General features: G+C 44.9%; 2 protein-coding genes across 2 annotated transcripts; one reads left to right on the forward strand and one right to left on the reverse strand.

The window, feature by feature from the left end:
• Window positions 1-2,120: 2,120 nt before the first annotated feature.
• Window positions 2,121-38,344, reverse strand: MRPL10 (mitochondrial ribosomal protein L10). Its single transcript, XM_069237508.1, has 5 exons — window positions 38,241-38,344; window positions 25,175-25,350; window positions 20,883-21,047; window positions 13,173-13,317; window positions 2,121-3,787 (listed from the first exon to the last, which is right to left on the reverse strand). The coding sequence occupies exons 1-5, from the start codon at window positions 38,284-38,286 to the stop codon at window positions 3,549-3,551; spliced, it is 771 nt and encodes a 256-aa protein (XP_069093609.1). The 5' UTR covers window positions 38,287-38,344; the 3' UTR covers window positions 2,121-3,548.
• A 355-nt stretch (window positions 38,345-38,699) lies between these two features.
• Window positions 38,700-96,304, forward strand: LRRC46 (leucine rich repeat containing 46). Its single transcript, XM_069237509.1, has 8 exons — window positions 38,700-38,968; window positions 78,361-78,463; window positions 79,039-79,147; window positions 79,617-79,663; window positions 91,674-91,783; window positions 93,982-94,051; window positions 94,389-94,552; window positions 95,254-96,304. The coding sequence occupies exons 1-8, from the start codon at window positions 38,959-38,961 to the stop codon at window positions 95,973-95,975; spliced, it is 1,335 nt and encodes a 444-aa protein (XP_069093610.1). The 5' UTR covers window positions 38,700-38,958; the 3' UTR covers window positions 95,976-96,304.
• Window positions 96,305-144,179: the final 47,875 nt, after the last annotated feature.

Here is a 144,179-nt window from a genome sequence, read left to right on the forward strand (position 1 = left end):
ATCAATGTTTTTAGATGTTACTGACGGCACACAAGAGCAAGGATTCCTTACTTTTTAAAGTACTTTTTCAAGCAACTTGTTTAAAGGAATTTGTATTTTTTAGCTTCAAGGAATATAGCTGGACAGTTGGAGAGGCATTTAATGCTATGTCCCCTGAAATGCTAATGCCATCCACGCTTGTTACGCCTGGCACAGATGTAAAAGGATTCCTTAATTCAAGGTGTACATTTGGAACAATGTAAAACAAAGGTGAGTAAACTTTTGTTTACTCTAAAATGATGATCAGACTACTAAGAATTAATAGGTGTTAAGTGGTTAGATATAATGGGAATTGCAGTCATTTAGTGACAGTAGCCAGATTTGATGTGCTTTTAAAGTCACCTCTTAACAGTAACCAGAGTGCCGTGCTTGTAAACCTACCTGCTTAACAGTCACTCATTGGATATGAAGGTTAGGGTAATTAAAAATCTAGTTGCTTGAGAACTGGTGTCACATTCCTTCACAGCATGTGGTTTTAGTTTTAAATTTAGGCACAGTTAAACCATGACTATTGACTTGCTTAACACAAAGGCTAAAAGCTACCAAAATAGCCAACACGTTGGGTAGGATTTGCACAGCACTGGAATCTAAAATAGGTTCATCTTACAACATTCTGGGCCAGATGTGCAACGCTATTTTGCAGTCGCAAAGTGCAAAAATTGCATTTTGCGACCACCAAATGGCCTTTTAGGATGTACTAACCCTATTTTGTGAGTCGGTATCCAGTTACAGACTCGCAAAATAGGGACTGCAACTCGCAATTAGGAGGGGGATTTCCAAGGGCGTACCTTCGTAACTGTGAGTTGTAGACCCATGTATGATTGTTTTGTGATCATGAATGTGGCTGCAAAACAATCGCAGTTACCACCAATTTCAAATTGGTGGCAACCCATTCGCAAACAGACCCCTTCCCCTTTGTGAAAGGGGGCCCCAACATTTTTTCAGAGCAGGCAGTGGTCCCACAGACCACTGTCTACTCTGAAAACATGAAACTGAACAGTTTCATTTTTAACTTTGAAATGCATCCCGTTTTCCTTCAAGGAAAACGGGCTGCATTTAAAAAAAAATGCTTTATTCATAAAGCAGTCACAGACATGGTGGTCTGCTGACCCCAGCAGGCCACCATTCCTGTGAGTGTGGCCATTCTCAAATGGGTCACAAATTCAGACTAGCCTCATGAATATTAATAAGACACTGTCTCACACGGTTGTACATTTTGTTTTGCAACTCACAAAATAGGCGATTCGCAAAAAAATGGTATATTGCGAGTCGCAAAAAAAATGGTCGTACATCTGGCCCTCTGATTCTGTGAATCCGGATAGGGAATTTAGAACAGATAGTTTTTGCTCAGTTTAGTTGTGAACCATTCCAATATGCTTGTCTCCTTTCAAATGCTTCCTCTCTGCCCTGAGAACTTCTTTGCTGTCCAATGGTCAATAGTATAACACCCGCTTCTAGGCCTCTTTCCTACTCTGTGTACCAGACAGTCAGTCGAACTGAAAGCTATGAAAGTGCAAAAAAACAATTACATTTTATTTTCATGGTTCTATGACGGGCATGACTGTGAACTTGAACCCAATCACTCTGTTCAGTCACTCCATGTTTTAGGAAAGCCAAAAAGAAGGGGGAGCAGTGTACACGGACAAAATAAAAAAGCTGCTTGAATTAAAAAAGCTGCAAAAAATGTCTGAAAAGCTAACCTTTCTTCTCTTACGATTTCAAATTTTACTAAATTGTTTAACTTTACCCTCTGTGGCGCCCGTACAAGAGTTTTTCCAAATATTTTTGTGTGAGGCTGCAGATTTAAAATTTTGACTTGAGATTATGAATTCTCCAACCAATATTTGATTTTCTTTGTATGTCACAATTCCTTTAAAAATGATTTTTACAGAACGGAAAAAAGGTATCACCTCAAGTAATTATTCACGGATCATCATTTTTATACATTCTTGCCAATAAGGCCTACTCAGATGATAGAAGAAATGTTTCTGTTTTAAGTTGCAATATTATGAAACTGGTTCCGGTCAGACCTGAAAAGGTACAACTTTGGCTGTATAAATAAGAAACTAATAAACGTGGAGTTTGAAGATGTATTGATTTGCAGTTTAATACTGTCAGCAAAGGCATAGTCTTTTAAGGAAGAAAACATCGAACCATCATATCCAACACTCTACAGGCACTGTAACAAAGTTCTCTTTGAAGCTTCAAGATACCTGGAAAGCTAAATATCTAGCAGGTTTCTTCTGAAGGGGTAATCGAATTTATTAACTAGTGATGCACGTGTCTATGGGAGTGGATGCCAACCTCCACTCTTCTTCTGCAAAGATTGTCACTAGTAAGATGCAGCACAAATCAGTAGTAATTTAAAACTTCTATACTGGACAGCTGATATTTTATGATAAGATTGTTGAGTGGAGTGCTGAACACTTCTGCAACCGAAAATCTGAATCCACTGTCCAGGCGCTAGTAAAGAACCAGCAGCCACTCTCCCTTCATGCAACAAAATTTCATATGAAAAATACATTTTTCAGTTCATGGAACATGACATTAGCTACACTGTAATAAAACATAAGGCTCCTAGCACACAGGGATTAAAGAAGCAATGAATTATATTGTGTGAAATGAAGTAATTTTCCGCATCAAATTTGTGACTTAATTCTTTAAAAAAATGTGTAATGTGCTTTGCGTTTTATCAGCTTTCGAGGTCCACCATACCATTTATTCATTCACTTAAATATACACGGTTCACTTATTCCACTGGTTACATTCGATATATGGTGTGATGCTTTGATATAGGTTGATACAGCATCAGTGATTTATGCAAAGTATTCAGTAGTGAGATTTATAAAGTATATTATATTTACACAACTGTGCAGAAGAAACTCCATGGGGTCTGTTTCTCTCTTAATAATTCTCAGAAGGTGTATATAGATCTGATACACAGGCGTTTCCATGGAGAGGATCTTCAGGCTTCTAAGGGAGCGTCAAAACTACAATAATTAATCCCCTCTTAGCTCCAGATAAAAGAAAAAAAAATGCTGACAAAGAAAATATCCATTCACGTTTAATGATTTAAGGAGAGGTCTTTACTTGAGTCAGAAATCCAGGGATGGCTGCATCACCACTGCAGGAGAGTGCTGTGAACAATGTATGGATTTCTGTAATAAATAATATGAACATAATCACATTTGTAGATTTCCTATTACAGGAGTCTGGGATGTAGATATGGTGGAACTATGACGTAATTACAGTGCTGACTGCAGGCCCAGACAACTCGGCTAACAACTGCTGATGTTGCACCATTCATCACATAAGAAGCTGAGGGCAGGGGATGCTGAGAATATGAAGTGCTTCTTTAAGCCTCTGCTCTGTATAAAACTGCCCACCTATCCAGCTTGGCTTCTGTTTGTACCAAACCAACATGAATGTTCAGCAGGCTAGGATGCCAGAAACACTCCAAAAGGTGTCACGGGGTCCGGGAGTGCAGAACTGCTCGTCCTGTGGCCGAGTCAAGAAGCCAAGGTCTGGCTCTGGTCTTCAGCCTGCACGGCTGGGTCACTCTGCTGCTTGACATACTGCTGTAGCAGGCACACCAGGTGCATAGGGGTGCGTTGAAGGAGCGCACAGGTCTGTGATGTCATCAGAGTGAGACTGCTGACCACCTCGCCTTGAAGGACTGTGGCGGACGGCAGTCTGGAGCAGTTGATCACCCCTTGTTTGCTGAGGAGAGTATTTTCAATACAGGCACCTAGAAAAACAATAAAAGACAATAAAATACTTATTACAGCCCAAGTGGGGGTGGGGGATTGTTAGAAAGCAACACAGAAAACTGATTTACCCTCATCACTGAAAGAATAACTAATAGAGCACAGTCCACTATTCCTTTAGAAGCTTTTCTGATTTCATGGAATTTCTAATGCTTCCTCTTGCATGGAGTAGTGCCTAACCAGCAGCTCTATCATTGAACAAAGTATGAGTAATCGACCCAAATGTGGTCGCTACAAGTTCACATTTGTATCAAATTCCAGTACTTACACCACCAACGTGCGAACACTCACTAGCACTTCATTAGTACAGTGTTCTTTCCCCCCAGACAGCACCACAACTGCATTTGTACTTGTAATCCTGGTTCTCCATCAGGGCTTTTTTCCTTAACTTTATGAACATCGACTATCTGCAACATTCTGCTACATGCTGCAAAGAGAAAAAATATTGCTAAAGCTCTTTTTTTAAATCATTGAATTAGAAACCAGGAGAAATTTGTTTAGCCCTTTGTAAAATGCAGTTCATTTTGACAGCTTTGTTAGAGAGTAAGTCTTGTAGTTAAGGTCCATGTTCACTTCACTAATAAAGGAGACAAGATGTTTATGATGTTGATAAGATACTCATCATGTAACCATAATGTTACAAGTGACAAACATTTTATTCACCACCATGAGATTTCGATCAATGATAACATATAGCGCACAGTAACTTTAATCCCAATACTTAGAGGTGGGAAAAGGGAAAGTGTGAAGAACCCTGTATTGTGGCCCACAGCTACAGCTACAGCCACATTCATACTGCAAGTCATCCAGGTAACTAAATTGGAACTCCCACAACTTTTAGAGATTCTACACTTTACATCATTACAGGTCTCTAAAGGAAAGAAACATGAGGCTAGACTTACACAAACCACTAAGGACATAACAAGCAAGTATAATGAAAAAAGTGTAAAAAAAACAAACAAAAAAACAAAGATGTTTTACCTCACAAGCTATCTACTCTGGAGACTTATTCCAGACTGCTTTGTATCACTGTCCTGGGAATGGAATTTAATTTTGGTACTCTAAAGATTACAGCTGGGATTTAGACTCTGAATACTGAGCATGGCTGTCCACTACCAAGTGTATGTATTCTTACTCCTAATATCACTGATTGGCATGTTTAACTATTGATTAATGTTTTATTTCCCTGGCAGGAAAAGCAACTGGAGTGCCACCTGAACTTAATTAACTTAAAAGAGGCCTAACTTGTAGCATGCAAATGTCAGGTGACACCCGGAAAAGCCTAGACTTTGTCCCCATAGTCAGGCTGCACTAAACCTAGTGGGAAGAAAGCAACCCCCAGAAGCAACCCCGAGAATACATTTTGAGTGACTACAGAAGAGGGGACTGCCCATTACCCTGGTCACAACTCTGAGTGGGCACACAGGCACTGCGCAAGTGGGGAATAAGGTACAGTGAAGCATTGTTTACAGTAGGGCTGACTAACTGCAGCAAAAGTGTGCCAGGCTGCCCATAGAAACTTTTGCCCCATTGGTTAGAGACAAGCCAGGAGTCATCATAACCCACTAGACTTTGCCAGTCATAGCACCAAAGCTGCCCAATCCTCAGAATTCTCCCTTGACCTCTGGAAGAACAGAAGAAGGACTGCACCTGCTGTTTGAGACCTGTGAGTTAACCTGAGGGGCTGGACCTGCTCTCACTTATTCACAGGACACAAATGTGGATTGCAAGGTTTAGTTAGTTGGCAGGCCTCCTGTGTAGCTACAGGTACACAACAAGTTGCTAGAGGTCTTTTTCTTGAAGCACCCAGCTTACCAGTACCAACTGGACCTGGAGCCAGACCTAGACTGTTGGCCTCTACCTGACATGCAGAGAGTCTCTAAGGGTCTCCTATGAGGTAATGGGTCCTTAGAGGAGTTTGAGCACCAGAAGAATGTTTGGAAACGTTTGAAAGCTTTTCCTCACATCCTCCAGAGAGAACTACTGGAAAATGTATCCGACCAACATTACCACACAGTATGATTGGATCTCAGTTTCGTCCTGCTCAAAGATCCATGCACCTCCAAAAAACACAACTAAATTCCAATCTGTGTTGGGACTTTCAGCGAGAAATCCCCAAAGCACTAACGGAACTAGCCTCTTTTAGGTACCCGGCCTTAGGTTTTACGACAGAAACAACTACGATTTCAACTGCAACCTGTTCTGGATGGATTTTTCTTCTAAAAAAGTGACAAAGTCCTATTCTACGTTGAGAGTTAAAAGAAATGTCAACAATGTTATTCTAGTAAGTGACACAATCCCTCTCTCAAGTGGGACTTAGAAATCTTTTGATTTTCAGACTTTCACTGGAACCAAACCACTTGGTGTATTTTAATTGGCCCTTTTCCACTTGAATCTTTAAAAATATCATACCTCTGGTTGGTGGCATTTTGCGTATTAAATGTTTCTCTTTTTATAAACTGGAGTTGGATTTTTATTGTGCAAGATCTTTGACTTTTTAACTGTTTTCCACATTTTCTGTAAGTTAAGCCTGTCTGCCCTGTGCCACAGCTACCCAGATTTGAGCTCAGGTTTACATTATTGAATCTTTTTGCTGGACCTAAGTGGTTAGTGACTTTATTACTTGTGGTGGAAGACCATTCACCCCAATGAATGAGTCACTTTCTTACAGAGACAACCCTAAAATAGGTTGTGGTTGTCCTTCATTTATTAGAAGAAGGACAACTGACAAACTCAACAGAAAAAATTGAAGTTCTTATCTTTGGGAACAACATCTCACCATGGACTTTCACATGGTGGCCCGCAGAGCTTGGCACACCCTCCGGCCCAACACACCACACCTGCAACCTTAGCATCATCCTGGATAGCAAGCTATCCACGAAGAAACAAGTAGACGCAGTCTCATCCACCTGCTTCCACACCCGTTGCATGCTCCACAAGATCTTCAGGTGGCTTCAAGCAAACACCAGAAAGACCGACATGCAGGCCCTCATCACCAGCAGACTGGACTACAGAAACATGCTTTATGTAGGAATCAGAGCACGCCTCCTGTATAGACTCCAAACAATACAGAACTCAGTGGTAAGAATCCTACTCGACCTCCCCAGAAGGACCCACATAACACCCTATCTCAAGAAACTACACTGGCTCCTGATTCAGAAGAGATGCCAGTTCAAGATGCTGACCCACGCCTGCAAGGCCCTGCACAACGAAGGACCAGCATACACCAACAAATGCCAGACCTTCCACCAACGGACCAGACACCTCCAATCAGCTTCCCTCTCCCTCACAGACACCCTAAGGATCCGTTCGAGCCAATAGCAGAAGATGCTCCTTCTTGTACCTTGCAGCCAAGGCTTGGACCAACCTCCTCCTGCACCTCAGGCCTGCACAGTCACTCCAGCGATTCAGAAGAAAACTAAAGACCTGGATGTTCGAACAGTCATGCCGCTACACAGCAGCATACAGCTCCAGAGCCTCAAGACTCTCAGGAGTGGTTTGCCGCTCTCTATAAATGTTTGATTGATTGACCGACCGAGCCTCAAGTGAAGGGGCCAATTGAAATTTCTGTACCATGTTGTTATACAACAACCATTTAGATGTTGCAAAGTGTATCTAGCAGAAAACTAACTATTGCTTAGACTTCCTCATGTCTTTAGTGACATCTAGATTGTAGCCACAAGCGCTTTTTTACATGCAGGGAAAGGACGCACTTTCCTATTGAGAAGAAGTAATTATAGACGACTGCATGAGAAATCTATTGATTTACACAGATGTGCCACATCACTTCTGGGCAAATGAGGAAGTGTGCTCAATACAATTTTGTTCCTAATAAATGCTTATGGATTTTACCAATTTAACAGACTAAAACAACAGCTAACAAGACAGCAACCTTCTTTACGAGGCGACAAAGTTGTAAGTTATTAATAGCAGTAAATGAAGACCCAATAGTTTAAGCAGGACAATTCAATGGGGTAGACAGTCTAGTGATCGGTGGCTTCCAAGAAAACCTTCATTGTGGCAATTTGGAAGTAAAATACTGAGAAAGGTATTTCCTAGAAGCTGTGATCACAGTTAAGGGAACTGTAAATGGAAAAATACAAGCCTATCATGAATAATGAAGATAGTGAAGTATTGTCTCTTCTTGAGGCTGAACAACTTCTCCAGATACTGATGCAGAAATCCTTTCTGGTTATAAATGTATGAGAATGTGGTAGATCGCCACACACTCTCTTCCAAGAGGTCCATACAGGAGCCAATCCAGTCTGCACTGTAAACACTGAGAGACTACCAAGTTTTAACTCTTTCAATGTACTCTTTTTCTTATTATCAATATGGTTTCCTCCTTGAGCAGTCCTTTAATGCTACCATTGTACTTCTGAATCTCTTACTCCTCCATCTACTCTTTTCTATCTCTTTTTTGCTGTCTTTGGGTTCTCTATAAGTAACTTCAATTTCCATTAGGGAGAGGCAAAAGGCATGCAGTGGTTCAAACACTCAGCTCATTCAGCATGGTACTGTTCCTCCAACTGATTACATCCTCTTCTTTAACATGAACACCCTGGTTGTTTTTGTCTTTACATCCCCATCTGGCATCACACCAGGTTAATTTTTTGAAGAAACTAATAGCAGTGTTCTATCAAGGGTCCATAAATCTCCGGTATAGGGTGCAGTGTAACTTGCTGCCCAGAATTATACTCTCTGAGCTCCCCCTAGAGATAACTCCTCCCATTTTTAAACTCTTAGCAGTCTTGTACATAGGACAGCCCTCGATATGATGCTGTTCTCTTAGGTCATGAGTCTCAAGTCCATCCCTTGGATGGTGGTCTACCCCTTGCACACAGGCTCTGCCAAGTCAGACTTCTCCCTCACAGACCATCATGATATGAGAGTCCAGATTCTGATGCTGCCATTTGTGTTCACACTGCCATGTCTAGCTCTTCACTCTCTATTGTCTCCTGATGGAATCACCGCAGCGGCAAGGTGGGAATAGCAGTGGATGCAGGTCCCAGTCCTTCTCACTGAGCTGACCATGCTCCTCAACCTCAACCTTACTTTCAGTAATGGTAGGCAGCAGGGTCAAATGCCATCTTTGTTTCCTCTCAATCGCTTTAAGTGTTATTTCTCAGCATATGCTCACCCCATGCTGCAACTCATGCAGGTCACAGTGCACAACAGCTTCTCACCTAGGAATCTGTCTTTCTTTTACTATCATGGTGGCCACAACACAGGATCCCTGCACCACAGTGGATAGAAGGAACGCCCATCTTGCTACCCACATGGCTATATCGTTTTTGCTGTTTTCAGATGCCAAACATGTCTGCACTCTTGTTTCTGAATATTTCTTCACACCAGGAAAAACTAGGATCAGAGTCATTGCCTTTGTATAATCTAGGTGCAGCCACAATTGTTTGCCAGTTCACCCACAAGGATCCGTGGAAGGACGTTAGGAGGTGGAGTTTTTAAACTCAATGTGCTGCTGTGTCTCACAAAATTAAAATATTTTTTACTTTTTGTTTTGTCACCCTTTTGGTTTGTGTGCACTGCAGCTATTACTGGCATGGGGAACAGTAACAAATCAAAAACTGAGTCATGCCTTGAGGACTGGCTGCTGGGACTGATGTACTGGAAGGGTGGTTGAATGTGCTGGTATTTTTTCTATAGTCTAACTGCCTTCAAAGTATCTGCTTTAATCCCGATCCACTACATGTTATCAGCATGCAGGCCAAACAACATAATTCCTAGGAAGGTAATTGTATAAAGCTGAGCCCTCATGAGAAAAAGCCATGAATAACTGTGCATAGAGATGCAACGGAAGTAACCAGAAGCGGACATTCAAAACATCTGCTGCTACCATTCTTACCTTACTTAGATGAAAACAACCAGCTCTTCATTTATTTTCTTGAAAATCCTACCTTACGTTCTGTAGGGAATCTTACATAAATCAAAGATTTGTCTTATCCTCTGACATGCTTGCACCATTCATGGCTAATGTGCTGCATATTTTGAAGCCTATTACATGACTTCTGCTTTCCCTGTCTAATTACCTAATTGACATTGGTGGGTACCTATTCCACACCATCTAGATTTTATGCACTTACCCACTTCAAGCAATGCCGGTCCTGCTCTGGAAGTATGTCCTATTTTAATAGGCGTGAAGTTGCTATGTTTCCTGTTAATGATTTCAAATAAGCCAAGAGAAACAAAAATCTAAGATGTTTTTAAGCAGACTAATTTAGAAGGGTTCTGAGGACTATCACCTTCTTCTATGCATGGAGGCAAGAGGGAGTCACCACACAGCCCTGGCATCAGCACCCATTTCACTGCTCCACAGGGGTGGCTTATCTTATAGCGAGTGTGGTTTCCTGTTGCTGCTGGTCTTCCTACCATTGATGTTGCAGTGGTGAGGCCAGAAGTGGGTCTGGAAGTGATACAGAGGGTTGTGTTGTGCTGGGGCCCAAATGAGGACAGTTATATGTGTTTTTCTTTTTGGCTTTTCAGTATTTAGCTGATTGTATTCACTGGATCCCTTCACCTTCTCACTCATCTCTGTAATTTGTCATCTCTATGAGATTTTATCAGGAGCTGTTCGAAAATGGTGGCAAATTATCATTCTGCTGATGGGTAATGCTGCTATTCTAACTGCTTGCAGAAATTAAAATCGTATTAGCCCAAAAGGCCCTGGAGGTTGACAGTGGCTGCCAATTCACTAGCATCTCTTTGTGGACTTTTGTGGATTACCTGTGCCAGCTTGCAACTGAGCCATAGCAACCTGTGGTCAACATTTTGAGTAAAGTAGTACTAATGACTACAGGCAATACATTAGAGGGCAAACCTGCTGTAGAAAATGGTATGTTTCCCATCCCATATGTACGAAGATGACATGGTGCTTCTGGGCATGGATATTCCATCTTCTGAGTGTAAGACCATGGGGTATACCCTCATGTGAAATGCCTATGAAGAGATGCACATTTCCTTGTGAAGTTGGTTTCTGTGCAGGCCATAATTAGAAAACAAATCTTTTCTTCTCAGAATAATTTGCACTGATCTCTTTTGGAAGTTTAAGGTCAGCACCAGTTGTGGCAGAGGAGCAGATCAAAGCTAAAGTTCTTGATAGCGTGGGGTTCGCCATTTAAGGCTTTGAAGCAATAAGCTGATGGCTTGTGCAAGAACCAGAAAAAGATAAAGAAACAAACTCTCCTATTATGAAAAAGGGCAGAGGTGAGTGTTTAGGAATACTGTTTGACAGAATGGAAAAATGAACTACATTTCAACGGTCCCATTATCCCAACATATTCAGCAGTTCATACTCCTCAAAATGACCGCAACATTTTTATTTCCTTGACACTCTGCTATGTGCCCAGTTTCTTCCATGTTGGATCTTAGATAACAATATTGAGAGGATTGTCAAAGATGCACATTTTCGAAAAATCCTCTTTATGTTTGGTCTACTCAACTTACTGTAGTGAATCCTACTTCGTTTTAATGGGATAACAGGAGTTAGCTTAGCCTTTGGCTTGCAGACTCGGGCCCCTCACCTAGTGACTTTTAACCTACTTAGCTTGCTCTGTCTTAGCACATTTAATTATTTATTTCTTCTAAGATGGCTGCCTTGTTTAGAGTTAGGCCACTTGTTATGGGTTACATTATCAGTGTCAACGCGCTAAGAACTAGCACCAAAGACAAACAAACAGTAGGCCTTCATACTTAGGGATTTTCCCTTTCTATACTTTCAAGGGATAATTGCTGTCCCAAGCATGTCTGTTATCTATTGTTTGGGAACACACCTATGTCAGGGGTCCTTGAAGATCTGTATAAATATATCGCACTTTAGCCAGATAATCAGAGGGATTCCGACCAGAGGGCATCGCCACCATCACTGATATTGTTGCTGCAAGTCGTCTTGACGCTGACCCAGTCTTCGTGTCCCTACGGAGTCTGAGATAGAGACCTCATTCCAAGGTAACAAGGGTTGGGGGCTCCTTTCATGGACAAACCCAGCTCTCCTTTAGGTAGGAGGTTAGGTCTTACGCACTAGGGCATTAGGGCATATTACATTCCGTATGTCTTCTTCATGCATTGCAAGATGGTTGGGGTCTTTGTAATAAGGACTCTTGTCTTCACAATTCTGTTGCTTGCATTATTCATTATCCTAATCATTGCAGCCCATGCAACTTATCGCAAATTGCAGTTATGTTGAATAAAAACGATTGAAACTTTACTGCATCTTTGTCATTGCCTGTGTTTGTATGAGACATGATACATCTGTGAGAAAGGGGTAATCTCTGTTTAACCACGACACTCCCTGAGATGTCTTACTTTCGAGTCCATGCTTAAAGGCTGCCACAAATCACCTTTTATTGGTGTGTTTCTGGTGAGGTGCTGCTAGTGAGCCGGTAAGGTTGGCACAACAGTTGCGACTTGTTGTAGGAGAGACATAGTCGCCTACAAACAAAAGAACTGTCATCCTTTAACCAGCAGTCTTGCCTAGAGCAAGAGTCCAAACTACGACATTACAATTTATAAAGCATAGTGAAATTATGGTTTTAGTAAGTCAGTCAAAAATATCAATTAAAAGTGATCTTCCTCTTTAAAACCTTTAAGATCCCACATATGGACATTCTCAGTGGTTGTGGAAATCAATGAAGAGCTCAAGCTGGAGAATTAGTTTTGTACAAAAAGCCAGGGCGTGCATAATGAGCCTCTTAGGATAAGGCCAGCAGCAAGTCCTTCAGTTGTTACATTTTGGTTATGACTCTGAACACTACTAAGAAGTGGGTGAATAGGAGCTACTGGCGCTCACTTATATGTCCAACACAAATTTAGTTGTCAAAAGAAATCCATAATGCGATGATGAAAGGGAAGGAGTCCACCCCATACCCTCAATACACCCTGACATATTATAATACAACAGCAAACAAACCTTAAGCATATGCAGTTCAGATAGAGTGCTTCCAACATTATTTCACAAAAATTCAGTGATGTCACAAGACCATTCTTTATTGTTCCACTGCCAACACGTGTTTCGTCAATCGGGCGTCTTGCCCTATGACTTCCTCAGGGTTTATACCTGTTACGTGTATCTCATAAAATAAGTTTGCTGTCACAAATCCTTTCCAAAACTATATCAACCAGCTAAGGTATAAAATATGCAATAGCAGTATATGCTGTTGTGAATCGCACTATATGTACACGAGTAACCGTGGTGAGTACACCACGCGGAATCTTTATACTTGATATGAATCTTTTTACTTTATATGAACTGTGTCTGCTTAAGGATTGTTTTCCATTAACTCTGAACATTACAGGATAACTATTGCTTCATTTGTAACTCAGAATATGTGCATCAGACACTGCTTTTCTTACCCAAAAGCTGAACTTGTGGTGTGTTCCGGACCATGTTCAACATTTCCTTTGCCTTTACTTCTTGGCTCACCATTAAAAAGGTGTGCCCAATGAAGAGTGGGAGGAGGTTCTTGTAGGGAGAATTCGCAAGGGTGAGCTTTATAATCTGGATAAACAAGAAACATCAAGGGGTGCAAAGGAAATACAGCATTAGAAGGAGATGGGACGATAGAATAGGGAAGAAGTAAGCCTCAGAATTCGTCATCAGCAGCGGAGACTATGAGAAGGCATTTGAGTTTGTGTGATATAGGGGAGTTACCATTAGCCTCTTCATCAGCCTAATTAAAGGTAGGATTCAAAAGAAGGAAAGGAACCTGGTATAAATAGGACATTCCAGCAAAACAATGCAGATGAGAGCCAGTGTAAACCATTAAGAATATTTTATAGAGCCCTTAAGAGGAGTGCACTTGGCCAACCGCATAAAAGAGTTAGTTAATCAATTGAGGGAATTAAGCTCTATAGATGTTAGTTTCCTCCGCTCCCTTTCTTGTTAGAGGATATGTCTTTCTGCAAAATTAAGGGATACTTTTTCAGGAATTAATCAGTCTGTGATTAAAGTTCCACTAGAAGAAGGGAGCCCAGACCAATAACATAAAATAAACTATTTTACAAACCTTCTCAACAATGTTTTCTTTAAAAATGTTACGTGGATTGTGTCAGAGAAAAACGTCCCTTTAAACAATGAAAAGAAGTGCTGCCCTCTTTAAAGCTTATTTGCTAATTTTTCTATGCGAGAGGGCAGCCTACAAGGAGGTATACACCACCTGCAACTAATTACTTCATACAATAGCCACACCAAGCTGTGTTTAATGTAGCACATCTTCAGGAATTTAGCATCACTTTGAATTGAAGAAATATACATGTCTACAGTTAAGACTTTGAAACCTTAACATTCTTTGATAGTAATATGACAATTCAAGAAGAGACAGAACCTAGACTGTAACTTTTGAATTTGCTGATGCACTCAGTACCATAACTGTATCAAGACACTTATAGAGCCTGCTGATAGGTAGTCACTGGTTGCAAAATAATCTGACATCTCCCAAACACAGTGGTATGACCGGGGACGGAGTGAATTTGCTGACATTTGCTAGTTGGGACAGGATCTCTGGGAGTGGTAAACATGACCTCAGACATGAAAGGACTGGCCTGCTTCTATGGGCTGTGGATGCCATGAAGTAGTACCGACTTGGTTAAACCCTGCATGCGAACATCTGCTGATAACCTCTTTTTTTGCCATATGACAGCCATCCTTATGGTCTGCACTACACCTATTCACATTTAGAAAAGGCTGGATAGTGTTAAAGTATTCCTACATTTTGGTGGTGTCTATCTTTTTCATACACTTTAACACATCAACAGATTGAACAAAAAGACATCTTCATCCCCTTATTCTACCTAAACTCAAATGTTGAGGATGGAGGATGCAAAGCTGTATGGTATTCTCTCACTTTGTTTAATAGGAAGAGTCACAAATGATGAGCCTCATTCGTCCCACAGAGAATCTGTCTGCAAGTACCCCACAATCTTTTCTTTCTCACCCACTAGAGCTCCATTACCTGTCTGGTCATCTTTATTCATTGGGCAATATTGTAGTGCTACTTCATGCTCCATTAACTTCAGTTTATTTTTTAAGGAGCTGTTTGGTTGTACGGGGTAGACGCACAAAGTATTTCAATTAAGAAATGTGTGTTTTTTGATTGATGATGAATTATTTTTTTTAAGAATCATCTTGGGCTCATCTCCAGTAAAATGCATATCATTTTCATCTGAAATTCTTTAAACAACAAAGCCTAGAATCATTTTGTTTACTTCGAGAGAAACAGCTGCCCCTAACGTGGAACCAGAAGGGTTTTCACCCACCTTATTTGAAATTTTGTTAGTCGGTCACCCACCTCTGTGAGATGTTGTAGGCTTTATTTGGGGGGGGGGGGGGGGGGGGGGGCACACTCAGTATCATTTTGGGAACGGACCTTGTGAACAACCTAGGGATCATAGTGCAGTTTATCACTCTCCACCATTGTTGGTCCTATGCTGATAGAGCATTTCATTTTCTAAAATGGAAGTTTCATGCAACGTGCAGAGACCAAAGGCTGTGATGCAGGATCTGAAAGCTGTGCCCCACGACGTCCCAGCCCCAGCTCCACCTCATAAAATCCATAACATTTTTAGTTTGAGATGTTTAAAGTTTTCCGTTGTAAAGCAATAGAAACAGGACACCAACTGTTGAGGTTGTCCAGAGGGGTCATCGACTCTATGCTAATCCCGGTTGCGTCTATGCTTCCAAACCTAAAAGCAGAAAATGCATTCTGAAGTTTGAATCTATTTTGTGCGGTAATGTGGTCTTCGGGTCTACGAGATAAGTCGGGCCCAAATAAGTTGGATAAAAATGAGATGCTCTTTCAAGCAAAAACTGAAAATGGTAGAATGATACTCACCATATGAATTTACTATATGTTCAAACTAAAAAAAAAAACTCAATTTTTGTCCTTCATATTGTCACAGATGAAGATCATCAGGCAGCACGGATACTTCTGGGCCTATTCGCAGCATACAATACATTAGAGCTTGGCAAACTACTAAAACTATTAGAATCGTGAGTGGTTAAAATCATAGACCGTCTCAACAGTGGCGTAGCATGGGGGGTGCAGGGGGGGCCGGCCGCACCGGGTGCAACATCTTGGAAGAGACTCGAGTGCTAAAATCCACGGGTTAGGGGGCGCAAATTACTTGCCTTGCCCCGGGTGCTGACAACCCACGCTACGCCACTGCGTCTCAAACTATATGTAACTTATCATATACAATTTGAGCAAACTAATAAAATCAGGGCCCACTTAGACAACCAGGAGGTACGTTTTTTACAATGTGTGTTCCAGAAGGGTTTGAAAAGTCTACTCATACGCTCACAAATGTGAGTTATTTAAAGGACATTTCAAGTATGCTCGCCCTGTTTGTCTAATGCAGTCCGACTCGAGTTTGGAATTTTACAGGAGCCCATTCAATCAGACTGCATTTGAATGTAGGTCCTGTTTGAAATTTACTTTTACCAACTCCACTAAATGCCTTTACTTATGATAACATACTTTATGGGAACAAAGGTTGCTTACGACTTGCTTCTCTGACCATGTGGTCTATATCATGATATGTCCCTGTGACCTGAAGTAGGTTGGCATTACTACTAGAAAAGTAAAGACGAGGAGGACCACATTTTAGACCAGCAATCTTGCTGGAGCCATAGTGGATAGAGAGATAATACAAGCAGTTCCAAAAAAGGGAAAATGGGTCAAGCCAATGAGCCCAGACCCATTGCCTGCAGGAAGGAGAAAGAGAATGCTTGAATGTTCAAACCTCGATGGGAATGGAAACAGAAGCCAATGAGACCAGATCCATTGCTTGGAGGCGAGAGAAAGAGAATGCTTGAATGTTCAAACATCGATGGGAATGGAAACGGAAGATACAGGAGCCCGTAGAACTGAGGGACAGCCAGGACAGAGCATACATTTACTGGTAATGTTGCAGAAAACCATCTCTACAGCTTCACGGCCCAGGCAATGTTGGTCTTTAGCATCTTTCCTGTTTCTCAGCCAGCAGGGCTCTCACAGATCGTTGCCAGTCTTGGTTCTTTGAGGCATCCTTCACCCACTTCTTGCGGTCAGCTGAGCTTTGAGAATTTCTTCCAATGGTGAAGCAGCTTTGTTTCTTACTCCTCTTTTAGCACGGATTACATCAGAAAGGGATTTTGTCTGGTCTGATGTACAAAGTCTCTTCCAGCTTGAGGGAGCAATATTTATGCTCCTTTGGTAACAATATTGTGAGGCCTGAATCAATCTAATGTATGTTTCATTCAAAGCCTTTTCCCAATCAGAGAGAAGTGCAACTTCCTTCTATGGCTCCAGTATTTGTGGACTGCAGGAAGCCCAATGTCAGATCACTTTGGACTTGTCACAGTGTTTTACTGATTTTCACTCAAAATAGAGAAACTTACACTGAACAAAGCTAGGCGTTTGACAACTTCCTGCAATCCAACAGCTATGAATTGTTTCGGGGAAGGGTTTCTGAGCACAGGAACACGCAGCCTGCCACCTTTACCATGGACAAAGAACAATGTGAAGGTAGGCCACCATGATTGTGAGCACCAGAATCCACCACTAGTTATGAAGGATTATTGGAGAGTTGCTATGAGTCTCACAATCTAACATACAAAGTGATGGACAAGTGTGAGTGGTGTTATTGTGCTGAGCCTCATAATCCAGTGTAAAGGCTGGGAGGAGGAGAGAATGGAGAAATCAGTCACTGTGACAACTGAGTTGCAGTAGAGGTTATGGCTCTAGAAGAGTTGCATTGAGCCTCAAAACCAAGCATTAGTGGAGCAGGACTATCAAAGTCAATGTGAACCTGGTAATTTGTTGTTAGCCACAAGTAGAGAATGGGAGTCACTCAGAGCTTTGCAACTCGAGATGAGAAACTATTTGTGAGTAAAGAGTGTAAGAAATGTTAGACCAGATTGTAGAGGAGTAGTATGAGGTTTCTGAGAAGGCACCCCTTCAGGATGTTATAAAGTTGTAAAAATGTGCTGAAAGGATATGGGCTATACTCAGCTTGCTGACTTTGACTACAAATGTAGCTAGTTTTCAGAGCAGGAAGAAGCTAAATATAAATTGTATGACTACTGAGGTACATGTCAAGGCTGCTCAGGATGGCTTAAATGGAAGTGAGACTATAGGGTAAATGGATGATATTGAGATCGGGTATCCTGACAGGTTCACACTGACGAGGGAAGCATTGGTTCCTTATTAGAATTACAACACAACTAATTCCCATCTTAAAAAAAGAGCTGCTCTGGAATTATCTAGCAAATCATAAAGGAAAAACTAAAGACCAAAAGAAGCTTGTCAACACAACCCAGAGTCAAAAATAGTAAAAAAATAAAATAAAAATAAAAAAGTACAGATTATAAAAACAGTCTTTATGTCAAGGGTTGGAGCTGCCCCTTCTGCACTTCCCATGGAGGCTTCCAAGGCCATGTTACGGTCTAAGAATTTAAGGATGGCTCAACCTCCAGGGTCACAGCACTAGTCATTAGTAAAAATGTTCAGCTCCTCAACCCGGGGAGTGTTCCATCCCTGTAGAAACAACAGACATAAATAGAACTGTTTGTGAAATGTAATGATGTAATCAGTCTCTGATCAGGGACAAGCTCCTGAGAGGTGCTTTATGTTTCCTTTTGAACATTGCTCCCCCCAACAAAGTGATACACTCTGCTAGAGAAGCAACACCAAGGTTCACCTAACCTGTATGAGAGGTAACTAATGGCTCCACAGACCAGGTTATGAGAAGGTCATCAGCAAGTGGTAGTGATTAAGAAGTGACTAACACTGCGATAGACTGACATAGTTTCCTTTGCATGACTGTGGTTGGATGTTTGCAAACTAGTGAGCCACAACATATCAGAGTTAATTCAGGACAAGGAAGGGCAAGGTAAGTGGCTGGACTTTCAAATGGTCTTTGTCTGTCAACTGGCCATGTGTAGAAACCTTTAAACGTGATTTACAAACACCATATGTTAAACACTCCTTTGATCACAATCACTTGCTATTGACTTTCTGATTTAGTGTTTGGACTGTGACTCACTTTAGTTTCAAAATGAGGAAAAGTTAGGATGTAAAGCAGTGGTCAGCATTTTAGTTTTATCTCTGGGTGTAGCGTTGTCTCACAGACTGCTAGGCACTCAGTATGTTGTTCTTTACATGCTTGATTTTACTGCTCTAAAAATCTTAATTTTTAATTAAGTCCTACTCTTTCCCTTAAGCACCAGAGCTATCTGGGCATTCAAATGTATTGTGCGTTATAGGATGGTGCCACACTGTATATAAGTTCCTACCGCTCAAGACTTCCTTAAATAAGCCTTGATATTTCTATTTAGATACGCCCTGAAAGTCAAGCCTTAAAACAGGTGCCCTAGTAGTTCTGTGTAGTGCCATCTAGTGAAACGGGGCTACTGGTAATACGGACACCCGCCGCTTCACGGCGGGTGGGAGATCTTTCTCCTTCCTGGCGGCCAAGACCTGGAACTCCCTCCCCACCAGCATCAGGACCACCCAGGACCACTCCGCTTTCCGGAGACTCCTAAAGACCTGGCTGTTCGAGCAGCGATAACCCGCCCTTTTCCCCTAGCGCCTTGAGACCCGCACGGGTGAGTAGCGCGCTTTATAAATGTTAATGATTTGATTTGATTTGATTGGCACTGCATAAAAACACAGACACGGAAAAAACCAAATGGCTACCTAAGGGGTCCAGAAGACTGTCCTATCCAGTAACTCATTTACAGCTCCTGTTTCTGCTAGCAGTCGAATTAAGGTCTTCACATGACTGCCTTGACCCATCTGAACAAACATTTTCATCACATCAGTCATAACCATTACTAAGAACCCACTCTCACATACAGAATACTGGTAACCCCACTTCATAGACACGCTATATTCCTAACATACAGAACCTTCGTAAATAAAACCCAAGTAAAGCTCACATCACTAAGAACCGAATGGGAAGGAGAGATGGATTTATTTGAGGACAGTGATTGGGCTGAGGCATGCGCACACTCACACAAAGTGGTAATAAGGCTGGGCTTCAGACTGCTCCAACTGAAGATGCTACACTGCACCTACTATACTAAGGTGCATGTAAACAATTGGGTTGATATGTGACAATAGATGCTTGATGTCTCCATAGTGCAATCAGGTGGAAACCCATATTATATTTTTTTAAGAATGTTGTCAAATACAGGCATTCTAAAACAAAACAATATTAAATGACAAACAATTAGCGTACTGGATGAACACTTCACCCATCAGCACACCTGGGAATCCTAGACATATAGGGAGGTGATGATGCCAAGATAACTGTACTGCAGTATGGCACTAATGGTTGCTGGAAGAGACGCTGTTAACCGCTGGGCAAAACGGATGGTATCAATAAACGGAACCTGGAGGTAAAATACCGACTGGTGCACGTCCCCGGGAATAGTGATATATGTGGTATGAAGATGTTCCAAATGTTCTTAAAAATACGGTGGCTGGAAAAAAATTGGGTGAAATGGACCTGGAAGGAATGATCGGGGGTCTAATGGAGTATAGACCGAGTAACTGTGGAGGAAATGTCTTCAGAACATGAATGGAAACCTAGAGAGGTTAAAAACTGGGTTGCAATTATTCATGTATATATACAGAGTAACACACTATAATGCAATCATATACCATAAATGTTATAAATGTACAAGTAATGTGATTAAAGTTAATACAAAATATTTTAATTAAAAAAAAAAACATGAGCACCCCTCTCTTTTTAATGTTTTGATACAACTTGGAATTAGCACAATGCTAGCTGTATTTAAACACACGTTTTACGGCAAAGGTCGTGGTTTTATGTAACACTGTGCTGCTAAGGCTATTTAGATGATGTGTACTAAAATGAAAAGCGTGAAACACTTGGCGGGGGCAGAGAGGACGACCGTAAGTGCCTACACAACAGGGCAAGACAGTAAGAACTTTGCAGCATGGACTTGACGGATGTTTGTGGATTAGTACATTAGTCACATTTCAAATCCAGCTCAACTGGTAAACTGTGAGTGTTGTGCTGCCTTTGTTACCCCAATCCCTTGCAGGCTGTACTTACCTGATTAGGGAAGGTCTTGATATGGATGTTGTGTTTCAGAAGCCTGTGCTTGAGTCTCAACATGTCCTCACCACCGATGGCGCAGTTCTGGAACACAGCAATCATCTTATTCTCCTGAAACACAGCTTCTAGCTGCCGACGGAGGATCTGTGCCAGAAGGCTATCCTGAGGGTGAAGCACACAACAGAGTGAGGAACACTGAATCCACAAGTTACGGACATCACAGAAACACTCCTGAGATACAGGCTTATTCCGAGTGTCCTCTCCCTCAGGGTGCAATTGTTTCCTGAATCATGCGGTCTATGCGCATGCGTGTCCAGTGTCTGCATTCTCTATTTGTTCCAAGTGCCCGACTGATGCTCCTCCATCTTGTCGGGGTTGCGCCTCTGTTTTTCACCTGCTTTATCTAGGATGTGCTCAGAGCCCACGTGTTACATGATGTATGAGGTCTGTGCTCTTAGGTGTTCGCTAACTCGATTCTCCGTGCGATCTGCACTCAGTCCAGCGTGTGTTCAGGGTTCAGTTAGTGTATTTTCAAAGCAGGCTGCGCCCAGGGTCAGACTGCTGCCTGCATAAACGGCCCAGGTTTGGGGTAAGACTGTTGCTTACCACATGCAGCATGTAGCAGGCTCTGATTGGTGGCTACAATACGAGGTTTGTGCTTAGAGCCCAATTATTGCCAGGTCTATGCAGTATGCACTTGACAGGTCTATGCAGTATGCACTTAAGATGCCAAATTCGAACTTGAACTCTGTATTTGTATTTCTAAATCACGGGACCAGTTCTGCAAGAAATGCTGTACATTGTACCAAGACAGTTCAATATTTTCCATCATTCGGTAGGGAAACTGCTAAAGAATGGAACAATACAGTGGCAGTACATTACTTATACTGCAGATTATATACAGCTTAGTGAGGTGTAATGCCAGCCACTGGGGGTGTAGGAGGGTGGGGTGAGTGGGAGCAATGGAGGAAGCAAAGGCCAGGAGACTGAACAGGAAGGCTTTGATGACAGAACTCAATTTGGGAATGGAGGACTTAGTTGGAAGAGAGCTGGATGGAGCACTGAGTAGAGTAGTGCAGGGACCCTGAACTAGGATGTGGTTTCATGGTGGCTTGGGTAAAGAAAGCAGTTAGGGATTCTGAGTATGAAACATAGCATGAGAGGTTATAGAAGAGAGAGAGAGGCCGAGATGCCACGTACTGCTTTAAGAATTGTTTAGATCAATGGTTCCCAACCTTTTGATTTCTGTGGCCCCCCACTTTAACATTAATGGAACCCAGGGACCCCCCACTAAATCATCATTGGAATCCGGGGACCCCCGTCTGAGTCATTACTGGAAGCTGGGGACCTAATTTGTCAATATTTGCTAATATTTTTCAATGTTCTGAGGTAGTGATACAAGGAAAGGGGCCATAACTGTGCAGACACCTATTCATAGGTGGACAACTATCTGCAGGGATGTGATTGAACAACACGAGTGCGTAGATAAAAGTGTGCTAACCAGAACAAGCTGCAGTATGTAGCAGTATCAGAGAAGGGATGATAATCAAAGTGGGTGGCTAGTCATAGGCAATCTTTTCTCAAAGTGCACCTGTTGACAAATATTTTATTGATTTTACAAAGTAGGACAGAGGTAGTGCTTTGAGTACAAGACAGCTATACAATAACACATTATAAGACAGTGACAAAGCATGGAAATCATCATATGACACAAATCACCAAAGTCACAAACAATATTGTAGCATAGCATAACCCATTTCTCATAGTGATACATTAAGAGTGCCCACACCTTGGAGTCCCTCACCCCCATTAGTAGCCCCAGGCCCACCGGCGCAAGGCTCTAGCTGCATCTCTCTATACTCTGTCCAGTCTTTCCAAATCTTAAAATGTTTCTGGGGCTAGCCCTGGGACAAGTATATCGGACATTCCATTCCAATGCAGTGATCCATGCCCTTGGCCCATGCCTCCACTGGGGGAGACTCGTCACCTTCCAAGCACTAGCAATGTCTCTTTTAGTGACCACTAGATCCAATCAAAAAAGCGACTTCTGATAGCGTGTTCCACCCAACTCATCTGTGTTATGAAGAGTGAGTTTTGTGTCTCTGGGAATGTCCCAACCCAGGACCCTCTTGAGTCGCCCCAGCACTCCACCTGAGAAGTGGGTTAGCACCGGGCAATGTCAAAACATGTGGGTTAAGTTCTCCCTGCAAATCATGTCACTGCAGGCAGTTCCCCATGGGGAACAGGCCCATGCAATGGAGCCTGGCTCTTTTGAAATATACTCAGTAAAGTACTTTCAGCTGTATTAACCGAAATTGGGAGGCTATAACTGCCTCTCTGGGACTTCTACTACCCCCTCCAGTCATTATCATCCAATGAACCCAACTCCCCCCTCCCAGGCCCTCCAACTCCCCACCATTGGGTCTGGTAAATTACGCAACAGCATTTTATATATTTGACAGTTTATGCTCCTTGAGGTTTGTGAGGAGGATTTTGGCCGCCATTGGGAAAAATTCAGGAATATCAGTCACTGATTGTATAAGTGGGAGAAGAGAGTGAAGGAGCTGCAAGTGCTAGAAAAACTGAGTGTGGTGCATGTTGTACTTCTTCTGTAGGTTCTGGAAAGATTTAAGCATCCCATTATGAACACATCCTCTATTCCCCCAAAGGTTGGAATGCCTATGACATCCCAGGCGGAAAAGCCCTGGAGTGCTGCCACCTGCAGAAGTCGGATGCCCCGCCACAATGGGGTCTCGAGCGTAAGACGGTCAGCCCATCCCATGTTCTTCAGGGCCGCATTCCATACACCAACCACTACCAGTGTGGTTGGTGGGAGCTCTGCAGAGACAATTCCTACCATGCAACAAATGTCGAAGGTCCTGCCTGCCCGCTTAGGCAGGATCCCGAAAGCCGCCGAACCACCATTCATTTACGATGAGCAAATGTGCAGCTCAGTAGTACACAGCATGTCAGGAGTAGCTATCCCTCCTTCAACAGCCGGTTTACAACATTTCCCCAGCGTAATGCAGGGCACTCCACTACCCCCAAAGCAATAGTCTGATTTGTGCGTTAACCTTACTGAAGAAAGTTTTACTGATGAGGAAGGGATAATTTTGTAATTGATAAAGTAGATGTTGCAGGGAGATAATTTAAAAAATTGCAGAGCGTCCCAACAAAAGCGCACCTGTTGATTGTTTTATGCCGTCTATGTTACAGGTCCAGTTGCAGTCTGTTCTATATAGTACAGTGATTCTCAACCTTTTGACTTCTGTGGACCCCCACTTTATCATTACTGGAACCCGGGGAGCCCCAATGAATCGTTACTGCAATCCCACCCCCCCCAGTGAATCATTACTGGAAGCCAGGGACCGCGTACTAAAAATTGTTGATGAAATGAACAGCAAAACAGTACACAAAGATTCAGGGACAATCATTCCATCAAACACATACACAAATGATAGCACACTATATTTAATTTGCAAACAAATATAAATAAAAAAAATTATTTTAATAGGCAGGCTAGAGCTTTTCTAAAATCAATTGAAGCCACATCGTTTATAATATATTTTGTTTGATGCACCTTCACTGCTCCCACAAATCAATCTGAAGATACTAAAGTAATTGTTAGCCTCCAACTTCTAATTCTTTGACATTTACAGTAAGGTTTAACATTTTCAATTTTACATTTATCCACTTTATGTATATAGGCTTTATTAATCTGTTAATATTATTTAATTTTCTACGGTGTCATGGACCCCTTGAGAAGGCTAGGAACGACATATATTACATAGTATGAATCCTGCTTTATAACGTCTGTGCTCATGGCGCAGGTCTTGACACCTCAACCTGCATGGTCCACTTCTTCTCCAGTATTATATCCAAACTACAGCTCCAGCTACTAGAATTAATTTTCAAGGTGGTGAGGGATTGAGGAAATCAGGATCACAATGAAATCTCTGAACATCATTCATGTGTAGATAAATCAAAGGCACTGATAAAGTCATGGAGCACAAGAAATTGCATTTTTGCCACAGATGAAAGCTTTCACCCAACATTCTTGTTTTCAACCAACACTCATTTTAGAGTCTCAAGTCTCTCGAGGTTGGTTTAAGAAATAAAGTATCCCATAATCAGGATAGATGTTCACGCAACCTATCTCTTCAAAGTTCACTGCAGGTGGCTAGTCAAAATGAACACTGGAATATTGGTACAAATGTTTTGTTAAAAGTGAGAACTGAGCAAGAACTAAATTGCCTCACCCACTATAAAACCTACTGTAAACACCATACCTTCTCCTCATCAAATGGCTTCCTCCTGGGCACAATGCATCTTTCTGGGACGGCAGGCTTTGGAGGGATATAACGAGTCAAAGCCATGAGCTTCTGCCGTTCGAAGTGCATGGCCTTGCGATGGCGAGTGACTGCCTTGGAGCCATGTCGTACACTCTGAACCGTGGGAAAACAGCCTGGAAAATTGAGACATAAGCATCAGTTCTGAAGACTCTGTAAAGGTCACGTTGAACACATGAATCTGTCCTTCGATTTAAAAAAATTGAGTGTGTTCTGCTGGAGTATACAGTTTATAAACATTTAGATCAGACTGATCATCGATGGTCTGACAGTATTGCCAATATTAGGTTGTGTGACAGATATGGTGGTGAGGGAGTGTGTACCAGAGATGTATAGGGTCCCGGTTGTGTAGCTAGTTAAGGTCTGAACGGGACAGGAAAAGACAGATGACTAGTACAGCGTGTGTATCTCTGGGCTGGAAAAATGTGTGTCTCCAGCCTGCATTGGGGCATATGTCTAAAGGTTGGATATTTTCTTGCAAGAAGAATCTGCTGTAGAAGAGAGTAGTTATTTATGTGTGCGACAGACAGGTCTGGTTGCAGTGCTTGAGTCTGCTAGTTACGTTAACTGAGTTTTATTAAAAGTTTAAATTCCCAGAAAGAGGAAGGATACCATCCTAGAGCAGATAACTTAGGGAACAGAAAGATCAAAAGAGCAATGGTTTCATAAATTACCACCATCCTGATGACCAGGTGTGGAACACCAACAATGATCCATACATTTCTAGAGTGCAGGGGCTAAACTAATAAAGCTATGCCTGCCACAGAATTGCTTACTCTGTCAGTCAGAAAAGACCAGAAAGTTTAGCGCCTGAAATCAACTTTTCAACAACTCACTCAATAGTGCTGGATTCAGTTAATGTTCACTGCTAACACTGTTCCTTGTGGAACTCACCTCTTAATCGTAGAACCTGGTGTGTGCTAATCTTGCATTCTTAAGAAAGAGAGTGAAATATTTCTTTCCATTTATGTAGCTTGTCTTCATTAGAACTCAATCTCATCTCTATTACAGTGATTCTCATTTGAGAGGCCATACAGTCTGCATCAGGGCCAGTTTTATCATAAAAAGAGTCCACCTTATTTCCAAGAGTGAGCTTGATCACCCTCATAAACCTCAGCAAAGTAGAGTATTCCGAACGCTGGGGTGCATCTAGGGGCTCTGTGAGCTAGGCTTCCTCTTCAGCCATGCTGTCTATACAGAGCTGGCCAGGGGCACCACCTTGAGTTGCCATAAACTCCACAATTTCCTTCTGTTACTTGTAAGACTTGCTCACATTCTAAGGAGAAACACTTCCTCTTTGTCACACTGTTACATTACTCCAGATAACAAGTACTTGCAAAGCCATCAGGTCTGGTGCTGAATACCAGTCTCAAGGTTCTACCACTGCTTGTTTCATTTTGTCATAGGTTGTGTAAATCTTTATTGCTTGGGCGCCTACTAGGCGCAGACCGATGTAAAACAAGCATTTGCAATGCAATAAGTCTTGCATTTGTTTGATTTAGAACTATTGGCGTTGTAAATGTATAACTGGTCTTTTCCTGCCACATAATTCCAGTGGCCCTGCATATAGCTAAAGCACTTCCATTAACCTTCTTCCTCCATCTGCAGCCAAAATTGAAAATGTTGCCATTTAGCATCCCGGTTTAAATCTGCCATGCTAATTCCAATAGAATACCACTTTCACCAACCCACCATCAGAGTTGCTTGCTGGCTAACAAAATTCCCAAAACAAGACAGCCACGGAGGAGTAATAAGAGAAACAAACTAGAAGAGTCACCCAAACATATCAAGAGTGTTAAAACAGTCATAGTGTAATAAGGATGTTAAGCTGGCCTGAATCATGGTCATAATTGCAATAAGGAGATATTAATAAAACATATACAAATATCATACAGAACCCAATAAAAACCTTTATCAGAAATAAATGTTTGGCATTAGAATATTATGCTCAGAACAGATCCTAGAGGACACCACAAGGAAAACAACATTTGTAAAAAACCCTTTCACATTACCATATAGTTAGCCCCTAGAGAGCATAACCACATGAAAAGAAAGTGACAAAGTATTGCAGTGTAACCATATATTTAGCCCCTAAAGGGCATAGTACATTACACATTTTCAGGGCTAGCACGCCTACTGCAATGATATCACAAACAAGACCCTTAAAACACAAACTACTCTCAGCTATAAAACAAAAGTTACAGCCATGAGAGAGACTAAAAAGACACTGAATAGAGGGAGGAGTTATTATTTGTGGTCCCCACTAACCTAGTGTGGGATCCTAGTCATGACTTAAACATAAAGAGTTTGTCATGCTGAACATTTTGGTGATCATCCCATTGTCCTAGGACCACCACAGACTGAGTTATGGGCAAAAATGTTTTGAAAAAGAATGCTTGCAAAGCATTATGGGGAGACTTTATATATTTATACACATACACAAAGTTAGGAAAACTTATTTTCCCTATACAAACCAAGCTTAAACTACACAAACTTTAAAAATTCTAAAGTTATAGTTATAACTTTCATTTACAATTCATCCACCACCTTCAAATTATTATAAGTAGCAGACCTTGTTAGACACTTGTTTTAACTCATTGACTAGACAACAATAACTATAACTCACCACTCTACCATGCACTGTGTTTTCACACATAATGATACTCCATTGTACAACACTACACTGTACAAAATTCTCCACCATTCTACTGCACGACACTACCCTTGAGAACCGTGAACTATACAACACTCTAATTCACTGCACTCCACTGTGTCGAATTGAAAAGTGTTATATAGCGGAACAGAGTATAGTACATTGGAGTGTACTGGCATAGAGTGAAGTATAGAGTTGGACAGTGGCGTGTACAGGGACAGAGTGGAGTAAAATGTAGAGTGCAATGAAGTGCTGTAGGCTTTTATAGAGTGGAGGAGAGTGACATACAATGGTGCGGTGAACAGTGGAGTGGCGTACATAGTGGAGTAGATTACCATAAAGAGGAGAAGCATACAGTGGAGTATTGTACAGTGGAGTGTAGAAGAGTAGAGTGGCATCAGAGTGAACTAGCGTAGGGTTGGCGTACAGTGGTGTAGAGTGGATTACCATACAGACGAATAGCGTACAGTGGAGTGAAGAAAAGTGGAGTGGCATAGAATGGTCTAGCGTAGGGTGGAGTGGTGTATAGTGGAGTGGCTTAGAGTGGAGTAGGTTACAGTGGATTAGCATAGAGTAGGGTGCATACATTGAAGTTGTGTAGAGTTGAGGAAACTATTATAAATTAGAGTGGCACCTCATACAGTAGAGTGGAATGCAGTGCTGTACAGTGTTGGAAACTCTTTGTAGAGTGTTGTACCATAGAGTGTACGGGCATAGAGGGTGAGTGCAAATTTATAGAGTGGATTGTACGAGGACAGAGTGGACTACAGTCTAGTACAGTGGCATAGAGTGTAGTAGATTTTTGTACAGTGGAGTTATGTAGAGTGTAGGAGAGTACACTGGAGTGGTGTAGAGTAACTTACAATGAAGTGGCATCAAGTGGAACAGCATAGGTAGGAGTAGAGCAGGCTGGAATAGCAGACAGTGGAGTGGCTTAGAGTATAATAGTGTATAGTGTAGCAGCATATAGTAGAGTGACAAAGTGTAATTGCGTATAATGTAGTAGTATACAGTGGACTGGCATACAATGCAGTGGTTTAGACTGGAGTGGTGTATTGTGAGGTGGGGTAGACAGGGACGTGGAATTCCTATCACCCGACGCCCGGGACATATTGTTTGGGGTCAAGGTCAACAAGTTTTCAGGTTTATTTTGTCCTTGGGACAAGAAGGCCCAATCCCCTGCAGCACAAACTCTTTGGCTGCCAGTTTACAGAGAAGGGAGCAGTCTGCAGTCGAGGTAATATATGTGTCCATATGTTAATGCTGCTCAAACTTGTATTTATGGCTCATTAATGAAAAGTCTTCATTATTAGGGTGAGTGCTGTAAATAAATGTTTTTAGTTCACACTGCACTACTGACAGTGGTTCCAGATAAAAAAAAAAAAGTGTACACACGTTTGAAAAGTTTAACAATATGAGGCTAAGTGTAATGCTCCTAGAATGCTCTCTGATTAGATGCAAATGTTTACAGAAGCTTGTAAGCAAGAGTGATGATTATTTGCTTTCAAAATAAAATGTTCAGAAAAAATGCAAGTAAGGAAAAAAAAGTTTTGCTACTATGAAATTGTAGGTGCTATTTCTTTGAAGCGTCATTTAGTAAAATGTGTTGATGCATGCTAGTATTTTCCAAAAATATTCCTAATGGAAAATCAGTGTAACCATTTTCAGCAAGGTTATAGGAAGCATGAAAATAAACAAGCACTTGCAAAGCCAACCGATCTGACATTTTTTAAAGTCTTTTGGTTTCACCAACGTGTGTCTTGTTTTAAAAAAGGCTTTTGTAATACTTTATTGTTGTGGGACCGGTCAGGCCCTCACCATTGTAACAAACACTGGCAAAAAGAAAAAAGTTTTTGGTCTAAAAAAATCACTCACTGACACCAGGGGGCTGCCTAAGCACAGCACCTGCCCTGAGTGAATCTGGAGGGGCATGTCCTTTGAAGGGGCCCCCCTCCAGTTTCGTTACACCACTGATTGCCACAGTAGTTCCTGGCACTGAAGAAAACTACTTTGTGTGTCACTATGAGCAGAATGTGATCACTCACAGTAAAGCCAGCTGACAGATAGAGAGGAATAGAAGTTTAATAAAAAACAAAATGTCTTTGTTAACGCCAGACCTAATTAGGGACCCAATTCTTAAATAAAGTCACAAAAGTGCATACATGGTATATGTCTTTGAATTAGCGGCATTCATAAATTCAAAAGAACTTACAGAAGTAGACCAGGAAATCGTACTCTTAGAAAATATTTGTGAACTGTATTTTAGCACGAGCAAATATGCATGTGTAGATTTGCTCATGTGAATATCTATTGAGGGTTTACAAGTTCACTCTCCTTCCAACAACTTTTCCCCCCAACCTTGGATGAACTTCTACTTCTGCCATTGTCAAGAGTAAATTTACAACCTTTCTCATTATGGGAAAAGATTAGAGAAGAGCTGGTGAAAATCCTTAAAACATGCAAGTTTGCAGACTCAAAGGCATTCCAGTCCTGGAACTATTGCTTACTGCTTCTTCCAGCCTGAGTATGTACATCTGCGGAAAGGTGGCAAAATAAGGAAATTGCTATAGTAGGGATTGAAATTGCAAGTATTCAAGCCCTACTCTAATAGTAGCCCTGGCATGATCAGAGAGGCTATTATCAGAGCTCTTACATAATGAGATTGCTGCCATAATTTGTCATCGCAATACATGGTACAAAGGGCAAATAGATTTTTTAACAGGACAAGTAGATTTAAGAAGCAACCTGCGCCATGGACAAGCAGATATTTTATTAAATTTCACACCCCTGGATAGAGTGTAGTTGCGTACAGTGGAGTGAAGAAGAGTGGAATACCATTCAGTAGAGGGGAAAAGTCTGAAGTTGCATCCAGTGTAATAGCACAGAATGGAGGGGCGTACAGTGGAATATAGCAGAAGAGCGTAGAGTGGAATAGCTTAAAGTGGAATAGCGTAGAGTAGATTGGCGAGGAGTGGTGTAGACTGGAGTAATACACAGTGGAGTGGGGTAGAGTGAAATAGCATATTGTGGAGTGGCGTAGAGTTGAGTGACGTCCAAGGGACTAGCGCAGAATGGAGTGGCATAGAATAGAGTGGTTTACACTACAATGGCGTTAGGAGGAGAGGCGAATAGTGGAGTGGTATACAGTGGAATAGCGTAAAGTGGAATGGTGAACAGTAGAGTGGCATAGACTGGAATAGCATATAGTAGAGTAGCCTACAGTGCAGTGGAGAAGACTGGAGTGGCGTGCACAGGAATGGGGTAGAGCAATAGCATACAGTGGAAAAGCATAGAGTGGAGTGGCATACAGGTGAATGGGGTATAGTGGAATAGCATATAGTGGAGCAGCGTATAGCGGGCTGGCATACAGTGAAGTGGCATTCACCGAAAAGGCATAGAGTAAAGCTGCATACAGTCCAATAAAATTGAGTGGAGTGCCGTAGGGTGGAGTTGTGTACAGTGCAATAGTATAGAGTGGAGTGGAGTGTGTAATAGTGTATAGTGGAGTAGCATACAGTGGAGTTGTGTAGACTGGAGCGGCATACAGCTGCGTGGGGTAAAGTGTAGTAGCATACAGTGGAGTGACGTACACTGAAGTGGGTCCCAGTCGAACAGCGTTGAACGAAGTGGCGTAGAGTGGAGTGCCATACACTGCAGTGGTGTTGGGTGGAGTAGCGTAAAGTGGAGTGGCATACAGTGGAATAGCATAGGGTGGAGTGGTATACAGTGGAATGCTGTACAGTGGAATAATATATACTGGAGTAGCGTATAGCGGAGCGGCATACAGTGGAGTCCCGTTCACTGAAGAGACAGAGAGTGGAGTAGCATACAGCCTAATAGCGTTGAGTGAACTGGCGTAGGCTGTACTTGTGTACAGTGTAATAGTGCAAAGTGTTTTACAGTGGTGTGGCCTAGAGCATAATAATCTATAGTGGAGTAGCATACATGGCTTGGCGTATGGTGAAGTGGTGTAGACTGGAGCTGCGTACAGTGGCGGGCGGTACAGTGTAATAGCATATAGTGGAGTGGCGTACATTGGATTGGGTTCCCATCGAATAGCGTAGAATGAAGTGGAGTAGAGTGAAGTCCCAAGCAGTGGAGTGACATAGAGTTCAGTAGCGTACAGTGGAGTGGCATACAGTGGAGTGTTGTGGTGTGTGGCGTAAAGTGGAATGGTGTACAGTAGCGTGGCGTAGAGTAGAAAAGCTTACAGTGGAGTAGCATGCAGTCTAATGGCGTACAGAAGAGTGATGTATGGAGGAGCTGCATACAGTGTAGAGTGAAGTGGTGTGGAGTGGAGTCTCATACAGTGGACATGCATAGAGTGGCATGGCGTAGAGTGAATAGTGTATAGTGGAGTGGCTACAGTGGTGTGGCATACTAATGTATGTGCCATTTAGCAGCAATGTAGATTATGGTGTGCAGAGTAACGCAAAGCAACACTGCCTTGTGTTTCTCCAGAATTCCCAATCAATGGAGGGCCACATATGATGGGCTTGTGTTCCCTTGTAACTCTGACATAAGTACTGCATTCCCCATGCAACACCATGTGTGATGCAAAGGTACTGAAATCCAATAATACAGTTAGGCCTTAGTTATATTTTGGGCCATGGTATAGCGTAATAACTTTGCAGTATACCTGGTATATGGCCATGACATCTTGCCTGGCTTGTCATCGCCATGTACCAATTCAGTATATAATTGGGCAAGGGCTGATTTTAGAGAATGAAAAGGCAGCCATATGGTTCTTACTTCACTTCGGCACTGTTCAATGTTAGGGCCTAAGATATAGGTAAGTAGTAGGTCCCTACCTATAACCACTTTGTTAAAGTGGTAAGAGGGACGGAAATATATTCATTTTTTTAAATATATTTTTAATACGTTTACGGCCCTGAAATGCAGTCGCTTCACAAAATTTAGTGAAATTCCACGAAAGTATTGCAGTGACATATCACTAAGTTTAAATGCCTTATAACTTAAAAAATACTTACCCTACTTAACTGCAGAATGCAAAAAGCATCATCTCTGCACCGTAGTGTATAATCCTACCAAATTTCTTTTAAATCCATTCAGCCACTTTCGCTACGTCAAATGCAATATTCTATGAAAAACACATATTTGGACCCCTGCTTTTATCTTTTTACCCCTTAACGATTCACCACAAAAATGTACATCATAAGGCCAAAGTGAATGAAAGGCAATCATTGTTACTGTTACAAAAAGTTAGATTATTATTTTTTCTCTAGTGGACAAATATCATGTTCTCCAAATTATAGTTTGCGTGGCTCACTGCTAAGGCAATTTTTTATTTTGTTGCACAGAGGTGCATTAGAAAGATGTTTTTTTTGTTTGGCTTGTTGAGTCAGTTTTATTTTGTGAGCCAAAGAGCATGCAAAAGAAATTATGTAGATTAAGATGTATTTTATTTGTTAAGTATCTGTTGATAGGTTTCCTTTAGCATGTGACCATAAATGGGTCTTTCCGTTGTTCATGTGGTAAATCTGAGACTTTACACACTAGTTTATTTTTTTAGCTTCCTTGCTACTTTTAGTAGTATTGTTCTACAAGATATCACTAAGTTGTTGGCCTTTATAACTTCATAAAATCACTCGTAATAGCAAAAAGAATCTTCTACATCAGTGGTTCCCAACCTGTGGTCCGGGGACCCCTGGGGGTCTGCGAAGTCTCCTCAGGGGGTCCGTGACTGCTTAGAAAATGTAATAATTATGACAGATTGGGTCCCCAGCTTTCAGTAATGATTCAGTGGTGGGTCACCGGATTCCAATAATGATTTAGTGGGGGCCCCCGGGTTCCAGCATTGATAAAGTGGGGTTACACAGAAGTCAAAAGGTTGGAAACCACTGTTCTACATAGTCTAATGTATATTGCTGTGAAATTTCATTACAGTCCATTCAGACATTTTACTGCACTGTGGGGATGGGTAAAAAACTGCAACATTACATTGGTAGACACCCACTTCTATTCTATAGGGGATTTAAAACAGTCCACGTACACGATTACTCTATAGGTTAGACGCAGGTTATTTGTTCAATGTTGCATGCCCATCAAATATTTTGATTAATACACGGTTACATGTGGAGGAAAAGGATGATAACGTCTAGCTCTTTTATCCTTTGATCTTACAGACACTTATATGGAGTTAAGCAGCGTTAAGAGCCCGCTTGCTGGTGGAATTATATGGCAGGCACATGGGAGTGTTTATACAGTGCACAAGATTCAGATAGTGCGGTGGTTCCCAACCTGTGGTCCGCTGAGCCCCCGGGGTCAGTGACACATTCCCAGGGGGTCCGCAGGCCTGAGCTGGCAGGAAGATATTTCTCCAGTTGGGGCCTCTCAGAAACACGTGTTTTTCTATTCATGACTTTATTTATGCAGCAGTTTCAAAAGCACTGCAAATTCATCCACCAGCTTTCACGCAAAAAATAAAAGCGTCAAGATAAGTCATGTGATTAATGTTCCTGCAGGAGAGAGATGGGAGTTTTGACTAGTGGCAGTTTTGACTCATCTAAGGTAGTGCAGAGGGTTAACATGCCTGCTAAACATTTTTTGTGTGTGCATAGCACAGTGGGTTACTGCTTCTGTGACAGAGATTACTTTGTCGCTGTGCATTCCATAAATTACTATCATAATGTAGCACAGTGAGCTATGAGCTGCAGTCAAAGAGCTGCATGCAAACTGCATGGAAGAAATTAGAAAGTTATGTTTTTACCCAGCATTTCATTATCCTAATGCTCTAAAAATGTTTGCTTGCATAGACATACATTCTTATTATTAAGGTCAACGCTAACCACTGTGTTATGTTCTGAATCCAGAGTTTGCATGTCTCCAAACCAAGCACTCTTAGAAAATGCCTACAAGTATAGATGACATGTGAATCCTACACTTTGTAGTCCACTGTAAAGCGCTCCGACACTCTACACTGGTATGAGAGGTGCTATAAAACAAATGAATTACATGTGACAGAGAGGTTATGGAGAGAAGAGAGGCCCTTATGGTTTTACTTCCATTCCCCACCACATTTATATGTGAAGAAGCTTCTCAGATCTTATGTAACTAAAAATAGAAACAAACGGCTTGGGAAATGTAGAATCTGACCTGAGGATTCTGCTTCCCTAAATAAAACCAAGCATTGAAAGTTAGTCATCGAGATGCAGTGTCGACCTTCCCATTACAATTTTTTTGATTTTTTGCATATTTTCAAAATAAAATAATTATATCTTTAGTAATTTGAGTATTTGTTTGGTGTGTTCTCGTTTGTGTATTTTTTGTGAATTACAGTTTTAATTCTTGAAATTAAAATTGTAAAAATTGCTTGGGGGTCCCTGGCTTCCAACAGTGATTCAGTGGGGGTCCTGGGGAGTCAAAAGGTTAGGAACCACTGAGATAGTGCATTCTAGGCAGCATCTAGTGGTGCCCTCATATTCTGATGAGTCAAACCCACAATAGGTTAAGCCAGAAGACAGCTTCCACGTGCAAGACTGAAAATGTACTCTGTGAAAGAGTTTGCAACACACCTAATATTCCTTTATGAGATAGTGTATTTACATGTTTATTTCCCGAAATAATGTAGTTTTAATGTTTATAGAGCACAATGAAAATAGGCGCAAAGCAAGAAGAACTATGATGGGTAGCTGAATATCCAGGTTTTTTTCTCCCTAACTGAAAATGTACAATTGGGTTGCAGGAAGGAAGAACATGTTGCACTGTTTAAATAGTAATGTGGAGAAGAGGGCATCATATGTTGGAAGCTATAATTTTAGTTTCAGAATAAAATAGAAATCAAAATGCAATACTTCGAGTATGACGGATTACAGGGGGCGAATTAAGAGGACTGCAGGCATTTTTTGTGATTCCGGATTCAGTGTTGTAATGCTACAGCAGAATACTGAGTTTAGAAAGGAAACACCAGAATTAGCAGATTATGCCAGATCATCCAGTCATCAGTTAACTACTTGTGTTAGTCAGCAGAGATAAACAGTGACCTGTAGATCACGTGTGAATCCGTGCAAGCCAACTCAGGTTTTCATCCTCCAATGTCATTAAGCCCTGTCACAATAAATTAGGCAATACCACCTGGTACTTACAGCTCTTAAAAATTGAGTGTGGTATGCAATAGTAAGTAAATTGTTTCATTAACTGTTCCTAATCTTCCGCCTACACAGAAAGGAGCCACTGTGCAGGTGCCTTCTCTATTGCAGCACATGCTCTATCACTGCTTCCACAGTTTCTGCTGCATATGCAAATACATTTGCCGGGCGTGCAAGATCTCTGCCAGGGTTTCCACTGAATCTCCCTGCGTCCAGGGAGCAGGCACCAACTAAGAGCGAGAGTCAACAGACTGGCCAAGCCCAGGACCCCACGCCTACCTAAGGCACTTCCATCTGGTCCTTTTCCCATGAATGCACAAGTCTATCCTACTTCCAATCAAACACACTAGATCCCTACCCTCCCAGGCACTCTTACATAACACCGTTACCCTGCCCAACCTCAGGGTAACCAAGAAGCTCCCATCCATCCATGCTCTTCTCAGGAGCACTAAAAAGGAATAGCAACCTGAAGTAAGAAGTGTGAGGAAGACAACAGTTTGTCTGGAACACGAGCAGAGTCAAGATGGCAGGGAAAATAAATATGAAAATAAAGTCAATATGCTGTGTATGTCTGTGTGTGGCTGATATTATGTATGCGTGCACATCTTTGAGCGTGTATGAACATACATGAGACGTGTGTGTCATGGCCTCCCTGATAAAATGCTGACCCTGGCACTATGGTGATAATTCTTGGTAACCTGTATGCATCAATGAGATTATGGTCATTATCCATCTATGCTAGGTCTCGCATAACAGTGGTAATTCTCGGAAACTTGCAGACATCCATGGGATGGCTCCTTTGTCCACCAGCACTGACCTAAGCGTAAAGGTGGCGTTTCTTAGCACCTTGTGGGATTATGCTCATAGAACCCACATGGTAAAGTACTAGCCTTCAAAGAAGGGTGGTAATCCTTGGCAACTTGATGGCATCCATGGTATATGTCCACTGCCCATCTGAAGTCAAATGCTTCCCTTTGCATGTTAGTATTTCTTGGCAACTTGGAGGCATTCTTGGCATGTTGCCCTCCCTTGATAGTTTGCCAAGGCATACAAGTGGTAATTCCTAGCATAGACACAAACATACCATGGATGTTACTATTTCGGCATTTGGCTGGTCCTGGCATAACTTTCATCATTATAATCGCATTCTGAACATCCATGGTACAGTAGTACCCGGGTATGGCATAATGGGAGACCTGGAGGTATGGTAGACATTCTTGTCACATTGTGGGAATTATGTGTACCAGGGTGCCAATTATACTTCGTGCTGAAATATGTCATTAATCCTTTGCTATGTAGTAGACATCTATGTCTGCCGTGATACTGCTCCCTGCAGTTCGGGAGGTAATTTAGTAGATATTGTAGGCGTCCCTGGCACGATGGTGCCCATCTATCAAAATGCTGTTTCTGGTCGCAATTCCTTGTGCACCGCGGGAAGCCATTGCAGAATAGCAGGCAAGAAACAAACGTAAATAATTTTGAATCTAGTAAAGTGGGAGCAGGCCCAGTAGGGAAGTAGCAGTGCAAGTGAGTATATGGAAAGTATGCACTAATGCATAAGTATCTAGTCCTACATCCAAAGCGAGAGCTGATAAGACTTAGGCAGTCCCTGTGTTTTTCGTGACAGGGTTGGGCAAGGTAAAACCTACTGCATTTCCGAATGTTTGTTTTTTGGCGGATGAGTTAATATTAGGATGATATGATGCAGACCGTTACAGGTGATGGCCCGCCTTCTCTTTATGATGTTATAGCCACCTAACTTCCTCACGTCAAACTCTACGATGACCTCTTCCCACTCTCAAAGAGTCTCTACCCCCAGCTGCCACACTTGATCCTAAAGAGGTCTATTTAACGCTGGCCTTCGTCCGCTATTTCCACAGATCATCCCTGTTCAGGAGAATATGGCTGTTTATTCTCCCACTTAACACCGTATAACAACAACTTCTAAAGTCAGTCGCAGCTGAGCTAAGGTAGTTCCTTTTTAAAAGTTCCATATGGCCCTCTGGCATCAGAACGCTGTAAATGAGCACCAGATTACATTACATAGCGACAGTCTTTTAAGGCATGTCGGAGATTTTTTTTAAATGCCCAGAATCAAAGGATGTTAAGCTGACACTAGGACTGCAACCTGGTTCCCCAGTTACAATATCGGTACCTCAGACCATTAGCCCACAGCACCTCCCCTGTTTCTCGCCCCATCCGTCCCTGAGGGGACCTGAAGGTGTGCTGGCAGATGCATTCTTACCCGACCTCCAGATTATCCCTCTCTGCAGTCCCAAAAGTGCAGCCATAGTCGCAGGGGACCCAGAGAGTAAAGGTTTCCGCGAGGACAACCGGCAATGAGAAATGGTCAGTGAAAAAAGACTACCTTCTGAAACTGTCAGCCGTGTTTATGGCGGCCATGTTGGAATGGGTACGGTGTCTGTCTTTTGTTTAGCCACTAAACACTTATTTACCATCTAGGATTGAACATCATTCTTCATTTTTGAAGCTCCGAGACACTTTGATATATCTACTATTACTCAGACAATCCAACGCGAAAAAATACAGCGTTCACTTTCAGTATACGCCAAAGAAGGGCACTGTAGGCGTTACCAATGTTCGTCGAAGTTCGGGTGGAGCAGACCATTAAAAGCGTTGGGGTTGGTTTGTTATTCCGACCAATCAATGTTTTGCTTCGTTCGTTGTCATGCCCTTTTCACCCCCTTTTTTTAACAGTACTGTCCGAACGCACGTTGGAAAGAGATTGGCCTCCTAGCAACCGAGAAAGCTACGAAGATACAATGGCACTGCTTCGGAGAAGTGACAGAAGTTGATTTCAAAGCAACGTAAATAAACAACAATAGTAAGAAGCACTGTGGGCAGACAGTTCAGCACGTACAGAAGAAGTGGAACATATAACATACTCACAACACAGCACTTTCGGCTGATTAGCTTCTTTAAGGCCACCTCCGGCTGAGAACATGACAGGAGGTAAGTAACAAACGTCTCAAAAATATGTACAAACCCATGGCCTAATTGTTTAGTATTCCACCATCTGGCCATGGCAGGGAAGATACTTACAAAAGTCCTATCATAGTGTTACCACTTGCTTTTATACCATTGTTATCAGTGCTGGAAATTGAAAAACAAAATATTCCGGGAGCCCATCAATTGGCGGCTGGGGGCGTGAAGGAATGATAGCGAAAAGAGGATGGAGTCATGAAAACCAGAATCTGACTATCAAATAATGCATTATTTTTTTTTACAAAACTTTGTCGCTATGGAACTGACAGCTAGGACCAGTGGTGCTGGATCAGTTTTGAGGGCGTGGGTCCTGCCGTCCTGTTACATCACTGAGCTCATAGGAACTGTAAAAAACAAACAAACGTCACATAAGGAACAGGTGTAGCAGATGCCCTTTTAGCAAGAAAATGATAGGGGCATAGCTGGTGTAAATTTTGGAGCACACCGTCTCTAACATAATTCTAAACAAGCATTTGCAATGCAACGGGTCTCGCGTTTGCTCGTGTTAGAGCTGATAGCGTTGTAAACTCCTAACCCGACTTTTCACCTATCGGCAAAAGTGCATTTATATACGTAACCTGAAAAAGTGTAATTAACTGTGTAAAGCGCTCGACTTCTGCCAAGCAAGATCGCGCTGGGAAAATAGAGAAAAAGTAGTCCACGAGCAGGACAGAAAACAGCGAGCCTCATGTTGTAATGGTTTGTACATGCAAGCGCGCAAGCTCTGGAGAATAATTCTGCTTAAACAATGAAAGGAAGAAGATATGTTGTAATGGTTTGTACATGCAAGCGCGCGCGCTCTGGAGAAGCGCGAGCTCTTGACGAGTCCGTGGTGCAGTGGCAGTTACGGGGAGCCGGCAACAGGGAGGCGCTGATCCTTGTTACTGGAATAAATATTACAACTATTAACTACGGCTTGGTATTGCTTATACTACAACATTTTGGCGACGAGTTGCCGGTTCTGGAAGCCAGTGGCAGGGCATCAGCAGATGTGAACTATGCGTGTGGTAGCTCATTGACTTCGTTGCTCTCATTTTAAAGGTAACGGAGGCTGCGTTCCTTACCTGTGCTAGTTGATGAAGATATATCGACTGCCTCGATCTTTTCAGACAAGAACCAATTTTAGAGGAAAGTATCAAGTGAAGTACTTCTCTAGTGAAAGGATAAAGGGACTAAAAAAAAAAACCCCAGAGAGATATCAGAAGAAAGTACATAAGGAGGAAATTTGAATGCCTTGAACATTGGTGTTTCACCTATTTAATTATTTTAAGGCGATTAAAGGTACTAACTGTACAGTGAACTAAATTAATATGGATATGCCGACAATCACAGCACCACCTCCATTCTTGTCAATACCAGGGCAGCCAGCAATAGAATGGGAGGAATGGCTGGACATTTTTGATAATTATTTAGAAGCTTTGGATGGACAAAGATTCCGCCCTAGTAGGAAGAAAGCTATTTTATTAAATGCTTTAGGAAAAGAAGGTCAACACATTTATAAATACCTTCCAGACTTACAAGTGCAGGGTGACGAAGTAGATGTGGATGTATACGCAGATGCCAGGAAAAAATTAGATTTAAGATTTGCTAAGGCCCAAAATGTTGTGATGAGACAACACAAATTTTATACCCAACCTCAAAGAGATGGAGAATCTATAGATGATTTTATATCTAGGTTGAGAGAGTTAGCGGTCAAGTGTCAATTTGGTCAGATGGAAGATGAAATGATTCGTGATCAATTGATTGTTCAATGTAGAAGCAGGAAGATACAAGAGAGGTTATGGGCAGCAAGGAATCCCACTTTGAAGGATGCAGTTGATTTGGCCGAAGTCGTGGAAGAATCTGAATATTGTATGAGAGCAATGGAGAAACGGGGGACAAAGGATGAGGTAGCAGCTGTAAGCAAGCAACAGGACAGTTTTTCAAGCAAAGTCAGAATTGGCAACAGTAAACCTATAAGTGAAGCACAGAATAAAAGATGTAACAAATGTGGAAGTTTCAATCACACGTCGGAAGCGAAGTTTTGTTTTGCTATTGGGAAGGAGTGTAGGAAGTGTGGGCTCAGGGGTCACTTTGCAAGAATGTGTCAGGGTTTGAGGAGGAATAAGAATGTGGCAACACTCTTGGAAGAAGAGGTGGATGATAGCCTGTGTGAGACAAATATAAGTTCGGACAGAATATTGGCTGTTGGGGATGAAGGATGGAAAAAACAAAGACCCAAGGCACAATTTGTGATTCGAGGAAAACCAGTTGAATTGATGGTGGATTCAGGATCCTTATGTAGCATTATTCCAAGAAGTTTGTTTACTTCTGAATGGTCACAAGTAAGATTATTGCCTAGAGATATAAGTCCTGGGGGATATCAAGGCGAGAAGATAGATCTTATTGGTTATATGATGGCTGATATCAAATTTGGAGGAAGAAGCACTAAAGGGAAAGTGTATGTAGCCGAATCGGGTCCACCAATCCTGGGATGGATCCATCAATATGATCTTCATATCATCATCAATCCTCGAGCTAAAACACAAATATTAGTTGTAGAAGAAGTAACGTTACAAGATATTCTCAGAGAGGCGAAAGGTGTTTTTCGAGAGGAAATGGGGCAACTTAAAGGGTATTGTCACAAAATTAACCTCAAAGACGGTGCAATTCCTGTACGACATAGTCAGGAGAATACCAATATTAGCTAGAGGACAGGTCAAAGACTTGATAAGAGAAATGCTGTGTTGTGGAGTCATTGAGCCTGTCGAGGCATCAAATTGGGTATCTCCAGTTGTGATAACGAGGAAGTCTGATGGAAAACTTCGTTTTTGTGTTGATTTGAGAAGCTTGAATCAGAATGTGGTAATGGACAGTTTTCCTCTGCCTAACATCAATGAACATGTTTTGATGCTGAAAGGAGGAAAGTTTTTATCAAAACTGGACTTAAAGCATGCGTATCATCAAGTAAAGTTACATCCTGAGTCAAAAATCTTGACAACATTTATCACAATGGAGGGAACGTTTCAGTTTACCAGAATTCCTTTTGGTTAGTGTTCAGCCGCAAGTGTCTTTCAGAGAGTGATGAATGACTTACTCAAAGAAATTCCGAATGTCATATACTTTCAGGATGACATACTAATTTTTGGAGACACAGTGGAAAATCACAATTTGACTTTGAGGCTGGTTCTGGATAAAATTTTAAAATCAGGTTTAACACTGAGAAAAGAGAAGTGCATATTCCTAGCCAAGGAAGTGGAATATCCGGGTCACACATTGTCGCAAGATGGGGTGAAGCCAAAGAGAGATTTATTGAGAGCCATCAAATTGGCACCATGTCCTGTGAATAAAGACCAGTTGAAGTCGTTTTTGGGTTTAGTGGAGTATTACTCCAAGTTCGTGGAGAATTTTGCTTCGAAGACGGAGGAACTTAAAAAATTATTGAGAAAAGGTGTGGTTTTTGATTGGGGCGCAGCACAAGAACGGTGTTTTGAATCAATCAAGAAGGAAATTTGTGAAGTTGACATTCTAGTGCCTTTTGATGGGGAAAAGGAATCAATTGTTACAGTAGACCCTAGTGCCACAGGTATTGGTGCTATCTTATCACAAAAACATGGTTTAAAGGAAAGAACAATTGCGTTTGCATCACGTTCTTTGACACCGACAGAGCGCAACTACTCGGTAATAGAGAAGGAGGCATTAGCTGCGACATGGAGCATGGAACATTTCAGAATGTATATTTGGGGAAAACGATTCAAGTTGCGAACCGATCACAAACCTCTGGTGAAGGTGTTGACCCCAGGCGGAGCTGAAAAAGGTTCTTCTAGACTGATAAGACTTGCTGCGAGGTCTCAGGAGTACAACTATACTGTAGAGTATATACCAGGATGGAGAAATGTACAAGCTGACTGTCTTTCACGTCTATCACAAGAGTGGGAAATGTTGGATGAAGAGTATGGTAGTATTCAAGCGTGTGAGGATCTAGTTGCAAGTGTCGGAGATGTAGTGCAATGGTCTTCGGGAGCATTAAGTAAAGAGGAATGATGTCAGGCTATGGCATGTGATGAGGAGATGATTGAAGTGATCAAAATGATAGTGAGTGGTAGACGTAGAGAGAGTACACTGCCAAAAAACTTATGGACGTATGGTAAGATATTAGATGAACTCTCATGTGTGGGTGAATATATTGTTGTTCGTGGTGAAAAGTTTGTTCCTCCTGTAAGGGTGAGGAGGAAAATTTTTAATATTGCACATGAGGGTCATTTAGGGCAAACGTTGATGAAGAGGAGACTCAGAGAAAACCTCTGGTGGCCAAGGATGGATGACGACATTGTACACTGGGTGGAGAGATGTGATGTGTGTGTACGCAGTGAAAAGAGTCTGAAAGTGGGCAAACAATCCTTGATGGGTCACATTGAGGATCCTGGTCAAGCATGGCATACTGTATGTGGAGACTTCATTGGTCCTTTAGGTGGAGTTAAACACATGTCTAGGTTGGCATTTGTTTTGATGGATGTTCATTCGAAATGGATAATAGTGAAATTTATGTCAGAGATATCCACAGTGAGAGTTTTGTCTGAAATATTTAAGGAAGAAGGATGCCCGGTATGTTTGGTGACGGATAATGGTACACAACTCACCTCTCATGAAATGAGAGAGTTTTTATGTTTGATGGGTGTTAAACATTCAAGGACAGCACTGTATAATCCGCAAGGAAATGGAATGGTAGAAAAAGCCAACAGGATGGTTAAGGGGGCTATACAACAAGCTCTGGCTAGTGGCATGGATGTAGAAGGTATGGTTGCGGACGTTGTGTGGGCATATCGCACCACTGTTAATGGTGTTACTGGATATTCACCTTTTTTCATGATGCGGGGTAGAAGACCGAATTCTAAATTGACTCCGTTTTGGTTGAGAGAACTGGCTAGCAACAATATAGGAACATTTGAGAGTGAGAATAAATGTGGGGATCCTGCAGATGGTGGTAAAGATAAGAACAAAATTTGGCCGGGTGATTGGGTGAAAGTTAAGTCTGGGAGAATTGTTAGAGGGTTGAATAAATTCAAAGGGCCATTTCAAGTCAAGGAAGTTCATCCTTGGTATGTGATTTTGAGCAATGGTGAGAGATGGAATCTCAGGAGAGTGGCAAAGTGTAATTATACAAAAAATATGATTGCAGAAGATAAGATCAATGATGGATGCAGTGGATGTATGTTTGACGAACTGGTAATGAAACCTGTTGCACAACATTCTAGTTGTACAAGTGATATGCTGCCTGGTTGTATGGGAGATGGTGGGGTGAGACAACAAGAGTTTAGTGAATATAGGAATGAAGTTATGAGGGAGAGACCACATTGAGTTAAGAGAGCACCAGCGTATTTGGCTGATTATGTAAAGTAAAAATGTAATCTATTTTTTACTTTCAAGTATGGTTTGGGTAGTATCTGTGTTTCAGTGAGTTGCAGTTTATGTTGTTAATTCATAAGGTTTTAATATTTAATATTGTAATAATTCTGCTTAAACAATGAAAGGAAGAAGATATGTTGTAATGGTTTGTACATGCAAGCGCGCGAGCTCTTGACGCTTCCGATGCCGGGTTGCCACGGAGACGAGTCCGTGGTGCGGTGGCAGTTACGGGGAGCCGGCAAGAGGGAGGCGCTGATCCTTGTTACTGGAATAAATATTACAACTATTAACTACGGCTTGGTATTGCTTATACTACAACACCTCACATGATTTCTGTACTTGGTCGATGCGCTCGAGGAGGGCTATCCACCGGAAAAGGCATGGCATGTGCATGACTTCCACTAATGAAATCAAGCAGATTCTAACAGACAAGCCAGTGACAGACACTGACGTGACGTGGACAGGGCTCCAAGCCCTTTTTAATTACTAAAGCTTCTCGCTTAGCGAAACGCATGCGCAAGCGCATGCGACGCAGGCTCGACCCTAATCATGGTCTGGTAGCACTTTGTAATTTACAGAAAGCACATTTTCCATTGAAATGGCCTCTAACTTTGCACAGACATAGTTTTATTGGTATTTAGACATGGTTTTATCCATAATGTTATTTATAAGACTAAATGACGCATAAATGATAATGTGTGGAATTCGGGTTTCAGCAGATGTTTGTCATTTTCGTACCACCAGGTAAAGTGTCTTGATTTGTTTTGATCAAACTTCAGAGTTACAAAAAAGCGCTGGATTTGTAGTTTCCTAACTGCTCATATATATTTTGAACTACTTGTACAGTTCACTTATAGGTATTTAAATGTTGTTGCATGTTATTAAAAAGTGACATCCCACAGCCTTTCCTTTCACACCCATAAGATTGCTACATAGTTCACTTTACAAAGCCCGCTCACTTTGTAATCAGAGGAAAAAAAACACAAATTTCTGTGCTAAAAGAATAAGCAGTAATTAATCAGAAGACATAGCTTGATCTCTGACTTTCTTATGTACTATGCTGTACTTTTATTTACACACTTGTATGATTTATTGTATCTGTACAATGTGTGTGATGTACAATGCTCTGACACCCTACATTGGGTTAAGTAGAGCTATAAAAAAATACATTTGTAAACGCTACTTAAATCAATATTGGTATAATAGACAGATGCAGCTTACATTCTTACAGTGCTCACATATCTCTTATAAGAAGGGGTTGAACATAGTCAAAAACCAGCTTCAAAATCATAGTTTCCTTTTAGTACTTGTGAAGTGATAATAGGCAGTGTGGCTTTGTTTCCCTCCGTTGTATTAGCATCTGGGTCTTAAGTCCCAGACATCTCTTAGCCTTGATGGTACTCAATCAATAGGAGGCTTGATGGCCTTCTAATCAAGGTCATTGTTTTGGGCCCAGGTGAAAGAGAAAGATCTTCACCTCCTTATTGTTGCCAATCCGAATGGAAAACAGTCAACATGTGGGTGTTGGCAAATTACACTGGGCCAATTTTAGCATATTTCACTACAGCCAGTCTATTTCCTAGATCCACTTAATAAAAGCTGCTGGATCAGGGATCCTGTTGGATTTCCCTCATTTTCTGCACTAATTGATATACATTTTTTTATATAGAAAAGTGTCCTTATTTTTCCTAATAGCACAATAATCTACTAAAATGTTCATGTGTGAATGTTGAATACTGCCTGCAAAGTGCGTTAGTAGTTAAGAGGTGCTTGTCGTTAACTCAGAGATAGCAGATCAAACATGATATTAAGGGTACAGTCACATGTGCTCTCTAAATATTTAAGGATCAATTTGAAAAAAAAAATTGTACACTTACACACATGTAATCATTTTCTTGTTACCTTTTGATACCCAAAATTTGACGCAGTTACATTTCTCTTCACAACTTAGGAGAGAAATTACCTTAGATCGTTGTAGGAAGCAGTCAAAGAGGAGTTTCAGAATGCCTACAAATTCAGTTTGTGGGCGTTCACAAACTCTCAAGGCAAGCCATGCCTTTATCCCCACCCATTGGATGGGGTTTATGTTACGTTGATATAAAGCTCAAGAGCATTAATCTCGAAAGTTCTTTATTACAGCCCCCAGCCAGCGATGGCTCTATCAGCAAACAACTGATATTGAACCTTCACGATAAGTGGGAAACAGGAACAGGGGTCTGAGATAAAACAGGAAGTGGGGGGACCAGAACACAAGAGGTTGGGAGTATAAAGGCACAAGACAGCTCAGAAGGAGTAGAGAGAAATTAAAACATAGTAGATCAAATCGCAAAAATGTAGATCAAACATAGTCATTGACTTAGCTCGGTCTTTCTTATAGTCTTGTGCTATGCATGATATAGGAGGAATGTGCAAAATAACTTGTTTCAGTATTTCAGATATCAACAGTTTGAGAATAAGAAGTTCCATCTTCTTGGTTAATGATGTTGTCATACACAGCTTCCTGGAACCTAATCTTCTTGGTTAATTATGTTGTCATACAGAGCTTCCTGGAAACTAGCCACAGAACACACAGGCATTGTGGGTAATAAAGAATCAATAGTATAACCATGAAGACCATATTTTTGAGTCAATTCAGCTAAAAGTTGAGAACATTTTGACAACTCTACTTAAATGCCATCAGTTACCATCATCAAGTTTACCTGCAGGGCGTGTTTTGGCAGTTACTTTTCTGAGCCAAGACCATTTAGACAATCCCTTTAAAATTTAGATCCCAGTTTTTTAAATATGGGCCAAATCTCCAATACGTTCTCCACCCAATGACACACCAGTTTTTTGCTTGCACCACTCACACGTCATAGTTTGACTCTTAATGCACTTTTTACAAGTAGTTTCATGCATCGAATCCTGCACTTATCTCATCTTGATTTTAGCTAATGGAGAGGGTCTCCAGTCAGAAAAAGTTGTACGATTTCACAACAATTTGAAGTGCGGGAAGCCTGTAGTTTAATACGGTGTGCAATGATAAGACCACAGTTATCCTGTATAAACTTTTCCACATTTATTATGTTAGCAAATGCAAATTGGATACCTTCATTACTTAAGATCAAATTCAAATGTATTTCTGGTATGCATAGAATAGTTTATTAAAACTATTACATTTTCATACACTAAAACGATGAAAGATAGGCAGAAAAACTGCGATCAAAGAGACAAAGTGCTCCATCTTTTTGTAACTTTGTCTAAAAAGAAATCTTAAAATGCATGCTTTAAAAGATGCATGCACTTGTGAGTTGGTAAGGCCGTGACCGTGGCTTTCCTAAGTTAACTAAAGGGTCATTATTCATTCACGACGTCCTTTGCAGGCCATAGTGCCACCTTTGGCCTCCAGTTCTTGTTTGAAACGAGTATCGTGTGCAGCTGCAAATGTCAAGTGGGTCGGGCTATGTCCTTTCTGTGCAAGATTTGCTAAAGTAGCTATGCTTTTAGTAATGCCCAATGTCTGACTGTGGGTCAGTGGCGGCCTTCCTTTAGGGCGGAGGGGCCACCCCCTCCTACCTTTTGCCCCTCATGAAGAGTGTCTGTCAGGCTGAACAAAGGACAGCAAGGAGTGAGCCATGCACGATTTGTGCAGACTCCTGGCTGCCTGAGCTGAACTTTGCTGGGCTGAGGAGGTCACAGCTCCTATGGGCGTGACCTCCACGGCTCAGCAAAGCTGCCTAGAGGCCCTCCCCTGGGTGATGAGGAAAGCGTCACCCATTGACACTCGCCCTGGGCGGTTCAGGTTTAAGCCCTGAAGCGCCCACGGCAAGTGTCAATCAGTGACACTTCGTCACAGAGTGGGGTGGGGTCAGCAGTCTCACTGACCCCATCCCACTCTGTGACGAGGCTTGGACTGCTGCCTTCCCTCATGAGGGAAGGCAGCAGTCCCAACCCTCCTGGGACCTGGAGGCTGAAGGTAAGTGTGTGTGTGTGATGTTTTAAATTGAATGTTTGGTGCGTGCGTGCATGTTTGAGTGTTATGAGTGTTGTTTATGGATGTGTGGGCGTGCATGTGTGTGTGAAAGAATGGGTGTGTGTGATCTTTTAACATGAATATTTGGTGCATGCGTGCATGTTTGAATGTTATGAGTGTTAATGGATGTGCGTGCATGTGTGAAAGAATGAGTGTGTGTGATGTTTTAAAATGAATGTTCGGTGCGTGCGTGCAACTTTGAATGGTATGAGTGTTGTTAATGGATGTGCATGCATGTCTGTGTGTGAAAGAATGAGTGTGTGTGTGTGTGTGTGTGTGTGTGCGTGTGCTTCCCGCCTGCCCCCCTCCCTCCCTCCTAAAGTTGCCGGCCGCCACTGCTGTGGGCCAACACCTATTAATGCCATTGTGCTTGTCAGTTCCTCATTTGGCCTTTATTCTGGCTTAAAATATTTCTAGGAACTTTTCCGCCCATATATTTAGGTGTGCGTGTTCCACATTAAGTAAGGCAATGAGAGCTTGCCTGCATGTTCTAATGGCGGCTTTTCTACGTTCGGGTTATATTGCAGGACATATACAGAGAACGTGTGTTAAGTTCTTCTGTCCCACACTGCAGTCTCTGCATTCTGTAGTCTTGGTGGTTTTTAACCAGCCAGGTGGTTGGTCCAGAGTTGGTTGAATTCCCAAATGAAAGAGCATGATCTTGAGCTTAATGTGGAATAAGAACCCATAGTCGAAACAGGGCTGTGGTTTTAAGCACTAGTAGATTTTGCTCACTTGTAAAGCGTGGGTTGACTTCCCCAATGTTAATTTGTCTTCCTTCATGGAAAGTGATCTAGTAGCTCTATTAAGAATTCTGCACAGGTTGATGCCTGAGTAATCCACAGGTTATTGGCTTGTGACAATTACAGTGTATCTTCTGAAAAGCAGCTGAATGTTGATTTTGAGTTCTGCTTGTTATTTTCGTGCCAGACATATGCCGCTAACAAGTTTTCCTCAGCCAATTTAAATCTATGGCACATCTTTAAGAAAGAGCTTTTTGTGGGCAATGTCTGGTTTAAGCCCAACTCCAGGAGTTGTTTTGCCTGTGAAGTGTAATTGGAAGCTTGAAAAGGGACTTGTAGGCTTTTGTAGTTAGCAGATCTAATAGCCTTGCCTGCAGTCATTTTGCAGCCATATGTAATAGTCGGAGGCAATTTGACGCCATGGGCTTCTGTAGTGGCCCTAAGATGGGTCCCTGTAGTGATCTTAAAAGTATGCAGAACCCTGAAGTCAGGGTGGCAGCTTTAGATTTCATTGTGTCCATATGTAGTGCAAAGGTCCCTTTTGAGTCGAATACCATCCCTATGTATTTATATTTTATTAAATGGATAGCTGGATCCTAATGATATTCCATGATCTCTATATATTTATTTTCTTGCCAAATTTAACAGCTTTTGTTTTCTTGTGATTGATTTCAAGTTTGTGCCGTTTGTGAAACAAAGTAGGGCATCTAGGAGGCCTTGCAACACCACAGGAGAAGTGCTCATTATGAGCAGATCATCGGTGTATAAGATGTGGAATGGTCCCCTAGTTTTGAAGGATGAGCATTTATGTGTTCCAGTTCATTTAAGAGGCAGGAGATGTAGATGTGGAACACTAAGAGGTCGAGAACGCACCCTTGTTTCAGACTGACAGCAGTGTAGACTTTCTTAGAAAGCTTGGTGCTATGTCTAAGCTTAACACATAGCTGTGATTTGGTGTAGAGAAGTTGGATGGCTCTCATGATTTTTGGCAGGATCCCAATGCTGCTAAGTTTCTGCCAAAGTAGGTAATCAGTTGATAACTTGCTTGGTCTCCTCTGTCACCCCCTTTAATTCCTGGGTGGATTATTGATCCACGCCAGGAATTTGGGAATGCTTGTTGAAGGGTCACTGTACTTGAGGTTGACTTTTTTGCCCAGAACTCTGGGGAAGGTGTGAAGAGGGCTGCTGGTAAACCAATTATTCAGGGGCCCCACCTCTTCTACTCTTCTTTATGATGGTTTCTGTGGGGCATTATTTTCGAATTACTGGCCCTACCTGCCCGTTTGATGTCTTCATTGTTATCTTGGCTACGATGGTCTTATACTTGTGATTTTCACTCGTCTTCTTTGACTTCCATCCTTGTTTTACCCTTCACATCGGGTCGGTTTGATGAGAGCATCAGGTTATTTGGTCTACAGTCTCTTGTGTTAATCCTGACATGTGTAGTTTCACCTGGCCCTGCTGCCTTAAGTGGTGCTACTGTAGTTGGCTTCACACTGGGCAAGAGGTTTGTGGCTTTTCACTTCCTAGTTGCCGTTAGTTTCATTTACATAATAGAATATTGATTTGCCAAGTGATGTGCCTAGGACTCCTTGCTTATGTTTGCATTGTAAGCAGCCATTGGGTCCTTATTAACCTCACTGATTATTTCCCATGATGCTCCGGTATTTTTAGTCTTGCATGTTTGGAGCATTTTTGCTGAGAACTTGACGGCATGCTGTTTCTTGGCCATCCAAACTGCCCTCTTGTGCTTCCGGTGCGGTTTCCTCAATCCGAGGTGTTGCACTTTTTCGCGGTGGTTGCATTTTAGTTAGGAATACTCTCTGTTTAATGCCCTTCTTTGCTGCTATTTTGTCATCCACGGCAAGTTTTTAGGTCGAGTGTGCATCCGCTCTGACGTGTTGTAATCTATCTGTGGGCTTTTAACCATGCCCACCGCACCCCCATCACTATCACTCGTTCATGGGCTTGCCTTTCAAAAATCCTTTGTTATCATTGGTAAATGCTTTATGTTTGTCCCTCCATGGGGCGGTTTTGTTACCGCCTTGGCCAGCGACCCTGTTAAATGGATAATTGCACGTTTGCTGATACTTTGACTGCGAGTGAACTTATTTTTTCTTTTGTGTCTCTCCTTCACACTCACCCTCATGGCTGCAGTGGTGCTTTGAATTGGCTTGCCTATGTCAACTGTTTTTACTTTTCATTTTCAATTTATGTGGCAAGAAAAGTCCAGTTAGGAATTTACAACGCTAATAGATCCAACTCGAGCAAACGCGATACCCATTGCATTGCAATTGCTTGTTCCCTTTGTAGGTGCAAGGGGGCATTCCCTCCGCTGTACTCTTTTAGCAAAACCTTGCAGTACTGTTCCCAGTCAGTGATTGTGGTGGGCAGCACAAATTGATATTTGTTCAGTAGCTTCATGCAGTTTAATAAGACTTCTTGCTGCCGTGCTTTCCATCACAACCATTCCAGATTTTGTGTATTTGGGTCAGAAATTGGAATGTTAACTATAGCATGATGGTATAGCTTGGGGTTCATGGCTATCTTTTGCTGATTTGTGATCGCTCTCTTCGTGCATTTCGATTCTGAAATCCATAATATATTCAAAGAGAGCCAGCGAGGCGGCCATATAACCTATTTATGTTTTCATCATGCTCTTGTGGATTGAGTAGGTTTGAGTTAAAGTCCCCTGAGATTATGATAAATTTAGCAGCATGGGCTGATATCAGATTGTTGAGAGTTGTTTCTAGAGTCAATGTGGCTGCAGGTTTTGCCCTAAAAGCAGGGTTAAAATATACATTCAGTAGCAATAGTGGGTATTTTATCCCTTGAGCCCAATCCTCGATTTTAACTGCCTGAAGCCAGTTCTCAGAGCAGATTAACTGTTCGACCTTTATCTTGAGGTCAGTTAAGATGTATATTGCTAAGCCCTCTTTCAGACGCCCTTTGGCGCTTGATCTCCGTGCAATCTTAGTGAGTTACATGTATCCCATCAGGGGCACTGAATACTCAGGCACGTCTCTTTTCACAGTATGAGTTGGAACTTTGGTAGGGAATTGACCACTTCTGGGTTGGTGACCTTGTTATGGATTCCTAAGATGTTCTATGAACAGATGTGAATTGGAGTTGCAGTCGATCCCTTTCTATCAATTGCCTGCTTACTAGAATCAGCTGATTGCAGTTCGTTCCCCATTTATGCTTCCCTTTTATTGACCTGGGTTGAAGGGAGCCATGACAGTAAAGTTTGGCAAGGCCATTACTGTGTAGACAACCTTCCAGGAAAGAATTTGCCATCTTAAAGACTGTCCTTATTTGGTCATGTGGACTGAGGATTACAGTGCCAATAGTGTTTGTGAGAATAGAAAAGGGTATATGTCGATTTGTTTCTTTTACATTTGCTGATCTCGAGTGACGTAATTATGGGCAACCAAAGGTGTAATTTATGCAGTTGGTGAGGGCAGCTGTGATGTTCTCTGTGGGTGGGTTGGCTCAGATTTCCTCAGGGTCAGGGTAGTGGCCACGGTTTTCATGATAGGACATGATTTTAATACCCCATTTACAAAATTATTTTCTTTTTTGCCTAGCACCTTTAAGTCTAGTTCTGGGGATGCAAGGTTTGTAAGGGTGGGGTCTGTCACTGATGTATTGAGGTTTTCTAGAGTCTTGTTGTCCTTAAAGAGTTTAATCAGACTGCCACGGTTTAGTATGTCGTGTGACCCTAAAGAAGAGCATTGAGAAAATCTCAGGACTTTGTCGGTTATTGAGTTAATCAATGCCCTATCGAGTCCATTTTGATGTATGCTTGCCTGAAATCAGTTTGAATCGCTTTAGTTTCGATTGGATTATGCACCTTTAGGGGTTTTATCCCCCATTGCCGATGATGGCGGCTGTGCGGGTACTGATAGTGTACTTGCCCTGGGTGGGTGGAGTTGGTTGGTGCTGAGACTTATTGAGTCATGATCAGTCCCCGCAGTGATTGTTTCTGACTGGTTCATCAGATGAGTGTTTTCAACCGTGACTATTCCTCCAGACCAAGCCTGTTTTTTTGGGGGGAGGAAATAATTTCCTGAATTATTTCCGATTTTTGGAAATAATTTCCTCTCAGTCTCCTTCGACACTAAAGCGAGTAGTTTGGAGTCACGTTTCCGTCGTTAGCAGAGCCTTTTACATTCTTGCTTGGACATTGATCCAGGAAGGCTCCTGACCTTATCTTCTCTGCTGGGCAACTCTTTTCCTGGCGTTGCAGCCCCCAGAGTTTGATGCGCCTGCACCTCCTTGTCAGCTGTTGATAGTGCAGCTTGCACTTTATGCACTGACACCTCTTGGTGGTATTTTGGGTGGCAGTCATCAAATAAGTCCACTTGTCGAAAGATAACTGGGGGAGACAGATAAACTTTTGGTTTCAGGGTGGCCGTCTGTGCATCAAGAGGGTTAGCGGTGAAAAGCTTGTGCTGTAGATCAGGGAATTCGCAGAGCGTAGGAGAGGTTGTCGACTGCGTTGCTTTGAAGGGAAATTGTGTAGTGCGTTACTTCAGCGTAAGTTAATACTTTTGTGGCTGGATGTCGCAATCAGAGGCATCATGACCCTGCACCACCTGGCATTGGGATTGGGTTTTGTTAGAGTTCTTTCTTTGTCACTGTGCACCAGGCTTGTGGTTTTCTTTAATTATACTACTAGGCTATTTAGAAACGGTGGCAATGTGCTCGGCTTTCCCAGTATGGTTGAGCAGTAGCCTGTGGTGAATGTGGTTTCCGGGTCTGTCTGAACTCTGGAGATTAGTTTATTGAAAGCATCCAGATTGGTGTTTATTTATTAAATAAATACCTCCATGGTATTTATCCGGTCAACCTGTAGTTCTAGCTTTGTCGAGTCGAGGTTCTTAGCTTCCACCGTTTCCTGTAATGTGTCCAGGAGGATGGCCCAGCACTCTGAGTTGTTACTCAACCCTTTCACTGGGTTTACCAAGTGTTTGTGGGCAGTTACTGCTTGCTTTTCTGAGGGGTTAACAATGGCCTAAATTGATCGGGGATAGGTGGCTACTGTGTGGCTCCAAATATTGTGCTTTTAGGTTTCTCAGTTGCTTGCCTGGTAAATGTGAACCAGCTGTCCAAGATGGTCTGCCGATTTGTGGAAATGAGGTGTAGGTGATGTGGTTTAAATAATTACTTCCTTTGCCTAACGAAGTTTCACCGTGTCTGGCCGATTTGTGCTGTTGATGGACCCCCTGGGATGTCCTGGTTGGTTCTTACAGAGTCACAGTAAGGATCAGAGGGGATGAAAGGGTTTCCAATGTCTGTTCTTTATCTTGGGGATCGGGAAAACTAAATTGAATACAGTCTGTACTGAGATCGATTGTGTGGTCTAAGAATTGATGGATCATCATCACTGCACTGTGCGTTGCGGTTGCTGTTTCAGTGTTGTTTTTGCTAAATGTATGTACAAATCATTGACCCCTTTCCCCATCGGGACCTTCGTTGACACTGATGGGGTTAGAGGCCTCCTTACTTATCATGGGGAATAGGGTCAAGACTGATTTGCATATGGCTGGGTCCAAACTGGAATGGCATGGCAAGCAAGAAAACTGATGGATTAAACCCAGATATGTGACTGGGGGTGAATGCTTGATTTGCTCTGCATTCCGTCCATCATCTGTTGTTTTTGCATCCTTAATTATCATGGCCTAACACATCGGGGTCCCCATACCTAATGCGGCAGCTCTGCACTTTTGGATTTTTTTGAATAAGTCAAACACTGTAGGGCAGTGGTCTCCAAACTTTTTAATGCTGCGCCCCCTCAGTTGGAAAATAAAAATCCTTGGGCCCCCCTCAGAATTTTTCACAATTATTTTATAAAGATGGCAATGTTTAAATATGTCTAGCCCTATTTAAACATTGCTGCTAAGTACTGTTACCTTTTTTAAAATGGAATAACATGATTCTGCTTAAAACAAAGGCCTGTGATCTGTATAATGCTTCTTTTGGCCAGAGTCTGGCGGCCCCCCTAGGATCACTTGGGGCCCTCCTAGGGGGGCCCGCCCCCCAGTTTGAAGACCTCTGCTGTAGGGGAAGAGGAGGTGTTCGCTTTTGTGACTTTTTGGATGTAACTGGCTCTGGCGTGGCCCTGAGCAGGTTTTCTTAGTCTGCTTGTTGTGGCCAGCGGCGGACTTTAACCTTCCTGACCTCAAGAAAATGCCTTTTATGCTTACACTTGTACTTGTAGTCGGTCCTTGTCAAGTTTTATTTGTAATTGAGTGGTTATGCTACGTAGTGATATGAATTAATTGGCTCCATGTTGCAGGTGCTATTTCAGCTGGTTGGACGCAGTGGTTTAAACGGTTGAACAATTGGAACAGTCAAGGCAGGCAGCAGTGGCCTTTTTTTAAATTTATTTTTTATTTATTTTTTAATGAACTACATGACTGAGTGACAGGTAGGCTAGCAGGCTGTCGGGGCTGTTGAGGCCTGGTGTCTGGAAAGAAACTGACAAGTGCCCTTGATACCAGTGGAAGGTGAAAGAAGGCACAGAAATCCAGTGATGAGGAGGAGGGCCAGGGAGGGGGCTCCGGGTGCACAAGATGCATCAGTACTTGGACCGGCCACCTCTGGGGCCACTATTCCCTACCTGAGTGCCCTAATGGCACTCAGGTACCTTCAGCAAGAATTCTACTACTCCTTTCTGCTAAACCATTGCTTAGTGGTGAATATAAAGGAGTGTGCTTATGAGTAATGCCATAAGACCACAGGAAATTCTTAATTTTATACAAAGTAAATTGCACTCCATTGTTAGTAGTGATGGGAACCAGAAAATCTTCTTTGTAAAAATAAATCTAAGATATCATCCATCTCTGCTTTACTCCTAATTTTTCAGTTCAAGCCATTGGAATAATAGTGAACAGGTGTGATGACAAATATTTTGCCACCACCAAAAACTTGAAACAGGCCTAGGAAATCCATAGCTAGGTGGTGCCATGGAGTTTCTGGAAACAGAGTGGGAAAAATCCATGTCTTATCACGTACCAAATGTATATCGTAAATGGAACATTTTTTACTGTTCCTCACAAAACAGGAAATCATGTTGTTCATATAAGGTCACCAATAAGAAGTTTTTTCCATTTCTTATTAGAACTTTCACAAAGGGCATGGTCTATGATTCTCTTGCCTACACTTACGGGTGGAACAAACTTACCTCCCCTTAAAACAATACCACTTTCAGAGTTAAAATAATCTTTCACTTGTCAGCAAATTTGCAAATCTGTTTCTGAAGAACCATCTCTGGGCTATTTACTCGCCATGTATCCCCACACTTGCTTTAAGTCATTGTCTTCATCCATTCCTGTCCCCCAAATATCCTCACTCAATAATTCCCTGTATGTTCAAGGCCATCACAAATCACAGCTATAACCCACTCATCCAGAAAAGTTTAATTTACTCCAAAATCAGCCAGCAATCTAGACAAGCAGTAAGCTCTGAGTTACTTTTCCTGGAAATAAATTCTACATCAAAATTGAATTTGAATAATTTGGACAGAATTCAAAGAAGCCTAGAAAAGCATTAAAAGTGCCAACTTTGGAGAAAAGGAAAACCAAAGGTTTGTGATCTTTTCTCAAAAGAAAACATCTTCCTCAAAGGAAAGTCTTGAAGGGATTAACAGCCCGTATACACCCAAGAGCCACACATTCTGGTGGAATGTCTTTCCTCTGCACCCAAAAGTGCTCCTGAGGCACAAGCAACGTATTGATATGTCTCCAAAGCAGTTTGCTTGTGCGGTGGGTTAAGGTGGCACCTAAACCCAGCCCACTGGCATTGATAGTAACAGTACTTTGCATACTCCCATCAAAAGGTGTTGGTGTAGGGGCATCAATAGTTTTACTCTTAATTCTACAAACTCTGATGTCATTTAATGTGACCATAAGAATTTAACATTGTTTTCATCAGAACACTCATGGAAGATGTGAGAGAAAATCAACATACCTAGTCTAATGTGAACACATTGCAGGAAATGAACAGTTGATAGTTTTTTGTTGATAAATTTTAAAAGAGATTCTTTGGGTTTAATATCATCATGTGGCGTATTGTGACCCAGGTACTCAAATTCTTTGCACAAAAACATACATTTATCGAATTATAGTCATGCCGTTCCTCTGTAAAACCTGAAGATCTTTATCAAGAATGACAATATGCTCATTCAGAGACTTTGCAATAAATGTCATGCTGGAATGTGTAGATTCTGATCATGTCCCTAAAAGCATGTTTGTAAGTCTCTGGAATGAGGACGATGCCAAACCGAATGGCATCTGGCAATAAGGAAATGCCTCCTCCCCCCCACCCCAGGAGTGATAAAAGTAATTGAATGTGTGCAGTTGTTTATCAAATAGTTCTGATGGTATGGCGCCTGTAATTCCAAAGTGAAAAAGAACTTGGCATTACTGAACTTGACAAAAAGTTCTTGAATTTTAGGGAAGGGATGGCAATCCACCAGAATCTTCTTGTTCAGACAGCACAAGTCTGCACTTAGTCTCAAATCACTAAGATCCATAAGTACTAACACATTTTCCCATAGACACAGAATGATTAAACCCTTTTGGTACATCAGGCCCTAGATTTATAAATACCAAAATAATGGGCACCACCCACTCTGATTATTCTACTTGTTCAATAATCTGTTGTGTACACAAATCTTTCAGCAGATTAGGTAATTCCTTTCTAATACTAATTGGAACATTGCAGATTTTATGTTTGACAATAATTTAATTTAATTGTAGGCTGAACTCCCTTCACATTTCCTAAGGTTTTTGCTGAACATATCCTTGTACTTATGAAGAATATTTTCATCAGCAATCGGTTTGTTCCCAAAATGAATCAGGAGAATCAGTTCTCAGGTGTAATGTCATTCCTCGTTACCTTGATGACACCAGCCTAACTAATGCTGACCTTTTTTTGCAGCATACACCCTTCTAAAATGCAGTTATTTTAAAACTGTAATGAAGAAACCATAAAGCCAGACATATCAATTGAGTTCCCACAATACAAAAAAGCTTTTACATAGGAAACAAAAACAGTTCTTCCTTTCCAGTTTTCTTTCCGGAATGCTGTTTCAATAACTGTGTGTAGGGAACCAGAGTCTGCTAAAACCTCTGATGTAACTACATACACAGAAATATAGCACAGAGGTAGAATATAAGATCCACCATCAATACTTTGAACATGAGAACGAGCAATAGAAATATTGTCTTTGCTTTTATTGTCCTCAAAAGGAGAAGCAGAAATACCCAGAATGACAGTGATTTTGTTAATCACAATTACATCCTTGTTTTCTTGAATAGTGTTGATGCCCTTGGTAAAAGCACTAAAACATTTGCAAAATTACCTTATTTGTGACGTCTAAAGAATTCTTTACACAACGCAGGTAGGCGAGTGGGATTCTTCTGTAGAATGTTGTAAATTGAAGAACAAATATTGTTAGTCAAATATTTTGATATGTTATTATGTTACTATGTTAAATTTGTGTGTGCCACCAAAATGACTATTTTGGAATAAGAATCTACAATATATGTATGCCTTCCCAATTTGGATGCTTTCAGATAATCTTTTAGTAGTGTGCTACAGTGTCATCAAAATAGGATAGCAGAATGAGTGATACTCTGATTCTGATCATAGAGATACAGAACAGTTTCCATATAGCGGCAGCCATATTGGTCTGCCAGTATAAATAATATGGTCATTTTGCGAGCAAATTTGAGGGGTCGCAAAATCATGGTTTTACACTTTGCCCTGCTTACTTTAAGGTATGGAGACCTAATAAGTGGGAAACATGTGGGAATCTCCCTATCTGTACAACCGAAGTAATATATATATTTTTTTATAAAGAACTTTATTGTTTTTTTGCGAAAACAGGAAAATACATGGTAAAAAAGAGGTAATCTCCCACTCCCCCAAGCAAGCTACTATGCAGTGTTGATCAATAAAATAGACAACACAAACACGTTCTGAATGGTAAATGGGACCTGTCTCAGCAGGATGCCCCTCGGCTTGACACCTACTGTTCATTTTCGGACCGGGCACCCCAGGTGGCCACCCACTTACCCCACACTCTCCGGAACCTGTTCGTGTGTCCTCTCGCTTCATAAACAAGTTTCTCCTGCTGAGCACACCAGTCTACCCCACGGCGCCACTTGGCCAAAGTCGGTGCCACCTCCGCTTTCCACTCTGCCACAATGTCTCTTTTGGCCACCAAACATGCCACGCCCAGGAAGGTTCGATCGGCTCTATTAGACCCTACTCCATCCATGACCCCCAATAAAAGCGGCCACCTGCACCTGCATAACCTCAGGGATCTCAGCCACCACGGCCCTCCAATAGGAAGCAATAATCGGCAGGTCCACACCATATGATAGAAGTCAGCATCAGGGCTAGAACACCGGGGACAGTCGGCGTGGGATCTGAGACCTGCCTTATATAACCGAATGGGTGTGAGGTATGCCGTGTGTAGGTTATATGTCTGCAGTACGCGGAATCGGGTGGCCATGGTCAGGGCCCTAGGGGCCATCAGCGCATCCCTCCAGTCCTCCTTTTCCATGGTGCCCAGCCACACCTCCCACCTCCGACGGAGCTTATCCAATGACGGAGCGGTATTGATGACTAGAGAGCGGTAGATCCACGAAATCCCACCCAGACCCCCCATCTACACCTTCACCTCCATGGGACTGAACTCTGGGAGGACCTCGCCCGTCCGGACATATACATGTAATGCGTGCCGGAGTTGGAGGTATTTGTGAAACTGGGTCTTATTAATTGAAAAGTGTCTTTGAAGCTCTTCAAAGGACCGCATGTGCGACCCCTCCCAGACATCACCAAGCAGTGAGATTCCAATGAGGTCCCATCTCTGAAACCCCTCCAAGGCCGAGACCTCCGCCAACCATCTCCCGTGCCACAACGGTGTCTGCTGGGTGAGACGGGCCCACCATCCTGACACCTTCTGGGCCTCACGCCAGCCTGTCAATACCACCCTTGTCATGTCCGGGGTTGCCCGGGGGAGGGGGCAGCCGCACAGCGCGCCAAGCACCTTGGGGAAACCCATCATCTGAAGTTCCAATTGGTACGCCGGATCTGACCAAACCCCCCCCCCCCCCATCCAGTCGTTTATCACCAACTGGTGCATCGCTAGATAGTAATAATAGATGTTAGACATCCCCAGTCCGCCCTCATAAACATCCCTCTGGCAAATGCCAAGGGCAAGCCTGGACCTGGCACCGCACCACAAAAACTGTCTCGCCACAGCCTCCATTTCTCTAAACTATTTCCGTGGCACTGGATGAGGGACATTTTGTAACAGGTAAAGGAACCGGGGGAGGCTCATCATTTTTTAGAGTGCTATTCTGCCCAGTAGGTTAAGGGGCAGGGTCTGCCAGCGCTGAAGATCCTCCTTGACCCTCCGGGTGAGCGGGGAAATGTAGAGCGGCCAGGCCAGCTCTGGCAGCAAGGCCATCTGCACACCCAGGTATTTTAAGCTGTTACGCCTAATAGGGATGTCCTGCTGCCAGTCCACACAGTCTCTGGAGGGGTGCAGCGGCACCAACAGGGACTTACCAGGGTTTAGGGTCAGACCGGAGGCCTCCGAGAACAGGTCCAGGATCTGCAGTGCCCGAGGGCCGCTGCGGGTGGTATTGGCCAGAAAAAGAAGCACATCATCTGCATAAAGTGCCACTGTGTCTTCCCGCCCGGAGGGCCAAGACCATCCGTCCATCGGGGGTCCTCCCTCAGTAATTTCGCCAATGGCTCTATCACCAGCACGAAAAGAAGCAGGGATAGGGGACACCCCTAGCGGGTGCCTCGGCGAATAAAGAACGGATCCGAGATCACCCCATTTACCTGCACTCGCGCAGTCGGATTGGAGAGGAGGAGTTTCACTAGACCGCGAAACCTGGGGCCGAGCCCATTACACCATAACACCTGGTCCAGGTAAGTCCAGTCCACGTTGTCGAAAGCCTTTTCAACATCTAGTAGGAGGAGCGCCAATGGAGGGGTCAAGACGCCTCGGTGCGCCAAAGCTACATGCAGGCGCCTAATACAGTGCATAGTGCCATGCGTGGGCATGAAGCCACATTGATCTGGGTGAATCAGCGAGGGCAACACCCCTTTCAGTCTAGTTGCGAGGATCGTGGACAACACCTTAATCTCGGTGTTGAGAAGGGAGATGGGGCGATAAGCAGAGCAATGCCGTGATGGGGGAACTAGTCTTGGGAATCACCACTATGGTGACCTGATCAAGGCCCGGGGGGAAGCCGCCTGTCCTCTTGGTCTCTTCGTACATAGCGAGCAAGTGGGGGGGTTAGGATTTCACTACACTTATGATAAAGTTCCACCGGGAAGCCATCCGGGCCCGGTGTCTTGCCAGCTGCTAGCTTCGCAAATGCCTCCCCACCTCCTCGAGGCTGACTGCCTCATCCAAGCTACATCTTTCCGCCGGTGAAAGCCTAGGGAGGACAACATCTCCCAGCAGGGGCGCCTCTCTTTCCAACTGCGGCCGGTGCCGCTCTTCATAAAGTCGCGCATTATAGGTGGCGGAGCTCTGTGCAATTTCGCTAGGTGTTGTGGAAAGCGCCCCTGAGTCGTCAACTATCTCGGGGATGACTCTATCTGCTAGCGGCCGGGTCGCCAACCAATGTACCAGTTTACCATTTTTGTGCCCCCAACCATACACACGGGCTGCTGAGGCTCGCCAGATATATTTAGCTGTTTCAAGAACCGAGTGCCTGATCTCCTCTCTATCCAGGGTAAGTTGCCTCGTAACCGAGGCTTGAGTAGAGACAGCGAGTTGGCGTTCGAGTCGTAATGCCTTGGCCTCAAAGACAGACACCTTGAGGTTACGTGCACGCTCCCGCACACGCAGGAAATGTTTGGCTTGCCCCCGGAGGGTGGCCTTGCAAGCCGCCCAAACCGTACCAGGTGATTCCACCGACCCTAAATTGTGATCAAAGTATTGAGTGAGGTGGTCTTTCACTGCCTGGGTATACTCCCTATCTTGGAGGTACCAGGCATTCAGACGCCACGTCGGGCGCCGGGCGGGGTCTGTGTCCCCCAGATGGATTTGTACCGTGTAGACGGGTGCCGTCCCCCTCGTCTACAGATACTTGCGAGTGGCGCCGACCGACCGCCTGGTCCGATTCCGTTCCGCGTCTCCAGGGAGACGCGTGGAGGCGGGACGCTATTTCGGCCCCGGATTTCCGGGTCGCCGAGAGAGAAGAGAAAAAGAAGACGGACTACCCGAGAGAAGTGGAGGAAGCCGGAAGAGAAACGGACGACGAGGAGACGCGCCGGGAGGAGAACGCCGACCAAAGGAACAACGAGGAAGAGGAATCCACCCGAGCAACGGAGCCGGGAAAGACCATAAGGACGGCAGCAAACCCCGCCACAACCCAGGAGGGTCGTGGCTCTTCAAGGTACGGTCCCTGTTAAAGGGACATCGGGAAAAGGGAAATAGAGGACGCGAGGGCACAGAGGGAGGGGAGAGAGAGAAAAGGAACACCGGGCAGGGATTAGGGGAAGAGGGCAGATTGGGTTAAGCGCTGGGAGCCTGGGCAAGACACTGGCCGTACAACCTCCCTTCCACCAACTTTACCTAAATAGTACTGCACCCACCCCTATGCCTGCACTAACCTAACACCCCAAACCTAGTGTTTCCCTCCTTCACCCTCCCGCTCGTATACTAACTAAAGGGGACAACCCCATACCCTACCACTTACCTGGTCTTGTCTTCTTGTTTTCCGAGACCCCGCTGGAAGGAGCCGAGAAGACGTAGTCCGAAGACCATCACCACCTAGGAAAGACAGAACATTAAGGATTCATAAAAACAGCAAGACCTTTACAGAAGGACCTCCCATAAACAAAGGACACGGGCAGACGAAAACCGTATTACCACCCTAGTTATCATCTTCCCACAAATAAATAATTAAAATCAATTTTTCCCTTTTGGGACTTACTTAAAGTACGGGTCAGAGTCCTCTGTACCGCCGAGCTTTCCACATACCGGTGCATGGTCTGAGACCTCGTGCAGCAGTATCTCCGCCCCAGTGACCCTGGAAACATCCAGTGCTGGCATGAAGATGAGATCGATTCTGGCACATGTGTGGTGCGCTGCCGACGTGTGAGTGTACTGCCTTTTTCTAGGATGCCATATTTGCCATACCTCGCATATGCCAAGGCTCTCGGCCCAACTCCTCAATCCCGATGCTCGATGGGAGCGACTCAAGGACACGGGACCAGAGCTGTCCAACGTTGGGTTTCAGATCGGAGTTGAAATCCCCACCCAAGAGGGTCAGCCCTGGCGGGAGCCCCGACAGCACATCTTGGAGAGCAAGCAAAAAGCGAACAAACGCTCCCGGTGGGGCATAGGCGCTCAGGATATTAATTGGTTGCCCCTGGAGCGTACCGGACACCGCACCATAGCGCCCTTGTGAGTCGGACTGAACAGTAGTTTTCACCATGGGGAGGTAACAGTGTAGCAAGACCGCCACCCCTCTGGATCCCCTGGAAAACCCCGCATGGTAGACTCTGTCGGATCCCCCCGTGTGAGCATGGGGCATTTAGGGCCAAGCAGATGAGTCTCCTGGAGCAGAACCACGGAGGGGGCATACCTGCGAAGTGTATTAAAGACCGCTGACTGCTTGATTTTGTCCAGGAGCCCGTTCACGTTCCATGAAAGAGCCTGCATCACGGGGGTGCGCATGGGGTGCAATCATTAAACTGTGTGTCGCATGCCCGCTAGTGGGCTCAGGAGTGACCGGTCAAGAAAGTAGAAGAAAGGGAAAGTGTGACAACAGCTTAAAAATAGTGAAACATCACAACTTAACGACTTAAGTAACTCCCCCCATCTGCCCCCCTGCTCATACTTCTACCCCTTAAGCATCTGTCGCCGGAAGACTCAACCAGAACCAGATGACCAAATGGCCTGACATCAGTGCAGAATGGTGTAGTGGACCCCTCCATTCAGCCGGATCGTCTGCAATCGAGCCCCCACCCGTCCTCCTCAACCATAGCCAAGATGGATGCACCCTACACGGGTTCGCCAGTCCGTAGGTCACACTGCTGCTCATCATCACGAGATTGCCGGAGTCTGACTGAGACGATCCTCCTCCTCCACTCGTGCATGACCCCTGACCCCGGGGGCGTCCAGTGGATCCTCTCCAGCCGGGCGACCAGAATCCTGTTGCAAGTCCACGTCGGCCGGGCTGCCCAGACCGCTCCTCCTCCTGCGGCAGGACCTGGTGCGTCTGCGTCTCCCCTGCATGGCCCAAGAGCCAGGGTGCGCCTCCCCCAGTCCGATGGGGGCCCTTCCGAGCCAAGCGGCCCTCCTCAGTCAGCCAGTCCCATGCTGCCTCAGGTGACTCGAAGAAGAAAGACCTCCCATCCAGGAGGACCTTCAGTCGGGCGGGGAAGAGGAGCATATATGTGAGCGGCATCGACCTGAGTTTTTGTTTAACATTTTCATATGAGCGGCGCCGGGCCTGGACCTCCCGGGTATAGTCTGGTAAGACAAGGATCCTGTGGTTTTCCCATTGGAGGTCTGGGCATAGCCTGGCCTCTCTAAGGATGGTGTCCCGGTCTTTAAAGTTCAGGAATCGGGCGATCATTGGTCTCCTAGACTCGCCAGGCGGGGGCCTGGATGCGAGCACCCTGTGCGCACGTTCGATTGCAAACCAGGGGGAGAGGTGCTGCTCCGGCATCCAGGATCGAATCCAGCTCTCCAAGAACTCAAGCGCCTGGTACGCCTCCGCCCCCTCGGGGAAGCCAACGAAGCGCAGTTTATTGCGTCTGGAGCGGTTCTCTGCATCTTCAGCCCGGCGGTGCAGATCGCCCAATGCGAATCAGCAACTGAGCCACTTTAGTCTTAAGATCTGCAAGTTCATCCTCTGCTTGGGAAACTCGGCCTTCCACCTCTGTGATCCGACCCACAGCAGTCCGGAGGTCTTGTCGTAACAACCCCACATCCTTGCGTACTTCACCAATCTTAGTTTTCACTACAAGTTGCGAGGACTGGATAGCTTGGAGTATTGCGCTCACACCATCAGGTGTAGACCCTCCAGATGCCAGGTCTCCCACACTCTGGGGGGGCGTTTGCGTGGTGTACTGATCAATCTATTGCTGGGACGCCAGAGGCGTCTGCTAGCTCTGTCCTTCCCCATAGTGCCTCACCGGGCCGAGCGTCCCAAAGCTGCGCCCTATGCTGTGTGCCCCCCTCTCGGGGCTGCCGCCGTTGACATCACACGGCACCGCACCGCAGTGGAAATGAGTCTGGGAGGGGGGGATCCCCCTTTGCTTCAGGCACTCCCAACCATGCCCGCGCACCTTGTTCTCCGCCCAGGGGTGCCTCCGGCGGCCCCCAGCAGCTCCTCCGGTCTGGAGGCACAGCCCGACAGGCCGCCACTCTTCAGCGCACGTGCCTCCGCTCGCCACACCCTCCGGGGCAGGCCCAGGACCAGCAGTCGCCTTGGCCCGATCCTCCACTGCGCGCGTCCGTCCCCAGTTGGTGCTCTTCTGAGTGCCCCTGGCTCTGGCCCCCGCACCGGGGGTCCGTCACCTCACCGCCCCCCCGCGGGTAGGCCAAACAGCCACTGCCACGCCATCTCTGTCAAGGCCGCAGACCTTGCTTCCACTGCCTCGCCTTCCTGCAGCATGGGTCTCCCTCCTCTGGCAATTCTTAGCCCTGGGCTCCTCATCCGGAGGCCGCCACTGTGCCACCTTACTCCGTAGGCAAGGCGGCCCGTTCGCCACTACCGCACCGCCGCCTACCGGGCCGTGGCCCCACTCACCGCCCAGCACGCCTCTGACTTCAGCCCCAGGGGCTGTATCCGCGTCGCCTCCCCGCTCTCTGCTCTCTGGGTGCGTCCACACCGCCGAGGGCCGGCCCCCGCCCGACCACAGCACAGTGCCCGGATGGCGGCCCCTTCCTCCAGGCGCAGCTCTTCTACCGCTCTGTGGCGGCACTCAGAGGGCTTGCGCCACACCCCCAGACTCACCCCTCATACAGGGAATGCCAGGGGTAAATTGGAATGTGGGGTGGCGGAGGCTTCCACAGGCGTATGATGGAGGGGTCCGGAGCACTATCAGAGTGCGACCACCATCTTGACGCCCGAAGCCACGCCCCACAAGGTGCCACCAAAATGATTATTTTGGAATAAGAATCTACAATATATGTATGCCTTCCCAATTTGGATGCTTTCAGATAATCTTTTAGTAGTGTGCTACACTGTCATCAAAATAGGATAGAAGAATGAGTGACACTCTGATTCTGATCATAGAGATACAGAACAGTTTCCATATAGCGGCAGCCATATTGGGCTGCCAGTATAAATAATAATGCCAGTTTGCGAGCAAATTTGAGGGGTCACAAAACCATGGTTTTACACTTTGCCCTGCTTACTTTAAGGTATGGAGACCTATTAAGTGGGAGACATGTGGGAATCTCCCTATCTATACAACCGAAGTAATTCCTATGAAAACCTGTTGGTTAGCATAACTTGGTCGTAAAATGTAACTATGCTCAAGTAGCTTGCTCAATATGAAATAGCTCTATTTTCAAAACAAAATAGTGGACCTAACGCAACAATAGAGAAATATGTATGCTTTCCACATGTGATTGAAGCTGAAAGGGTAATTACCAACATTGTTTATTTGATATGTATTACCAAAAAAATAAGAATATACACATTATCAGTAAAATGATAAGTGATTGGGATGTGTTAGGTAAGCTGTTGAATCATAAATAGTTGAAGCATCTATGGAGAGCAATACATAGTAGGATGAAATGGGTAACAGTTTAAATTACTTGCAATCCAGTGAAGGAAATCTTGTAAGAAGAAATGGAGGCTTAGAGATTTTGCCAAATATGGCAACAGTGATGTACTGGAAGAGCATACAAGTCGATTAAATGAGGTATATATAATATTTTTAAGGAGTTTATGTATGAAGTATGATTATTATTTTATATTATATTTTATATTTATGTATTCAAGGGGGATAGATAGACTATGGCCCTCATTCTGACCTTGCTACCCTTATCAGCGTTGTAATGCCAACAACAAGCTGCTCCTATTAGAATACTACTCCTTGAATTTCTTCTTAAGTGTCCGAAATACACAGTCTGATACTCGTTTCCTGTGAGAATACAGTTCTTTGCTGACTTTGAGCCTAATTTACAATTTGACGTACAGGGTACTACGTCACAAACATGATGGCTACCCCGTCCACCATATTACGAATTCCATAGGATATTATGGAATGACCCTGACTCTCAGGGAGGTTTTTACTGTGCCTTAGGACCATTTATAATTTTCCCTGTGTGTGGTTGCCATGCTGTGCATGGTGGTGTTTGATGGGGAAGTCCAGTGACAGTCACTCGTTCCTAAATAGGAAGGTACTAACACCACTGCTCTGTTAGTTCGGTGGAAGACGAACTGCCAGGTAAAGGGTTCCACCAGCATTGTTGGCTTAAGCTCCACCGGTGGAGACAACGCATTTCCCCAGAACTATTTTTCCCCAGAAGTTTGTAATTGCCTGTAAAAGACTGTACATTAACTTCATACATCTGATGGAGACTTCTAGCTGCAGATTCCCTACCTTTGAATTTCCCAGGCGTCAGACTGGATCTGGAAACTTTTGCTTCATCAGTACCCCTGCACTTAGCACCAAGTGGCTTCATTCGGTTATGCGTGGTGTCGTCTGTGTCGTTGCCGCCTGATATGACGTCGCTGACGTGGAGAGAGCTACCCTGCTGTGGTTGTTTTCACAGGCTTTTTTCTGCATTCTTGTCAAATATTTTTCAAAGTGTGTCGAAGGTATGTCACCCGGAAAGGTAGGATTCAAATCTTGTTTAGAAAGTTGGCTCTGTATATACTATTTCAAAGTAAGAAAAAGTGTGCACAGAGTCCAAGGGTTCCCCTTAGAGGTAAGATACTGGCAAAAGTAGATAATTTTAATGCTCTATTTTGTGGTAGTGTGGTCGAGCAGTAGGCTTATCAGAGGGTAGTGTTAAGCATTTGTTGTACACAAACAGGCAATAAATGAGGAACACACACTCAGACTTACTCCAGGCCAATAGGTTTTTATATTGAAAAATATATTTTTTTAGTTTATTTTAAGAACCACAGGTTCAAGATTTACAGTAAACACTTTAAATGTAATGTACATCACTTAGATACTTTAGGAACTTTGAATAAAAACAATATCATGTACAGTCTTTGTAAAAATGGCAATAAGCTATTTTCAAAGTAGACACAGTGCAAACATCAATAGTTCCTGGGGGAGGTAAGTAAAGGTTAGATTAGGAGGTAAGTAACACACTTACAAGTCTTAGTTCTGGGGCATAGGCAGCCCACCGTTGGGGGTTCAAGGCAACCCCAAAGTTACCACACCAGCAGCTCGGGGCCGGTCAGGTGCAGAGGTCAAAGAGGTGCCCAAAACACATAGGCGCCTATGGAGAACAGGGGTGCTCCGGTTCCAGTCTCCCAGCAGGTAAGTACCTGCGTCCTCAGGGGGCAGACCAGGGGGGTTTTGTAGAGCACTGGGGGGGACACAAGTAGGCACATAAAACACACCCTCAGCGGCACAGGGGTGGCCGGGTGCAGTGTGCAAAGCAGGCGTCTGGTTTCGGATAGGAAACAATGGAGGGACCCGGGGGTCACTCTAGCAGTGCAGGCAGGCAGGCACGGGGGGGCTTCTCAGGACAGCCACTGGCTGGGCTAGCTAGAGGGTGGCCTTGGGATTACTCCTGCGTCGAAGTTCGGTTCCTTCAGGTCCTGGGGGCTGCGGGTGCAGTGTTGGTTCCAGGCGTCGGGTCCCTTGTTACAGGCAGTCAGGGGGAGCCTCTGGATTCACTCTGCAGGCGTCACTGTGGGGGCTCAGGGGGGTCATCTCTGGTTACTCACAGGCTTGCAGTCACCGGGGAGTCCTCCCTGAGGTGTTGGTTCTCTGGATCTCGAGCTGGAGGCGTCGGGTACAGAGTGGGAAGTCTCACGCTTCCGGCGGGAAACGTGAAGTCTTTGGAAGTTGCTTCTTTGTTGCAAATAAGTAGCTGGTTTTGAACAGGGCCGCTGTTCACAGGAGTTTCTTGGTCCTTTAGTCCAGGGCAGTCCTCTGAGGCTTCAGAGGTCGCTGGTCCCTGTCGGATGTGTCGCTGGAGCAGGTTTTCAAAGTTGGAGACAGGCCGGTAGGGCTGGGGACAAAGCAGTTGTCGTCTTCCTCCTTCTCTGCAGGCTTGTAGGTCAGCAGTCCTTCTTGGTTCTTCAGGTTGCAGGAATCTGATTTCCTGGGATCTGGAGAGCCCCTAAATACTGAATTTAGGGGTGTGTTTAGGTCTGGGGGGACAGTAGCCTTTGTGCCTCCTCCCGGTGGGGAGGGGGCACATCCCTAATCCTATTGGGGGAATCTTCCAAACTCAAGATGGAGGATTTCTCAAGGCAGGGGTCACCTCAGCTCAGGACACCTTAGGGGCTGTCCTGACTGGTGGGGGACTCCTCCTTGTTTTTTCTCATTATCTCCTCCAGCCTTGCCGCCAAAAGTGGGAGCAGTGGCCGGAGGGGCGGGCATCTCCACTAGCTGGGATGCCCTGGGGCACTGTAACAAAAGGGATGAGCCTTTGTGGCTCACCGCCAGGTGTTACAGTTCCTGCAGGGGGAGGTGAGAAGTACCTCCACCCAGTACAAGCTTTGTTCCTGGCCACAGAGTGACAAAGGCACTCTCCCCTTGTGGCCAGCAACATGTCTGGTGTGTGGCAGGCTGGCCGAAACTGGTCAGCCTACAGTAGAAGTTGGGTAGGTATTCAGGGGGCATCTCTAAGATGCCCTCTGGGTGTATGTTACAATAAATTGCACACTGGCATCAGTGTGCATTTATTGTGCTGAGAGTTTGATACCAAACTTCCCAGTTTTCAGTGTAGCCATTATGGAACTGTGGAGTTCGTGTTTGACAAACTCCCAGACCATATACTCTTATGGCCACCCTGCACTTACAATGCACATATGCCCTCACCTGTGGTATAGTGCACCCTGCCTTAGGGCTGTAAGGCCTGCTAGAGGGGTGTCTTACCTATTCCACAGGCAGTGTGAGTTTGGCATGGCACTCTGAGGGGAGTGCCATGTCGACTTAGACATTTTCTCCCCACCAGCACACACAAGCTGAGAGGCAGTGTGCATGTGCTGAGTGAGGGGTCCCCAGGGTGGCATAAGACATGCTGCAGCCCTTAGAGACCTTCCCTGGCATCAGGGCCCTTGGTACCAGTTACAAGGGATTTACCTGAGTGCCAGGGTTGTGCCAATTGGGGAGACAAAGGTACAGTTTAGGGAAAGTACACTGGTGCTGGGGCCTGGTTAGCAGGGTCCCAGCATACTTTCAAATCATACCTTAGCATCAGCAAAGGGAAAAAGTTAGGGGGTAACCATGCCAAGGAGGCATTTGCTTACACCTTGTGATGCATGTCACCGCGCCATGTTGGTTACTGACCCTCACCTTGTCTGCCTATGGTCTCTCGAGTGCTACCACCATTCAATGTCATGCTCCGACTGCTGGGCGGGCCCTAGCACTGAAGGCTTTAAAGGAGCAGTCCCTAAAACTGCTTGTGGCCCGGCAGTCGACACCAGCAAGTGTGACTCCTCATAGGTGATGGTCCCAGTCGAGGAGAAGGTCTCAAGACCACTCCAGGAGCCCCAAGTTCTCTTCCTCCCACTTGAGGTCCTCCGACACTAGAAGAAGAGACACAAAAAGAAGTTAAAGCAGACTTCAACTCACCTCGTCCATCGGACGACGAGACAAGTGGGGAACGTCAGCTTTCCAGGCGTGGGTCCTCGGAGTCATTGCCAGGTCCGACTCTGTGCCTCCCTCTATTTCTGGGAGCCGGAGTGACTGCCACTAAAGTCAAGGACTTTTACGAGGCCATGCACCTCATATTTGAGCAGGCCAATCCATCCAGGGCGCCTTAGGGCCACCAGGGTCGGAGGAGGCTCCATCAGGTTCCACACGAACAACCCTGGCTCCAATTGTGTCTCATGGATGCGATTCCGGATCGGTGCTGGTCGTACTAACGTGACCTTCTCCAGTGCCGCTGCTCCCGGCACCAATGCCGCCAGCACTCACCGGCTGCGCCGGCCCCATTCCAATCCCAGATGATCCAGAGCCAGAATGGCGTTGCACGATACCAGTTCTGGTGCCGACAGCCCCCATAGGTGCTAGATTGTTGCCTGGCTTGGGGGGAAATTGGGAGGGGTTCACTTGACCTTTTAGAACACCAGTTAGAGCCTATTTCATTGGACTGGTATGAGGAACAAGGAGATACCAGTGGACTGGACACATCTCCAGATTCTGGCTTGCTCTTGCCCCTACTGTGACTACAGAAGAGGGAGCTTCTTATGCAGTGGTGGTGTGAAGAGCAGCAGAGGTCCTTGGCCTTGAACTGCCCTCATGGATGCCAAGACTAGCCTCTTGACAGAAGTACTTCAGCCTGGGGCTTCCTCTTCTGAACCCCTTTTGCCCTCTAACAAGGCACTTACAGATGCCCTGCTGGAAGCTTGGACAAGCCCAGCACAGGGGCTTCTGTGAACAGGACAGTTGCCCGCTGGTATCGTCCTGCAGTGGTTGACCATAGTTTCCTCATCTAACACCCCTCCCCTGAGAGCTTGGTAGTCCAAGCCTTAACTTTCCATGGCACGTTCCCTTCTGCTCCCCTGGTCAGGGAATCCAAGAGACTGGACCAACTTGGGAAGAAGATGTTTTTTTCTACTAGCCTGGCATCGAGGTCAGTGAACACTTCATGCTTATTGGGCCATTTCTCGCTCACCTTATGGGATATGGTTGCGCAAGTCCTGCCACAGGTCCCAGAGGAGGCCCGAGCCATCCTCTCCCAAGCAGTGAAAGATGGGAGGGACACAGCAAAGCTCACTATTAGGTGCAATCTGGACACGTCTGATTCACTGGGCATAGTAGTTTTGTCAATGGTGGCCTTACGGCCTTATGACTTTCCAGGGGATGTCCAGGCAAACCTTATGGACAAGCCATTCAGCGGAACTCACTAGTTTGGCGAGAAGGCAGACTCGGAGTTGGAGCGCTTTAAGGACTCGCTGACTATGGCCAAGGACTTGGGCCCCTTGGCGACCTCCCCATCTACAGTCTGCTGGTCCAGCCCTATGCCATCCACTGTCCTGCACAAGCTTCCCAAGCTATACGATGACGTGGGCACAATGCCTTCATATCTAGAGGGTCTGGAAGCCAGAAGTCATCTGCCACCCAGCCCCTGCAGCTGCAGCCTCCAAGGCCTCCTAGTTTGATTATGCAGGACCATGCTTGTCCAGTTGGAAGAAGAAGAATTCAACATCATCTCCTCCACTGGTAGTCCATTGCGTCGGACGCATGAGTCTTATAGATCATTCAGAGGGGCTTCGCCCTCCCTTTTCTCTCCCAATACCATCAACACATGAACGGCTGACGGAGGATCACATGACGAGAGGAAGTTACTGCTCTCTTGGCCAAGGGAGCCATAGAAAGGGTTTCGTTGTCAGAAGTAGGCAGTGGTTGTTATTCCCACCAAAAAGAACAAGGGCCTTCACCTATTCTAGACCTACGGACCATCAATCTCTTCCTCAAGAAGGAGAAATTCAAGATGCTCTCTTTGGCTCAGCTCTTGTCTGCCCTAGACCAAGGAGACTGGCTGAAACGTTGGACTTGCAGGATGCGTATTTCCACATCACCATCTTGCCTGCTCACATGTGTTACCTGCGGTTTAAGGTAGCCCACAAGCACTTTCAGTTTACCATGCTCCCCTTTAGCCTTACCAGCACCCCTTTAGTGTTCGGCATAGTGATGTCAGTGCTCGCAGCTCATCTGCGCAGGTTAGGGGTTTCAGTCTTCCCCTACCTTGACGCCTGGCTGTTAAGGGGAGCTCGCCCCAGGCTGTCATCTCACAACTCCAGACTATGGCGAGACTCCTGACTCCTTCTCAGATGCTCCCTTTCATCGGAGCAGTTCTGGACACAGTGCAGTTTCGGGCTTATCCTCCCGAATGGCGAGACCCGAATATTCAGGTTGTGATACCAATGTTTTTGCCTCTGTCCTGGATTTTGGTGAGAATAACTCTTGAGGCTGCTAGGGCTCATGTCCTCCTGCATAATGCTGGTAAATCATTCCAGATGGCATATGCAGGCTCTGCAGTGAGACCTGAAGTTCCAGTGGGCGCAGCATCAGGGATGCTCTCAGACATGGTCCATATCTCAGAGGGAACTGCAAAAGATCTGCAATGGTGGCTTACAAGCAGTGATTGGGTCAAAGGCAGACTCCTATCCCTTCCATAACCAGACACAGTAGTGACAGATGCGTCAGTTCTGGAATGGGGCAGCCATCTGGGAGGTGGAGATGAGAAGACTCTGGCCTCTAGCGGAGGTAGGCTCCATATCAACTTGCTGGAGCTGCGTGCGATCCGGCTATCATTGAAAGCATTTCTTCCCCCTTCTAGGGGAAGGTAATGCAGGTGTTCACAGACAACACCACTGTAATGTGGTACTGCAACAAGCATGGCGGTCTGGGGGTTGTGGACCCTTTGTCAGGAGGCCCTGCATCTCTGGAAATGGCTGGAACAGCAGGGCATAGTCCTGGTGGTTCAACACCTGGCAGGTTCTCTGCACACTAGTGCAGACCAACTCAGCCTTCGAACCTGGCGGATCACGAGTCCATTTGGAAGTGGCACAAGGACTCTTTCAGCAGTCGGGAGAGCCTTGGTTATATCTGTTTGCCTCCGAAGAGAATATACAATGTCAGCAGTATTGTGCTTTGGAATTTCCAAGGCAGCAATCTTTCAGCTACACTTTTCATTGCGATGGGGTGTTCAGGCCTCCTGTACTTCTTTCCGCCTATACCACTCCTGCCCAGAGTTCTCAAGAAGATCAAGAACGACCCAGCCCAAATAATTCTTGTGGCTCTGAACTGTGCATGGAGAGTCTGGTATCCCAAGCTTTTGAAAATGAACATCGATCCTCCGATGAGGCTGCCCCTTCGGGAGGATCTTCTGTTATTATTATTCTGTACACGCCATTTCACCATGTACCCATGTCTAAGGTTGACAAGAACATGTGTATGAAAATCCAGATAGCAATTGTCACCACAAGAGCATGTAAACAGTCCAACACTTAGGCACATGCTCACGTCAGACCTTTTTCACAGAATAAAAAATATGTTTTATAAAAACAAGCAAAGGAACAGGCCGAGGGACAACAGGGAGGTCATTCCAGACAGGAATTTCTTCTTGCTGGTCACCACCATTCTAATACTGTTATGTCTAATTGCACTAATATTTGCAGCCCATATATTTTATTGTAGATTGCAGTCTTTTCAATAACAGTCTTGAAAACCATCCTGCATCTCTTTCTTTGGCCTATGTGTGTTCATGAGACCTTTTGCTAACAGGAGAAAGGGTGAGACTTGTGTATTATGACTTCCCCTTAGAAGCCATAGATTGTCATGTTTCAGGCTGCCACAAATCACCTTTTCTTTTAGGTTTTGGTGAGGTGCTGCTAGCTATCCAAAAGGGGTGGGCACAACAGCTGCCAAGACAATGTGGGATTGACTCAGTCACCCACAAACAGTGGTGCTGCTGCCCCTAACCCAGCAGTCTTGTTCTAACAACGGGAGTCCTACGACACTACGGCTGCCTGACCAACCCTCTTTATTTAAGTCCCCTATTGTAAATAGGTTTCTTAAAGGGCTTGTACATATGTTTCCACCTTCGCCTTTCATTATGCCTCAGTGGGACTTGTACCTGGTTCTTACATTCCTGCTGTGTGCTCCTTTTGAGCCACTTCATAATTGTCCCTTCAGGCTGCTCACTGTTAAAACAGCCTTTCTCGTGGCCGTAACATCTGCCCGGAGGGTGAGTGAGCTGCAGGCTTTGTCTTCCAAACTTCCATATCTCACAGTTTTTACCAAGAAAGTGGTGCTTTCCAAAGGTGGTGACACCATTTCATTTGGACGGACTATCACCCCGCCCACCTTCTTTGCTCCCCTGCATCCTTCTAAGGAAGAGGAGCAACTCCACCGACTGGACCCAAAAAGAGCGTTTTTGCTCTACCCTGACCACACAAGATTTCTGGGTGGAGGACCAACATTTTTTGGGATATGTGGGAGCAAAAAAAGAGATCAGGCAGTACAGAAACTAACCATTTCACACTGGGTCGTTCTCTGTATAAAAAAGCAGCCTCCCGAGGGTTCGAGGGCCCATTCCACCAGGGATAAAGCTGCGACCACGGATTGGCACTTGGTGTTCCAGTCATGGACATTTGTCAGGCAACAACGTGGGCATCACTGCACACGTTTGCAAAACATTATTGCCTAGACAGTGGGGTCCGCAAAGACAGACATTTCTCCTGTTTGGTCCTGCAGCACTTCTTAGTGTAAAAAAGTTTTACCGCAGCCCACCGCCAGGATGGTTTGGCTTGGGTATCTATTCAAAGGTAAGGAATCTGCAGCTAGAAGTCTCTATCAGATGAACAAGGTAATTACCTTAGGTAACACATTGGGGGTGATTCTGACCCCGGCGGTACTAGACCGCCGGGGCCAGGGTCGGGCATTCTGACCGCGGCGGTTTGGCCGCGGTCAGAAGAGGAAAACCGGCGGTCTCCCGCCGGTTTTCCGCTGCCCTTCTGAATCCTCCATGGCGGCGCAGCTCACTGCGCCGCCATGGGGATTCAGACACCCCATACCGCCATCCTGTTCCTGGCGGTTCGCCAATGGCATGGGCACTGCAGGGGCCCCCGTAAGCGGGCCCCACTTTGAATTTCACTGTCTGCATTGCAGACATGAAATTCGCGACGGGTGCAACTGCACCCGTCGCACCTTCCCACTCCGCCGGCTCCATTTGGAGCCGGCTTCCTCGTGGGAAGGGTGTTTCCCACTGGGCTGGCGGGCGGCCTTTTGGCGGTCGCCCGCCAGCCCAGTGGGAAACCCAGAATCACCGCAGCGGTCTTATGACCCATCAGAGTTAGAATCACCCCCAATATTTGGTAGAGACTATGGGCCTCATTATGAGTTTGGCAGAGGGGATTACTCCATCACTAACGTGACGGCTATCCCGTCCTATGTATTACAAGTTCTATAGGATATAATGGAACTTGTAATATGGTGGATGGGATATCCGTCATGTTTCTGATGGAGTAATCCCCTCCGCCAAACTCGTAATGAGGCCCTTGATCTAGTGGAGATTCCTTACACTCGCCCATGCCACCCCACTCTGTGGACTCATTTGCTAGGGTTAGGGTGATCCCTTCAGGGCCTTAGTTTGGACACACAATCGTCAGTTAATTTCATGGTTCTGCCCTCCTGGCGTGGATAGTCGTGAAAAAAGTCACTGATGTCTGCACGCCTGGGTGGCCACAACGTCACATTCAGCGCCAACAATGCTGATGACACCATGCTGAACCAAATGAAGTCACCTAGGGGACACGCAGGGGTACTACTTAAGCAAAAGTTTCCAGATCGAGTCTGATGCCTTGGAAATTCAAAGGCAAGAAATCTGCAGCTAGATATAGGCCCTCATTACAACCCCAATGGACGGCGGTATAGTGGAGAAAAGTACTGCCAACAGGCTGGCAGTACTTTTCCCCATAATATGACATTGGAGGTTTGGCCCAAGCCAAAAGGCCAGAGTACCACACCGTCTGCCACAGCAGTAACAGCTGCCGAGCTGGAGACTTCTGTCTCCAGCCAGGCGGCCGTCACTAGCCCACCCGCGGGATTATGACCCAGCCTACTGCCATGGTTTTCGTGGCCTCCTTACAGCCACAATAACCATGGTGGTAGGCACTATCAGTGACAGGGAATCCCTTCCCTGTCACTGATAGGGGTCTTGCCCGCCCCCCTCCCCAGGTTTCCCCCTCACTCACCCGGCCACTCCAGACTCACCCCCCCAACATACACACACCTTCATGCACCAACATACACACTCATACACACACTCATACCCACGCATGCATACATCCATCCATTCACACATGCATCCAAACACACTGACATACATACAGGCACACACGCATTCACACAACACAACTTACATGCACTCAAACATCCACACATGCACACACATACAACAAGCATCACACACCCGCATTCACGCACGCACAGACATACACCCCCACCCCTACACACACAACACCCCCACCCCACTTATCTGATTTCAGGGGGTCCTCTGGCAGGAGACGAGACTTGGCGCTGCTGCCCGCAGCAGCGTCCGCCAGCAGAACACCGCCAGGCTGTATCATGGGTCAGCAGCAGTCTATTAGCGTGGTGCTGCTCCTAGCAGCAGCGCCACCTTACCGCCATTTGCCGCCATGGCCGCAGCCGGAATTCTGCCATCCTTCTGGCGGAATACCGGCTACGGTCATAATATGGCGGATGGCTGGTAGCTGCGGCGACGGTCTTTTGGCACCCGTCGTCGCTGTGGTAGGCGTTTTTTTACAGCCAATGTTATAATGAGGGCCATAGTCTCTTCCAGATAATGCGTTACCGAAGGTAAGTAACTTGTTCAACAGTCTTTTAATGTGAGAATATGCCTGTGAAATAATGTTGCAGCACTGTTTGTATTATAATTTATTACACGTGAATAGTGACTTTGCATTGCATGTATGCAGAAGTCTGTCTGCCAGGTTTGATGGCACTTTTCCTTTCTCTTCTGCAACCTCGCCTGCAGGAGCCCTGGACAATAACACCACACACAACACTTGTCAGAGCGTGCCTGCTATGCAGAGTGCACAGAGTGCATTGATGCCTCTACCTGTCAGAAATCAGTGACCCTTTCCACTGCACTGCCCCGCACCACAACTCACCAATGGACATTTGCAAACCAACGAGTAAGGCTGTAGGGAGGCCTTCATTAAAAAGACAATGAGCAAAATATCTTGTTACGGTTTGTGATGCTTTCAGCCACGTATTAAAAACAGAGCCGCTATTTTAATAATTGATCTCCCACCTAGGTCCACAAAGCTCTGCAGTTTCCAAGATCAAACATGAGTTTGACATCAAGTACTTTACTTTTTATGTTTCTCACCCACCTAAGCCCTTTTAAAGTCACTTCGAAGTGCTGTGGCACCGCAGAATAAATTGGTGACTTTATAATGTCGTTCTAATGTACAGTTGGTGGTGCTTTGTCCATGTATTCATCGATTCTTGTTTTTACTTTGGTGTCTTGCTAGATACTGTGAGGAGGCCCACGGAGGAAGCGCCCATTATATCAGTCACTCTCCTAGCAAGACGTAATTTGGATCCTCCATTGGAGAAATGGACGATGGAAAGCATGTGAGTATCACATGGTCAAGTGAATCAGTGGTTGTAAACTACAGGGAGTCTTTGGAAATCCCACTTGTTATGTGTATTTTGCAAAGTGCACTATCACACACAAGGGTATCCTGGCGCCGGTTGGGAGCCCTGCCTATGGTAGGTTGGTTAATTAAAAAGCCAGGTCTTTAGCTTCATGTGGAATTCAAGAAGAGAGGAGGAGGAGGCTCTGATTTGGTGTGGGAGGTGGTTCCACAATGTAGGAGCAATGCAAGAGAACACTTGTCCTCCTGATCTGGTTCTGTGTATGCGTGGAATGTGTGCAAGTAGGAGTCCTGCGGAGGTGTCTGGGTGGGTAGTGGAAGGAGACATGATTGTTCAAGTAGATGGGGCTTGTGTTGTGTAGTGCCTTAAATCTGTGTGTTTGAGGAGTTTGAATTGGGCACATTTGTGTATCGGGATCCACTTTGAACCTAGAACTTTCCCCTGTAGTGTATCCCATATTTAGAGTATTGAGGACGTTGTGCCAAGACTGATTGTAACACTGTTGTATTTCTATTGTACATGCAATGCAAGTAATGTGTCATACCCTGTAGGTCTGAGGCCCTGCGATCCCTTCACACAGTCAGGCTTGATAGGGAGAAGCTCACTGCAATTGAAAACCTGGACGGTGTGGAAGCAGCCATCAGCCTTTACCTTCAGCAGGTAAAAAACTGAGGATCTTACACGTCAAAGCAACACCCACTCTGTGCCTTACAGGGTAAACACCTAAATAATATATTGCTTAGCATAAACGGTACAAGGTTTAATATCTGAGCTGTATGCCACTGTGTGACACAGCTACCTACAAATTAATTCAACAGCTGAAAAACATCAGAGCCTACATCTGTTTTCACTCCCAGATTAATACTGTTGCTAGTAATTCATGTAGTTTACTATTTCCCTACTTACAGCTTGTATAACCCACCACTTTACATCATGTAGGTCCGTTGAGTGTGCCTCAAGAGCTACAGCTATTGTCGTGCCCCATTGCCCCCATATTTCTGGCCATGCTCAGCTTGGCCTCAGTCATTCTTTAGCAGCCTGACCCATAGCACACGTCCTCTTTTCAGCCTACCTCCATGATGATCTCGGAAACATGCTTAATGCGTCCACTTCTTTTATTTCTCCACAGAACAGAATCAAGATTATTGAAAATCTTGATCATCTTTCAAACTTGCGGTAAGTGTGTTTAGGATTGTAATACTATGTTTCCCTTCCTCCCCATTCCTGTTAAGAGGTATATAGTCTACCTATAAAGATGAAGAGAATAACCTCATTCTTGCTTGACCTGCTTCTTTATAAAGACTAATCAAAATCGCAGGGCCCTGCTATTTCTAACCTAGTACATACATTCAGAGGGATCTCTCTGTTATGTTACAAAAGTGTAGGGATTAGACCACTCATGGCATCATCAGTTAATAGGCCCGTCTAACTCAGAAAGCTAAGATTGAATATTAAAAAAGATACTTTGTAACTCTGTGTTACAATTCTGAGCACATCCTCCCTTATGCAAAACAGTGTTTAAACAGTCAAGATGAGGGTAAATAGTTTAGGCTCACTGTCTCAACTGGCGTTTCTAAGCATCGTGATATGCTGACTGTGTACCTATGTAGATGTGGGTATGATAGGTCAATGTGATTAGGATATGATAGAGACCTCACACGTGTGTGGGTAGTGTTCCTGATCACTCACTGACTGATTGATGTATGGATAGAATGTGACTAAGACCTTACAGGGTTATGTTTAACCCTTAATCTTTTGAGACTTTTCCACCCCCCAGTGCTGCCCCCTTTTTGATATTTGGGGTACTTCGCTCCTATGCTGTTATAACCATTTTTCTACTAAGGTATCCATGCCAAATTTACATCCTGTTTTCCAGCATCCTGATACCCAGGGTTTGTAGATTCCCCTAGAGGGAGCCACAAAATAGGCAAGCGATAGCTAAATGTATATTTTCTAAACTATGGAAAAAAGTGTTGAGCGGCAAAGCATATAGTTTTCTCTTTCTTAAAGTAGATTTCCCAAAAGGTTTGCTGTGCTAGGATCACCATCTTCCCAGCTTTCAAGAACAAGCATTTTACCACTGTTATAGCATGTTTCTAAGAGGTTGTCAATTTTTCCATATTTTTGTGGTTTTAACCTACTTTTAGTTTGTGGTAGGTACAGGTCTGAAACCCATGGGTGATCACTGAAGACTATACATTTTGAAAAGTAGACAATGGTTTGGATTAGCTGACAACAATGTTGCTGATGACCTATTGGGGCCATGAAACAAGGTAACATTGTAGTGGCTCTGCATACAGGTACTGTCCCAACTGCAGCTTCTATATTCCCTGGTAATGAGGAAGGGCAGATGGATGGTTTTGAGTCCCCCAAAGACACTGCAGATATATTGGTAAAACTGATAAAGGGGCCAACGAGTCTGGGACTGAGCACACTGAGAGCGCAGTGCCTGGCGAGGTGGGAATAGACTCTGGGGGCCTACATGGCTAGGCCAGCTTTTTCGGACACAATAGCCCAACAGCACCCTGATCCTAAACACGATGGCGAAGCAGCCATGTCCGCTGCTGCTGTGGAATCTTCCAGTGTGAGCAGTATGACAATTGAAGAGGAAGCGCGGTTTGAAATACGGAGATCTAGGGACATGTCTAGTGGGACACTCTCACCAGTGAAGAGGTCACAGGGGAAACAGGGCAAGGCATCGGCTCAGAATGGTCGAGGCAACACAAGGAAGAACTCCCCAGCAGTCAGTTAAATTGTCTCTAAAGGTTTACAGAGGTGGGCTGTTCCTAAGTGAGGTGGGGGAGGGCAAAAACTCTGACCTTACGATTGTCTGTTGACTGCACCACGGACCCGCCTGCAAGAATGGCAGAGACTCAGGGCCTGATTATGGCATTGGTGGATAGGATAGTCCATTCGAAACGTGACGGCTATCCTGTCCTCTGTATTACAAGTTCCATTATATCCAAAGAACTTGAAAAACAGCAGTGGGGATATCGGAGTATCCCACCCGCCGAGGTCGTAATCAGGTCCTCAGTCTGCCGTTCCCCCAGCGGCCATACAACACTGAGCTTATAGCTGTGGGGCTACTTCTTGTATGGCTGGGTGTTGCTCTACTTTAAACTAAGAGGAAACAATGCCAAAGAATGCAGCACCGTTAGTCTGAGTAATGAATTTATTAAGGCACTTCCCAGGTATCAAATAAAAGCACACCAAAATATGAACATAAACATTTAACTTGAATGCAGTGAAACACGTGTATATGCCAAAATACTCACAGCAGTTAAACAATGACAGGCAGAAAATGTGCAATACATCAACAATTAATATATGCAGTGAATATATATTCAAGCTAAATAAGAATTAAAATGCATCACCATAGGGGTTGAATCCATTATTCTTGCAAGCATCAAGCCGAGGAACCCTGAACTGCTGAGGTAGGAGGTCGCCCCTGTAAAGAAATGGCTCCCTGTTGCAGTTACCCCCCACTTTTTGCCTGATACTGATGCTGACTTGACTGAGAAGTGTGCTGGGACCCTGCTAACCAGGCCCCAGCACCAGTGTTCTTTCACCTAAAATGTACCATTGTCTCCACAATTGGCACAACCCTGGCACCCAGGTAAGTCCCTTGTAACTGGTACCCCTGGTACCAAGGGCCCTGATGCCAGGGAAGGTCTCTAAGGGCTGCAGCATGTCTTAGGCCACCCTAGGGACCCCTCACTCAGCACAGACACAATACTTGCCAGCTTGTGTGTGCTGGTGGGGAGAAAATGACTAAGTCGACATGGCACTCCCCTCAGGGTGCCATGCCAACCTTCCACTGCCTGTGGCATATGTAAGTCACCCCTCTAGTAGGCCTTACAGCCCTAAGGCAGGGTGCACTATACCACAGGTGAGGGCATAGGTGCATGAGCACTATGCCCCTACAGTGTCTAAGCAAAACCTTAGACATTGTAAGTGCAGGGTAGCCATAAGAGTATATGGGCTGGGAGTCTGTCAAAAACGAACTCCACAGCTCCATAATGGCTACACTGAATACTGGGAAGTTTGGTATCAAACTTCTCAGAATAATAAACCCACACTGATGCCAGTGTTGGATTTATTAAAAAATGCACACCAAGGGCATCTTAGAGATGCTCCCTGTATTTTACCCAATTGTTCAGTGCAGGACTGACTGGTCTGTGCCAGCCTGCTGCTGAGGGACGAGTTTCTGACCCCATGCGGTGAGAGCCTTTGTGCTCTCTGAGGACAGAAACAAAGCCTGCTCTGGGTGGAGGTGCTTCACAACTCCCCCCTGCAGGAACTGTAACACCTAGCAGTGAGCTTCAAAGGCTCAAGCTTCGTGTTACAATGCCCTAGGGCACTCCAGCTAGTGGAGATGCCCGCCCCCTGGACCCAGCCCCCACTTTTGGCGGCAAGTGCAGGAGAGATAATGAGAAAAACAAGGAGGAGTCACTGGCCAGTCAGGACAGCCCCTAAGGTGTCCTGAGCTGAGGTGACTCCGACTTTTAGAAATCCTCCATCTTGTAGAAGGAGGATTCCCCCAATAGGGATAGGAATGTGGCCCCCTCCCCTTGGGAGGAGGCACAAAGAGGGTGTAGCCACACTCAGGGCTAGTAGCCATTGGCTACTGCCCTCCCTGACCTAAACACACCCCTAAATTCTGTATTTAGGGGCTCCCCTGAACCTAGGAACTCAGATTCCTGCAACCTAAGAAGAAGAGGACTGCTGAGCTGAAAAACCCTGCAGAGAAGACGGAGACACCAACTGCTTTGGCCCCAGCTCTACCGGCCTGTCTCCCCACTTCGAAAAGACACTGCTCCAGCGACGCTTTCCCCAGGACCAGCGACCTCTGAATCCTCAGAGGACTGCCCTGCTCTAGAAGGACCAAGAAACTCCCGAGAACAGCGGCCCTGTTCACCCAAGACTGCAACTTTGTTTCCAAAGGAGCAACTTGAAGACAAACTGCGTTTCCCGCCAGACGCGTGAGACTTGCAACTCTGCACCCGACGCCCCCGGCTCGACTTGTGGAGAAACAACACTTCAGGGAGGACTCCCCGGCGACTCCGAGACTGTGAGTAACCAAAGTTGTCCCCCCTGAGCCCCCACAGCGACGCCTGCAGAGGGAATCCCGAGGCTCCCCCTGACCGCGACTGTCTGACTCTCAGATCCCGACACCTGGAAAAGACCCTGCACCCGCAGCCCCCAGGACCTGAAGGATCGGAACTCCAGTGCAGGAGTGACCCCCAGGAGGCCCTCTCCCTTGCCCAGGTGGTGGCTACCCCGAGGAGCCCCCCCCTTGCCTGCCTGCATCGCTGAAGAGACCCCTTGGTCTCCCATTGATTCCAATTGAAAACCCGACGTTTGTTTGCACACTGCTCCCGGCTGCCCCCGTGCTGCTGAGGGTGTACTTTCTGTGCTAACTTGTGTCCCCCCACGGTGCCCTACAAAACCCCCCTGGTCTGCCCTCCGAAGACGCGGGTACTTACCTGCTGGCAGACTGGAACCGGGGCACCCCCTTCTCCATTGAAGCCTATGCGTTTTGGGCACCGCTTTGAACTCTGCACCTGACCGGCCCTGAGCTGCTGGTGTGGTAACTTTGGGGTTGCTCTGAACCCCCAACGGTGGGCTACCTTGGACCCAAACTTGAACCCCGTAGGTGGTTTACTTACCTGCAAAAACTAACAATTACTTACCTCCCCTAGGAACTGTGAAAATTGCACTGTCTAGTTTTAAAATAGCTATATGTGTTTTATTTGAAAAGTATATATGCTATTGTGATTATTCAAAGTTCCTAAAGTACTTACCTGCAATACCTTTCATGCAAAGTATTACATGTAGAATTTGAACCTGTGGTTCGTAAAATAAACTAAGAAAAGATATTTTCCTATACAAAAACCTATTGGCCTGGAATTGTCTCTGAGTGTGTGTTCCTCATTTATTGCCTGTGTGTATGTACAACAAATGCTTAACACTACTCCTTTGATAAGCCTACTGCTCGACCACACTACCACAAAATAGAGCATTAGTATTATCTCTTTTTGCCACTATCTTACCTCTAAGGGGAACACTTGGACTCTGTGCATACTATTCCTTACTTTGAAATAGTGCATACAGAGCCAACTTCCTACAGCCCCCAAGATGGGATTTTTCTCTGAACAGTGCGTCCACTTTCAGACAACCTCCCTCCTCCGTGCCAACTTTCCCCACCTTATGTACCTTAAACCAGCTCAAGAGGAAGATTCTAGTAATCCCCCCCCTTCAAATATGAAATTCAAGCGCTGGCTGTACTCGGTCTGTGTTGAAAACACGCAAAGGAACAGGCCCTGCCCCAGTGTGCATTCCAGAGACAGAGCTGTACTTTTCCTTGATGAAAGCATTCCCAATCTGAGACTCTCTTATACATTCCCCATGTTGTGTTCCAGTACGGTGTAACCCTGTGCTGGTAAGAAAAGCGCAAACAGGTTATGTGTGGAAAACAAGCTCTTGTGGAAAAACCCTGATCCGCGGCTGAGACGGCACCTGAAGCTAAGCACAAAATGGAGTCAGTGATCAAGATGGAGTCAGGGGTCAAATACTTATAGCATTACACTCCACCATTTGACCAATGTCTCTCATAGCATACTGGTCTAAAAGTAACCCTTTTTAATCTAAACATAGTACCTAGGTTAGGTATGCATTGTATAGCGCAACATAGCATTATTATTATACAAATTACTAAATATATTCCATCTATAATGGACCTAAGTTGACTTAAATCAGGAAGCTAGCAAAATAACCAATCCCACCATCCTTTGTCCAAATCTTACTTTACTCCCTTCACCAGTTCATGCAAGGCTTCAATGTGAGATAGGATAGATTTAGAGGATCTGACAGATTAAAGCAACACATACCGTCAAATTCTGAGCAGCCATGATCATGCCTCAAAACCAAGTAGTCAATGGCTTCCCTGTTTTGCAATGCAGCTTTTCTAGTGCCTCGAGTATCTAATAACTCTGCTAAAGCGATAGATATGTGATTAATGTTCTTGACCATTAAACATGCTAATTTGTTAACTCAAGTATTATAAACAGCTAATCGTGGAACTCCTACTATAGAAAGACTTAAACTCACATATTCTGACATAGATAATAACTGAATTTCTGAGTCACAGTCTTCGCTTAATTGAACTGCTTTCCTTATGTGTTGAGTATGTAATACGGAGTGAAATGGAAACATCGTAAGTCCTAACCACGTAAAAGCAAACGGTCCTCTGGTTATACTGGTAGGAATGCACCTATAGGCGGTATTTCCACAAGAAAACAACCACCCCACCGGTAATTTGACATGCTTGATGTGACTAGCAGCAGTCACTATAACCCTCATTATGACCCTGGTGGACCATGGTCCGCCAGGGCCGCTGTGGCGGTCTCACCGCCGCTGGACCAGCGGTGCAGACACCCATATTACGACTGCAGCGCTTTGGCCACTGCCAAACCGCTGCGGCCCGACGGGAGTCGGATAACCGCCAAGGTCATTCCGACTAGTGACACGGCCAGCATTTTTCTGTCTCATCGCCACAGAATGCTGGCGGTAAGGTGTCCTGACGAGAGGAACTTGCGTTTCTGTCGCGGGGATACCCCCAAACACCCCCGCACACACACACATGCACTCACACACGCATTCACAATATTCACCCCCATAGACATGCATACATACCCATACATATCACACACATGCATACACTCAATATCCCCCCACCCCCTCCCTTCAACTATATACATTCATACACAGCCCCCACCCCCTCACTCATCTTCACACAACCACCTCCCGCCCCACCCCCCAATCGTACTTAACCACACGCACGCACACACACACACACACACACCATATACACATCCATACATACACGCACCTGCACGCACTCACTCACACCCATCCTTACCCCTTACACTTTCACCCATGCACACACCCCCACCCTGTCCACATGTATACACACACGCATCACCACATTTACACACAGGCACGCACGCACAGACACTTCCCCTCCCTCCCCCTACATTCATGACATGCATACACACACTCACACACACACCCATTCACATACCCCCGCCCCCCTCCCCTTGCGGATGACACTTACGTTGTCCGAGGTGCTTCTCTGTGAGGGGACGGGACACAGCGCTCCCACCACCGGCACCGCCACGCCAGAAGAAGACCGCCACACAGAATTACGGGTTGTAATTCTGCGGGCAGTGTTTTTTTCTGGCGTGGTGGTGTCGGCAGTGGAATGGCCTAAGCGTCTTCAACCGCCGTGATGAATGCCGCCGGATATCCGACCGCTGGCGGTACGGATATCTGGTGGCAGTCATAATACGACGGTCTTTCAGCGGCTGTGGCGGTCTTGGCAAAAGACCGCAGCAGTCATAATGAGGGACTATGTGTTTACAAGACATGCTGTTATTCCTATTTCTACACATTTTATCATTTCTTTGCTGACATAGTAATCATTGTTCCCATTGGATCTCTTGAGGAAACTCTGTTTTTGCTTCAAGGCGCATTTGAGCACATTTTCTGATTTTTGTAAGTGTTGCAAGTTAAAATGTAGCAGACATCACCGGTAGTAATATTGTAAGTAATCACGTGTGTTAGATTATCCCATTTTTCATCTGTTGTCTCTTGCCAAAACCGGCAGTATTCGTAGAGTGTAAAGTGTGTCAACATATCACTTTCTTTCACCTCTCCATACTTGTTGGTGGCATTAAAAATTCACAGCAAAATGCGGGCAAGAGTCGGTATGGCAACTAAACAAGTAGAAATGATATCAGTGGTGCTTTTCATATTCGTCATGCAGAAATCAGTTTGGTTAAGCGAAGTGTGTGCCAGAGAAGTCCAAGCATTGTGAGGTTGGTGCAGCAGAGATGTTGATCGGCGCTGTTGGCCAATCATTTCAGGGCTGGGGGCTTTGGGTCCCTCCAGACCACACTCGCAAATGCCCAAAAGGAGACCAATCAGAACAGCTAGCACACAGACACCTCATAGTATGATCTGAAAGTGTCCAGGAGGACGCAGCCATAGCGAAGTGATGAGTAGGTTCACAATATGTAGGGCATATTAACAAATAATGCAAAAACACTACACCATGGTTGTCTGCCCTTGTCTCAATATGTTTGCTTCACATCTCAAAGCTAAAGAAGAGTGTCCTTTTTGTCAAGTGAGAGTGGGTTTACAGTTGCAGCCATCATATCCATGTCTTTATTATGCTAATTCCTGTTATTTTTATACCACATCAAGTCCTTCAGAGTCAGGTTACTGTCAGAAACTGAAAAATATTCTAATGCGTGTTGTCTTATACTGGTTCCCTACTAAAGATCAAGTGTTTCTGCGGATGTCCCTCAAAGTACTTTATACTGCCCATCAGCACTCTATCACTATTCCCCTGCAATCATTTCAATGCTCCTTGTTTCTAACCTTCCCTGCATGCGTATTTAGATGTTCTTAATCAAGTATGTTTATTGTCCTTGAGTCTATTGGGCTGCTTGGAGAAAAGGTATAACTTCTGCATACAAACAGCTAACCAATTTCCTCTTTAGCTACATTATGTTTCTGTGGTGTGCAGTTAAAAAAAAAATACTTAAATTCAGTAAATGCAGTTTCAATAGTATGTTTGGGAAAATATGCCACTATAAAACCTGTTGTGTTTCTGTCTGGTTTAGATTGGTATCGCCGTCCAATCTTGACAAAGTAATTGTATCAAGCAGCACTTTTCTCCTCTTTGAAAGATGAGGTCACAAACGGAGGATGTTATGCATGAAGGAGACTCGTTGAGTTCTGGGCCTGAAGGGAGAGTGTTATTGCATCAACCTGTTAACATGGTGTTTTAACATTTCACTCTGTAGTATCAAGAGGCTTGTAAAAAGAAACCATTACAACTAAAATGTATTTGTAGAATCAATTCAGATTATCAAGAAACAAATCTAATGGTTGATCTTTCTAAGATTCAATAACTAACTGGAGTCACTAGGACCAATGCAGTTCTTTAGTGCTACTTGAAGTAGCCATGATCTTCAAGTTAGCCTTTGAAATGTTCATGCAGGAGTAACATCTCTTACCAGTAAACCAGAAATGCCTCTAAATGAAGCTTTAATACTAGTGCTTTAATTAATCCCTATTTGTGGTCATTCAAGCCATTAAAAGCCAAAAACCTTCAACCAATAACTGTGTTGTTAAAACAGTTCTCTTAGACCAGGGTTCTGCAAAGTCGGTCCTGGAGAGCCGGGTCCGTGCCAGATTTTTAGCATATCCACATTTAGAAAAAAATGTTTCAGAAATCTACATGTTTCTAAATGTGGATATGCTAAAAATCTGGCATGGACCCGGCTCTCCAGGACCAACTTTGCAGAACCCTGTCTTAGACCAAACTCCAAAATTACGAAGCCTGGAAAAGAAATGTATCCTGAAGCTGGGAGAGGAGACATCTGTCCCAATGGCTGACCAGCCTCTTTTCCCTTTAACTCCCTCTTTTATAGCTGGTACCCTCTCTGATGTGGGCCATGGTCAAGGAAGTATTCTTTTGAACTGATGTCTCTGGCAAGCCCTCAGATAGACGTGTCTTAGGATAACAGGAAGTCCAGATTGAGAAGTGTTGCAAACAACACGAAAGTCACATGAACCACTGCAGATGGTTCATCTGGGAGGCATTTAGATAAACACCTTAGAGGTAAAGGTGAGTTCGGACCCCTCTAACCTTTCATCTGCTTATGACTTTTTCCTCTCCATAGCACAGTTTTATGTGGCTTATCTGGTTCTTTGCTTCTGTGTAGGTTCCTTTTTATCTTATCCACCCTGTGTGTAACTTCATTCACACCGCTTCCCCTTCCTTACCCCTCCTCTGCAGGACTGCACGGATAGATCCTGGGCCCTGTATACATCTCTGTTTACACTTCTCCTGTGTCATTATTTGTCTCTTTGTTTCACTTGTCCCCCCTTCTATGCACATGACCCTCAAGTTTGCCCTTCATTTTCTCCTTGTAGTCTGCATGATATGGCACTTTATCTATCTTACAGCCATTAATACTTGGATGTTTTCCCATTAACTACAGAGAGTAGTAGTAGTCCTAGCAAAAAGGTAATTTACCACCAGCAGTTTTCTTTCCCGATGAGGATGTTTGAGTTTAGAAAAGATGAAGAAGGCCTTGTTGACATTCAAACTCTTCAAAAAATGACAAGTTTAAAAAAGACCAGTGACAGAGAACACTGCATCTAATGCATGGTTTCCATCTAGTTCAGAGAGACAGGAAGCAGCACTAAAGAATATTGTGAAATTTTCCATGTTGACTTACAAAACAGAGCATTGTGCTCCTGAAAAGGTCTGTAGATTTTCCCTGCTGCATAATAAAGGGGAAGATTCATGTAAGCAACTTCTTACTGTTCTCCTTAATGTTGAACTTTTTTTGTAATTGTGTCTGTTATTGCTTTCTTCTAATGTTTTTATTAAATTACTGCTTTCTTTAAAACCAGTCATCAGTGCATAGAGTTATCTTTGGTAGGAACAGTTATCAATCACAATCTACTTACTGGGTGATTTAAATTAGGCTTTGTTCGTTAACAGGTCTGTTATTAGCCAAGGCCTTTTAATTAAACTAAAATTTGATGTATAATATACTTATTTACAGGGGCTTTCTGGTAGCCCTCTTCATCCATTGGTTGGTTGGTGCGTCATGCACATATTTCTTTCTCTTCCACCCACTACAGCATATACCATAAGACAATGGGTCGGACCAACTCAGACATTGGCTAACTTCACTTGAGTGAAGGAATTCTTTCAACAGGGGCACTTCCAAAACCAAAGTAGTTCTCTTCACTGCCCTGTACTACTTTGGCAATCTGTGCCTTTTGTGACTAAAATTATATTTGGTTGTAGACATTTTTTTCTATATTGGCGAGGACACAGCAGGTCCCCCAATAACAAAAAAGCACAACTTTTGCAAAGCTAAAAGGCCAACAGCTACACTAGACCTATTGGCTTATCCAATATTTGTTTTCAATGGGAAACGTAGACAGTATCTTGTCACACAGAATAATCCCTCTTCACCACGTCCCTTTACCTTGATGTGGTGCTGGTCTGCCCTGAATGATCTTTTTTCCTTTCTACTATCCCTTGACTGATGCTTGCTCTGAAATTGAATTGCAGTTGATTCTGGGCAAAAAACTAAATTAGTTTTCTAGTGTAAGGGCAATTTATCTGGCTTAAGGTTACAGAAAGAAGTCTCTGCTTATTAGTATCTATTCTATCTCCTTATGTTTTTCTGTTGACTCTTTCAGCAATAGTCTATTTCAGCTCACGTTTTTCTCCAACACCTTAGGAGCAAGGGGTATCCCATTCACATTCTGTCCACTTCCTTGAATAGGTGCAGGTTTGGTGTTCATGCTTATATTCTGAACAGACCTATTATGGATGAGCATTGTATGACTCTCTTTCCACAACTTTCAATTAGTTTGAGTAAGGTGATCTTCCTTGCTTCCTGCCCAAACCTTACATAAATATATAAGTGTAGATGATGTGTTTTGGGCGGTGTAGGGTTTTTCCTGCAGTTGTGCTCTACTGGGCATGGGCGCACATTCATGCTTAACCTGTTTGCCTATGGTATGGGGAGTCTTTCACCTTTGGTCTTTAGGTCTTGCAGCCCATCTAAAATGTCACACTGTCATGCTGAAGAAGGTTCCCTTGAATCTCCAGCTGCTGTGCCTCTAACATTTACCAACCCTAGCCTCCAGTTCCTTTGATTCCCTGTCCTCTGGCTTTTCAGGATGTTGAATTTTAAGTATTGTTATATCTGATATTTCATATTGTTGAGGTCCCTATCTCTGAGACTACCCACCTCTTTTCCAAGTAGTCCCAACTCTACCCTTCCCATAAAAGCTACAGAGACAAAGTCCATTGTCAAGCTTGCCTTCAGTCCCACATAGAACATCCTTGTATTTCCTTCTTTATAGCCAATAACTCTGCTTCCAGAAGACAGTACACCCAGTGCTTCCCAATAGTACTGTATTAATATAACAGACAAGCTGTTCTTGGACTCTTGCAAAGGTGGTGGGAAAGGGGTCTTGCTTATTTTCTGACATAAGCCTACCTGGGTAAATGTAATGAACTCCTGCTTGATGGTAAGATGTTTCTGCATACATTACTTATCTCAGACCTTACATTTTTCAGGTTCCTAACCTTGGCACAGAACGAGATACAGAAGCTGGAGAATCTCCGATCCTTGCAGCACCTGCAGTTTCTGGACGTATCCGATAATCAGATTGTCAATTTGGAGACTGGTATGAGGTCTTGACTGTTTCAGCCCTGTGTCAATGCCTCTTTATTAGCATTGACCAGTCTAATAAGTTGTTGCTTCCATTCTGAATCTCATTCAGGATGGGTAACCCCTCCAAACAACAGTTGTGGAGCATGTACATAATTCTGGACAAAGACTCTTTACCTACATCCCTGAAGTGTCTGATTTTAGGAATCCCCAAGCTTTGCAATTGCACATTTTCCAAGTACGCAAAGATCCACTAGCTTAGAATGGTCTCTGATCAGAGGTATGGAATTCGTATTGCTCAATGTCTAAGACATGCTATTTGGGGATAAGGACACCAAGTTTTCATGTTTATTTTGTCCTTTGGACAAGTAGGTCCAAGCCTTCTAACACTTTGGCTACCAATTCACTGCACCACATTATGAATCTGTGAAAGAGCATTCTCTGTAGTTAAGATTTTTATCATATGGTGATGGTGTTCAAACTTACTAATAGGGTGAGTGCTCTAAAGAAATGCTGTGAGCTTGGCTTGCATAACCGACGGTGGTTCCAGTATTGTGCACACACATTTGCAAAGTTTAACAATTTGAGGTTACCTGTAATACTTCCTAAATGTTCATTGATCAGATGCAAATAATCACAGAAGATTGACAGAAGACTGAAAGCAAAATTGACAATTATATGCTTTCAAAATAAAATGTGAACAAAAAATAGCAACAGGAGGAAACATATTGTTAAAATGTGCAATTTTAGGTACCATTTCTTTGAGGCATCATTTAGTAAAATGTGTGCGATACATGATGGCATTTTCAAAACATATTAATGGAAAATTAGTGTAAAACCAGTTTCAGCAAGATTTTGGATAACATGAAAATAAACAAGCGTTGGCAAATACAATAGGTCTGGCACTGATTGACACCTTTTGATTTTATCAATGCATGTTTTGAAGTTATAAGTATATATAATTTAAAATAAACAAAAGTCTTGGCTAACGCCAAACATAATTAAGGGCCCAATTATCAAAGAAAGTCACACAAGTGTTCCTTGTGTTAGTGCAGATTTAGAACTTTCATGAATTCACAAGAATTTACAAAAGTAGGGCTGGAAATCATACTCCTAGAAAGGGTTTGTGAACTGCATTTTAGCGTGAGCAAATGTGAATGTGTATGTTTACTCATGCAAAAATCTGCTATGCGTTTGCAAGTTCATTTTCCCTACAACCATTTTACCCCTCCCTGGAAAATGGTTTACTTTTGTCCTTGTCAGGAGTAAATTTCCAATCTTTTCCAATGTTGGGAAGAGATTAAAGAAGAGTTGGTGAAAAACTGTTAAAGCTGCAGGTTTGTAGGTGTGCACAGACTGAATGGGGTATTCCAACCTGTGTACTACTACTTCTAGGTGCTTTCAAACCCAGTATGTAGATGTGCAAAAAGGTTGCATAATCAGGGCAGTGCTAGAATGCAAACCATGCTATAACATGAGTCCTGGTATAATCAGAGTCTATCAGAGCGCTGATATAATGAAAACTCTGCCATCGTTTTACATCCCACTCTATGGCACTCTAGGGATAAGAGTTTTTTTTTTTCAAAGGATTAGTTGACTCATGAAGCGTCCTGTCCCATGGACATTTAAGTATTTCATAACATTTCACACCTCTGTCTGATGCCAGGGAGAAGGCAGAGCAGAGGGAAGAGTGGAGATGGTTCAAGATCTGCGAATCTAAAACAAAATAGACTTGCAACTTGTTTTCGGCTGGACATCTTGCTGAGACTCACTAGTGTGTAATATTTTTCATGGGGCTGATTAGTACTGAGGCATAACAGTCGAATAAACACGTCTATTCAGTCATAATCGCCTTAAATAATTGTAATCTAAATGGTGCTTACCATATTTGACCCGCTCCTGGCTACTGAGTATTTCAACACCAGTTGTAATCCAATATTATTATGAAATGCTGGTGTTATCAGTGCCTCCACGACCCCTTAACCTTTCTCTCCCCCTTCAATCTAAATAGCGTCGGATGTACTTCCAGTAATCGAAAATTTATATGTAGTCCCCCTGCCTTTGGTTAATAGTGTGTTTTTTTTTTTTAGACATTTCCTGGTCTTGGGCTTGTTTTAGAGACTACAACAAGATCAGAGTGTAGGGAGATAAGTAGTGTTGAGAGTCCTTTACTGTCCCGTAATACATCTGAAATGCATTTGGTATTATTTGCAGGTGAGCTACCTCCCAGTCTCATCATACTGCACCTAACTGGAAACCCCTGCACCAGTAATACGAGCTACAGGTAAGAAGCCTCGCCACTGAGAGAAATACTGAGAGTAGCGGCCTTCTTTCTCACTAAACTGACACATCCTACATATGTCACACCTTTTTCTCACACCACTCATACGTTTTCCTCCCAATGCCTTTTTTCCTTTTCCATACTCTATCAAGTGATAGGTTACATACATCAAATAATTCTTGTGTAGAGGTCAAAGTTTTCCCATTTCCAGCGTCAAATTACTTTCACTATTATGCCAACCTCCATATCACTGATTCACTCTTCTCAACTTTCTCTGCTCATGCCAGTTTTGCATCTCCTGGAGTGATCACATTACCCTTCTGATGCATCTCTGTTTCAGGGAGACTGTTCTGAAGGCCCTTCCTGGTCTCCAAGAGCTGGACGGGAAACCTGTCTCTGACTATGGTGCCCTGGATCGGAAGGAAGAAAAGAACACTATGAGTAGTGACTCTGACAGCTCAGATGAAGACTTCGAATTTATAAGCCCCTTAAATACAAACAGAGGTAAGAAATTATGCATTTTTTTTTAAAAGAAACATGGAATAATTATTACTTATATCAGCTAAAATTGATTTATAATAGTACTCAACCCGGGTTTAACACACATAATCCTGTATGGCCATCTTTCCCCAGGTCTGGAGACTCCTGTACTCAAGCTAAGGATTGGGGCATTTGTCAGCCGTTCGTCCAGTCCTTTTTCTGGCCCTAGAGTCTCCCACATCGCTTGAAACCCCATGCCCCTCAATCTCAGAGCCACCGCAAGATAGAGGTTAAAGCAGCCCGGTACCTCAAAGCACCATTCACCCTTAAGCTCCACTCCCCAACAGATTCTCTAGCCATTCCAGCGCCACATGCATGTTAAAGTTCCCTTCAGTAGAGTTTCCTGCACTACCAATGCTGATAGACCCACTTCAATCCTCAAACACGCAATTTGATACATTAGCACCTCACACATTCCCAGTTTTCTGTATCTCTTGTGTTTTTCCACGTCCCAGAGGCCTCTAAACCCCCTTACCTCCACCTGTATCCAAGGCCCCTTTCACCTTTCAGAAAGTCCTGGACCTTTCAGAATGTTCTGCACTCTTAGAGCCTCCTGCTCCTTCAGAGCCTCCTTGACTCCCACAGCACATCAAAAACTTGGTGCAGATCCACCTGAGCCACACAAGTGTGTGCTAACATCTCTCATCTTCTTTTCCCCTGCCCAGGGTTTTTTGTGTCTTTTCACCAGGAGCTGTTGGAACGCTCTGAGCGGAGGAGGAGAAATGCACTGAGAGAACATGAATCACGTATAGAGGAAGCTCAGGACTTACCAAGTCCACCCTGGGTTACAGAGCATTCAGACTCCATAGAGAGGACAGGTCCCCTGCCTGATAAAGAAGGTTTTCAGTGCCCGGGAACAAACGCTATTAATTTCAAAGATAGGGCCACCTCAGAAGATCCAAAGTCAAAACTAAATGCAATATCCTCACCTATAAAACATGGCCTCACAAAGACAGGCAACAACAGGGACAGACTTGGCAAAGCTTCACCATCGCCAGCTACTGGAAAGTCTTTGTTGTCACCAACTACTGGGAAGACTTCGTTGTCCCCTGCTACTGGGAAGAACTCATTTTCACAAGCATCTGGGAAAGCTTCACCATCACTTGCTTCAGCAAAGGTTCCATCTGCAAATGTGTTTAGGAAGACCTCTACTCCTTCCATCTTAGGAAAAGTTCCACCAACTCATGCTTCTGCAAAAGCCTTTCAGTCACCCACCTCTAAGAAGGGTGACCTTCATTCTGCTATGGACAAGATTAAGTCTCCAGCTAGTAAGAATACACCATCACCTGCTCCTTCAGCAGCCAAGGACAAGATTTCTCCTAATCCCACGAGAACTCCCATAGCCAAAACTATTCCTGTTCAAACAGTACGCAGGGGACCCAAATGAGAACCATCCTTCAACAAATGGACACAAAATTCTAACCCTAACCACTCAAAATGTGATATGATAGCTGTGATCTTACACCTTCAATTGCCTCCACCACAGGCCCTCCGATCTGTGGGGAACGATCACACAAAAGGGCCTTTTGCCAATGATTTATACTGCAGATGGCCTAAAATCATCACTCCCTTTCACTGATGTCAGTAAGTGGTACTGTCCAGAGTGATGAGATTCTAGCTATGAAATTACAAAGAAAAAGTATTATCTGCTTCATTTGAAGTACTATTTTGGTACAGTTGACTAGTTTGTTAAAAAGTAAAAAAAAAATGTTTTTTTTAACTTCAGTGTTCATGAATTTGCAGTTGCTGCAACATTTGTGTACATCTGAGAAGGCAAGGAAAATCGACAGTGAGAGGAGGATGTGTACGATATTGATGAACAAGACAAATATGTCTGTTGTTGGTACTTGAAGGCATTATACAATAGGAGGCATATTGTAAAATAAATATTTGCAGAAGAAATACGTGGCGAACAGAGGGCCCTAAGCAAACACAGAAGGAAAATAAATACCAGTAATTAATACAAGGGAAATACTGTATTTAAAATGAAACATGATCTATACAGGTATTCTCAAATTAAGCAAATTAAGAGAAATAATGAATTTATTGAAAACAAGCCAGCTCAATCATTCCTGCACATAAGGATCCATTAATATAGACTTTTATTACATCATTATTCATTTTCATGACTGTTTTGCAATATGAAAAAACACTTGAGAAATGTGTATCAGCAATTCATTTACTGTACTCTTGGCCAAATATATGAATTAGAACCTAAACATATATTTTATTCTTTTTACAAAAGCAAGAGATATTGGATAGTCCTTATAGAAATATTGCCAACCGCAAAATGCCATCATTACAAGTGTATGTTAACTGCTATTTGGAGACTTATTTTCAGCATGGAGATGAGCACTTGCTATTTCCTTCGTAAATTGCAAAAGTCCGCTACTCTATATTTCTGATAGAGACTTTGAACAGCAGATTCCTCACCTTTTGAATATTCTCCAGGTGTCAGACTGGAGTGAGAAACTTTTCAGTAGTAAATCTGTGCGGTGGTAGGTGGCGCCATGTGGATTTTCACTGACACCATTCCGCTCTGGAAATGGCATGCACAGCCTAAATAGGTGCCACTCCCACCCACTGAGATCAATTCCTTTCTTTCCTTGCCACCAGATGAAAATCCTGAGCTCTCTCACATTTCTCAAAGACACCTCAAGAATTTGTCAAATTCAGTATGCTCACCGTGGCCCAGGTCTTGTCTGAATTCGACCCTGGCCATTGAATGGTGTCACTGGACCTACAGGATGCTTATTTCCATTTTCCTGTCCTGCTGGACCATCAGCGCTACCTGCGGTAAGTGGTGGACCAAAAGCATTACCAGTTCTTTGTGCACCTCTTTGGATCCACTAGGGTCTCTTGGTTGTTCATGAAAGTGATGGTGGTGGTGGCAGGTCATCTTCAGGAGATGGGGGTCCTGGTCTTACCCCACCTCAATGACTGCCTATGGAAGGTGACCTCACCCCAGACAGTCATCAACCCCCTCCAGTCTATGCAGTACTGCCTGTTATCTTTACTGTTCACTATCGATGTGCTAAAGTCACACCTTAATCCTTCCCAGATGCTTCCCTTCATCTGAGCCATTCTGAACATGGTTTGGTTTTGTGCTTTTCCTCCAGAAAAGAGTCCAGGATATTTAGGCTATGATCACAATCTTTCAGCTTTGGTTCTGGATTTCAGTGACGTTGTATCTGAGGCTGCTGGACTGATGGCTCCTGCATCCTGATGGGCACAACATCAAGAGGATCTCTCCGACCACTTCCAAATTACAATGGGGACTGCAAAAGATCTGCAGTGGTGGTTTCTGGATTGCAATTGGATCACCGGCAGACCTGCATCCTTCCCCCACCCAGAGGTGACAGTGATGACCAATGCATCCCTTTTGAGCTGGGGTGGCCGTCTGGGAGAAGTGAAGATCAAAGGCTTCTCGTTGCTAGCAGATTCCCGGCTCCATAGCAACCTTTTTGAGCTGCGGCCATCTGCCTGGCATTGAAAGCCTTCCTCCTGTTCATCAAGGGAAGGCTTATTGAGGTTCTCGCAGCAGCATCACTGCTATGTGGTACTGCATCAAACATGGCGGGTGGGATCACGGGCCCTATGTACACCTCTGGAAATGGCTGGACAACTAAGGAATTTTCCTGGTGGCAAACCACCTGGCAGGATCATTGGATACCAGGGCGGGCAAGCTCAGCTGTCGATACCTAGCAGATCATGAGTGGCAGTTACACCCAGAGGTGGTGCAAGATCTCTTCCAAGAATGGGGAGAATCTTGACTCAGTGTATTTGCTGCCGCCTAGAAGGCACTGTCAGCACTTCTGCTCATTTGGAGTTTCCGAGGTGTCTTTCTCTAGGAGATGTGTTGTGCCTGAGTGGAACTCTCAACTTCTGTATGCCTTTCCACCAATATCACTCCTGCCCTGAGTTCTCAAGATTAGGACCGACTGGGCCCCAGTCATCCCAGTGGCTCCAGCTTGGGCACCGAAAATATGGTTTCCAGAATTCTTGGGAATGAGCATCTGTCATCCGATCAGGCTGCCCCTTCAGGAGGATCTGCTGTTGCAGCAACAGAGCAGGCTGCAGCCGGGCCTTTGAATCCCCCACACTCATGCATGATGGTTGACTGGCAGGAACCGCAGGTCTTTGATGTCATCTTGCCAGCAAGGTGTCATGCGACGGTGTCATGCGACGGGGGCAGAAACCACTAGGCACCGGGAATTTTTGTTGTTGTTGTTGTTTTACAGATGGGGAGCGTCCCCTTAGGCAAGGTTCGCTCCCCTGGAGGGGCAAATTGTATTTAGGCCATTTCTGCCCGCTTTGGGGGCAGATCGGCCGATTATAGGTCAATCTGCCCCCAAGGGGGGCAGAACCCACTAGGCACCAGGGATCTTTTTTTTGCGCTGTCACGCAAGGGGAGCAACCTTGTAGGCAAGGGTCGCTCCCCTGGGGGGCAAATTGTATTTAGACCATTTCTGCCCCCATTGGGGGCAGTTTGGCCGATTTTAGGTCAATCTGCCCCCAAGGGGGCAGAAACCACTAGGCACCGGGGATTTTTTTTTGGGCGCCATTGTCACGCAGGGGGAGAGACCCCGTAGGCAAGGGTCGCTCCCAGGGGGGGTTGGGGGGTGGGGGACAAATTTATTTTAGGCCATTTCAGCCCCCCCTGGGGCCGGCTGAGCTAGAGGCCAAAATCCACAGGTAGGCACTGTTTTCTATGAAAAAATGTGATGTGTCCACGTTGTGTTTTGGGCCATTTCCTGTCGCGGGCGCTAGGCCTACCCACACAAGTGAGGTATCATTTTTATCGGGAGACTTGGGGGAACGCTGGGTGGAAGGACATTTGTGGCTCCTCTCAGATTCCAGAACTTTCTGTCACCGAAATGTGAGGAAAACGTGTTTTTTTTAGCCAAATTTTGAGGTTTGCAAAGGATTCTGGGTAACAGAACCTGGTCAGAGCCCCACAAGTCACCCCATCTTGGATTCCCCTGGGTTTCTAGTTTTAAAAAATGCGCTGGTTTGCTAGGTTTCCCCAGGTGCCGGCTGAGATAGAGGCCAAAATCCACAGGTAGGCACTGTTTTCTATGAAAAAATGTGATGTGTCCACGCTGTGTTTTGGGCCATTTCCTGTCGTGGGCGCTAGGCCTACCCACACAAGTGAGGTATAATTTTTATCGGGAGACTTGGGGGAACGCTGGGTGGAAGGAAATTTTTGTCTCCTCTCAGATTCCAGAACTTTCTGTCACCGAAATGTGAGGAAAACGTGTTTCTTTAGCCAAATTTTGAGGTTTGCAAAGGATTCTGGGTAACAGAACCTGGTCAGAGCCCCACAAGTCACCCCATCTTGGATTCCCCTAGGTCTCTAGTTTTCAAAAATGCACAGGTTTGGTAGGTTTCCCTAGGTGCCGGCTGAGCTAGAGGCCAAAATCTACAGGTAGGCACTTTGCAAAAAACACCTCTGTTTTCTTTCAAAAAATGTGATGTGTCCACGTTGTGTTTTGGGGCATTTCCTGTCAGGGGCGCTAGGCCTACCCACACAAGTGAGGTATCATTTTTATCGGGAGACTTGGGGGAACATAGATTAGCAAAACAAGTGTTATTGCCCCTTGTCTTTCTCTACATTTTTTCCTTCCAAATATAAGAGAGTGTGTAAAAAAGACATCTATTTGAGAAATGCCCTGTAATTCACATGCTAGTATGGTCACCCCGGAATTCAGAGATGTGCAAATAACACCTTATCTTGTGCCCTTTTTGGAAATACAAAGGTTTTCTTGATAGCTATTTTTCACTCTTAATATTTCAGCAAATTAATTGCTGTATACCCGGTATAGAATGAAAACGCACTGCAGGGTGCAGCTCATTTATTGGCTCTGGGTACCTAGGGTTCTTGATGAACCTACAAGCCCTATATATCCCCGCAACCAGAAGAGTCCAGCAGACGTAATGGTATTTTGCTTTCAAAAATCTGACATTGCAGGAAAAAGTTACAGAGTAAAACGTAGAGAAAAATTGCAGATTTTTTCACCTCAATTTCAATATTTTGTTTTTTCAGTTGTTATTTTCTGTAGGAAACCCTTGTAGGATCTACACAAATTACCCCTTGCTGAATTCTGAATTTTGTCTACTTTTCAGAAATGTTGCGGTTTCTGGGATCCAGCATTGGTTTCATGCCCATTTCTGTCACTGACTGGAAGGAGGCTGAAAGCACAAAAAATCGTAACAATGGGGTATGTCCCAGTAAAATGCCAAAATTGTGTTGAAAAATTGGGTTTTCTGATTCAAGTCTGCCTGTTCCTGAAAGCTAAGAAGCTGGTGATTTTAGCACCGCAAACCCTTTGTTGATGCCATTTTCAGGGGAAAAACCACAAGCCTTCTTCTGCAGCCCCTTTTTCCCATTTTTTTGAAAAAAACAAAATCTTCACTGTATTTTGGCTAATTTCTTGGCCTCCTTCTGGGGAACCCACAAAGTCTGGGTACCTCTAGAATCCCTAGGATGTTGGAAAAAAAGGACGCAAATTTGGCGTGGGTAGCTTATGTGAACAAAATGTTATGAGGGCCTAAGCGCGAACTGCCCCAAATAGTTAAAAAAAGGCTTGGCACCTGAGGGGGAAAAGGCCTGGCAGCGAAGGGGTTAAGCAATATTATCTGATGTTTTATTGTTTGTGTTGGACCTAGCCCAGCAAGGCTTTCCTCTGTGCACATTTAGAGGATCTGTCGGTCTTTTTACGGTTCCCAGACCAGACTTCTTTGTTTAAATTGCTTGTCGTTATATGATTTACAAAAGAGTTACAGCATCTGCTTGCTCCCTCCCATATTCATTAGACCACAATGCAACCTTCATTTGGTTCTTGCATATCTAATGTGCCCTCCGTTTGAGCTGCTTCATAGCCGTTCTTTGCAGGTTCTCACCCTTAAGAAAATGTTCCTCATTGCTGTAACATTAGTGCAGCATTTGAGTGAGATTAAGACACTCTGGGGGTCATTCCGACCCCGGCGGGCGCCGCCCGCCGGGCGGAGACCACCAAAAGACCGCACCGCGGTCATTCTGACTTTCCCTCTGGGCCGGCGGGCGATCTCCAAAAGATCGCCCGCCGGCCCAGCGGGAAAGCCCCTGCAAAGAGGAAGCCGGCTCCGAATGGAGCCGGCGGATTTGCAGGGGTGCGACGGGTGCAGTGGCACCCGTCGCGATTTTCAGTGTCTGCAAAGCAGACACTGAAAATCTTTGTGGGGCCCTGTTAGGGGGCCCCTGCACTGCCCATGCCAGTGGCATGGGCAGTGCAGGGGCCCCCAGAGGTCCCACGACACCCGTTCCCGCCATCCTGTTCCTGGCGGTAAAAACCGCCAGGAACAGGATGGCGGGAAGGGGGTCGGAATCCCCATGGCGGCGCTGCAAGCAGCGCCGCCATGGAGGATTCCCTGGGCCAGGGGTAAACCGGCGGGAAACCGCCGGTTCCCCTTTTCTGACCGCGGCTTTACCGCCGCGGTCAGAATGGCCCAGGAAGCACCGCCAGCCTGTTGGCAGTGCTTCTGCGGTCGTTGGCCCTGGCGGTCGGTGACCGCCAGGGTCAGAATGACCCCCTCTGTGTCAACCTGCCGCACACCACCTTATTTCAAGATAAGCTGGTTCTGCAAATATGTGCATTTTTCTTACCTAAAGTTGCAACGCTGTTCTACATTGGTCAGACCATCACCTTGCTGGCGTTCTATGCTCCACCTCATCCATCTAATGAGGAGGAGAGACTTCACCCTTATGACCCCAAATGAGCCCTGAGCTTCTACATTGATCATACCTGAGAACACAGCTTCGTGGGATTCACTAGAGCGAAGAAAGGCAAGGCCATGCAGAAGAGAACTTTTTCCAATTGGATGGATCGTGCTCTGCATTAAGATCTGCTATGTACTGGCCAAAAAGCAGCCCCCGGAAGGACTGAGTGTTCATTCTACCAGGACCAGGTCTGCTACAACTGCATTAGCATGCAGAGTCCCTGTCTTTATTTATTTATTTAGCAGTATTTGTAAAGCACAAACACTCGTCCTCCGGGGGATATGACGGCGCTGTAACTGCCCATGTTGATGATGCACTGGGAGGAGGGATAATAAGAGATAAAACAGTTATTCTGGAAAGAGCCACGTTTTAAGCTACTTTCTGAATCTGAGGTAGTAATTTGTACAAAGGGAGGCCCAGGGGCAGAAAGTTCCAGTTGGCTGCAGCATTGATGAGTGAAGGTTCTGCGTCCGTCTCTGGTTGTTTTGACACGTTTAGTTTGGCTAAGGCTAGATTAGCGGATCACAGACTTATTCTGGGTGTGTAGAACTCCATTTTAGATCGAAGGATCACGCGACCTGAGTTATGAATTTTGGATGTCGCCCTTTTTCAGCTGGTTGGCCAGTGAAGACGTTTTAGGCAAGTAGAGGGAGAGCTGTACCTGTCTTTGTTGCAGGTTTTTGCGACCATCTTTTGTATCACCTGCAAGCTGGTGAAGAATTAATCAGCCATCCACCGCCAATCTACTGGAATCCAGTAGAAACATATCTAAAGGAGTTTGAGCAAGCCAAGGTATTTGCTGCATGTGGCAATGACTTGCTCCTACATAAATAAAGACTCATCAGTAAGGACCCCCAGATTTTACACAGCTTTTTTTGGCTTAAGTTCGGGTCCGACGGCCACTGGCCACCATGATGAGTCCAAAATCAGGTGGGCACTTTCGAATAGTAGAATGTCTGTTTTTTCCACAATTAGTTTTAGACAGTGTGTCCTCATCCAGCTAGCTCCCTCAGCAAGGCACCCAGGATGATTCTGTCTAGTTTCTTCATATTTCTCCCCTTTGGAGATGACCTATTGAGTGTTATCTGCATATGAGCATAGAAGTCTCCATCACAAGAGACACTTATCTCTGCTAATGCTGTTTTTGTTAGAGACTCTATCTAGCCGCAGATTCTTCAAGACCCTCCCAACCCACTTGTTCTGCGGTTGTACTCTATCCATTAATAAGATCCCAAGTCTAGGAATCTACACACTGGTCACACCAATATGCTCTTGGGGATCTGCCTCTGGGGAGTGGACAGTCTTGAAAGCAACTGATGTCAGTGTGTGGGAGTGGCACCTACATAAGTCTTGCACATCATTTCCAGAAAGGAACAGCTTCAGTGCTGAGCCACAAAGTGCCACCTACTGGTGCGCATAGGTACTGCTGAAAAAAAGTCTGGATCCAGTCTGATACCAGGGAAATATTCAAAAGGTGACGAATATGTGCCTAGATAGCCTCTACCAGAAAGAGCATTACCGAATTTTCTTTTGCATAACCTCAGCCTCACAGTACTAGTTTGCTCCAAACCACTCCATAGTCCTTCCTCATACATAAACAATTTAATTCAAAGCTGAGATTGTAGAAATACCCAGGAGTGGCATGTCTTTATTCACATCAGAAACATTTCAAATTACTATGAGTTTGTAGGGGTGGCAAACAGAGTGGAAATGTTTCTGTGTAACCAGGATAGAAAAGTAAAGAGGATAGAAATGTTTCTGCAATATCTGTTGCTTCGTACATTTGATGAAGAACAAAGTAAATGAATAGTTGATACATATTTTTTTATCACGCTAGGCAAAACATTAATGTTATGTCACTGAAAAATTATATGAACAAATCCAATTAATGGATCTTTATGGGGAGTGATGTTTGGGTTGGCTGTGACTAATTACTTTATTGATCCTCAGTTGAGAATGAGCGTATACTTAATAGTATTCATTTGTTGCCAATTCTCATGGAGTTACAGAGTATTCCTTCTGTAGGTCATGTTGGATATATATATCTATATTTATATATCTATTACTGGTGGTCAACAGTAGGTAGTTATAGTTAGGACATAGTTCCCATTGAAAAATAATTTTTTGACTGCTTGACGAATCTTCAAGGATGTTTTAAAAAATTGCCTCTTGGGTCTTGTTATACATGGAAAGTTTCAGGGTGATTTGTCAAGCTGCCCCCGAGAAAAAGGAGAGGGATCCAAAAAAGTGCATTTTCCATGTTAATTCCCATAGAACTTTTAGACACTGCTGCAGCCTGACCCGCTGGCAGAATTGCACCAGATTTGGCAGACTGGTAGCTCTTGATCTGCAGATGAGCATTTGTCTTATTTGATATAAATCGGTTTAGTAGTTTAGGAGAAATGAAAGGAAATCCAAATTTGTTTATCTAGAAGCGCCAAGGATTCGCAAATACTGACGGTCTTGTGCAGAGATCTGATTGGCTGCCAACACTTCAACCAGGGCGTGTTAGCAGCCATTTTGAGACTCCGCTTCAGCCGAGCCTCAAAAATAAATGTAAAAAAACAGAAAAGGGGACAGAGTACCTTTACCCTAACCCTCAAGCCTTGATGCAGGGGTCCCCTATGGACCTACCCCAGAGCTAAAAAGCATTTTTTGTAAAAAAAAAAAAGAAAAAGAATTGGGGCAAAAATTGCAACGTCACAAATTTCAGCACAAATTTTAGTTTACAAAAAGCAAACACAGTCTCTGTGCTTGCTTGTCATATTGTCCCCAGGTGGGCCAGGTCCCGGGGGCGTTATGTAAAAATAGGAGGGGGTGCACATGGCCCCCCCTCCTAGGGCTTATGAAAGGCCCCGCGACCACCACCTTCCCAGGACAAAGATGTTAAAGTGATGCAAGGGACACCCGCAGCCCTGGGGACCGTTACTTCCCCAGACAAAGTTGGTAAGGTGATGCTGGGAGCCCGCCCAGCCCCTGAAGCCCCGGGGATGCCACCTCCCTGGGGCAAAGTGCTATGTAGTGTGGAGGGGCCACTCAGGTACCGCCACCTCGCCAGGGCCACCTCCAATAATGTGTGAGCTGACAGTTCCCACCAAGCAAAAGCAAACCTAATTGCTCTTTCTACAAGCGGGAGCTGTCAAACCCTGAAGGTTGAGGATTCCAGTCGAGGGGTGTCAGTAGTCCCATTCCTGCTTTAATTACTTTTCAAATTTAAATATTTAAGATTCATACTGAAATGCAATCGCACTATTTTTACTTGACAAATGCATTTTTCTTTTCAATTTATCATAAAATATCTCATCTTAAATATATTATTCATCAATGTCTAGAAAAACTCTCTGTGTGATTATAGAGGGTTGACCGCAAGGCCTGGACACAGACCAAGCCCTGTGCCCAACCCCGCCGTGCATGGCCATAGGCCATGTGTGATGCAGGGTTGAGTGGTTATAGGGGGTTGGCTGCAGGGATGCGGGGACTGGCCACAGGACAGCCCCTGCAGCTGAACCCCACTGTGCGTGGTGTGGGGTTGAGTGGTTGTAGGGGATTATATGGGTGATTATAGAGGGTTGACCGCAGGGCCTGGCCACAGGCCAGGCTCAGCAGCCAGCCCCCGCAGCACACAGCCTTCGGCCATGCGTGTTGCAAGGTTGAGTGGTGGCTGTGTGCACCAGTGGTTGGTTTAACATATAGTAAGTTTAAAAAAAAAACATGAAGTTATTTCAAGTAACTATATCTCACTCCCTAAGCTAACTATAACTTGCCCTCTTGCCATGCACTGCTAATTACTCCAGATAGTACAGCACTCATGACAACTTTTATAACGGCATTAAAAATATAAATGAAACACTAGCAGTCAAACTATTGAAGTAGAAACTATGCATGCGGGGCGCAAGTTATATTTACCTTATGGCACAAGTGATAGTTACTTGAAATAATTTTAACTGCTGTCTTTCTGCTATTTTGTACGAGTAATTTCAGAACCTAACTATAACGTCTCTATAACCTTTGTTTTTTTTCAATCTACGTATATATATGTATTTATATAAATTGTGTGTGTGTGTGTGTGTGTGTACAGGATAAATCACCTGTGAGCGTCTCAATGCGCAGAATTGTGGGCACGGGACATTAAGTGATTTGCCCAGACTCACAGGATGTCGAGCCACTGCCGAGACTCAAACCCGGTTCCCTCAGCTCCAAAGTCAATAGCTCAGGCCGTTACGCCACATCCTTTCTATTGGATCTATAAGTGAGAATCAGTAGGGAAATCTGAAAGCTAAACCATGCAGATCTCTTACCATATGCATGGTATGCAGTTCCATGGAGCACCCAGAAATATTCCTTTGCAACAGTTGGTAGATGCTGCAGGACTGCACTTATATCAACTCTGTGATGCTGGAGGTATCTGTAACTGACAAAGATCAAATCTTTGTCATTGAGATAGGACAGATGAACCACTTGGTCCAGTTACTAAATGGACTAGGAGGAAAGTAATTGAATGAAAATAAATATAAATGGAAATATTACTAATATCAAAAATTTAGACAGATGTTATGAATTGAGTAAATTTCATATGAGGTAATTTTGAACTCTCAGCACTTTATGTGGGAAATGTTGTTCCAGCCTTTTGTATTTCATGATAACTTGGAATAGCAGTGTACTTATTAAACCAACCTACTTTGGTTAGATTGGGAAGTACAGATGGGTCGAAATGGATCAGTAGGTAACAGCAATGTTATTTTAATGTTTAAAAAAGGGGAACAACAGTATATAAATGATATTAAAATTCAAAAGAGACCTTCATTATTTAAAAGCTGTTTGGGTATGTTCAAAGCTATTAAATAGAAAGATAGCAAAACATTCTGACCGTCAGTCTATCGATGGAATGCCTGCCATCCACCTGACTCTAAATGAGGGTGGTGTTTCAAGGGTTTGGTGGACAGGGCGCTTGTTGTAGCCCAAAGAACAACTGAAAGGAGACCGTATTACTGTAGCAGTCTGGAAAGAGCATATTCTGATGTTACCAAGACAAATTAAGACATTCAAATTAAGTTGTAACTTTTGCTCTAGGTCGAAAATTGGGTACTTCAAGCAGTTCTTGTTAACTGACTAATTCTTTGGGATGTGAATAGTGGCCTTCATTTTTCAAATCAAGAAATTCTCCAGAAGCATGGAAGAGTACTACCAATTTATCAGTGGCAATAATGATAAACCTAGTGAGTCTGACAATTATCAAGTATTTTCAATGCTTTATCTACCACTATTTGTCAAAGGTTATTGCGTGAACAATTATGTTTATGGGAAGATAACCTTTATGTAATTCGGTTGGGCCTGACATTTAATAGTAAATGAGTATCTTTTACAATGTGATGACACTTATGTCCAGATGATCACTGATCCATTGGCTCCATCTTACTGTGCATTTGTCATGTTCTGTAAAGCTTTTAACAAAATGAACAAAGGACTATTATAGAAAAACCTAATGACAAGTCATCTCCCTGCTTTAAACTTGGGGCTTGATTTAGAATTTGGAGAACAGAGTTTACTCCATCGGGATTACAGAGGACATATCTTTGCAGTCCCGAGGGTCCTCCACCCACTAAATTTAGAGTTGTCCGCTGATGCTGTGGACAGCTCTCTACATTGGCAGGAAGCACCGTCATGGCGGTTGCAGTCGATATAGTAAATGTTTGACAAAGTGTACAGTCAGCCAAGTTGGCTAGCTGTCAAACTTTTCAAACGTTTTATTTTTCAAAAACAAACTCCAGATGCGGGAATTTGCTTTTGAAAAACAAAAAACCTAATGCCCCTCACACACTGGGAGTTTTCTCCCAGATTGTGGTGTGTAATTTTTTGTTTTTTTCCTGTCCCTTGTCATCAGATGTTTCCTGCCGGGGTTGGACAGAACAAAAAGACTTTAGGACTAATGGTGTAAAGTCCTTTCTCTGATGGCCCCTACTCATCCATCTGTTGGAGGACATATTCTGTCAACAGAGCCAACATCGGCTCCTTTGATGGAAAGCTTACCATCCACCCGACTCGAAGTGAGGGGAACATACCAAGACTTTGGCGGATTGGTACTCTGTTGCATTTGTGATGGAGTGCCCTGTCCAGGAAACTCTAAATCAGGCCCTTGGTGATAATCATGAGCAAGCTGTATGGCTAAACATAGGTTAGGGTCTGACTAATGAAGTACCTGATTGTTGGTCCCAATTTTATTTAATATTTCCATAGAACTGTGTCGGCACTTTACATTGTATTTTGTGGACTATGCAGCCCATTGTGACTGTACACCAGAAAACCAGTACAAAGAATTTCATATTCAGTTTTTACATCAAAAATAGGTTAATCATTAACATTGTAATATCCAAGTTATGCACTTTTTGAAAGGCAGGAAAAATAGTCGATTTCTCTGTAAGCGAAGTTGTAAATATAGCACCATAGTTTTCTCCAAATCAAATGCTAAATGCTCTTTACACGAGTTACAGACACAAGCTGCGGACTAGGAAATATAATGAGGGAAAACATTTTTATTATAACTTTATAGCCTGCCGCAGTGGCTATACCAGCCTTTAAAGGCATGGCCTGGACCTTTAATAAAGGAGAAAGTCTTTAGTGGCTGGTATAGAACGGCATCAGTGCGCTTTACAACTATTAGAACATTCCGCCCCACGAGGGCAGAATGTCCAGGAAACGACATGGCAGCCTTTTTACCTTTGGTAAACACAGCCATTAGCCAGTTACATACTACCTTACCATGCGCATGTACATCGTTACGTTTGCCGTATACCCTGGTAGAATATATAGCTAATTCAAAAGTTATAACTTTAAAACTACTTATGTTATTCACACATAATACCAAAAATGACCATCTACAGCAAATGATACATTTTCCTGCTACATTATATCTACATTACTTAACAGACTTTCACGCTAAATCTGCTTTAATTACCACATTCCACTGCACGCCACACTCCACTCTGTCACTCCCCTATATGCCACTCCACTCTATGCTAATCCACTGTACGCGACTCCACTATTCCCCACTCCACTCTACACCACTACAATGTACGCTATTGCACTCTGTCCCACTCCATTTTATGACAGTCCAGGGTATGCCAGTACACTGTGCACCCTTTCATGCTACCCTACTCTACTGTATGCTGTTCTACTGTAAGCAGCACAACTCTACGACACTACACTCTACGCTTTTCCACTCTATGCCACTCCACTGCACACCACTTCAGTGTGGTAAGAAGAAGAATAACAATAATGCAATTCATGGAGCGCATAGCTACTTAATATGAAGTGTCCCAGCGCTAGGATCCTGATTCCTGTGAGAAAAGAATGCACAGAAAACTGTACCAATTATCTACCAGCCCCAAAGAACCAAGTTTTTAACTTTTTCCTAAAGAGTTTCCAATGAAGCCTGATGGACTGTAGGAGGAAGGGAGTTCAAAATTTTGGGCGCCAGATAGCTGAAGGAGCTGCCACAAATTTGGATTCTTGTCATTATACAGCTCGGCATGGATGGCACTGTGCTAATCCTATGCTTAAAAAGTTTGCTAGAAAAGCAGTTAGAGGTGAGCAAATTCAGTGCTGCTTATGTTGTAGGGTGCTATATACAGGAGCTGCTCTCCAACTAAACTTGGGAACTACCCAGAGCTGTCTGCTTCTTTTTTTGTATATATATACTGGCAGTCACCCGTAGGTAGTTATAGTTAGGACCATGTCTCCATAGGAAAAGCATTTTTTGACTTGCCTATATTTTTGGCACAGTTTGACGGATTTTCATGACATTTTACAAAAAATAAGTGTGCTGGTAATTCTTGTTGCACATTGGAAGTTTCGAGGTGATCCATCAAGTGAGGGCTGAGAAAAAGAGGAGAAACAGTGTGTTTCCCATGTTAATTTCCATAGGAGCTTTGAACATGGCCACAGCCTAAACTGCTGGAGGGAATTACACCAAATTTGGCAGAAAGGTAGCTTATGTTCAAAAGATTGTGATTTTTGTTATTTGGTGTAAACCCGTTCAGTAGTTGTTGAGAAATGTAAGGAAATCCAAATTTGTATATCTAGGGCCATGGTTCCTCGACGACTTTGCGAAGAATAACGCCCTCGGGCAGGGAAGTGCAGAACTCTGATTGGCTGACAACAGAATAGGAAGCAGGGCAGGAAAACCTTGACTCCCAAGCCTTGGTATTGGGTCCCAGAGGGACCTGGCAGTGCACAAAGCCCTAAGGACCATGGCATGTGTGATGTAATATGTGAGTCCATAAGCAGTGCATTGTGTGGCTGTAAGTTATGGTTAGCTCAGGTAACTATAACTGCTGAATTCTAATGGTTGTTGTAGAAGTGAAATCTGAGCCTATCTATAACGTCCCTGTAACCTTTGTTTATTTTCAGTGAAAATAAATTTGCTGCACTCCGGATTTCAAGATTTATTTCAGATGATTACAATCGCACCCACGATTCAGTGTGATTATAATGCTCTGAAATAAATCTCGAAATCAAGGAAGTTTATGTGGCAAATTCATTTGATGTTTCAATATTTTGATTGAACGGTCAGCCCCTACACCTGCATCAGCTGTGGAGCGCGCCATTACCACAGGACTGCATTGAATTATAACCACTCTGTTGTTCTAGGTAGGAATTCCTTGGACTTTTGCTCGCTAATCTCCATTAAACTTTACAGACGTTTTCTTTTTTCTACAAAAGTTAAAGACCGCCATGTTCTTTTAAGTATACCTTGGCTGTGTTCTGCATTACGCCCTTAGATATAGGTAAGTATTAGGGTTTATATTTTTTTCCTGCCTAATACCACCTTATTAAAGTTGTGATAGGTGGGGAAAACTATTTATAAGTCTCCATATAATTTTTTTAAATGTGTGTTTCAATGTGTATGTGGAAACATAAGCATCAAGTTGGAAAATGTGTCCTTCATCTCAATTTTGAGTCTAAATCCAGGTAAGTGGCCTATATCACTCCCACCAATGTGGATAGTCATAAAGTGCGGATGGTCAATTGCAATAATAGAGGAAAGTAGAGGAAGTAACTGATTACATCTGAAACCTCTTTCCCCAATCCATGTGTTGTCTACTCCTTTCAAACCGCTTTCTCTGCATGTTGCATGCCAAAAATGAAATTGTGCTTAACAAACCAAACAAGAACCATCTTTCTCCTGCACTGACATACAAGAATGAGAAACACTCAGCTAGAGAAACAAATATATGCAGGGTTACATGATTGTCCAGTAGGATAGTACTTAACATTAACAAATTTTGATAGAAGTACAATGATTGGCTTACATTCATTTTGAGCTAAACAATGTAGAATTACACAACCAAAATCCAAAATGATGACACAAAGTAAAGTAATCCGCAGCTCTAAATTTTCAGAAGTAGTAAATAGGCATGTGAAACACCCAACTTTTCTTTATAGCTCTCCGTGTTGAAGAGGATTTCATAATGCCACAGCTACTCAGGTGACTCCATTTGATGTGATTGGAGCCATAAGAAGCCCTCAGAGTGCTGACGTCAGTTCCCTTTTTTCTGTGCCTAACGTTTTGCTCATCTCTCACTAAAGTTACTGTTAGTGACAATGTTTCAGGATAGAAAAACAGTGGAGACTGTTTTCCTGCTACAATATCTCCACCAAGAAAGTCTGGATTCAAGCCCTGTCAGGAGTGTGAGGATCAGATGCAGATCACTGATCCTCATGATGATTGTCTTTGGTATCTCAGCTTGGACCACAACATAAATGCCTATTCTGCTTGTCGAAAGATGAACCCGACGGCTTTGAAAGAGAGGCGCAGCTCTTCATGGCCAAGGCAAGGAAGGAAAAAAGAAGTCACTGGAAGTCTCGACCTCTTTGAGTCTCCTTCTCCTCACTCCTCAAATTTATCAAAGAGGAAGCACAAAAAGATGCAGCATCACACCTCCTGATGTCGATCTTAGAGAGATGTATCTCAGGCATTGGTATCTCCACATTCGAGGTTGACTGAAGGCTCTCCTGTAGTCCGTCCTGCATCACCTTCGAGTCCAGTAAAACTTCCGACTTTGCCTGGTTGTCCTGATCTGCAGCCAGAGGTGGTCCCTGTAGGAGGCTGGACTGGCTTGTAGTGAGTACCAAGGGGTACTTGCACCTTGCACCAGGCCCAGTTATCCCTTATTAGTGTATAGGGTGTCTAGCAGCTTAGGCTGATAGATAATGGTAGCTTAGCAGAGCAGCTTAGGCTGAACTAGGAGACGTGTGAAGCTACTACAGTACCACTTAGTGTCATATGCACAATATCATAAGAAAACACAATACACAGTTATACTAAAAATAAAGGTACTTTATTTTTATGACAATATGCCAAAGTATCTTAGAGTGTACCCTCAGTGAGAGGATAGGAAATATACACAAGATATATATATACACAATAGCAAAAATATGCAGTATAGTCTTAGAAAACAGTGCAAACAATGTATAGTTACAATAGGATGCAATGGGGAAACATAGGGATAGGGGCAACACAAACCATATACTCCAAAAGTGGAATGCGAACCACGAATGGACCCCAAACCTATGTGACCTTGTAGAGGGTCGCTGGGACTATTAGAAAATAGTGAGAGTTAGAAAACTAACCCTCCCCAAGACCCTGAAAAGTGAGGGCAAAGTGCACTAAAGTTCCCCTAAGGACAAAATAGTTGTGTTAGAGGAATAATGCAGGAAAGACACAAACCAGCAATGCAACAACTGTGGATTTCCAATCTAGGGTACCTGTGGAACAAGGGGACCAAGTCCAAAAGTCACAAGCAAGTCGGAGATGGGCAGATGCCCAGGAAATGCCAGCTGCGGGTGCAAAGAAGCTTCGACTGGACAGAAGAAGCTGAGGTTTCTGCAGGAACGAAAAGGGCTAGAGACTTCCCCTTTGGTGGACAGATCCCTCTCGCCTTGGAGAGTCGTGCAGAAGTGTTTTCCCGCCGGAAGGACGCCAACAAGCCTTGCTAGGCGCAAATCGTGCGTTTGGCGTTTTTGGACGCTGCTGGGGCCCAGGAGGGACCAGGAGGTCGCAAATTGGACCTGAAGAGAGAGGGGACGTCGAGCAAGACAAAGAGCCCTCACTGAAGCAGGTAGCACCCGGAGAAGTGCCAGAAACAGGCACTACGAGGATGCGTGAAACGGTGCTCGCCGAAGTTGCACAAAGGAGTCCCACGTCGCCGGAGACCAACTTAGAAAGTCGTGCAATGCAGGTTAGAGTGCCGTGGACCCAGGCTTGGCTGTGCACAAAGGATTTCCGCCGGAAGTGCACAGGGGCCGGAGTAGCTGCAAAGTCGCGGTTCCCAGCAATGCAGCCCAGCGAGGTGAGGCAAGGACTTACCTCCACCAAACTTGGGCTGAAGAGTCACTGGACTGTGGGGGTCACTTGGACAGAGTCGCTGGATTCGAGGGACCTCGCTCGTCGTGCTGAGAGGAGACCCAAGGGACCGGTAATGCAGCTTTTTGGTGCCTGCGGTTGCAGGGGGAAGATTCCGTCGACCCACAGGAGATTTCTTCGGAGCTTCTGGTGCAGAGAGGAGGCAGGCTACCCCCACAGCATGCACAAGCAGGAAAACAGTCGAGAAGGCGGCAGGATCAGCGTTACAGAGTTGCAGTAGTCGTCTTTGCTACTATGTTGCAGGTTTGCAGGCTTCCAGCGCGGTCAGCAGTCGATTCCTTATCAGAAGGTGAAGAGAGAGATGCAGAGGAACTCGGATGAGCTCTTGCATTCGTTATCTAAAGTTTCCCCAGAGACAGAGACCCTAAATAGCCAGAAAAGAGGGTTTGGCTACCTAGGAGAGAGGATAGGCTACTAACACCTGAAGGAGCCTATCAGCAGGAGTCTCTGACGTCACCTGGTGGCACTGGCCACTCAGAGCAGTCCAGTGTGCCAGCAGCACCTCTGTTTCCAAGATGGCAGAGGTCTGGAGCACACTGGAGGAGCTCTGGACACCTCCCAGGGGAGGTGCAGGTCAGGGGAGTGGTCACTCCCCTTTCCTTTGTCCAGTTTCGCGCCAGAGCAGGGGCTAAGGGGTCCCTGAACCGGTGTAGACTGGCTTATGCAGAATTGGGCACCTCTGTGCCCAACAAAGCATTTCCAGAGGCTGGGGGAGGCTACTCCTCCCCTGCCTTCACACCATTTTCCAAAGGGAGAGGGTGTCATACCCTCTCTCAGAGGAAGTTCTTTGTTCTGCCATCCTGGGCCAGGCCTGGCTGGACCCCAGGAGGGCAGCTGCCTGTCTGAGGGGTTGGCAGCAGCAGCAGCTGCAGTGAAACCCCAGGAAGGGCAGTTTGGCAGTATCAGGGTCTGTGCTACAGACCACTGGGATCATGGGATTGTGCCAACTATGCCAGGATGGCATAGAGGGGGCAATTCCATGATCATAGACATGTTACATGGCCATATTCGGAGTTACCATTGTGAAGCTACATATAGGTAGTGACCTATATGTAGTGCACGCGTGTAATGGTGTCCCCGCACTTACAAAGTTCAGGGAATTGGCTCTGAACAATGTGGGGGCACCTTGGCTAGTGCCAGGGTGCCCTCACACTAAGTAACTTTGCACCCAACCTTTACCAGGTAAAGGTTAGACATATAGGTGACTTATAAGTTACTTAAGTGCAGTGTAAAATGGCTGTGAAATAACGTGGACGTTATTTCACTCAGGCTGCAGTGGCAGGCCTGTGTAAGAATTGTCAGAGCTCCCTATGGGTGGCAAAAGAAATGCTGCAGCCCATAGGGATCTCCTGGAACCCCAATACCCTGGGTACCTCAGTACCATATACTAGGGAATTATAAGGGTGTTCCAGTAAGCCAATGTAAATTGGTAAAAATGGTCACTAGCCTGTCAGTGACAATTTGGAAAGAAATGAGAGAGCATAACCACTGAGGTTCTGATTAGCAGAGCCTCAGTGAGACAGTTAGGCACCACACAGGGAACATATACAGGCACACCTATGAGCACTGGGGCCCTGTGTGACAGGGTCCCAGTGACACATACATATAGGCCACAAACCTATGAGCACTGGGGTCCTGACCAGCAGGATCCCAGTGACACACAACAACCATACTGAAAATATAGTGTTTTCACTATGAGCACTGAGGCCTGGCTATCAGGATCCCAGTGAGACAGTGAAAACAGTGACAACCACCCTGACATACACTCACAAACAAGCCAAAAGTGGGGGTAACAAGGCTAGAAAGAGGCTACCTTCTCACACAACCCCCCCCCCAAACGAAGGACAATAAGGCTAACCTTGGCCAGTTGAGACTTTATTGTCTAAGTGGTGATAAGTAGAGAGTAGCTCTGCAATAGACTGGTTACTCCCTTTATCATCCACTATATGGTTACTTCCCTGTGGGGATGTAAACCACCCTGTTTGAAGTTTTTTAGCTAAGCAACAATGTGGAGATGTATTTTCAGAGTTTCTATCCGTAAGTTTTAGTTTAGAGCAGTGGGAATTGTCCACTGAACCTATTTGTAGTGATGGAAATGCCAGACAGGGATGCTGTCTCAGAAAAGCCATAGCTGGGCAAAAACTTTGTCCATATGGCTGGAAGAGAGAACAGGGATGCTGTTTCTCTTGGGTTGGAGCAGGGCAGGGATGCTGTCCTATCAGCTCCACACTAGGGCAGGGATGCTGTCCTAAGTGTTGTGAGGCAGTGCAGAGTTTCTGCACTAAAGTTTCTCTGGGAGGGTTGGAGGGATGCTCCATGTTAACTAAAATGGTGCTCTTTTTCTCACCAATGTTAGTTATCCCACAGAGAGGTACTTCCACCTCAGGGAGTACAGTTTTGCCAACTGATGATTCCCTTGGAACAGGTGCCACCCCAGGAGAGGTTTCTCCCACCACAGGAATGGTATCCTGAATGGTAGGGTGGTTAGGGGATACTGTGATACCCTTTTTACCTGTTGATGGAGAGGGTTCCTGAGTTTTCAGGCCTTCTCTCCTTTGCTTTTTCATTTCAGTAGAAATGAGAGGGAACAATTCCTCAGGGATGCCCAGCATGGCTGCATGGGCATAAAACTCTACATCAGCCCAACCTGAGGCCTCTAGGTCATTACCTAAGAGACAGTCTACAGGTAAGCTAGGTGATACCACCACCTGCTTAGGGCCAGTAACTCCACCCCAACTAAACTGAATTATAGCTAAGGGAAGAAACTTAGTGGAGTTATGGACATCAATAATCTTATACTGTTGTCCAATGATGTGTTGTTCAGGAGGCACTAGGTTTTCAGTCACCAAAGTGAAACTGGCACCTGTGTCCCTGTAGGCCAAGGCCTCAACACCATTTATTGAAACTGTCTGCCTGTACTTATCCATTGTAAGGGGACAAGCAGCCAGTGTGGCAAGGCCAATGCCACTAGGTGTGACCGAAACTGTCTTGGGACTGATTACATCAGTTTCCACTATGGACCTGTAGGAAGTTGGCTCTGTATGTGCTATTTCAAAGTAAGGAATAGCATGCACAGAGTCCAAGGGTTCCCCTTAGAGGTAAAATAGTGGTAAAAAGAGATAATACTAATGCTCTATTTTGTGGTAGTGTGGTCGAGCAGTAGGCTTATCCAAGGAGTAGTGTTAAGCATTTGTTGTACATACACATAGACAATAAATGAGGTACACACACTCAGAGACAAATCCAGCCAATAGGTTTTGTTATAGAAAAATATCTTTTCTTAGTTTATTTTAAGAACCACAGGTTCAAATTTAACATGTAATATCTTGTTTGAAAGGTATTGCAGGTAAGTACATTAGGAACTTTGAATCATTTCAATTGCATGTATACTTTTCAAGTTATTCACAAATAGCTATTTCAAAAGTGGACACTTAGTGCAATTTTCACAGTTCCTGGGGGAGGTAAGTTTTTGTTAGTTTTAACAGGTAAGTAAGACACTTACAGGGTTCAGTTCTTGGTCCAAGGTAGCCCACCGTTGGGGGTTCAGAGCAACCCCAAAGTCACCACACCAGCAGCTCAGGGCCGGTCAGGTGCAGAGTTCAAACTGGTGCCCAAAACGCATAGGCTAGAATGGAGAGAAGGGGGTGCCCCGGTTCCGGTCTGCTTGCAGGTAAGTACCTGCGTCTTCGGAGGGCAGACCAGGGGGGTTTTGTAGGGCACCGGGGGGGACACAAGCCCACACAGAAATTTCACCCTCAGCAGCGCGGGGGCGGCCGGGTGCAGTGTAGAAACAAGCGTCGGGTTTTCAATGTTACTCTATGAGAGATCAAGGGATCTCTTTAGCGCTGCAGGCAGGCAAGGGGGGGCTTCCTCGGGGAAACCTCCACTTGGACAAGGGAGAGGGACTCCTGGGGGTCACTTCTGCAGTGAAAGTCCGGTCCTTCAGGTCCTGGGGGCTGCGGGTGCAGGGTCTTTTCCAGGCGTCGGGACTTAGGTTTCAGAGAGTCGCGGTCAGGGGAAGCCTCGGGATTCCCTCTGCAGGCGGCGCTGTGGGGGCTCAGGGGGGACAGGTTTTGGTACTCACAGTCGTAGAGTAGTCCGGGGGTCCTCCCTGAGGTGTTGGTTCTCCACCAGCCGAGTCGGGGTCGCCGGGTGCAGTGTTGCAAGTCTCACGCTTCTTGCGGGGAGTTGCAGGGTTCTTTAAAGCTGCTTCTTGAAACAAAGTTGCAGTCTTTTTGGAGCAGGTCCGCTGTCCTCGGGAGTTTCTTGTCGTCGTCGAAGCAGGGCAGTCCTCAGAGGATTCAGAGGTCGCTGGTCCCTTCGGAAGGCGTCGCTGGAGCAGAGTTTTTTGGAAGGCAGGAGACAGGCCGGTGAGTTTCTGGAGCCAAGGCAGTTGTTGTCTTCTGGTCTTCCTCTGCAGGGGTTTTCAGCTGGGCAGTCCTTCTTCTTGTTGTTGCAGGAATCTAAATCTTTAGGGTTCAGGGTAGCCCTTAAATACTAAATTTAAGGGCGTGTTTAGGTCTGGGGGGTTAGTAGCCAATGGCTACTAGCCCTGAGGGTGGGTACACCCTCTTTGTGACTCCTCCCAAGGGGAGGGGGTCACAATCCTAACCCTATTGGGGGAATCCTCCATCTGCAAGATGGAGGATTTCTAAAAGTTAGAGTCACCTCAGCTCAGGACACCTTAGGGGCTGTCCTGACTGGCCAGTGACTCCTCCTTGTTGCTTTCTTTGTTCCCTCCAGCCTTGCCGCCAAAAGTGGGGGCCGTGGCCGGAGGGGGCGGGCAACTCCACTAAGCTGGAGTGCCCTGCTGGGCTGTGACAAAGGCTCACCGCCAGGTGTTACAGCTCCTGCCTGGGGGAGGTGTTAGCATCTCCACCCAGTGCAGGCTTTGTTACTGGCCTCAGAGTGACAAAGGCACTCTCCCCATGGGGCCAGCAACATGTCTCTAGTGTGGCAGGCTGCTGGAACTAGTCAGCCTACACAGACAGTCGGTTAAGTTTCAGGGGGCACCTCTAAGGTGCCCTCTGGGGTGTATTTTGCAATAAAATGTACACTGGCATCAGTGTGCATTTATTGTGCTGAGAAGTTTGATACCAAACTTCCCAGTTTTCAGTGTAGCCATTATGGTGCTGTGGAGTTCGTGTTTGACAAACTCCCAGACCATATACTCTTATGGCTACCCTGCACTTACAATGTCTAAGGTTTTGTTTAGACACTGTAGGGGTACCATGCTCATGCACTGGTACCCTCACCTATGGTATAGTGCACCCTGCCTTAGGGCTGTAAGGCCTGCTAGAGGGGTGACTGACCTATACTTGCATAGACAGTGAGAGGCTGGCATGGCACCCTGAGGGGAGTGCCATGTCGACTTACTCGTTTTGTTCTCACTAGCACACACAAGCTGGCAAGCAGGGTGTCTGTGCTGAATGAGAGGTCTCCAGGGTTGCATAAGACATGCTGCAGCCCTTAGAGACCTTCCTTGGCATCAGGGCCCTTGGTACTAGAAGTACCAGTTACAAGGGACTTATCTGGATGCCAGGGTCTGCCAATTGTGGATACAAAAGTACAGGTTAGGGAAAGAACACTGGTGCTGGGGCCTGGTTAGCAGGCCTCAGCACACTTTCAATTGTAAACATAGCATCAGCAAAGGCAAAAAGTCAGGGGGCAACCATGCCAAGGAGGCATTTCCTTACACAACCCCCCCCAAACGAAAGAGGATGAGACTAACCTTTCCCAAGAGAGTCTTCATTTTCTAAGTGGAAGAACCTGGAAAGGCCATCTTCATTTGTTTGGGACAAAACTGCCCCTATCACATGTTCAGAGGCATCTGTCTGCACAATGAACTGCTTAGAATAATCTGTAGCTTTTAGAACTGGTGCTGAGCACATTGCTTGTTTCAGGGTGTCAAAGGCCTGTTGGCATTCCACAGTCCAGTTCACTTTCTTGGGCATTTTCTTGGAGGTGAGTTCAGTGAGGGCTGTCACAATGGATCCATATCCCTTCACAAACCTCCTGTAATACCCAGTCAAGCCAAGGAATGCCCTGACTTGAGTCTGGGTTTTTGGAGCTACCCAGTCCAGAATGGTCTGGATCTTGGGTTGGAGTGGCTGAACTTGGCCTCCACCTACAAGGTGGCCCAAGTAAACCACAGTTCCCTGCCCTATCTGGCATTTGGATGTCTTGATAGAGAGGCCTGCAGATTGCAGAGCCTTCAAAACCTTCTTCAGGTGGACCAGGTGATCCTGCCAGGTGGAGCTAAAGACAGCAATATCATCAAGATAAGCTGTGCTAAAGGACTCCAAACCAGCAAGGACTTGATTCACCAACCTTTGGAAGGTGGCAGGGGCATTCTTTAAACCAAAGGGCATAACAGTAAACTGATAATGCCCATCAGGTGTGGAGAATGCTGTTTTCTCTTTTGCTCCAGGTGCCATTTTTATTTGCCAGTACCCTGCTGTCAAGTCAAAGGTACTTAAGAATTTGGCAGCACCTAATTTGTCTATTAGCTCATCAGCTCTAGGAATTGGATGAGCATCTGTCTTGGTGACAGAGTTGAGCCCTCTGTAGTCCACACAAAACCTCATCTCTTTCTTTCCATCTTTGGTGTGAGGTTTGGGGACTAAGACCACTGGGCTAGCCCAGGGGCTGTCAGAGCGCTCAATTACTCCCAATTCCAGCATCTTGTGGACTTCCACCTTGATGCTTTCCTTAACATGGTCAGACTGTCTAAAGATTTTGTTTTTGACAGGCATGCTGTCTCCTGTGTCCACATCATGGGTACACAGGTGTGTCTGACCAGGGGTTAGGGAGAAGAGTTCAGGAAACTGTTGTAGGACTCTCCTACAATCAGCTTGCTGTTGGCCAGAGAGGGTGTCTGAGTAGATCACTCCATCTACTGAGCCATCTTTTGGGTCTGATGACAGAAGATCAGGGAGAGGTTCACTCTCTGCCTCCTGATCCTCATCTGTTACCATCAACAGATTTACATCAGCCCTGTCATGGAAGAGCTTAAGGCGGTTCACATGGATCACCCTCTTGGGGCTCCTGCTTGTGCCCAGGTCCACCAGGTAGGTGACCTGACTCTTCCTTTCTAGCACTGGGTAAGGGCCACTCCATTTGTCCTGGAGTGCCCTGGGAGCCACAGGCTCCAGAACCCAGACTTTCTGCCCTGGTTGGAACTCAACCATTGCAGCCTTTTGGTCATACCAAAACTTCTGGAGCTGTTGGCTGGCCTCAAGGTTTTTGGTTGCCTTTTCCATGTACTCTGCCATTCTAGAGCGAAGGCCAAGTACATAGTCCACTATGTCTTGTTTAGGCTCATGAAGAGGTCTCTCCCAGCCTTCTTTAACAAGAGCAAGTGGTCCCCTTACAGGGTGACCAAACAGAAGTTCAAAGGGTGAGAATCCTACTCCCTTCTGTGGCACCTCTCTGAAAGCAAAAAGCAGACATGGCAAGAGGACATCCCATCTCCTTTTGAGTTTTTCTGGGAGCCCCATGATCATGCCTTTTAATGTCTTGTTGAATCTCTCAACTAAGCCATTAGTTTGTGGATGGTATGGTGTAGTGAATTTGTAAGTCACTCCACACTCATTCCACATGTGTTTTAGGTATGCTGACATGAAGTTGGTACCTCTGTCAGACACCACCTCCTTAGGGAAACCCACTCTGGTAAAGATACCAATGAGGGCCTTGGCTACTGCAGGGGCAGTAGTCGACCTAAGGGGAATAGCTTCAGGATACCTAGTAGCATGATCCACTACTACTAGGATGTACATATTTCCTGAGGCTGTGGGAGGTTCCAGTGGACCAACTATGTCCACACCCACTCTTTCAAAGGGGACCCCCACCACTGGAAGTGGAATGAGGGGGGCCTTTGGGTGCCCACCTGTCTTACCACTGGATTGACAGGTGGGGCAGGAGAGGCAAAACTCCTTAACCTTCTGGGACATATTGGGCCAGTAGAAGTGGTTGACTAACCTCTCCCACGTCTTGGTTTGTCCCAAATGCCCAGCAAGGGGAATATCATGGGCTAAGGTCAGAATAAACTCTCTGAAACCCTGAGGCACTACCACTCTCCTAGTGGCACCAGGTTTGGGATCTCTTGCCTCAGTGTACAGGAGTCCATCTTCCCAATAGACCCTATGTGTTCCATTTTTCTTGCCCTTGGACTCTTCAGCAGCTTGCTGCCTAAGGCCTTCAAGAGAGGGACAGGTTTCTTGTCCCTTACACAGCTCCTCCCTTGAGGGTCCCCCTGGGCCTAAGAGCTCAACCTGATAAGGTTCAAGCTCCAAAGGCTCAGTTCCCTCAGAGGGCAGAACTTCTTCCTGAGAAGAGAGGTTCTCTTTTTCTGACTGTGTTGCAGTTGGTTTCCCAACTGACTTTCCTTTTCTCTTGGTAGGCTGGGCCATTTTTCCAGACTCCAGCTCTACTTTTTCACCCTGTGCCTTGCATTGTGCTCTTGTTTTTACACACACCAGTTCAGGGATACCCAGCATGGCTGCATGGGTTTTTAGTTCTACCTCAGCCCATGCTGAGGACTCCAGGTCATTTCCAAGCAGACAGTCTACTGGGATGTTTGAGGAGACCACCACCTGTTTCAGGCCATTGACCCCTCCCCATTCTAAAGTTACCATTGCCATGGGATGTGCTTTAGTCTGATTGTCAGCGTTGGTGACTGTATAAGTTTTTCCAGTCAGGTATTGGCCAGGGGAAACCAGTTTCTCTGTCACCATGGTGACACTGGCACCTGTATCCCTCAGGCCCTCTACACTTGTCCCATTAATAAAGAGCTGCTGCCTGTATTTTTGCATGTTAGGAGGCCAGGCAGCTAGTGTGGCTAAATCCACCCCACCCTCAGAGACTAGAGTAGCTTCAGTGTGGACCCTGATTTGCTCTGGGCACACTGTTGATCCCACTTGGAGACTAGCCATTCCAGTGTTACCTGGATTGGAGTTTGGAGTGGAACTTTTCTTGGGACAGGCCTTGTCTCCAGTTTGGTGTCCAGACTGACTACAGTTTCGACACCAGGCCTTTTTGGGATCAAAGTTTTTACCCTTGTACCCAGGATTGTTTTGTGAAGAGGCTCTGGGCCCACCCTCCTGTGCAGGTTTTTGGGGGCCTGTAGAAGACTCTTTACTATTTTTATTTTTGGCTGTCTCACCACCTTTCCCCTGGGGAGGTTTTGTGACCCCTTTCTTTTGGTCACCCCCTGTGGAAGTTTTGGACACCCTAGTCTTGACCCAATGGTCCGCCTTCTTTCCCAATTCTTGGGGAGAAATTGGTCCTAGGTCTACCAGATGCTGATGCAGTTTATCATTGAAACAATTACTTAACAGGTGTTCTTTCACAAATAAATTGTACAGCCCATCATAATTACTTACACCACTGCCTTGAATCCAACCATCTAGTGTTTTTACTGAGTAGTCTACAAAGTCAACCCAGGTCTGGCTCGAGGATTTTTGAGCCCCCCTGAATCTAATTCTATACTCCTCGGTGGAGAATCCAAAGCCCTCAATCAGGGTACCCTTCATGAGGTCATAAGATTCTGCATCTTTTCCAGAGAGTGTGAGGAGTCTATCCCTACACTTTCCTGTGAACATTTCCCAAAGGAGAGCACCCCAGTGAGATCTGTTCACTTTTCTGGTTACACAAGCCCTCTCAAAAGCTGTGAACCATTTGGTGATGTCATCACCATCTTCATATTTAGTTACAATCCCTTTAGGGATTTTCAACATGTCAGGAGAATCTCTGACCCTATTTATGTTGCTGCCACCATTGATGGGTCCTAGGCCCATCTCTTGTCTTTCCCTCTCTATGGCTAGGATCTGTCTTTCCAAAGCCAATCTTTTGGCCATCCTGGCTAACTGGATGTCCTCTTCACTGGAGTTATCCTCAGTGATTTCAGAGTTGTTGGTCCCTCCTGTGAGGGAACCAGCATCTCTGACTATTATTTGTGGAGTCAGGGCTTGAGTAGCCCTGCTCTCCCTAAGTAGGACTGGAGGGGGGGAATTTTCCTCCAAGTCACTATCTTCATCCTCTGAGTTGCCATCCTCAGAGGGGTTGGCCTTTTCAAACTCTGCCAAAAGCTCCTGGAGCTGTACTTTGGTAGGTTTGGGGCCCATTGCTATTTTCTTTAGTTTACAGAGTGACCTTAGCTCTCTCATCTGTAGATGGAGGTAAGGTGTGGTGTCGAGTTCCACCACAGTCACATCTGTGCTAGACATTTTGCTTCTAAAAGTTGGAATACTTTTTAAGAAACTAAAACTGGTTCTAGAATCTAATTCAAACTTTTCCAAACTTTTAAACTCTAAAAGAAATGCTAACAGGGACTAACACAAGGCCCTAGCAGGACTTTAAAGAATTTAGAAAACTTTTCAAATTGCAAAAATCAATTTCTAATGACAATTTTGGAATTTGTCGTGTGATCAGGTATTGGCTGAGTAGTCCAGCAAATGCAAAGTCTTGTACCCCACCGCTGATCCACCAATGTAGGAAGTTGGCTCTGTATGTGCTATTTCAAAGTAAGGAATAGCATGCACAGAGTCCAAGGGTTCCCCTTAGAGGTAAAATAGTGGTAAAAAGAGATAATACTAATGCTCTATTTTGTGGTAGTGTGGTCGAGCAGTAGGCTTATCCAAGGAGTAGTGTTAAGCATTTGTTGTACATACACATAGACAATAAATGAGGTACACACACTCAGAGACAAATCCAGCCAATAGGTTTTGTTATAGAAAAATATCTTTTCTTAGTTTATTTTAAGAACCACAGGTTCAAATTTAACATGTAATATCTTGTTTGAAAGGTATTGCAGGTAAGTACATTAGGAACTTTGAATCATTTCAATTGCATGTATACTTTTCAAGTTATTCACAAATAGCTATTTCAAAAGTGGACACAGTGCAATTTTCACAGTTCCTGGGGGAGGTAAGTTTTTGTTAGTTTTACCAGGTAAGTAAGACACTTACAGGGTTCAGTTCTTGGTCCAAGGTAGCCCACCGTTGGGGGTTCAGAGCAACCCCAAAGTCACCACACCAGCAGCTCAGGGCCGGTCAGGTGCAGAGTTCAAAGTGGTGCCCAAAACGCATAGGCTAGAATGGAGAGAAGGGGGTGCCCCGGTTCCGGTCTGCTTGCAGGTAAGTACCTGCGTCTTCGGAGGGCAGACCAGGGGGGTTTTGTAGGGCACCAGGGGGGACACAAGCCCACACAGAAATTTCACCCTCAGCAGCGCGGGGGCGGCCGGGTGCAGTGTAGAAACAAGCGTCGGGTTTTCAATGTTAGTCTATGAGAGATCAAGGGATCTCTTTAGCGCTGCAGGCAGGCAAGGGGGGGCTTCCTCGGGGAAACCTCCACTTGGACAAGGGAGAGGGACTCCTGGGGGTCACTTCTGCAGTGAAAGTCCGGTCCTTCAGGTCCTGGGGGCTGCGGGTGCAGGGTCTTTTCCAGGCGTCGGGACTTAGGTTTCAGAGAGTCGCGGTCAGGGGAAGCCTCGGGATTCCCTCTGCAGGCGGCGCTGTGGGGGCTCAGGGGGGACAGGTTTTGGTACTCACAGTCGTAGAGTAGTCCGGAGGTCCTCCCTGAGGTGTTGGTTCTCCACCAGCCGAGTCGGGGTCGCCGGGTGCAGTGTTGCAAGTCTCACGCTTCTTGCGGGGAGTTGCAGGGTTCTTTAAAGCTGCTTCTTGAAACAAAGTTGCAGTCTTTTTGGAGCAGGTCCGCTGTCCTCTGGAGTTTCTTGTCGTCGTCGAAGCAGGGCAGTCCTCAGAGGATTCAGAGGTCGCTGGTCCCTTCGGAAGGCGTCGCTGGAGCAGAGTTTTTTGGAAGGCAGGAGACAGGCCGGTGAGTTTCTAGAGCCAAGGCAGTTGTTGTCTTCTGGTCTTCCTCTGCAGGGGTTTTCAGCTGGGCAGTCCTTCTTCTTGTTGTTGCAGGAATCTAAATCTTTAGGGTTCAGGGTAGCCCTTAAATACTAAATTTAAGGGCGTGTTTAGGTCTGGGGGGTTAGTAGCCAATGGCTACTAGCCCTGAGGGTGGGTACACCCTCTTTGTGCCTCCTCCCAAGGGGAGGGGGTCACAATCCTAACCCTATTGGGGGAATCCTCCATCTGCAAGATGGAGGATTTCTAAAAGTTAGAGTCACCTCAGCTCAGGACACCTTAGGGGCTGTCCTGACTGGCCAGTGACTCCTCCTTGTTGCTTTCTTTGTTCCCTCCAGCCTTGCCGCCAAAAGTGGGGGCCGTGGCCGGAGGGGGCGGGCAACTCCACTAAGCTGGAGTGCCCTGCTGGGCTGTGACAAAGGGGTGAGCCTTTGAGGCTCACCGCCAGGTGTTACAGCTCCTGCCTGGGGGAGGTGTTAGCATCTCCACCCAGTGCAGGCTTTGTTACTGGCCTCAGAGTGACAAAGGCACTCTCCCCATGGGGCCAGCAACATGTCTCTAGTGTGGCAGGCTGCTGGAACTAGTCAGCCTACACAGACAGTCGGTTAAGTTTCAGGGGGCACCTCTAAGGTGCCCTCTGGGGTGTATTTTGCAATAAAATGTACACTGGCATCAGTGTGCATTTATTGTGCTGAGAAGTTTGATACCAAACTTCCCAGTTTTCAGTGTAGCCATTATGGTGCTGTGGAGTTCGTGTTTGACAAACTCCCAGACCATATACTCTTATGGCTACCCTGCACTTACAATGTCTAAGGTTTTGTTTAGACACTGTAGGGGTACCATGCTCATGCACTGGTACCCTCACCTATGGTATAGTGCACCCTGCCTTAGGGCTGTAAGGCCTGCTAGAGGGGTGACTGACCTATACTTGCATAGGCAGTGAGAGGCTGGCATGGCACCCTGAGGGGAGTGCCATGTCGACTTACTCGTTTTGTTCTCACTAGCACACACAAGCTGGCAAGCAGGGTGTCTGTGCTGAGTGAGAGGTCTCCAGGGTGGCATAAGACATGCTGCAGCCCTTAGAGACCTTCCTTGGCATCAGGGCCCTTGGTACTAGAAGTACCAGTTACAAGGGACTTATCTGGATGCCAGGGTCTGCCAATTGTGGATACAAAAGTACAGGTTAGGGAAAGAACACTGGTGCTGGGGCCTGGTTAGCAGGCCTCAGCACACTTTCAATTGTAAACATAGCATCAGCAAAGGCAAAAAGTCAGGGGGCAACCATGCCAAGGAGGCATTTCCTTACAGGACCCATAAGTGAACCCAACTACACCCTTTGCTTGACTGTTGCCAGCAGTCCCACCACTAGTACCACTACTGCTAGGGGCACTAGAGCTTGATGTATTAGTGGTGGTAGGCTCAGGGGGTTTACCTGGACAGGACTTATCCCCTGGCCTATGGCCTCTATTTTTACACACAAAGCACCAAGGCTTTTTAATGTGTGCAGGTTGGGAAGAAGAGGAAGAATTTGTTTTATCCCCACCCTCTGAAGAGTGTTTAAGATTTGAAGTGGGATCTTTGGTTTTACCCTTATCCCCATGCTTATCTTGAGATTTTTCACCATCTTTCTTCTTATTGCCATCTTTGTCACCCCCTGTATGAACTTTTCTGTTCACCCTTGTTCTGACCCATTTGTCTGCCTTCTTTCCCAATTCTTGGGGAGAGGTCAGATCAGAGTCTACCAGGTACTGGTGCAACAAATCAGACACACAATTATTAAGAATATGCTCTCTCAGGATCAAATTATACAGGCTGTCATAATCAGTAACTTTACTGCCATGTAACCACCCCTCCAAGGCCTTCACTGAATGGTCAATAAAATCAACCCAGTCTTGTGAAGACTCCTTTTTGGTCTCTCTGAACTTTGTCCTGTACTGTTCAGTGGTTAAGCCATAACCATCCAGGAGTGCATTCTTAAGAACTTGGAAATTATTAGCATCATTTTCTTTCACAGTAAGGAGCCTATCCCTACCTTTTCCACTAAATGATAGCCATAGGATAGCAGCCCACTGCCTTTGAGGGACATCCTGTACAACACAGGCCCTCTCAAGTGCAGCAAACCACTTGTTAATGTCATCCCCCTCCTTATAAGGGGGAACTATCTTGTGCAGATTCCTGGAATCATGCTCTTTTGCAGGATGACTATGGGGAATACTGCTGCTGCCACCATGGGTATCTAAACCCAACTTCTGTCTTTCCTTCTCTAATTCAAAAGACTGTCTATCCAAATCCAGCTGTTGCTTTTTAAGCTTCAGTCTGGTTTGTTCCACCCTCAACTTATTGAGTTCCCTCTCTAACATTCTGTCATCAGGGTTGGTGGGAGGGACATTTCTAGAAACAGAGCTATGATGGGAATGAACAGAAGGAGACCTGTCCCTTACAGAAGCCACCCTAACAGCTTGGTTTACAGAAACATTACTACCAGTATGGTGAGAATAAATGCTTTTGCTCTGATGTGAGCCAACACTATTTATATGGTGTGGCTCATCATCATTACCATCTATGCTAGATTGTCTAGTAATGGGCAGGCTAGGAAGTTTCTTTCCTGAATCTTTTCCTGGGGGAGTCCCTGAATCAGATTGAGAACTATTAGTTTTTTTTTCATCAGATGAGGCACCTATGGCCTTATCCTGTTCTCTAAGCATGTTAAGTAACAGTTCCAAGGAAGGATTCTTCCCTACACTCAAACCTCTCTCTATACAGAGACTCCTTGCTCTTTTCCAGCTAAGGTTGTCATATGCAAGTTTGGACAGATCAACACTTTGGCCTGTGCCAGACATTTTTTTTAGAGAGAGTTAAAGTGATAGAAAAAGAGAAAAAAGTTTTCAGAACTTTTTGGAAAGACAGAAAAAAACTTTTTAAACTTTTAAGAACTTTTTGAAAGTTTAGAAGTACTTTTCAGCACTTAGAAAAGAGTGAAAAGAGGAAATGCAAAACTTTTTGGCTATGTGTATATACACTGACCTTGTTTTGTATATTTTTCTCTTATGAAAAGTACAATGACAAGAGTGGTAAGTAGTCTCAAGCACTTATCCCACCACTGCACAACCAATGTAGGAGGCTGGACTGGCTTGTAGTGAGTACCAAGGGGTACTTGCACCTTGCACCAGGCCCAGTTATCCCTTATTAGTGTATAGGGTGTCTAGCAGCTTAGGCTGATAGATAATGGTAGCTTAGCAGAGCAGCTTAGGCTGAACTAGGAGACGTGTGAAGCTACTACAGTACCACTTAGTGTCATATGCACAATATCATAAGAAAACACAATACACAGTTATACTAAAAATAAAGGTACTTTATTTTTATGACAATATGCCAAAGTATCTTAGAGTGTACCCTCAGTGAGAGGATAGGAAATATACACAAGATATATATACACAATAGCAAAAATATGCAGTATAGTCTTAGAAAACAGTGCAAACAATGTATAGTTACAATAGGATGCAATGGGGAAACATAGGGATAGGGGCAACACAAACCATATACTCCAAAAGTGGAATGCGAACCACGAATGGACCCCAAACCTATGTGACCTTGTAGAGGGTCGCTGGGACTATTAGAAAATAGTGAGAGTTAGAAAACTAACCCTCCCCAAGACCCTGAAAAGTGAGTGCAAAGTGCACTAAAGTTCCCCTAAGGACAAAATAGTCGTGTTAGAGGAATAATGCAGGAAAGACACAAACCAGCAATGCAACAACTGTGGATTTCCAATCTAGGGTACCTGTGGAACAAGGGGACCAAGTCCAAAAGTCACAAGCAAGTCGGAGATGGGCAGATGCCCAGGAAATGCCAGCTGTGGGTGCAAAGAAGCTTCGACTGGACAGAAGAAGCTGAGGTTTCTGCAGGAACGAAAAGGGCTAGAGACTTCCCCTTTGGTGGACGGATCCCTCTCGCCTTGGAGAGTCGTGCAGAAGTGTTTTCCCGCCGGAAGGACGCCAACAAGCCTTGCTAGGCGCAAATCGTGCGTTTGGCGTTTTTGGACGCTGCTGGGGCCCAGGAGGGACCAGGAGGTCGCAAATTGGACCTGAAGAGAGAGGGGACGTCGAGCAAGACAAAGAGCCCTCACTGAAGCAGGTAGCACCCGGAGAAGTGCCAGAAACAGGCACTACGAGGATGCGTGAAACGGTGCTCGCCGAAGTTGCACAAAGGAGTCCCACGTCGCCGGAGACCAACTTAGAAAGTCGTGCAATGCAGGTTAGAGTGCCGTGGACCCAGGCTTGGCTGTGCACAAAGGATTTCCGCCGGAAGTGCACAGGGGCCGGAGTAGCTGCAAAGTCGCGGTTCCCAGCAATGCAGCCCAGCGAGGTGAGGCAAGGACTTACCTCCACCAAACTTGGGCTGAAGAGTCACTGGACTGTGGGGGTCACTTGGACAGAGTCGCTGGATTCGAGGGACCTCGCTCGTCGTGCTGAGAGGAGACCCAAGGGACCGGTAATGCAGCTTTTTGGTGCCTGCGGTTGCAGGGGGAAGATTCCGTCGACCCACGGGAGATTTCTTCGGAGCTTCTGGTGCAGAGAGGAGGCAGGCTACCCCCACAGCATGCACAAGCAGGAAAACAGTCGAGAAGGCGGCAGGATCAGCGTTACAGAGTTGCAGTAGTCGTCTTTGCTACTATGTTGCAGGTTTGCAGGCTTCCAGCGCGGTCAGCAGTCGATTCCTTATCAGAAGGTGAGGAGAGAAATGCAGAGGAACTCGGATGAGCTCTTGCATTCGTTATCTAAAGTTTCCCCAGAGACAGAGACCATAAATAGCCAGAAAAGAGGGTTTGGCTACCTAGGAGAGAGGATAGGCCACTAACACCTGAAGGAGCCTATCAGCAGGAGTCTCTGACGTCACCTGGTGGCACTGGCCACTCAGAGCAGTCCAGTGTGCCAGCAGCACCTCTGTTTCCAAGATGGCAGAGGTCTGGAGCACACTGGAGGAGCTCTGGACACCTCCCAGGGGAGGTGCAGGTCAGGGGAGTGGTCACTCCCCTTTCCTTTGTCCAGTTTCGCGCCAGAGCAGGGGCTAAGGGGTCCCTGAACCGGTGTAGACTGGCTTATGCAGAATTGGGCACCTCTGTGCCCAACAAAGCATTTCCAGAGGCTGGGGGAGGCTACTCCTCCCCTGCCTTCACACCATTTTCCAAAGGGAGAGGGTGTCAGAGGAAGTTCTTTGTTCTGCCATCCTGGGCCAGGCCTGGCTGGACCCCAGGAGGGCAGCTGCCTGTCTGAGGGGTTGGCAGCAGCAGCAGCTGCAGTGAAACCCCAGGAAGGGCAGTTTGGCAGTATCAGGGTCTGTGCTACAGACCACTGGGATCATGGGATTGTGCCAACTATGCCAGGATGGCATAGAGGGGGCAATTCCATGATCATAGACATGTTACATGGCCATATTCGGAGTTACCATTGTGAAGCTACATATAGGTAGTGACCTATATGTAGTGCACGAGTGTAATGGTGTCCCCGCACTTACAAAGTTCAGGGAATTGGCTCTGAACAATGTGGGGGCACCTTGGCTAGTGCCAGGGTGCCCTCACACTAAGTAACTTTGCACCCAACCTTTACCAGGTAAAGGTTAGACATATAGGTGACTTATAAGTTACTTAAGTGCAGTGTAAAATGGCTGTGAAATAACGTGGACGTTATTTCACTCAGGCTGCAGTGGCAGGCCTGTGTAAGAATTGCCAGAGCTCCCTATGGGTGGCAAAAGAAATGCTGCAGCCCATAGGGATCTCCTGGAACCCCAATACCCTGGGTACCTCAGTACCATATACTAGGGAATTATAAGGGTGTTCCAGTAAGCCAATGTAAATTGGTAAAAATGGTCACTAGCCTGTCAGTGACAATTTGGAAAGAAATGAGAGAGCATAACCACTGAGGTTCTGATTAGCAGAGCCTCAGTGAGACAGTTAGGCACCACACAGGGAACATATACATGCACACCTATGAGCACTGGGGCCCTGTGTGACAGGGTCCCAGTGACACATACATATAGGCCACAAACCTATGAGCACTGGGGTCCTGACCAGCAGGATCCCAGTGACACATAACAACCATACTGAAAATATAGTGTTTTCACTATGAGCACTGAGGCCTGGCTATCAGGATCCCAGTGAGACAGTGAAAACAGTGACAACCACCCTGACATACACTCACAAACAGGCCAAAAGTGGGGGTAACAAGGCTAGAAAGAGGCTACCTTCTCACAGTCCCACCACCACCAGTTTGTCCTCTGCCTCCTCAACAGGAGCAAGCTCCTGGAACAGATCCTTCCAGCTTTCTAAATGCAATGTACAGCATTTTTAGCAGGGCCATGACTCCATAAGGTGCTCCTGCAGACCCTATGGGTCAGATGCCATATTCACTGGGAGACTTCCCGGCGCAGTATCAGTAGGTGCTGTTCCTACCATTCATGCTAATGGCCCAGGTACCCTGGCCATCTCCAGCGCCGACGAAGTGACTCCTTTGTCAGTAAAAACCCAGCAGGAGTCAGCAGTGCTGGTTGCACTATCACAACGTGGCTTTATGCCGGCGTTGCATCATTCAACTCCAGTTCCTGTGGGTTTGGTGGGTCAGGTGTCAAAGTCTCCAGCACTGATACTGACGTTGCTGGTGCCGATTCAGTCTCCTGCAGCACCGATGCTGGAGTCAAGGTATAGATCCTGTAAGGAAGCTCAGCGTCTTATAGACGAGGAGAAATATTTGTGTACACAGCAAAGTCCTGACCTGGAAGAGGGTGATATTCTTTCACATGAGCCAGATTGTGAGGGACTGGACTTTGCAAATAGCTTGGATACTTCCCCAGAATGGTAATTATTGTCACCAAAGGGCATGTCTCCTCCTGAGGTCACGTCATATGCACTGATAAGGAAAACTGCAGACATGTTGTAGTTGCCCCTTCCTATAGCTGAACTCAAGGCTGGCTGTCTGCCTCTGAGGCTTGTCATTTAAAGTTGTGTTGTGCACCTTTTTCTAGGTGATTCTGGCTATCCCAACTTGCGTTGGCTCCTGACACCAGTGAGGAATCCTGGAACAGATGCAGAGAGGAATTACAATGAGGCCCATGGACGTACTAGGAGGGTGATAGAGCGCACAATAGGTCTCCTGAAGGCTCGATTTCGTTGTCTACATATCTCTGGTGGTTCCCTGGCCTATGGGCCTGAAAAGGTGTGTAGAATAGTGGTGGCCTGCTGCATGCTGCACAATGTGGCTGTGAGAAATTCTATCTCCCTCTTGGAGGAGGAGGGTGCTGTATATCCAGACCAGCTTCCTCAGAAGGGGAAGATGTAAATTCCAGGACCCAACTGATACAACTCTACTTCCATTAATTATGTGGGACAATTGGCTGAGATTGGCGTCCGTGCATCATACTGTCAGTGTGCCTTGTCATCTAGGGGGTTTGGATCAATACTAAATGCCACTGTGACCAGGTCTGCATAGGACAAATTACAATTGAGTCCATTATTTCAACACATATTCAGGCACAACAACATGTAATGCGTATGGTGCTTTTCATGCTACTCAGGTAAAAATGAAGGAGTTATCAACCAGTTGCATCCATACTTCACTTTGTTCACACTTGATGACAGGGGACATTGTAACAGGTGAAAAATGCGTTTTATTTGGTGCAGGGATAAAATTGCAGAGATTAGTTATGGGAGTGGGTCAATGGTGGTTATCCAAAATGGCAACATGGTGGCAGCATTGTTGGCAGTATTGGTAGGTCCATCCATGCTTACATGAGTTTTCATTATTTGTAGCACAGTTTGGTGGTTGATTGAGTGGGACACTTGATGGACAGTTTTTAGCAGAGTCACTTCTTAGAGGGGGCCTTGTTCTTAGCAGGTGTTCCTGTCCCATATCTTGGCCTGAGGGTCTGTTTGGGCGCCTGTTGTTGGCCTGTAGGGGTTGAGATGGATGTCCCTTGTATTTCCTCAGAGGGTAGTACATGTGAGGTTGATTCTGATGCTCTTGTTGTCCGGTCTGTATCCTGTGCTGTAGTGGAGGCTTCCTGTTCTGTGTGGGCTCAGGTTGTGTTTGGACAAGCTGCATCAGCGCACCTGCTATGCTGGCAATTGTGGCATTGTGCAGTTTCCACTGCTCCATGGCCTCTTGGTGATGTGCTTGCTGCATCCTCTGACTCTGCTCCAGGGTGAATACTATCTGGGCCAATCTGTCCTGAGTATGGTGCTAGGCTCCCAGGACCTCCAAAATCACGTCCTGGGCTGCAGCATCCATCCTGTGGCCTCCCCCCTGGGCCACTGATGCCCTCCCACCGGGCCTAGCCCCATGTGCCTGTGTCCCCTGCACAGGTCTGGCGGTACCACTTGTACTGGGGCCATCGTCTTCCTGCCTGTTGGTAGGGGGTGACTATGGCCTTTGTACTTGTGTTCCACCAGTCTGTGGCCTGGATACACAGGTGTGGGGACAGTTGCCTTGGGCTGATGTTATTGGCTGGGTGGTAGGGGTGTCAGTGGTTTCCTGGGTGGGGCTGCCAGATGGTGACAGTCCAGGACTGTGTGAGGGGCCAGCCTGATCATCGGTGTCCAGGGTTCCATCCCCAGTGTCCTGTGAGGTGCCTCTGTCTCCCTGTGGGGAACCGGCACTCCTTGTCCTGTCCGTCAGGGTGGCATGGGTGGTGATGCCTGTTGGGGGAAATGGACATGTCTGTTACATTAGCATGGCCGGATGGGGTGCAGAGGCCTGGGCGGGTTTGTGCAGCTTACACACTTTGGGGCCATGCAGAATGCTTTGGTGAGGTTGGCATTGCTTTTAGCTTAGGATGTGGAGGTGCATTGTGGGTGTTATATGCCATTGTGGTTCCTTGCAGGGGTGGGTGGCTGTGCACGGGGGATGTGGGCCTGTTAGTGGATTTGTGGGCATGCAGGGGGATTGGATTCAGTGCCTGAGGCCTGGGTGGGGTAGTGGTCCTGGTGGGTGTTGGAGGGGTGGGGTGGTGCATGCATTCCAGGTGTGATGGATATGGGGTAATTGAAGACGACTTACCGAGTCCATTCCTCCAGTGAGGCCCTCAGGGTGCAGAATGGCCAGTACCTTTTCCTCCCAGTCACTGTAGTCGGGTGGTGTTGGTGGAGGTCCTCCCCCAGTCTTCTGGACTGCAGTGTGGAGCCTAGATGCCATGGCCCTGACCTTCCCCCCCAGGTCATTCCATCTCTTGCGGATGTCGTCCCTGGTGCGTGGATGGTGTCCCACTGCATTGACCCTGTTAACAATGGTCTGCCATAGCTCCATCTTCCTGGCAATGGGTGTGTGCTGCACCTGTGCCCCGAATAGTTGTGGCTCGACCTTCAGGATCTCGTCCACCATGGTCCTTAGCTCCCTTTCTGTGAAGCGTGGGTGTTTGGGGGGTGCCATGGTGAGTGTCGTGAATGGTGTCTGGTGTGGATCTAGGTGAGGGTGCTCTTGTGTGGTTGGGTGTGAGTATTGTGGATTGTGGCGTTCGGTGTCTGCTTCTGGTGTTCTCTGTCTTCGTTAGCCTACTTTTGTTGCAAAGGATTGTGGGGTGTGTCTGTGAGTGTTTTATAGTGTTGTGGTTGTGTGTCAGGTGTGTGGGTTTCTAACTTGTCCAATGTGTGCACTTCTTACTGTTGGGTCCACTTGCTGCCTGTGGCGGTCTGCTGCCAATGGTCGTTCAGCTTCCACTGACCCCCAAGGTGATTTGTGCATCATTATTTGGAGGGCGGAGTGTTGGTGTGCTCGGCGGTGGCGGGGTAGGAGGTCCAGCAGTTTCGCTGACAATGTCCTGGCGGAGACTAGTGGATGGGTGATTTTTGTTGGAATCAGATTTTTGCATCATTATATGGTGGGTTCTGTTCACAGTCGCCATGGCGGTCGGCGGTGTTTACTGCCGTGTTCATAATGAGGGCCTAGAGTCCATTTCACAAGTTCTGGATGTTTGGGCTGAACTATTCCTTCTGTGGCAGGCATTTTCAAAAGCAGCAGTCTGCCAATCCGCTCTAGAAGTCCTACAGAGGGTGTGGGAAAAGAAAACAGCAAGGGGCTGCCCATTAGCCTTCTTCCTCCTCTTCTTCTTCTTCCCCAGCCAATGTTACAGGAAAGCAGCCCTAGTTACGCCTTTTTGGAGAATGCTTTGCCAGTGGGAGGAAGGTTGTCCCATTTTCTACCAAAATGGAGGTCAATAATATCAGACCTTTAGGTGTTGAGTATAGTAAAAAATGGGTTTGTGCTACTCTTCCAAGAGTTTCCCACAGCCTTTTCTCTTCAACAATGTATTTGTTCAGCACAACATCTTCTGCTCCTCACACAGAAGGTCCAATCCCTACTTCAAAAGGGTGCAGTGGAGTTGGTTCCAGAGCAGGAACAGGGTCAAGGATGCTATTCTCCCAACTTCTTGATTCCCAAAAAGGATGGTCATTTACGTCCGATCCTAGACCTAAGGGCTTTTAATTGGTTCCTCAAACAGGAAAAATTAAAAATGCTGACTCTAGCACAGATGCTTCTTGTGCTGGACAAGGAAGACTGGATGGTTTCAATAAACTTGCAGGATGCATATTTTCATATTCTCTTTCTGCAGTTGCACTGGAGGTATCTCTGCTTCACATGGGGTCTCAACATCATCAGTTTGAAGCCCTTCTATTTGGGCTTACTTCTGCACCTCGAGTCTTCACAAAGGTGATGGCGGTGGTTGCAGCCCATCTCAGAAGGTGGGGAGTACCAGTATTCCCTTACGTGGATGATTGGCTGCTCAAAGCCAAGTCTCCAGAGTTAGTGTTGCATCATGTGCAGTTGACAACTCAGTTGTTGTACAACCTGGGCTTTTCCATCAATGTGCCCAAATCTCACCTAGAGCCCTCTCAGCGCACCCTGTTCAAAGGGGCAGTATTGAACACTACATTGAATCTTGCCTATCATCCTCCTTAGATGATTCGGGACATTCAAGCTATGATTCTGATATTTCAGAGTGGAGCATTGGTTCTAGTCCTGAAGGTCTTGCCCTGGCTCGGTTTGATAGCCTCCTGCATTCTGTTAGTCACCTGTGCATGCTAGCACATGAGGGACCTTCAGTGGTGCCTCCGTAGGCAGTGGTTTCCACACAGTGGAGATCTCGGAGAGTGGGTCAGATCTCCAGCGACACTGCAGTGCGTCTTCGATGGTGGAGTGTGGACAGCAATTTATCTCAAGGGAGGAGATTTAGTCCTCTGCCTCCAGTGGCTACAATTATCACAGATGTTTCTACTTTAGGGAGCACATCTAAACATCAAATGGCTTTGGTCTCCAGAAGACCAGTTATGGCACATTAACCTGTTGGAATTGCGGGTGATACGTCTGGCTCTCAAGGTCTTCCCGTCTTCTATTTGTGGTCAGTCAGTGTAGGTCTTAACAGAAAGTGCTACTGAAATGTGGTGCGTCAACAGGGAGGTGCAGGGTGGTATCTTCTCTGCAGAGAGGCTCTACGACTCTGGTCCTGGGCTCAGGACCATCGGATTTACATAATGGCAAATCACTTGCCTGGAGTGCTGAGCGTACTTGTGGACAGTCTCAGTTGGCATTTTTCAGCTAATTACAAGTGGCATATTTATCTGGAGGTGGTGCTTCACATCTTCTGGCTATGGGGGACTCCTAAGGTAGACCGGTTTGCCACTCACAGGAATGCACACTGCATGTCATTCCGCAGCCTCCAGTATCCGATGAAGGTGGATTTGTGGGACGTGTTTTAATTGAACTGGAGTTTCTAGCTGCTTTATGTGTTTCCCCCAATGCCCTTGATTCCCCGGGTTCTGTTTAAGATTTGTTAAGACCGTGCCCAAGTCATATTAATAGCCCCAGATTTGCCCAGAAGGGTGTGGTACACAGACCTTCTTCACCTCTCACTGTTCCCTCTGCTCCATCTTCCTCACAAGGCAGACCTCCTCTCCTGCAGTCGCAGGGGCAGATTCTACATCCCCACCTCCAGAGCCTGCACCTACGTGCATGGAGATTGAACGGGGCAACCTGAGTTCTTTCTCTCTTGCCCCTGAAGTGGTGGATGTTATTTTATCGGCCAGTTGACACTCCACCAAGTTGAATTATGCTGACAGATGAGCTAAGTTTGTAAAGTTGCGTGAAGAAAATGTGGTTGACCCATTAAAATCCCATTTGTCAGATATTGTACATTTTGCACTTCCGCTAGCACAAATGTGCCCAGTTGCAACAGTTAAGAGATATTTGTTTGCCCTTTCGGCATTCCTTTGTTTACCAGCCTAACCTCCCCTAATTAAGTCCCCAAAAGTGCTTAGATATATTAAGGAACTTACTAATAAGTTTGCTCCCACTCTGTTTATCATGCCTCAATGGGATCTTAATTTAGCACTAACTTACCTTATGGGTAAGCTGTATGAACCCTGCATAGTTGTCATTTGAGACTACTTACCTTCAGTACTGTTTTTCTGGTTGCCAAACCTTCTGCTTGACGTGTTAGTGAATTGCAGGCGTTAAGTGTGAAATCCCTCTTCACAACTTTCTATGCAGATAAGTTGGTATTGAGAACCAGGGCTGCTTTCCTACCAAAAGTGGTTGTTCCTTCCTACCAAAAGTGGTTACTCATTTCCACTTTTGCCAGTCAATCACCCTTCCTACTTTCTATCCTCCCCATTTATCTGAGGAGGAGGAAAGGCTTCATTCATTGGACTCTAAAAAAGGTCTGTGAGCTTTTATACATACAGGGCATGTGATCTCCGGCTGGACGAGCAGCTATTTATTGTCTACGTGGGCAAACTGAAAGGAAGGCTGTGCATAAGAGGACATTGTCCAGATAGATCATCTTGTACATAAAGACCTGCTACGACATGGCTGACAAAGAGCCACCTGAAGGTATTAGAGCTCCTTCCACTAGAGCTAAGTCTTCTACTTCCGCTTTAGCTAGAGTTGTGCCAATAATTGACATTTGTAAAGCGCCAACTTACGCCTTACTCCAAACTTTTGTGAAGCACTACTGCTTAGACTCCGAAGTGATCGGGGATGGTCACTTTGCCAGTTCTGTTTTGCAAGATCTTTTGGTATACACAGACAGGCACCCACCTCCAGGACTACTTGGGTATTGTATTCAAAAGGTGAGGAATCCACAGGTAGATGTAACCATCACAAAAACAAGTTACTTACCTTTGGTAACCCTATTTCTGGTGGATACAGTATCTACCTCTGGATTCCTCACTGACCCATCCGCCTCACCATTGCTTGTCTGCATATGCCAAAAAAAATGTTTGTATACTATTTATATATTCCTTATTTCACATCAATATTTGTGGATATGTGTTGTGTGTGTATATATGCATATAAATATGTATGTGTGTGTGTGTGTGTGTGTATTTCAACATATTGTTGCACTCGTGATGTTAGTTTCACCCGTTCACCTCTAAGGCATGAACAAATTGGGTGGAAACTTATGTCAGCACACCAGCGAGGGCTTCCTATAGCTCTAATGATGTCACACGGAGTTGTGTGCAGAGCCGTGGCATTATGTCATCCTCGTCAACATGGAGAGTTATGAAGAAAAGTTTCTGTTGAATGCTGGCACATTGGGGATATTCAAAAAGTGACACATCCACCAGAATCAGCCTCACCAAAGGATAAGTAACTTGTTCTTATGGTCAAATGACAATGAAAACCAATATAAAAAGTAGATAACTAATACAATGAAGAAGGAAAGCAAAATCTCATTGGTTTGTAACACTAACAGGGCTATAAACACAGCCCAGTACTGCTAAATAACAGCTACAACCGTAGCCACTCTGGTGACTGCTGGAAAGCAAAATAGATGTATTTGTCCTTGAAAAAGATTGCAGAAGAATTCAACAGTATATCTCACCATCTACATATTTTAACATAAACAGGTATATTTTAGTATGTAAAACAAAATACAGGTTAATAAATTAAAACAATATGCTCTTGCACTAAGATCATTAGTACTGAAACCATTCATTTTTTATGTCAGATTTGCCGATATTTAACACAATGCCTATAAAACATCACCGGGAGAAGCAAAAATAAAATTGTACAGAGCAGACATAAGACAAAAGCAAAAAGGGAGAGAAGCGGGAATTATAAAAAATGTTAAGACTGTTTATACACATTTATACACATTCTAACTTTCAAATATTAATAGAAAGCAATTGCCAAAGAGAGCACAGTTATAAGTCAGCCATTCCACCAACAAAAATTCTACCTGTTCCAAAAAATATAAACTTTGACAACAAGAGACTAGTTTAGGAACATTAATGCAAAGCTTGATAAAATCTATGTCCTCACACATCTGCTCCAAAGATGGATAAACTTGCACAGAAACAATATATTCACTATATTGTTGAAAAAGCATCTCTTGAAATTTCATTATGAATTGCATCAAAACTCCGGAGTGTAATTTCTACCTATAAAATACATAACCTATGGAAGAAAGAACTAACAACTAAACCTCTGCAACCTTTCCAGGGATATTGGAGACAAACATTGTGTACTGAAATATGCTTCCATGAAGACAGTTACCATAAACAGAATAACTGTGTGCTTTCAGTCACACATGAAGGACATTGTTATGAATTCTTACATGGAAATGTTGTAGGGAAGGAAAAACAATATCCAATCATGGAGTACAGGAGCAAAAAGAACAAAAACCTGTAATGAACGGAATTGCACTTCTATTTGCAATATTTGAGATACATCTGTTCTGAAGCGAAGGACATTTCTGATGGCATTTAAAAAATCATCACTACTTAAACATAAACTGCTACAAACCCTCAACTCACAAGCACATTACTTACCATATTACACTCCTTAACAGTATACCTAAACATACTCCACTGAACAAGACTACACTCAATGACCCACAATGGAAAGACACTTGACTGAACAAAAGATGTTAGTATAACACTCCACAATATTGTATGTCATGCCACTGAACTCAAACCCACACGTTTTACTTACCTAAACTTACCTTTTATTAATATATTGAATTTAATATTATTTTCAGTTACCTGTAAAAAATATGGTTAATAGTTTAATAGTGATACTAGCTCTTTATTGTTGGAAATATTTGGTTCTTAAAAGAACCTTTCTTTTCCTTCTTTTTTCTTTTTATACATATTTCTGTAGTTCTTTTTTCTTTATTCTAAGAGGTCAATGTGACTGACAAAATAAAATGAAGGTGGAGAAAATGTAGGTGGGGAGGAATGGGAGGGAAAACCAAAACTAGGGATGTAGGAGAGGACACTGGTGAGGAATAAGTTCCCAGTGAACGTACAAGTCCTCACTAGCAACTGTGACTCTGTAACACAGTAGGCAATAGGTGGCTATATTACCATACTAGTCAATGATATTGTGATCCTGCCTCAACAGGAGCAGGGAGCAGGCAGAGAGGGGAGAACAGATGGAATGGTTGGTGATAGAGATCCATCTGACACTGCAGAGGTAGAAGTGGTGGCATCGTCAGAAGATGTAGCTGTTGAGGATGTTGCTGTGGTAGCCTCCTGAAATTTCTGTTCCTTTCTGCTTGCGCCAACTTTCCAGAGTGAATGGACACCAGATTCCTCCATGTGTATATTTCCTTATCCCCAATGTGCCGAAAGAGTATTGTTTCTGTGTGCCAAGCAATATCATCTTCTGACACAGGTTGCAGGTGACCAGTGTAGCATTTACTTTCTTCTCCCCTGGTGACAAGGAGTAAAATTGCCACTCCACTGACTCCATCAGTTTTCTTATCCTCTCCTCCTCTTCTTCTTCCTGCAGTAGGAGTTGCTTCTCGTGGTCTTCCTCCTATCTAAACATCATATACACCTATGACCAAATATGTCTATATTCCTGGCACATTACATCTACATCCACTTTTAAGCTATGTCGGTTTCAAGTAGCACACTCCACTCTGTGACAGTCCACTGTACACTATTACACTCTATACCACTCCTCTGTGTCACTACAGTATATACCACTCTACACTAATCCAATACACTGTATGCCACTCCACTCTTTGCTAATCCACTGTATGCCACTCCATATGTACGCCACTCCACTCTATGGTACCACACTGCAAATCACTCCACTGTACACTTTAACTCTACACCACTCCATTCTATGACACTACAGTGTATGCCACTACACTGTATGCTCCTCCACTATACGCTACTCCGCTGTACGTAATTCCACTGTACACAACTCCACTCTACAACACAACACTCTACTCCACATTAAGCCACTCCAATGTTCACCACTGCACTGTACACTGTTATACTGTATGCCCCTCCACTCTATGTCCCTCCACTGTATGCCTCTTCAGTATAAGCCACTCTACGACACCCAAATGTACCCCACTCCTCTGTACACTACTGCAGTCTATGCAATTTCACTGTACACAACTCCACACTGTTATTCCACTATATGACACTCAACTCTGTCCACTTTACGCCAGTGCAGTCAATGTTATTCTGCTCTATACAACTTCACTGTATGCCACTCCATTCTACGCTACTGCAGTCTACTCTGTCTACTCTGTTCAACTCTACCACTCTATTCTACAACACTCTATTGTACAACACTCCGGTGTATCACCCTCCACTTTATGCTGCTCCACTCCGCTATTCCACTGTAGGCAACTCCACTCTAGAACACTACACTCTACACTATTCTACTCTGATACTCCATTCTACGACACTCCACACCACTCCAGTGTATGCAGTGCCACTCTGTACAACTGGACTGTGCACACTCCACTCTATGACACTCTTCTGTGTCAGAAAGACAATAGTTAGTCTTGAAGGTCGCTTATCCGAGCAGAAGAAATTAGTCTTTGCCTTTTATGATTGGCTCCGGTGCTACAGGAAATGTTTGTGATATCAAATATGCAAAGAGAATGGGAATATGTTTTGCTGAATAGAAGATTGCAAAACCAGTGCGTGCAGTTGATGGCACAAAGTTGTCTTCTGGTCCAATCACTGATGGGATTGAGCTTATTGAGCTTTTGGACAGCCATGAACACTGTGAGAAGATGCAATTCAACCTCTTAGATGCTCCTCAATTCCAGTTAATTTTGTGATTACCATGGTTAACTGAACACAGCCCAGAGATAAACTAGGAAAGGAGAATGTAATGAATCAAGATGTTCTTCCAGATGAAATAAAGATGTACAACGGCATGTAGTCACGAGGAAGCTTTATTCCAATATATAGGAGGTACCATCCAGCCAAGATCCAACTGTCAGCCTCTCCTCACCAAGCTCTCTCTGTCTCACCTCAGCCATGACATCACCAGATTCCAATCCACTCTCAAGAGTTCTACATTCCTATGCATACTACAGAGAACAATTCTTTAAACTCCAGTTACTGCCCAAAACATTGTTATGGATCTTCTGAAGAGAATCACAAATTATCCCAAGCTCAAATGTTAGCTGTGCCATCAAATGTGGTTGGTACCTCAGAGAAGGGGGTAATTTCTCCAGATTATGAAGATTTGTCTACAGTGTTTGATACGGCAGAAGCAGAAAAATTACACACCCTATGACTGTAAAATTGAATTGGAACTAGGAACAAATTTACACTGTAGTACAATCTATTCCTTAACCAAGAAAGAGAACACATTCCTAAAAGTTATATGGACCAATCTTTGGCTGATGGGTACTTCCGTCCCTCCCAAACCGCGTTTTTCCACCTCTCTTCTTTGTCCTTCAGAAGAATGAAGAATTAAGAACCTGCTTCGACTCTCTAGCATTGAATCAAGTGATGGTAAAGAACTGGTATCCCTGCCTTTGATATCAGTGCTTCTAGACCAGGTTAAAGAGGCCATGAGCTGCACAAACTGGACCTCTGCGGGCATACTGATTGATCCGTATTGCTGAGGGAGATGAGTGGAAGACTGTATTCCACACCAGATTTGGATTGTATGAGTATCAAGTGATGCCTTACTGTTGGAAAGTGGATTATTGGTAAGGGCAGATAAGTACCTACGCTTAGCAATAGGCCACCAACCCCCACTAGGTCCAGTCAGGTCTCAATAAATTAATCCCAGCTCAACCCTTGGTAGCTTGGCAACGAGCTGTTAGACATAACTTAGGAGACAGGTGTAAACATTTAAAAATCACACAACAGTAAATAAGTAAAACGCAAAATAGAATGGTCCATATTTATACTTTCTTTGCGCCGCACTTGCGTCATTTACTGTTGCAAAACAGCACAAACGTACAGAATATAATTTTGTAAGTTTGCGCCACTTTTGCATCAAAAAATTATGCAAATACGGCGCAAAAAAGTCTAAATATGGGTCAGTATCTTTAAAATGACTCTGAAATGACAAAAATCCAATAACGGGAACCAGAGATATGAATTTTTAAAGAATAAATGTTTTTTAGCACATATAAACGAAAAGCGCCAATCTGGACATCTGGTCGCACTCGACCGAGGCAAAGTCAAAATTTGAGGCCAATCGCGATGGAGCCCTGCTTGGCTACAGTGAGCGGGAGGTCTTGGTCAAAGCTTTACCTTCTGACTTAGTCTTTTTCTTGAAG

This window comes from Pleurodeles waltl, chromosome 6 (genome assembly GCF_031143425.1).
Source record: "Pleurodeles waltl isolate 20211129_DDA chromosome 6, aPleWal1.hap1.20221129, whole genome shotgun sequence".
Lineage (NCBI taxonomy): Eukaryota > Metazoa > Chordata > Amphibia > Caudata > Salamandridae > Pleurodeles > Pleurodeles waltl.

Coding starts and splice junctions, on each gene's coding strand:
- MRPL10 (XM_069237508.1), bottom strand. CDS start 38,286: ATGGCTGCACTTTTGGGACTGCAGAGAGGGATAATCTGGAGGTCGG. Junction 25,351..38,240: donor AGGGATAATCTGGAGGTCGG/GTAAGAATGCAT, acceptor TCAATTTTCCAG/GCTGTTTTCCCACGGTTCAG. Junction 3,788..13,172: donor ACCACAAGTTCAGCTTTTGG/GTAAGAAAAGCA, acceptor TTGTTTTTCTAG/GTGCCTGTATTGAAAATACT.
- LRRC46 (XM_069237509.1), top strand. Junction 78,464..79,038: donor AAATGGACGATGGAAAGCAT/GTGAGTATCACA, acceptor CATACCCTGTAG/GTCTGAGGCCCTGCGATCCC. Junction 94,553..95,253: donor CCCCTTAAATACAAACAGAG/GTAAGAAATTAT, acceptor TCCCCTGCCCAG/GGTTTTTTGTGTCTTTTCAC.